The 114,598-nt window shown below is 35.3% G+C and overlaps 8 protein-coding genes across 24 annotated transcripts; 5 read left to right on the forward strand and 3 right to left on the reverse strand.

The window, feature by feature from the left end:
- Positions 1-3,680: 3,680 nt before the first annotated feature.
- Positions 3,681-4,746, reverse strand: LOC148210637 (uncharacterized). The gene is made up of 2 exons (XM_088126187.1): positions 3,947-4,746; positions 3,681-3,828 (listed from the first exon to the last, which is right to left on the reverse strand). The coding sequence occupies exons 1-2, from the start codon at positions 4,744-4,746 to the stop codon at positions 3,681-3,683; spliced, it is 948 nt and encodes a 315-aa protein (XP_087982313.1).
- A 14,072-nt stretch (positions 4,747-18,818) lies between these two features.
- On the forward strand, positions 18,819-21,513 carry LOC111021434 (pentatricopeptide repeat-containing protein At3g62890). Its single transcript, XM_088124901.1, has 2 exons — positions 18,819-19,522; positions 20,225-21,513. Exons 1-2 carry the CDS (start codon positions 18,869-18,871, stop codon positions 21,419-21,421), a joined length of 1,851 nt encoding a protein of 616 aa, XP_087981027.1. The 5' UTR covers positions 18,819-18,868; the 3' UTR covers positions 21,422-21,513.
- A 16,108-nt stretch (positions 21,514-37,621) lies between these two features.
- Positions 37,622-40,678, forward strand: EIL3 (ETHYLENE-INSENSITIVE3-like 3). The gene is made up of 2 exons (XM_022298412.2): positions 37,622-37,937; positions 38,523-40,678. The coding sequence occupies exon 2, from the start codon at positions 38,547-38,549 to the stop codon at positions 40,353-40,355; it is 1,809 nt and encodes a 602-aa protein (XP_022154104.1). The 5' UTR covers positions 37,622-37,937; positions 38,523-38,546; the 3' UTR covers positions 40,356-40,678.
- A 10,686-nt stretch (positions 40,679-51,364) lies between these two features.
- On the forward strand, positions 51,365-55,437 carry JMJD5 (2-oxoglutarate (2OG) and Fe(II)-dependent oxygenase superfamily protein). Of its 4 annotated transcripts, none has more exons than XM_088124685.1 (6): positions 51,365-51,944; positions 53,118-53,327; positions 53,612-53,747; positions 53,923-54,066; positions 54,675-54,767; positions 55,034-55,437. In XM_088124685.1, exons 1-6 carry the CDS (start codon positions 51,466-51,468, stop codon positions 55,220-55,222), a joined length of 1,251 nt encoding a protein of 416 aa, XP_087980811.1. In that variant the 5' UTR covers positions 51,365-51,465; the 3' UTR covers positions 55,223-55,437. The 4 variants fall into 4 exon arrangements, with proteins under 4 accessions (XP_087980811.1, XP_022154057.1, XP_022154054.1 ...); XM_022298365.2 differs by having other exon boundaries at positions 53,680-53,743; XM_022298362.2 differs by having other exon boundaries at positions 51,366-51,944; positions 53,596-53,743.
- Positions 55,438-57,014: 1,577 nt separating this feature from the next.
- Positions 57,015-57,765, forward strand: LOC111021458 (histone H3.2). The gene has a single exon (XM_022298438.2). The coding sequence runs from the start codon at positions 57,121-57,123 to the stop codon at positions 57,529-57,531; it is 411 nt and encodes a 136-aa protein (XP_022154130.1). The 5' UTR covers positions 57,015-57,120; the 3' UTR covers positions 57,532-57,765.
- Positions 57,766-62,754: 4,989 nt separating this feature from the next.
- Positions 62,755-78,642, reverse strand: LOC111021413 (Transducin/WD40 repeat-like superfamily protein). 12 transcript variants are annotated; one of them, XR_015791416.1, is made up of 20 exons: positions 78,259-78,639; positions 78,081-78,180; positions 77,907-77,960; positions 77,771-77,829; positions 77,288-77,321; positions 77,070-77,154; positions 76,261-76,352; positions 73,856-73,930; positions 73,289-73,377; positions 70,964-71,096; positions 70,742-70,831; positions 69,342-69,407; positions 68,220-68,311; positions 66,220-66,285; positions 66,059-66,125; positions 65,903-65,995; positions 64,521-64,609; positions 64,167-64,290; positions 63,121-63,290; positions 62,755-62,992 (listed from the first exon to the last, which is right to left on the reverse strand). XR_015791416.1 is itself a non-coding variant. In XM_088125023.1 (19 exons), the coding sequence occupies exons 1-19, from the start codon at positions 78,315-78,317 to the stop codon at positions 63,246-63,248; spliced, it is 1,488 nt and encodes a 495-aa protein (XP_087981149.1). In that variant the 5' UTR covers positions 78,318-78,639; the 3' UTR covers positions 62,755-63,245. The 12 variants fall into 12 exon arrangements, 9 of the variants coding, with proteins under 9 accessions (XP_087981149.1, XP_087981145.1, XP_087981147.1 ...); XM_088125023.1 differs by having other exon boundaries at positions 62,755-63,290; positions 65,917-65,985; XM_088125019.1 differs by having other exon boundaries at positions 62,755-63,290.
- A 12,966-nt stretch (positions 78,643-91,608) lies between these two features.
- LOC111021433 (transcription factor bHLH130) lies at positions 91,609-95,172 on the reverse strand. 3 transcript variants are annotated; one of them, XM_088125814.1, is made up of 7 exons: positions 94,949-95,172; positions 93,769-94,605; positions 93,175-93,533; positions 92,915-93,085; positions 92,458-92,523; positions 92,277-92,345; positions 91,609-92,185 (listed from the first exon to the last, which is right to left on the reverse strand). In XM_088125814.1, the coding sequence occupies exons 2-7, from the start codon at positions 94,355-94,357 to the stop codon at positions 92,132-92,134; spliced, it is 1,308 nt and encodes a 435-aa protein (XP_087981940.1). In that variant the 5' UTR covers positions 94,358-94,605; positions 94,949-95,172; the 3' UTR covers positions 91,609-92,131. The 3 variants fall into 3 exon arrangements, with proteins under 3 accessions (XP_087981940.1, XP_087981941.1, XP_087981942.1); XM_088125815.1 differs by having other exon boundaries at positions 93,769-94,854; XM_088125816.1 differs by having other exon boundaries at positions 94,936-95,172.
- Positions 95,173-109,247: 14,075 nt separating this feature from the next.
- On the forward strand, positions 109,248-111,746 carry LOC148210638 (uncharacterized). The gene has a single exon (XM_088124738.1). The coding sequence runs from the start codon at positions 109,479-109,481 to the stop codon at positions 111,732-111,734; it is 2,256 nt and encodes a 751-aa protein (XP_087980864.1). The 5' UTR covers positions 109,248-109,478; the 3' UTR covers positions 111,735-111,746.
- Positions 111,747-114,598: the final 2,852 nt, after the last annotated feature.

Consider the following 114,598-nt stretch of genomic DNA (forward strand, 5'->3'; position numbering starts at 1 on the left):
GGCTGGTCTTCTGATTCATCAAACTAAATATACCAAGGATGTTTTACAACAATTTGGCATGCTTGGTGCTAAATCTTGCACGACTCCTTTAGATTTGGTATTTCCTACTGATCTGGGTGCTGTTCATCAAAGGATACTAAGATCTGGGTGTTGTTTGTTTGATCTGGGTACTGATCAGAGGCATGCTCTCCCAATACATGCACATGTCTCATATTGCTCGTCTTGTTGCTGCAAAACGGGTTCTTCGTTATCTTAATGGGACTCTTGGTCTTGGATTGATTTTTTGTAAAGGCCACCATGATTTTCTTCGTTTGAGTGCATACTCTGATTTCGATTGGGGTGGTGATTCTAGTGATCGTCGCTCTACCTCAGGGTTTATTGTTTTCTTAGGTCCTAATCTTATATCTTGGGGTGCTAAGAAACAGTCAACTGTGTCTCGTAGTTCGAGGCTGAATATCGAGGCCTTGCATCGACTGCAGTAGAACTTGCTTGGTTACGCTAGTTACTTCAAGATCTATGTATTTTCAGCACTAAACCCACCCTTATTGTGGTGTGATAATACTTCGGCAATCAAGTTGGCTCATAATCCGGTGTTTCATGGTCATACCAAACACATAGAAATTGATTTTCACTTTGTTCGTGAACAAGTGGTTCGCAAAGATCTTGAGCTTGCTTATATCTCTACTGATCTTCAAGTGACAGATCTCTTTATCAAGCCCCTTCCTTCCCCTCGTCAGATGTTTTTCGATCCAAACTCATATCTCTCTAAGTATTTGTTTGAGGGGGATGAAAACGGTTATATGTTAATTATATTTATGTATTATTAGTTTGTTAAGTAGAGTAGTTATGATAACTATTATATGCTAATTATACTTATGTATTGTTAGTTTGTTAGGAGTAGTTACCTTTATGTTATTTTGGCTTACTGAAGCCTTTATAAACTCTGTAATCAGTTTTAATTAATACAGCAGAATCCTCATTCATTTTGAAAGGAATTATCACAGCCCATATGTAACAATGTTGACTTTAATTTCGTTAACTGCAACAACACTATCATCATCCAACGGGGATAGAAATCTGGCCACCGTCTGCCACCACAGAAACTAGCGATAAAGAACGATTCTCCTCGAAAATTGCCTCCACAACAGCAAGAGAGATTCTCGTAATATCTTGATCCATGCAACTTATTACTTGAAAAAAACCACAAAAGAAATGAAATAAAGCATAAAAGAACACCCTCTTGATGAAAAGAAAAGAAAAGAAGGAAAAAAAAAACTCAGCTAGAGGACTGAGAGAAAACGCACACCTTTCACATAGAGGAGATGGAGAGGAGGGGAGTCGGCCACACACGACCCTCTCTCCACTTTTTTCGCTCTCCTTTGAACATACTCAGTCTTTGGAAAGGAGAGAAAACCGGAAGAGTTAACACCAATTTTGAAATGGTCCTCACGGATTACATATATATACAACTATATATAGTTTTTTTTTTCATTTGAGATATCCAACCAACATTTGAGTTTTTCCTCCTCTCACAAAAATTCTCACTTTTTTTATCTTGTTGTTCATGTTTATATTGAGAGCAAGTGTTTAAAAGTTCTGCTTGATCCAAGTAGTTCAAAGTTGCTGTTTTACCAGAGTTAATAATTGTATCTTGCTGAGACGATCGATGTAGTATGCAACACTACAAGAAATTTGAGTTTTCCCGATGCACAAAATCATCGCTAAAGCTCAATATTTCGTCGGCAAAACTATTTTTCGATGATTTTTTTTCATTGCCAAGTTCGTCGGCATAGCCCGTCATGATAGACTTTTGGCGACGAATTTCAAATTTCGTCGCCAAAAGTACCTATGGCGACGAATGTTGTCGTCACCATAATTTCATCGCCAAAGAAATCTGAAATTCGTCGGCATAGACTTTGGGCGACGAAATTTGAAATTCGTCACCATAGACCTTTAGCGACGAAAAAATGAATTTCGTCACCATAGATACCCAATCTAACAATTTTCTGCACGCATTTTTTTTTCTTGTAACCTAAATATTTCTTCAAATTAGGGAAAGGAAAAAAAAAAAAACTCTATAAGCACACATTAAAAATTATGGCGACAAAATTCAATTTGTCGCCAAAAGTTTTGACTAAAAATTTCAAATTAAACGAAATTTTTTGCGACGAATTGAAATTTCGTCGATAGAGTAATTTTTCGCAACGAAAAATGAATGTCATCGCCAAAAGTATTTCGTCGCCAAAAGTTTTGACTAAAAATTTCGTCACAAAAAAAAAATTTCTTGTAGTACTAGCAACTTGTGCAAAGCGAATAATTGTCTTCAGATCAGCATTATTAAAGCATGCTTCAACTATGTTTCATTAAGTTTTGGTATTCATCGAGTTGTCAAGATATATAATTGTTTATAGCTAGTTACGTTGTAATCAGATTGCCGATGTTACACACTTGACATATACAACGTATATTTACCCAACAAATATATGTAGGTAACTCATTGAAAAATGTATTAGAAAAAGAAAATCCATTTATATTGTTGTGCAAAATTACATCAATAACCACTGCTTATTTTATCAAACAATATTATTCAACATAAGGATAAATCCACCAAGCAATATTAACATTAAATCAAGTAGATAAGAGAAGAGAATACGACACCAAAATTTATAGTGGTTCGACCAATATGGTCTACATCTACTGTGCAAGATGAGAGCAAAACTTCTATTAGCTTCAATATTCAAGAATAATGCAAATGGAACGAGAGACAATAACAGCAGAACAACCCACAAAGAAGATGAAAACAATTGATAAAATACAAGAACAAAAAAACAAACTCTTCTGTAGATTTTTCCACCATCGGTTGCTGCGGTCAAAAAGAGTATAAAAAAATTCTGCCTCTTTTTCTCAATCTCACGGCAAGAAGAATAGTCCCAAACAAGGATTGCACACCATGTAATAAAGTAGCCACATAATTGGACTTAAACAAGAACTAACGGCCCAACCCAACTTCTTTAATTTAATAACCCATAAGATATGTTTGAGTCACAACACAACATATATTCGTCTAACTTCATGCGTCATAGAAAAATAATAGTGATTTCAAAAAAAATTAATTAAGTTGGGGCGAAAATAAGACTAACCCAAAAGTCTTATTTACATTTACTTCGGGATCATAATAGTTAAATTTATCCCAAATACCTTAGTAATCCCATTAAATGTGGACTTCATGTAAGACAATATTTATGGTCTTACATTGACCATTCATATTAGACATGTATCATAAGTCATATGCCTAGATCTAGATATTGACCGATGAATTTCAGAGAGGTCTACATGTCCTTCGTACGAGTGTATACTCCAAAGGGCAAATGAACCTGTAACAAGAGAACTCGAACACCGGTGCGGTGTCTCGCCTAATACACTCTGAAGCTCAAGTCAGTAATTAGAATATAGAAAATAAAAGTAGACACCTTGGATTTCAGTGACAGATTTTTCACTTACTTAGTGTTGGGGGAGTCCTCCCCTTTTATAGTGCAGGTGGCCGACTATGAAGGACGACGATTGTGGAGGCAGAGGTGCGTCGAGCTGTATAAGTTCTGAAGAAGGGTTGTACGTCCCTAACAAACAGTGGGTAGTGTGTTCACTTGCAGGTTTGAAACCTGTCGTTCATGGGTTTCACACTATAATCCTCGGTGTCCCCTTCGTACAACAGTAGTGGTGACGCACTTATACGTCTGTGCAGAGTACAGTGATAACCGTCTGTGGCCCCGCTCCTCACTGTTGCTCCCGATTCCATACACATGTCTTGCCCGGATTTCTCCCTCAACACTAGACAACATCATAAAAAAATTGTAATCTACATCGAACATGGACCATGTTTATGCAAAGAATTGCACAACGGTGTTTACGAACCTAGCTCGAACCCGGTCTCCGGCTCGACCTGAACCTCAGAGTGAACCTGCACAAGAGAGCGAACTCTCCGACGATCAAGTTAATATAGATCGGACTCAATATTAAGCTCGAGGTGAATGCTCCATCTCGGAGTATGAACCGAGCTGCTCTTCGCGCCATCTTCTTATGTTCTTTTGAGTCTTGCGATGGGTTTCCTTTAATGAATTCCACAATTGGATCCATCCATGTGGGTGCTGATGTGTCAATGTCCATCATGTCCGGCTCTAGAATTGACGGGTTATCCAAAATTTCAACCGGGACCGATCTCGCTAGATCGGTCTCGTATGCTGATGCCAATTTGGCTAAGGCATCTGCGTTTGAATTCTCTGATCTTGGAACTTGATTCACCTCGTAAATTTTGAACTGGACGAGGTGCGATCTGACTTTACTTAAGTACTTCCCCATCCGGGAGTCTTTTGCTTGATACTCCTCCTTGATTTGATTTACCACCAATTGGGAGTCGCTGAAGACCTTGACGTGGGTGGCCCCTAGTCCCTTGGCAACGCTGAGTCCTGCCAGAAGCGTTTCATACTCGGCCTCGTTGTTTGAAGTTCGGAAGTTGAAACACAATTCATACTCGAACCACATGTCATCTGGTGCGAGCAAGAGGATTCCTACTCCACACCCTTTCTCGTTAGAAGATCCATCTACGTAGATCGTCCACGGGAGGTCGGACTCGGCGGGTAGAGGTGGTGGAGTGAGCTCTGCGATGAAGTCTGCAACTGCTTGTCCCTTTAACGCAGTTCTGGGTCCGAACTGGATATCGTACTCGCTCAACTCTATTGCCCACTTCATCAAACGTCCTGATGTTTCAAGCTTGTGGAAGATGTTCTTCAAGGGCAGATTAGTAAGCACCACAATGGGGTGTGCTTGGAAAGACGGCCTAAGTCTTCGGGCCGAGGTGACCAAGGCGAGGGCCAGCTTTTTCCATTTGGGGATATCTGGTCTCGGCCTTGAAGGGATATGAATCCCAGAGCGGAAGCGGATCTTCGTTGCTGATTTTCGAGATACAAAACCGAATTGGAAATAAGGAAAATACAGGGGAAACCATTACCTTTGAAGAACATTTCTTCAACTTTTCCCAACGAACACCACCAAAATATCTTCCTTGCTATCCTCTTGGGTTTCGAGAACCGTACTTGTGGGAGCACCTTGTTTGGAATGAGAGGGAGAGTTTGAGACAGTGAGCTTGAGAGAGAAATTGGCAGTCACTTTTTTTCTGTTCTGTTCTTGTTTTAGTTTTGCAGAACTGTAAAGGAAGAAGAACAAAAAACAGTGACGTGGGGAGTTACCCCACGTCACTTAACTGCCCACTCCCCTGCAATTTTGCGGGGAGTAAATTATTAATTTATATATTAATTAATAATAATAATTAATATATATATAATAATTAATAGTATATATATTAATTTATTAATTAATCATATTAATTAATAAATATAATTAATTATCAATCCAATTAATAATTAATTAATAAATATATATATAAATCAAATAAATAATTAACACTTAATTATTTATTATAAAATTAGAATCATATTCTAAAACATTTCTCTCGCATAATCTATAGTTGTAATGTACATCTTATGCACATTATTTTTAACCTATAGTTTTAATATGAATCATATTCACATTAATTTTATTTGAATCTCATTCAAATAATTTCTCTCATAATATATAGTTTTAATTTAGAATTAACTATATATTATAATGTATCAATATACATATAATCCCTTAAGAAATTTGAACAGTTCAAATTCTTCCAAAAAAATTTGATCCTCGTTTTACCCGTTATGAGCTAGCAAGGAGACCTAATGGACCTACAGATCCGAAGCTCGAACGATGCAAGATTAATCGGTCAAACTCATTAACCGAGTTAATCTAGATTCGTTAACTACGGGTCATTCCACTAAAGACCCGCAGTTGCACTCTTCTCACTGCAGAATGTTTTCGTGTCCATGGATATACGACCATTAATGACGAGTCAATCCTTCACGAGTGTTCGTAACTCAAGTTACCGTTTTACCCCTGAGTTACATCTTACTCCTTAAACACCACTGCTCCTCTAATGAACAACCCGGTTATGGTCCAACCAATAACTGGAAGTCCCTCTCGGCCAATGAGAGGGTGGGGCCCCTTGTTCAAGTCCCGGAGTTAGCATTTAAGGGGAACACTCATCTACTCCCGTAAAGTCGGGGAGGAGTGAATTTCATCTTGTGAAGTTATGTTCCCAGCTCCCCACTCGGTCTCGTCCCCAAAATGGTAGGAATGTTGAGTCGGCGACTCGGGCCACTCTCACCCATACAGATCAAAGAACGAGCCCTCACGGGCAGGAGTCCATAACTCACTCAAGATTGAGAATGAGTTGCCTGGTCATCCTAAGACATGGCAATCTATTAGTTAACGGTGTTACATCTAAAGATTGCCTATTTCGCGGTCCGATCTTATACAAACTCATTGTATAGGATACCCCCACTCGCATGTCTCCACACGAGCGACCTGGATCGAGTCGTCTGTAACCTTTACAGAGCGGGCCGTATCCATAGTGTTGCCAGGATAAGGTACCCAGCCTTATCCATATACTATAGACCCTTTAGGTTATTCACGGAACATTATCCATTCATATATCAGGCGTATATCAAATATATACCCCGTATATCAACTATATACCCAGTATATATACTGTCCCGATTACATCAAAAATAACCTTGGATGTTTAGTTTATTGGATTTTGGACAATGCAAAGCTATGATTCAACAACAAATTTATTGAATAAAACTTTATTAAATAGACATTTGTTTTTACAAAATACAAACTACGAGTTTAGGGCAACACACCCAACAGGCCTCAGTCATGGCCTTACATGTGTAGTAAATTGGACTTTGGCGTACTCCCTCCTGCTTAATTATGGTCGAACTGACGGCACTATCGGATACCGCCAGATACAAGTGGAGCTTGTCTCCCGGCAGAGGCTTGGCGAGCAGTGGTGCCGAGCAGAGATAGGTCTTCAATTGATCCAGAGCTTGCTCGCACTCAATCGTGCATTCAAATGGTCCCTTCTTTCTCAAGACTTTGAAGAAATAAAGGCACTTATCAGTTGATCTCGATATGAATCTATTTAGGGCTACAATCCTTCCATTGAGACATTGAAGCTGCTTAAGAGTTTTAGGTGCTTCCATCTCGAGCACGGCCTTTATCTACTCTGGGTTGGCTTCGATTCCACGGTTGTTTACCATGAAGCCGAGGAATTTACCCGAGGAGACTCCAAAGGCACACTTGGCTGGATTAAGCTTCATTTGATACTTTCGTAGAACTTCGAAGGCTTCGGTCAGATCGGAGAGATGCGACTTTGACTGTTTGCTCTTGACAAACATGTCGTCCACATACACTTCCATATTCCGACTGATCTGCTGGGCGAACATCTTATTCACCGTTCTTTGGTAGGTCGCACCCGCGTTCTTTAGGCCGAAAGGTATAACCTTATAGCAGTGCAGACCTTGGTCTGTTATGAATGCGGTATGATCTTGATCTGGCACATGCATTTTAATTTGGTTGTATCCGGAGTAGGCATCCATGAAGGTGAGCAGCTCGTGCCCGGCAGTTGCGTCTACGAGCTGGTCGATCCTCGGTAGTGGGAAGCAATCTTTTGGGCATGTCTTGTTTAAGTTTGTAAAGTCTACGCACATTCTCCACTTCCCGTTAGATTTTTTAACTAATACAACATTCGAGAGCCACTCGGGATACAGAATTTCTCATATATATTCAGCTTTCAAAAGTTTGTTTACTTCCTTAACAATTACACCACTCCTCTCCTTATTTACAGGTCTTCTTTTTTGCTTTACAGGTCGGAATGATGGGTCTATGTTGAGGCGATGCACCATGATCTTGGGATAAACACCAGACATGTCCTCGTGAGACCATGCAAAAACATCCGAGTTGGACCTGAGGAAGTTGATCAGTTCTTCCCCATCAGTGGCCCCCAGCTTGGTTCCTATGCTTACTTATTTTTCAGGACTAAGTAAAGGAACAAGCTCAAGCTCGTCTGTTGGTGCAGTGAACTCCTTTTTGCCTTCTCTGGGTAGGTCGGCCTCTGACTCTTGCTTTTCAGCACATTTGGCTTGTTTTTCAAGGGCGCATACCGATGACCCCTTGAGTGTAGAGGCATAACACTCCCTTGACACGTGGAGGACCCCTATTGGTGCTCCAAGATGACTCATGAGTCATGCCCAGCTCGGACGGCCGAGATCACCACCGCTAGCGTTGACAGATGCTAATTATGAGGGCCGAGGTGAACCTGGCCGAGGTTCGACCTATCGGGAAGCTCGGTGGGGGCCGATGTGAACTACTGTCAGCGGCGTGATTATCGGGTGTAACCGACGGTCCCGAGATTACCGGGTGTAACCGTCGCCAGATTAGCGGGACTACCACCCATAAGTAGAGGACCTCACTCCGCGATCAGGTACGATGATTTTCTGACCTTGAACTAAAAACTGGGAATCCGACCTATACTGACTTGATCGTCGGAGTGCTCACCTTTTTGTGCAGGTCCGCCCAAGTATCCAGATCGGTCCGGAGACCGAGTTCGAGCTGCGACCGGAAATACGCTGTTGTGCATATCCTTGCATAAACATTTGGCGTCGTCTGTGGGGACGACAATCTAAGTCATCCCAATTCTTTTAAACCAACACGCGAGCGAACATGGTTCAACCAGCGAACTCGACCAATACGGCAGATCGAAGGACTCTAGCTGCCAGCGATGCCCACCAGAGGGAGGTCGGAGCAGCAGTGGTAGAGGGGCAAGGTCACGACGGCCTAGCAAAAGAACCCCTCCGCAGGTCGGCACGAATCACCGCGCCTGTCCTACCACCTGCGCACCCAAGGACATCCAAGGCCACCTGTGGCCGAGGTGGGACCTCTAAGAAGGGCGCCCGGGGTCCAGCCCCGGCTCCAACAAGTGAAAACTTTGACGCACTCCAGAGAGAAATGGAGGCAATGCGCACACAAATGCGATCCATGGAGGAAATGTATAACGAGATGATACTAGCTGCAGGCGCAGGGTCCCGATCTGAAAATCGAATGACGCGCATTGACATACGCGAGCAAAGGGGTTCCCACCTCGGCCCAGTCGAGGAGGAACATCCCAAAGACAACGAAAGTGAGGGACACACTCGCCGGCGGGGAGACCTCCGTGAGCATCTCAACAGAAACAGAGGCTCATCTCTCCGAAAAGGACAGTCACCATCCCGCTCACACCGAAGCTCCAACTAGCAGGCTGAATCCTCTCACAACCCAGCAACTCCCGCAGGGGTGATCACAAGGGCGGAGTTCGACCAGCTGAGGGGCAAGCTCGACGCTCAGGTGGAGGCCTTAAAGGCCAAATGTGAGCAGAAAGAAGGTCCACTGAACGATGGCGACTTGGGGGAATCGCCCTTCACCTCGGACGTTTTGGAAGCACCGATCCCTCCGAAGTTCAAAGGTCCTACCGTGAAACCTTATGATGGGTCGAAGGGCCCCAAGGATTATGTTGAGGTCTTTGAAGGCCTCATGGATTTCCAAGCGGCATCAGACGCAATCAAATGTCGCGCCTTTCAGATTGCGCTTACCGGCAGCGCGCGTTTGTGGTATCGGAGACTACCAGCCAGGTCGATCTCAACCTACGCTCAGCTGAGAAGGGAATTCCTCGCCCAGTTCTCTTCTCGGCACTATGACAAAAAGACAGCGACCCATCTCGCCACCATCAGGCAAAAGGAAGGTGAAACGCTGCGGGAATATGTCACCAGATTCCAGGAGGAACAATTGAAGGTCGCACACTGCCCTGATGACTCGGCCATGTGCTACTTTCTCACCGGCCTAGCCGACGAAGCCCTCACGGTGAAGCTTGGAGAGGAGGCCCCAGCCACCTTCGCCGAAGTGCTGCAGAAGGCGAAGAAAGTTATCGATGGGCAAGAGCTCCTCCGAACCAAAACCAGCCGCCCAGAGCGAAGGATCGGCCGGGATAGAAGCGGAAAAGATGAAAAGGCGGATCCCAAGTCCAAGGACAAGGGATCTTTCTCCAGTGGCCGAGCTGAGTTTCGAAAGGCGGTGAACGGACCCACCAGGAGCCGACCTTACGAACGCTTCACCCCGACCACGATTCCAATTTCCGAGATCCTAACGAACATCGAGGAGTCTGGTATGGAAAAACTACTCAAGCGTCCTGAGAAGCTTTGGGGAGCCCCCGGAGAGGCGCAGCAAGGACAAGTATTGCCGCTTCCATCGGGAGCACGGCCATAACACGTCGAACTGCTGGGAGTTGAAGCGCCAAATTGAGGATCTAATTCAAGATGGCTACTTCAAGAAATTTGTGGGAAAGCCCAGGACCAGCTCGGCTGAGAAAAAGGAAGAGCGAAAGCGTTCGAGGACGCCGCCCCGGCGCACTGACCGACCTGCGGTCATCAATACCATTTTCGGAGGGCCAAGCGGGGGTCAGTCCGGAGATAAAAGAAAGGAGTTAGCTCGTGCAGCCAGGCACGAGGTGTGCATCATGAGGGAGCAGAGGCCAACCTGCCCAATCACCTTCGACAGTACAGACTTAGAGGAGGTGCACCTGCCCCACAATGATGCACTTGTGATCGCTCCCTTGATTGATCATGTGGTGGTCAGGAGGGTGCTGGTAGACGGAGGCGCATCTGCTAACATCCTGTCCTTACCGACCTACCTCGCCCTGGGATGGACGAGGTCGCAATTGAAGAAAAGCCCGACACCGCTGGTTGGGTTCTCTGGAGAATCGATCATCCCGGAGGGTTGCATCGACTTGCCGGTCACGCTTGGGCAGGACCAAACTCAGGTCACCCAAATGGCCGAGTTCGTGGTAATTGACGGTAAATCGGCCTATAACGCCATCTTTGGGAGACCCATCATCCACTCATTCCGGGCCCTTCCCTCGACACTTCATCAAGTTTTGAAGTATTCCACCCCCAATGACGTGGGCACGGTCCGAGGAGAACAGACCGCTTCGAGGGAGTGTTATGCCTCCGCACTCAAAGGCTCATCGGTCTGCGCTCTTGAAACTCTCGCCAGTAGGGATGGGACGCTCGAGTTCGAGGCCGACCTGCCGAGGAAGGAGTTTGCCGCACCCACTGAGGAGCTCGAGCTTGTTCCTCTGCTTAGTCCCGAGAAGCAAGTAAGCATAGGAACCAAGCTGGGGGCCACCGACAGAGAAGAGCTAATCCACTTCCTCAGATCCAACTCGGATGTCTTTGCGTGGTCTCATGAGGACATGCCAGGCATTGACCCGAAAATTATGACGCATCGCCTCAGCATAGATCCGTCATTCCGACCTGTAAAGCAAAAAAGAAGACCTATAAACAAAGAGCGGAGTGATGTAATTGTTGAGGAAGTTAGCAAACTTTTGAAAGCTAAATACATAAGAGAAATTTCGTATCCCGAGTGGCTCTCCAATGTTGTATTAGTTAAAAAATCTAACGGAAAGTGGAGAATGTGCGTAGATTTTACGAACTTAAATAAGGCATGCCCGAAGGATTGCTTCCCACTGCCGAGCACGAACTGCTCACCTTCATGGACGCCTACTCTGGGTACAACCAAATCAAGATGCATGTCCCAGATCAAGATCATACCGCATTCATAACAGACCAAGGTCTGTACTGTTACAAGGTCATGCCCTTCGGTTTAAAGAACGCAGGAGCGACCTACCAGAGAATGGTGAACAAAATGTTCGTCAAGCAGATCGACCGGAATATGGAAGTGTATGTGGACGACATGCTCGTCAAGAGCAAGCAGTCGAAGTCGCATCTCTCCGATCTGACCGAAGCCTTCGAGGTTCTGAAGACATATCAAATGAAGCTCAACCCAGCTAAATGTGCCTTTGGAGTCTCTTCGGGAAAATTCCTTGGCTTCATGGTGAACAACCGGGGAATCGAGGCCAACCCCGAAAAGATTAAAGCCGTGCTCGAGATGGAGGCACCTAAGACGCTGAAGCAGCTTCAGTGCCTCAATGGCAGGATTGCGGCTCTGAACCGGTTTGTTTCAAGATCGACAGATAAGTGCCTTCCTTTCTTCAAAGTCCTACGAAAGAAAGGGCCGTTTGAATGGACAGCGGAGTGCGAACAAGCATTTCAGCAATTGAAGAGCTACCTCTGTTCGGCACCTTTGCTCGCCAAGCCCATGCCGGGGGACAAGCTCCAATTGTACTTAGCAGTGTCTGACAGTGCCATCAGCTCGGCCCTAATCAGGCAAGAGGAAGCGCGGCAAAACCCGGTCTACTACACAAGCAAGGCTATGACCGAAGCCGAGACTAGATACCCTCAGATAGAAAAGTTGGCTCTCACTTTAGTCACCTCGGCCCGACGGCTTAGACCATACTTCCAAGCCCATACTGTGGTGGTGCTCACTAACTTGCCCCTAAAAAACATCTTCCATAAGCCAGAAGCTTCTGGACGCCTGATGAAGTGGGCAATGGAGCTAAGTGAATACGACATTCAGTTCGAACCTAGAGCTGCGTTGAAAGGGCAAGCAGTGGCAGATTTCATAGCCGAGCTCACACCACCTTCCGAGCTGAGCGAGTCCGACCTACCGTGGACAATCTATGTCGACGGATCCTCCAATGAGAAGGGGTGCGGGGCCGGGGTCCTCTTGCTCGGACCAGGAGGCGAGCGATTTGAGTATGCCTTGCGGTTCGGCTTACGGACTTCCAATAACGAGGTTGAGTATGAAGCATTTATTGCCGGTCTACGAATCGCCAGAGCATTTCGGGCCTCTTGTGTTAAGGTCTTCAGCGACTCCCAGCTGGTTGTGAGCCAGATCAAGGAAGAGTACCAAGCCAAAGACTCCCGAATGGAGAAGTATTTAGGCAAGGTCAGATCGTACCTCGCCCAGTTTCGAACTTACGAAGTAAGCCGGGTTCCCCGAGCAGAAAATTCTAATGCCGACGCCTTGGCCAAGTTAGCATCAGCGTACGAGACCGACCTGGCCAGGTTGGTCCCCGTCGAGATCTTAGATAATCCCTCGATCTCAGAGCCAGATCTGATGGAGATCGACACTCCAGAGTCCTCATGGATGGACCCAATTGCGGACTTCATTAGGGGCAATTCACCACAAGACCCCAAGGAGTGCAGAAAGTTGGCAAGGCGAGCAGCTCGGTTCGTGATCCGAGGTGGACCATTGTACCGACGCGGCTTTTCCCTGCCTCTATTGAGATGCCTAACCCCTGAAGAGGGCCTGTACGTCCTCAGACAAATCCACGAAGGAGTGTGCGGCAATCACTCCGGCGCCCGGTCGCTGTTAGCCAAAGTGATCCGACAAGGATACTATTGGCCGACCCTCAGCCAGGACGCCAAGAAGTTCGTTAGAACTTGCGACAATTGCCAACGCTACGGAAACATAATCCACCAACCTCCCGAGCTGCTCACCCCCATCTCGGCCCCGTGGCCATTCACGCAGTGGGGGTAGATATCATTGGTCTTTTCCCTTTGAGCAAAGGCCAGACCAAATTCGCTGTGGTTGCTGTGGATTACTTCACAAAGTGGGCCGAGGCCGAGGCGCTCACCCACATAACGAAATCCAGAGTCACGTCCTTCGTATGGACAAATATCATATGTCGCTTTGGTATACCGCAGGCCATTGTGATAGACAATGGGAAGCAGTTTGACAACGCCAAGTTCAAAGACTTTTGCAGCAAGCTTGGCATAAGTCACCTTAGCTCGTCCCCCGCACATCCGTAAGCAAATGGACAGGTGGAGCCAGTGAACAAGATCATCAAGCGGGGCATCAAACTTAGACTGGACTCCAAGAAAGGCAGGTGGGCCGAGGAGCTACCAGAGGTTCTATGGTCGTACCGGACAACCCAAAGAGAATCGACGGGTGAGACCCCGTTCTCCCTGGCCTTCGGCTCCGAAGCTGTAGTCCCGGTTGAGATCGGCATGCCATCTGACAGAGTAGAGCATTACGAGCCTACAGCAAATGAGGAAGAGTTGCTCCTCAACCTCGACTTGTTGGAAGAAAGAAGAGCAATGGCGCAGCTATGCCTGGCGGAATATCAAAGCAGAATGGCCAGACACTACAACGCCCGCGTTCGACCTCGAACCTTCCAAGTCGGACATCTGGTCTTAAGGAAGGTCCAAACCCATGTGGGTGCCCTTGACCCGACCTGGGAGGGGCTGTTTGAAGTCAAGGGAATAGTCCGACCTGGGACGTACGTGTTGGCCGATCTGAAAGGAGACGTCCTCGCGCACTTATGGAACGCGGAGCACCTGAAGCGTTATTATCCTTGAAATGCCGAAATGGTTTTCAATGGATCTGTAAAAACTATTTCAAAAGAATTATGATCGGAATAAACGTGATGATTTAATTTCATGATTCCGAGTTCGACCAGAAATTAAATGGGGGTCATGGACTCCCACACGATCACATTCCAGCAGCCGGTTAAAATCCAATCCTCCAAAACCTAAGGGTACGAGGTGCGATGCCAAAACCACTGACGAACCTAAAATTCAAACCTTCAAGGTAAAGGGGCGATGTGAAAAGTTCAAACTGATCAAGCCTCCGAACTTGAGGGTACGAGGTGCGATATGAAGAATAGGTACGGACTTAGGATTTTAGCCTTTTAACGTTTTTAAGTTAAGGGTGCGATGTTAACAAATCCAGAGTTGGTGCAATGCATTGAACACTAGACAGAGATTCGAATTCAAAATTTCAAGTATTTTTTAAGGCGCGACCTCAAAAGTACGAGGTGCGTGGTGACATTGGCTTTAGCTTAAAGAAAAAGCAAAGAAAGGAAGGCAACAAAGTAAGAACAAATGGGAGCCTCTTTATTGAATGGAGAGCAGAGCCAAGGCTTATAGACCTTGCAGCTCTGCGCTGACACTTACAAACAAAGAAGAAGAGAAGAAAGACAGAGAAAGGCCTCATGAAAGATGATCGCCTAAGAGCCTGCCTGAGGAGCGCCCTCCTGAGTGGTGCCAACCTGGTCCTCTTCGAGATCGGAGTAGTCAGAGTCCAGATCTCTGACATACTTATCCACCAACGCTTGGGGGCCAGGGGTGTCGCCAGGCCCAGACGCCCACTGCTCGGCATACCTCTTTTTCAGACCACTGAGATCGATCTGAAGGTCAAGCATGTCGGAAGCAATGCCCTTCATGAGGAACTTGAAGCCCGCGTCAGAGAAGTCTTTGGCAAATCCATCGAAGTCAGGATGTTGCCTAAACGATTCCTCCAATAGGACTCCATTGCTGAGACGCTCCTTCGCCGTCTCCAGCTCGGCAGTCGCATGCTTCAGCTCCTTATCCTTCGCTTCAAGTGCCTGGAGCATGTCGTCATTCTCCTTCAGGAGTTGGAACTTCTCCTTCTCCAAGCCCCTGGTGATAGCATGGGCAGCTCGGAGCTGGGCCTTGCGTCTGTCCTCTTCCTACTTCAGCAGCTCGGCCTTGGTCTCCACCTCGGCCTTCAAAATTTCCACCTTAGAGTGAGCCTTCAGCAGCTCATCCTTCATGGTGGAGGAAGCAGCTTCCAAGGCAGCAGAGAACTTCTCTTTCTCCCTCGCTGCCAGAACTTCCCTCCCATCCAGCTCGGCCTTTACAGCCAGAGCCGATTGAATGGAAGCAACAAACGCCTGAGAAAAGGTACAAAGAAGAAAATTAGACCGAGCTACCTGTTAGGTAAATTAAGCAAAAATGGAGACACTAGTCTTACCTCAGCGGCGTAGTCGATGGTCCTCTGCAGAACGGACCCTGGGTCGCTCACAAATTTGGACGCCCTCCTTAGGCAGCGGTCCAAACTTGCGGCTGAGATGCGGGACACCTGGTCCCTCACCCCAGAACTTGACGGCTCAACTCTGAACCGTGTCGTCACATCGGACGTCCCGCCCATCCTGGCCTCAGGATCGTCCACCCGATCTGCGAAGCTCGCAGGCAAGACCCCACGAGCTCCGACCTCCAAGGGGGAGGTCGTCTTCTTCTTCTTCCTCCTTCGCTTCAGAGGGACTTCCTCCCTCACCTCCTCGCCCAAGGGCAAGGCGTCCACCGCCTCGGTCTGATCCCTGGGGCGCTTCTCCCTCGAGGGACCCCCAGAAGACTCCAGCTCGATCACTGGGGCTGGATCTTCCGAGGCTGGCCCTACCACAGTAGGAGTGGCAGGTTTCGAATTCTGGGCGGCCTCAAGAGCATGGGCTCGGCCCTTGGACTTGCGTTTCACGTTACTCGCAAACCCGCAAACCATGGCTGAAAAACAAAGGAAAGAAATCAGCACAAAGTTAGAGGAAAAGGAAGGGGTAGCAAGCTCGGCATACCTAATTCGGAGTTCGGCCTTAAGGATTCAATGGGACGAACTGCAGGGTTGTAATCTAGCAGCCCAGACTCAAGCAGCAGCTTGTCGGTCACCAAGGTTCCGACCTTCCTACCCCTCGGAAAACGCTCCTTGTAATATTTCAACGTGTCGAAGGAGGCTTGCGTAAGCTCGGGGACTGGTCGGATTGAAACTGCACGAAGACAAAATTCGAGTTAGACTTGAATGACAGGAAAGAAAATCACAAAAAGTAAGAACTACTCCGTACCTAGGTTCCCAAACCTAGTGGGGACGTCAAAGAAGGAACGACCTGACTCGTCTTTTGCAAGCCATTCTCCAGAAGCGTAGAACCACTTCCTCACCCATCCCTTGATGGAGGTCGGCCCCTTAACTATACCGCCTGCGCCTTTCCTTGCTCACATATAGAACCGATCAGGCTTCTTAGCTATCCTTTTCGCTTCGACGCACGCGAGGAGCTGGTCTACGTCCAACAGCTCGGCCTCTTCACTATCCCGAGCTCGTAGCCAAAAAAGGATGGCCAAAGCGAAAATGACACCCCACCCATTGGGGGCCACTTGAGCCGGAGCCAACCCAGTCCGGAAGAGAAATTCTTGGACAAAAGGGTGAAGGGGAAGTTTGAGGCCGTACTCAAACATTTTGAAGTAGAGAGTGACCCATCCCTCTGGAGGATTGTCAGCTCTCTCCCCCCTCCTCCGGAATCCTGAGGAGGATGTTCTCAGGGATAGCGAACCCCCTACGAAGGGATTCGAGGTAGTGCTCAGGTATCCTAGAAGGGTATTCCAAACCCTGACCCGAGGTGGAGGCATCACTATCCTCCCCGTCATCGGAGAACCTAAAGTTTTTTATCTCCTCGAGCTCGGACTCTAACCTACGAGCTAAATCCTCATCGGATCCTAAGTTGCTGCTAAAAGAGGACGACATGGCAACTACGTTCGAAAGAGAAAGTGAGGGAAGAGACCGACCTACCAAGGTTCGAGCTGCCTTCAGATCGAACTCCAAGAATTCAGGGAACGTAAGGTATGACCTGAAGGATTGGGGACATTTATAGCCCGTCGGAAAAATTTTCCCACCGTACACGTGTAATCAACGAGCGGCTAGGATCCTCCCTAAGATCCGAAGCGTCGGAATATTTGAATATTCAGACGATAAATTCACCGCAACGGTTATATTTTCCCACGAATAGGAAGTCGCCACGCTTCCAAAGCAAGTCGAATGAACTTCTCTGCCAGGTCAAGATCGGACCAGACAAAAAGGGGGCCAATGTTTGGGGAGAGAATACCCTGGACACGTGGAGGACCCCTATTGGTGCTCCAAGATGACTCATGAGTCATGCCCAGCTCGGACGGCCGAGATCACCGCCGCTAGCGTTGACAGATGCTAAGTATGAGGGCCGAGGTGAACCTGGCCGAGGTCCGACCTACCGGGATGCTCGGTGGGGGCCGATGTGAACTACTGTCAGCGGCGTGATTATCGGGTGTAACCGTCGGTCCCGAGATTACAGGGTGTAACCGACGGTCCCGAGATTACCGGGTGTAACCGTCGCGAGATTAGCGAGACTACCACCCATAAGTAGAGGACCTCACTCCGCGATCAGGTACGATGATTTTCTGACCTCGAACTAAAAACTGGGAATCCGACCTATACTGACTTGATCGTCGGAGTGCTCACCTTTTTGTGCAGGTCCGCCCAAGTATCCAGATCGGTCCGGAGGCCGAGTTCGAGCTGCGACCTGAAATACACTGTTGTGCATATCCTTGCATAAACATCAGGCATGTCCTCGTGAGACCATGCAAAAACATCCGAGTTGGACCTGAGGAAGTTGATCAGTTCTTCCCCATCAGTGGCCCCCAGCTTGGTTCCTATGCTTACTTATTTTTCAGGACTAAGTAAAGGAACAAGCTCAAGCTCGTCTGTTGGTGCAGAGAACTCCTTTTTGCCTTCTCGGGGTAGGTCGGCCTCTGACTCTTGCTTCTCAGCACATTTGGCTTGTTTTTCAAGGGCGCATATCGATGACCCCTTGAGTGTAGAGGCATAACACTCCCTTGACATCTTCTGCTCTCCTCGGACTGTGTCCACTCCATTGGGAGTCGAGTACTTCAAAATTTGGTGAAGTGTTGAGGGAACAACCCGGAATGAGTGGATGATAGGTCTCCCAAAGATAGCATTGTAGGCCAACCTGCCGTCGATCACAACGAACTCGCCCATCTGCGTGACTTGTGTACATTCAAATACATTACTTACCTAGGTTTCAATCCTCACCCTTTATTGAACCAAGAAATAGCCAAATTACACGAGTAATATCTGTATTTTAAAAAATGGATAATAGATCAAGGACCTATTAAATAAAAATTAAAAGTTTAAGAACTCATTACTTACTTGAAAAGCTCGGGGACCTATTAGCCATAAGTCTCGATCGATAGTTTAAAGACTAAACTTGTTATTGAAAAAAAAATCATTCACCGAAATAGACATTTTTTAAATTTCGGACCAAAATGAAAATTTTTAAAAGTCTTATTTTTATGAAAAAAAAAGTCTTAAAAAAATGGAGTTTGAACTTAAAAATATTCAAAACCAATGACGAAATGCAGGCACCGCGCCATTGCTGCCCGCGGTTAAGAAAATGAGACGATGCTATTTCAGCTCTAGGCTCTTCTTTCTACTCGATTCCTGCAAATCAATCGACCAAATCAAACAAACCCACGCCCAATTGATCACCTCCGGCCTCATCCTCCGCCCCATCCCCGCCAATAAACTCCTAAAACTTCTAACTTGCTCAAGATTCACCTTTTTTTCTTATGCCCACATGGTGTTCGACCATTTTCCTCAACCAGATCTCTTCCTCTACAACACCATCATCAAGGCCCACGCCCTTTCCCCCACTTCCGCAGCAGATTCATTCACAACGTTTCGTTCTCTGGTCCGCGACCTTAGGCTATTGCCTAACCAGTACACCTTTGCCTTCGCCTTCAAGGCGTGTGGCAATGGCCTCGGGGTTTTGGAAGGGGAGCAACTTCGTGTTCATGCCATCAAATTTGGGCTGGAGAGCAATTTGTTTGTGGGGAATGCGTTGATTGGGATGTATGTGAATTTGGGTTATGTTGCGGATGCTAGAAGGGTGTTTGATTGGAGTACGAACAGAGATATGTACTCGTGGAATACCATGCTTAGTGGGTATACGAGGTTGGGGGAAATGGATCGTGCTCGGGAACTGTTTGATGAAATGCCCGAGAGGGATGTGGTGTCGTGGACAACACTTATTGCTGGTTGTGTGCAGGTAATTACATAAAAATTGAAGTTTATTAAATTACAAGTCGAGTCTTTGAACAATTGAACTTTCAGGTTGTATCTGTTTGGTTCATGTAGGTTTCTATTGGATATATGAGCTTTTATAGCTCAGTCTATCTTGTCTCTATACTTTAAAAAAATAATAATAATAATAATATTATTAGGGTTGTGAATTTTTAATTTTGTATTTATTAGCTCTTACTTTGGATGATTACATGACCTCCTAATTGGATTATTTAAAGATTACATGGGCATAGAATTGATGACAGGACTTATTAGACATAATATTGAAAGTCAGAGACCTACTAGAACCTTTTTAATGTTTAGTACAAGATAGACAAAACTTTCAAAGTCTAAGGGCCGATAAAAAATTTTAAACTATAGTGACTGAATTAACACAACTTTGAAAGTTTAGTATCAAACTTATAGTTTAACCTCACTTTATTTTAGTTTAATATTTCAGGATTGTAATTATTTCTTGATTACTTACAGTATAACGCTATGCCATTTTGAGAAGCCATTTTACTCTCTTTGTGAGACAGTATTTTCTCTGTCTCGTTACCTCAAATATGCCCCTGCATCCATGAGGAAAACAAATGGTAAGAAATTACTCAGTATAATGTGAGTTGGGATTAGTTCTAGCAGGGATTATTATGCTTCAAAAAGCCTGAAACATGATCTTCTTCCATAGGTTGGTTATTTCATGGAGGCTTTAGATGTCTTCCACAAGATGCTCCAAGGAGGCGCAAGCCCGAACGAGTACACATTAGCATGCACTCTTGCAGCCTGTGCTAATATAGTGGCATTGGATCAAGGAAGATGGATGCACGTTTATATTCGAAAGAATGATATTCAGATGAACGAGCGGTTGCTGGCCGGACTCATTGATATGTATGCAAAATGTGGAGAGTTAGAGTTTGCATCAAAACTTTTCAACAGTGATCATCAAGTGAAGCGAAAGGTTTGGCCATGGAATGCCATGATTGGTGGGTTTGCAATGCATGGGAAATCTAAGGAAGCAATTGATGTTTTTGAACAAATGAAGGTAGAAAATATTTCTCCTAACAAAGTTACATTTGTTGCATTGTTAAATGCCTGTAGTCATGGAAATAGAGTTGAGGAAGGAAGAGACTATTTTGAATCAATGGCAGGTCGTTATGGAGTCGAACCCGAATTAGAGCATTATGGATGTATGGTGGATCTACTGGGACGAGCTGGGCACTTGAAGGAAGCGGAAGAGATCATATCGAGAATGCCTTCGACGCCAGATGTTGCTATTTGGGGTGCCCTGCTTAGTGCTTGTAAAATTCATAAGGATATTGAAATGGGAGAGAGAATTGGGAAAATTGTTAGGGAGTTGGATTCTGACCATCTTGGTTGCTCTGTTCTATTAGCTAATATATATTCCTTGACTAGAAATTGGAATGAAGCCAGGACATTGAGGGAGAAGATTGCAGCAAGTGGCAAAAAGAAAACTCCGGGTTGCAGCTCCATCGAGTTGAACGGGACTTTCCATCAATTTCTCGTTGGTGATCGGTCTCATCCTCAAACAAAACAGCTCTATTTGTTCTTGGATGAGATGATCACCAAGTTAAAGATTTTGGGGTATTTCCCTGAAACGAGAGAAGTTTTGCTCGATATCGATGACAACGAGGACAGAGAAACAGCTCTGTTAAAGCACAGTGAGAAGTTAGCCATTGCCTTTGGGTTGATGAATACAGCACCTAAAACTCCAATTCGCATTGTGAAGAACTTGAGAGTATGTGGGGATTGTCATCAAGCAATAAAGCTCATTTCGAAGGTCTACGATAGGGAGATCGTTGTTCGGGATCGGATTAGGTATCACCATTTTAAAGATGGAACTTGTTCGTGTCACGATTTCTGGTAGTGTTGATTCTGTACATTCAGGTACATTTACTAGCAACTTCATTGACAATATTTAGAAAGAAGATCCTTTTTGCTACTTCTGTTCATGGTAAATTGTTTAGCATCTAAATGATCTAGCCTTGTGTAGAAAATTTCATGTACATTATTAGTCTAAATGATCTACGCTTCAAAGGAACTTATAACTGCCACTAAAAGCATTCTAAGACAAATAAACCCACTCTCACTCCTCTTGTTGGAACTCGGCAAAATAGTCTCGTAACTTTAGAAGAAGGGGTGCCTCCTCACAATCGGGGTCCCTTCGGACATCTTGTAGTCCAAATTGCCACAATATTTTGTGAAGTATTTCAAGTCTTTCCTGGCCATGTGCACTGACAACACTGATTGCTAGGTAAATTTATGATCGATTATAGGATAGACTAATCTGAACATAACTCGAATGGTTAAGGTATATATATTTTGGTCTAAAAAGTTGAAGGTTCGAATTTTCAACTCTTATATAGACATGCAATTTGACCTAATGTGGTTTAAACTAAGCTCCAAAGATATGGAGATAGCCATATATCCCAACCATAATTAGACGTGCATGAACAAATTCATCCGTACGTACCGTCCTAAGAAGTACGAGACACAAATACGACAATAGATGGACACGGTCATACGTTACTTTCTAAAAATCTAAGAGGGGTGTGGCAAGAACATGTATATCTAACATATATTTTCACAAAACAAATAAATATATATCATTTTTATATGAGAACGAAATTTAAAGTCAATAAGCTTATACCTATGCTAAAAAAAATGAGTTTGATGTTTTTTCTTTCAACATATTTCTAAAAAATTATAAACAAAGAAAAATCATAACAAATATTTAAAATAACAAATAAGCATCTCACTTAATTAAATTTATAAATATTAATATCATGTTTATATGAGTTAAACTAGTGATACTTTATTGATATTTTTTATATTTTGTCGTCGTCTTTTTTTTTTTTTTTGGTTGCAACACTATGGAAATTTCTACATGTATCGAAAATTTAATACCTTAATTCTAACTATAAATTTTGATGTTAAATATTTGTTCTTTATTAAATTAATATTAAATACAATGTTTATATTCATTTTTCTATGATTTGATATGTTTTGTAAGAGCGTATGTAGGGAATGCATTATAATGAAAAAAGAAAGAGGTCTAAATCCAATGTATGAGAGAATTCAACCCTTTTCTTTTCAGAAATAAAAAAAATTAATAATTTAGAATTACAAATGCAGTTAATTTAGATCTTATTATTTTACTTTTCTAAACTTTTATACTTATTTGTAAATTTAATATTTTAATATTTTATGTTTTAGTCTCTAAATTTTCAAAATTTGTTGTTTTCTAGTTTTTACATAAAAATATTATATTTTTTTTTAGGTTTGACCATCAATTTTTCATTCATTATTTATTTTTTTTAATTAAAGACGATTATCATTTTTGTACTAACGATTCATTTTAAGGAAAAATAGTAAAAAACATTTATGAACTGTAGAAGTTGTACAATCACTTTTAAAATTTACAAAATTTTTGCAAACATACCTAAATATACCTAACATACCATATTACCTCATATTTCAATTAAATTATTTATGAACAATACACCGTAAGAATTTATATGTAATTTATAAGTTCAACCAAAAAATACTAAAGTTTTGGGAGTAAACCAAATAAACATTAAAATTCAAAGGTAGATTTTGACAGTTAAAAAAATAAAATAAAAGTATCCAATAAGAGAGAGAGGAAATCCAAGTTGGTGTTGTTTAATAAGATAGAGTTGATGTTTTTAATTGGTCCCCCTATTAGAATACTTCCTAAATATAGCTGTTACTTTGGACAAAAGTTAGAATATAATCAAGCCACGGTTGTAAATATGGTAAAAATATTTAATAAAATAGCAATCACATTTAATTTTTTCAAATATAGTACTTTGAAAAAAAATGGAGGTCCAATTTTATCCAAATGATATACATCTGTAATATATTCGACCACTGATATATATATAATATATCTCTGATATACTACTGATATGAGTGTCAGATATACTTACTACAATATGTATATGGTATACATCTGATATACTACTGATATAAGTGTCTGTACAATATGTATATGATTTACATCGGTTATACTACTGATATGAGCGTGATATATTATTGATATATTTTTTATAAGAGCATCTGATATATTGCTGATATATGTGAAAATTTTTATTATATTTGAAAATTTAAAAAACGGGTGACATATTTTGAAAAATATAGAAGAGTTTTGCTACCCATTGTAATTTTTCTAGAGTTAAAGGTTAAAAAAATGCATAGGGATTATAAATTAATTATGTATTTTTCCATTAAATACGAAACTATGAAGATTCCGAAGACCTCAACCCCCATTACTTTATTGCACTTCACCCCATCATATATTAATTCATAACCAAATTTCATCCTTGAGTAGCTCACCAAATTTCATCATATTTTCACAATTTTTTTTTCAAAAATTATCTTTTCACAATTAATTTCATTAAAAAAATTAAAGCAACAAAAGTTATGGCACACCAACTTTTTGACGATGATGAAAGAGAAATTTTTTTAGTATAATAGTGGAGATGGAGAATCGAACTTACAACTTTTTGGTTGAAGATATATATTAATTACTGTTAAGTTACACTCGTTTTAACCGCGACGATGGAGAACTTCGTTCGAAAAAAAAAAAGAACTATGGTCTTTTTTTCTCTTTATGGTCGATTCTTAATTTTTGAGACGAAATTATTCGTCATAAATGAAAATTTTGGGGTGACATCCTTAAATGGTGTATTATTTGATTTCATTTATGTTATATATCATTATTATTTTTAAATGTTATTATTTATCAAATTAATGAATTGGAGTACATAATATTTTCCATACTGCCATAATACTATAAATTTTCTATTGTACAGAGGTATCAAAATGAACACTCCGCTTAATCTCGGTGCACATTCATAAGAAAAATTAAATATATCATAATTTTATCCTTTTAAATTTTTTGGTTAATAATGATTTGAGATTAAATCAAAGCAAGAAATTTTATGTTCAACATTCTACGGCATGAATTTGAAAAGTAAAATATTAAGGGAGTCGGTATTCTCATAGTACCATAAATTTTTTCGTAAAAATAATCTTTTTTTTTCCACAACAAATTTGAGGATGAGAGACTAAAACCTCTAATCTATAGAAAAGAAAACAAAATGTTTAACTACTCAATTATATTGAGGTTAGTCGTATATATATATTATATATATCATATATATATATATAGTTTTTATTTTTTAATTATTGGATTCAAATGCAATGCATATCATCAAGACATTGGGAAAATAATAATAATATAATCTATGGTTCCAATTTCCAAACATGCATATCTTCCACTAAAATAAGTAGTCAATGCTTAGAAATTCTCAAAAAGAATTTTGAATTAATAAATTACTATAAATTAGTTGTTTATTTTTTTTTATGCTTTGCTTTTTTAACAGGTACAATTACTGTTGGTTTTAGTGGAGATTTTGTGGCTGATTTTCTTTGATTTTAAAAAAGTGCTTTAATCGATTAATTATTAAAAAGAAAATGTTCGTTTTGTGTGTTGTTTAAACCACCCCAAAGAAAGAGAATCATATGATAAATGATAATTTTCTAACATGAGTCATGATTATTTATATCTCTAAGTTTGAATCCCTTCCATTTCTATTTCTTTTTTCAACTTCAATAGAGTTTAATTAATTTTGTTAGTACATCGATAGAGATATATTCAACTTGTTAAAAGATTGTACATTTGTACTACATGTTAAATATTTGAATCTCCACCCTGTGGTTGAACTCGGAAAAAAAATTCTTTTCAATCAGACAAGGTATAGGATCAACTGTAACAACTTTATAACATATATATATATATATATATATTATTACACTCCGTACTAAATTACAAGTGTGTTTTGATAATTTTGCTAGATTTTTTAATTATATATTTAACTATTCAAACTTTTTAAGTCTTTATACTTTTATTGGAATAATGATCTCGTGGCACTTAATTTGTACCTAAGTAATGGATTGATATATTTACTAAACCCCTATTTAAAGTTCTTAAAACTTGTTAGAAGTGCAAACAAAATCTCACGTTAAGCTAGAAAAAAGAAAGATTCATTGTATATAAGTGGAGAATATTACCTTCATTTGTATAAGGCTTTTTGGTAAAACCAAAAGTAAAGTCACGAAAACTAATGCCCAAAATGGATAATATCATATCATAAATCTCTTTTGGTTAAATTGTTATATACCAAAGTTCAAAAAAAAATAATGGACTAAATTGTTAGAAACTAGAGTTCATGGACTAAATCATTACTTTCACGAAAGAATAGGGACCAAATGTACTTTTTAACCATCGTTTTTCTATTATCAATTTGAGCATGGTTTAAATAATTAATTAAGTTATTAGTAACCTCCATATATAGAATTTTTTTTCATCTCTAACCATGTTTAATTGTAATACTAAATAATATAGCCTTCCTATTGAAATTGGTTAAATTATTCTTTTAATATTTATGCTTCAACTTTAATTTAAATTTTCTTTTATTCAATTTCTATTACCATCCCTGTAATTTAACAAAATTTACTAGACATCTATATAAATATAAATATTTTCTAGTACAACATGTGGATTGAGAGTTTGAATATACGACCTTTTGATTCGAAATATATGTCTCAACCAGTTGATAGACACATATATAATTAATGTGAAATAATAGAAAACCAACCCAACATAACCAACATTATTTTGTTCCACTCCAAAAGGAGGATTCGTCCTAATCCCTATTGAAATTTTAATCGAAACAATATTTTAAAATCTAATTCAAATTTATAATTTCTATCTATGAGATTTACCGATTCTCACGTGTGGTTAAAACGAAACTTAATTATTTGTCACATCAAAAAATATCTCTTCAACATTGAGTTGTTTCATTATTCCTCGTTGGGAATGTTTCATTATTCCTCGTTGGGATGTATAGTACGCTTTAATATTCAAAATATGATGATGATAATGAAACTTTTCAAATCATATATATTATATTGAAACTAAGGATATAAAGCATATGTAAATTTTAACTTTAAAATTATTAACTACAACGCATTTTTTAATCTATGCTCATTTATTTGTCTGTTGGGATATTTGAGTAGGTAGATATCTTTCTAAAGTATTCATTTTTACAAAAAGTAGTCATAAATATGACGTTTCTTTTTCCAAGTAATTGAAAATATAGCATTTTTATTAAAAATATATATATTGTTAGCTTAGTGACTTTTATTTTATGTGTCAAATAGTTGATTTACATAATCAAAATGACTTAACCTAAATGTAATAATCAACTATAATCACATTAATAATAGATTAACATATATATTAATAAAATATAATCATATTATTAATTGATTGAACATGTATATTATTTTTTGTTAAATTTGTAACTATTTTACTATGCTTTTTTTTTTATAAAGAATTATTTTATAATGCTTATTTGTTGTCACTGTCATCTATTTTTCTTTGTTATGGAACTTTAATAATTATTAGAAGAAATTCAATAATATTTTTTTGAGTAAGATTCAATAAGTATTGAATGACGTATTTTGGTAAATTGTTAAAATACCTTGTTATTTGTTTCTCAAATTTCATAAAGTAAATATATACAAAAAAACATAAAATTAAAATGTTTGTTTTTTTTCTCTGAGTTGGTAATCTTGGTATTTGAGTGATCTATAGTATAAAACAACTAGTTAAGATATTATATATCTCAATCAAAAGATCGTGGAATTGAATCTTCGCTCCGTACTAAAAAAATATACTAAAATAAATATTTACACATTATATTTTTCAATTGAAACTTGATCGTTAGCCAAACCACGTGAACGTATTAAATAACTTTTAATGAAAAATAATAATAAGAATGATTAAAATATTTTTTAAAATAGAGGGGTTTGAATTTTATTAGTACAGCAAATATGGAGATTGGAAATTTGAACCTACAACGACTTCTAGGGAAGGAATAGTCTTTATCGTTGAGATACGCTCATGTTTACAAATTATTTGAAATTTTAGATACTAAAACTTTAGGTTATAATGTTTAGAATTTAAACTATGTTAACAAAGATTTTAAACGTCGATGTCAAGTGAAACATTGAAATCTCAATTTTATAGAAATGACCATAGAAATATCAGTAATGTTGATGGATGTTTCTAAAAAATTTTATAAAAACAAAAATAAAATTCATAATAAATATTGAACTTAACAGACAAAATTTTAACACTTTTTAAACAAATTAAAAATAATTAACATTAATATTATCCTCCTATAACTAGGATATTATATTGCTATTTTTTTTAATTTTTTCGATTTTTTTGCAATACTGTGTAATGTCGATTCACCCTACATATCGATGTTGAACCTACAAACATTTTTTTAATACAACAAATGGGGGTGGGGGATTCGAACTCATAATTTTTTTGGTCAAAGACATATGTCAATTACTTTTGAGCTAAGCTCGTATTGACACCTACTAACATATTAAAATGCCGATACATCCACGAAAATTTAATTACTTGATTATAAAAAAAAGTGTTATTTATTATAATTTGTCATTTAGAAAGTTCTTTAAATTGGTGGAGGGAGAGAGAGTCAAAACATACCATTTTGGCAATCAAGCCAAAAGGGAGATGCCAAAAAATGAATGGTCGGAGATCACACCCTAGATTTGACAAAAAGAAAAACCAAATAAAAAATTGTTTCTTTGCTGAAAGGCACCCACTTTTCACATTAATAAAAAGGCTTTGTGTGGCGATGTTGACTCTTTTGATGTAAATTGTTGGGGGTGGTTTATCATCTAACACATGTCGATATCAAAGGTTATTAATTACCATGATCAGAAGAATCAGATGAAAAGATTCATGTAGACAAATCAAGTAGTTCGGCGGTAGAAGTTGGGCCAAACCATATTTCATCTATTGGTCGATTCCTTGTCAAGTACGAGCTGACTTTGAAGAGTATTTGCAGGTGCAAAAACAATAAACATGTTCTCCGACAAGACACCATAATCGTAAGTGGTTGGAGAGACGTTGAACTGCTGTCAAAAAGCCTATCTGAAGCTCTACTTATAAATAGAGACCTACATCCTCATTTTCACGTACACGAAACTATATTTTCTTTCGAATGTAGATCGGTCAATCACTGACTTGAGCGTCAGAGTGCTTATTTCATTTTACAAGTCCTCTACTTACTCTCGCTTCAATTCATTTGTGGAGTCAGTTCAACCAGTGCCAAGCTTCGTAGACCTGGTCAAATTCCTGATTAAACACCAATGTTTAATGTACATGTTGAGTTTCATAATAACTATCAGTGTCGGTGAAAATAATTAAGTATATGTTTGACATTGAACATAATAAACAAGTTGATAATTATATAGACATTATAGTATTCACAAAACATTAAATAGTGCTAAAAAAAATTAAGTTAAACTATATGGTAATATTACATACATACATATATATAAATATATAAATGATTGTCATGTATAGAGTTCTCAAAATAATTAATCACTTATTAGTGTTTAAGACTCGATCAACATTTGTTTTCTAAAATACAATAGGGAAAGCTAGTGGCAAAACGGTTGGAATTTAATTATTTTTATAAAAAATAAATAATCACAACTTTTCATCTAATGATGTTGTTATATCTTTTTATATTAAAAAAAAAAAGAAAAAAAAAACATAACTTTACCCGAAAAATATGACTATTTGAGTCGCCACAAAGACTTTATATATATGCGATTGGTTGTTTATTTTGAAAACAGAAAAATCTTCCCTTAAAATTCTCATTCTTTTCTTTGTAGGATTATTTAAGTACTAGTGTTCGTTGAGTCCTGTAATTGGAATGTTGCACGCACAAATTACTAATCTGTCCTATCTTAAGAGACAATAGTTTGTGAAACCTTGAACATCAGGAAACAAAATTGTCTTAAGGAAACAACGGTATTGTTGAGTTCCGATTGTTTATTTTCGTATCTATGCTATAAAAAATATTTTTTTGACCATTATATCTATTTATCAATTTTTAAATTACTAAACATGTCATTTTTTATTTTTAATAATTTGACGAATGAAAAGTGAAAGTTATGAATATGAAGAGCTTGAGTATGAAAAGGTGTGTTATTTATTTCTAATAATTTATGGTTTTATTTTAATTGAAATTTTTTAATGCAATACAAAAAGGATTGAAATTTCAAAAGTTTTTCAATTTTTATACATCATCTACATGTTAACTCTCTCCCTCGATTTGCTTCTTTTCATTTCTTGATTTTTTTTTTTTTTATAGATTTAGTATTGTCATATTGCACAATGGCCTAGTAGACTTAATGTCTCGATTTATAATAGTTCCAATGATATTTATAAGTAGAGGTCATTGAATCATACAATGTGATTTGATCTCAAACATCAATCAAAAGTAGACAACTTTTTTTAGAAATTCAGATTGAATCTTTCCTATAAATGTTATAAATTATTTAAAAAAAATTAGTATTGTTATTATTTTTCATTCAAAAATTTTGAAATGTAATTTACTAAATTTTCAAATTTATCTATGTAATATGGATTATACATCAATTTTCTCTCTAATCATGCTATAATTTTTATTTTTTGAGTTTTAATTAAAGAATATAGCATATTTTTAGTAACTATTAAATTAAAAGTAGCTAAAAAATAATATTTTAATATGCATAAGAATATTTTGTTTAGAAATATTATGTACATTGATTTATAAATATGTTAAATTAAAATTCTAAAGAATATAATTTCTTTCGTTAATTATAAGTTTATTATAATTCATTAAAATTAATATAACACATTAAATGTGGACTAAAAATAAATATTATAGAAATATTATAATATAATAATTTTTTATTATAGTAATTACTATATTTATTAATCAAATATAAAAATCAAATAAGTATAATTAACTTTTACCATGTAAGAATATGCGTAAGTTCATTACGTTGAAAATCAGAAAAAATCAAAACGTTGAATGTGAAATGATTGGAATATTTTATCTTCAATTATAATTAACTATTCAATTATAATTAACTATAGAGCTTTAATTGAGTTTAAATCTCAAAAGTTTTATAATTTTTTCTAAAATATAAGTAGATATTTCTTCCAACATTAATAATTCTATCTATTTTTAAATATTTTTTTAGTTTTTTACTTTTGATATATTTTTGAATAAATAGTGAAATTTTTTATATTTATGTCAATAAAAAATTAAATAAAAAAATATTACGTGTATTGGTAATACACTGGTTTCCTTAAATGCATATTACTTTAACAAAAACTTCATCAATATACTATTTTGATGAACTACACTGAAACCAAGCATTATCACACCCAGAAAACGGTGGAACAATGTCTTTATATAGGTGAGGGAGGGACAGTCAATTTAACATATAAATAATTACAAATATTGTAATTATAATTAAATTTCATAATTAATTAGGGAAATGGACAAAATAAGCATTCTGTAAGGTCTCTTAAGTTTTTTAATCGTCCTCCCCAAAATACAAGTTTTTTAGTCATTGTTGACATCACCCACTTTGACAAATGACCTCTCATGCCCCTCTTTGCTTTTTTTTCTCTTCCAGACTCCATCTCTCCTCTCTCCTCCACTAATATTTTAGACTTCCCTCCTTATTTCCTCCCTCTACCTCCATCTCCCTCTTTTTCCAGATTTTTTTCCTCCTCTCTGTTTTCTTATCGTAATTTTTTTTCTCATTTTCCCTAAAATTTTCTTGGAGTTTCTCTTTTCCATCTTCCCTCTTTCTCTATTTTTGTAGTATTTTTTTTCCTCCATGATTCCCGTGACTGACGATGGATGCATCGAAGCCGACGAAGGAGGTCGTTCGCCGAAGAAAGAAGACGAGTGGAAGAGGAATGGGGGAGCGAGGTTGAGCGAGAATTGAGGAAATCTAAAAATACTATCTCAATATTAATTCAAATTTGTTTCCCGAAATCTATTCTCAATCTCATTAAATCTCTCAACGTAATTTTAATTAGGATTGAATTAAAAACCCCTCATTTTGCTTTCATCCTTTTCATTCCTAATTTAAAATTTAATCAAATGAAAATATCAATTTAAAATCTAATTACAAAAAGAAAGTATTCGAATTTGAAATTTAATTCAAATTTGTTTCCCAAAATCTCTTTTTTAATTAGATTTTAAATTGATACATTTGATTAAAATTTAAATTAGGAATGAAAGATGAGAAACCAAAATTGGGGGATTTGAAAACCAAAATTGGGGATTTGAAATTCAATTATAATTAAAACTACATTGAGAGATTTAAGGAGATTGATGAGAGATTTCGGGAAACAATTTGAATTAATATTGAGATTCCGTTTTTCTCAAAATTAATTTGATTTGATAAACATTAATTCAAAATTAATTTTTAGATACTATAAAAAAACAATCTCATTAAAAATATTATTTTTAGATTCCCTCGATCTCTCTCGCTCACCCTCAATCTCGCTCACCCTCGTTCTCTCTCTCGCTCGCCCTCGCTCTCTCTTTCGCTCACCCTCGCTCTCTCTCTCGCTCGCCCTCGCTCTCTCTTTCGCTCACCCTCGCTCTCTCTCTCTATCTCCTCCCTCATTCCTCTTCCACTGAGCTCCTTTGTTCGGCGAATGACTTCCTTCGTCAGCTTTGATGCAGCCATCGTCAGCGAAGTCACGGGAACCATAGAGGCTGCTGGGTTTTTTAAAAAAAAAAGTTGAAAGATTTAGGGTTTTTTTTAAAGTAAATTGCTTTTTGTGGTCAGTAAAGAAGAAAGGGAATGATAGTAATTACAAAAAATACAGAAAGATGGAAGAAGGAAAAGAGAAACTCCAAGAAAATTTTAGAGAGAATGAGAAAAAAAACTTTGCTGAAGAGGAAAACAGAATAATGAAAAACGATAAGAAAAAAAAACCTGGGGATGGAGGTAGAGAGAGGAAATCAGGAGGGAAATCTAAAATATTAGTGGAGGGGTAGTGAGGTTCATTTGGTGTGAAGGTGATGTCAGCAAATGCCTATAAAACCTGTATTTTAAAAAAGATGATTAAAAAACTTAAAAAGGCTTATTTTGTCCATCTTCCCTAATTAATTAAGTACAATGGTTACTATATAGTTTTTTTTTCTTTTTCCTTTGAGAGTACATGACGTTACAGATGTGGGTGGAATTTGAATATTCAACTTTTTAAGAAGGTTACAAATATCTTAATTACCACTTAAGGAATCAAGTTGGGATGGTCAACGAAGAGATAAAACATTATAAATTTCAAAATTAATAAAAATAGTACCATGGGTACGTATTGTTTTGTGTCCATAATTAATTCCTAGAGTTAAATAATTTTTGTAATTCATTTTGGTAGACCGTCGTGCACTCACAAGTTTAAGCAGTCTACATCGAAGATTACCATTTTTAGCACAATAAATATAGGGTATGGAAATTTGAATCTCTGATCTCAAAAGAAAAAATAAATATCATTTATCGGCAAGTTACGTAATAAAGTGCATTTTTATTTCCGGAGCAAGTAAAAGAACTCCAAAACTAAACTTACTTAATTTGTAAATTGGATGACGTGGAAGGATGTAAAGTATGTGAGTGAGGATATAAACCAAGGATGAGACTTATCTACGTGATTGTGTTTGAATTGGTAAGAAAATAAACAAAATTGATATTACTTTTTCCAACCAAATAAAATTAAATCAAAATTAATTTGTACGTTACAAGTTTGTATTTTCTCTCTGCATTTGTAATGTTAATTTTTCTTATATATAAAATTAACAAATAATTACTTTATTATTTATATAAACAGTCGGGCAGAAAATAGCCTTACCATATGTAGAGAATAGAGGAAGATCGAAAGATAAAGTCTAACCTAAAGACTATCTCGAAAAGGATTGACCTTCTATACTTAGTCGCAAACACCAAACATAGACACCTTCTGTAGCGAAGATATGACCCAAGGTCCGACCACAGGTACTCGACAACCCGATCTTCGAGACGACGTCAATAACCACCCGTTGAATCCCCATCCTATAAATAGAGGGCTTCACTTCCACATCAGATATCGTATTCTAGTTTGGTCTTTACACTAAAGTGGAACTTAAACTCATTTAAGCGTAAGAATGTTTGTCTCTTTTTGTGCATGTCTTTTTCCTTGCCATGAACACTTAAACTCTCTCAAAGTGGCATACCAGGTTTGACCTTGACTAATTTTGTGATAAAAACATGAACAATAAAAAGTCTTATCTAGTATTATTATTTTAATTCTATGTTATATAATATTGTCTTAAATCAAACCTTTGGAATGATAAAGCTTTTATCTTGAAGCTAATCTAAAATTAAAATTTCAAAAAGAAGGTAAACTATTTCATTATTTTAACAGTTAAAAAAATTAATTGAAAACAATTTATCCAAAAAAAAAATTGTATCCTCTAAAAGATAAATACCATGAAATATGTTGGAGGGTAAAAGTATACTAGCCACGTGGAGAGTTAGGAAAGATTGATATGAAAATCTTTTCTCATAAGCTCGAAGATAACGTGACCGACCTTTAAAGCTCGACCTAAGTGACCTAAAAGTATGGTCAAACCCTACTTGGTAAAAAAATATGCTTCGACCTGAAGGACCTGATAGTCTAAAGTTGTACAGCTGATTTTTCAACAGCATAACAAAATGATTGGAGGTCGCTATCACCTGACTCCCTATAAAGAAGCAATATTGTGGCATTAGGTACACTATCTGAACTCCGACTTGAGACCTTAAATCGGTCCCTTACTAACTTGAACGACAGAGTATTTGCTTCATTTTTGCAGGCCTGTTTGATCCAAAAATGGTTAAGCTAGGAATCCCTTGAGATCGGCACTCGCGAGACGATCTACCTTGTTCCTCCGAAGAACCTGCAAAACAAGGTTAGCACTCCGATGAGCAAGTCAATCACAGTCCGATCTAATACTCAAGATGCGAATGGATTCACGTACCTTGTATAAGGGACAGACCTCCCTATTTATAGGGATAATCTCTAACAGGGCTTTCGACAATAGCATAACGGGCACCCGACTGTCCGTGAAACGCGGCGTGTTGTCGGAGAATGGTGTCGCCAATATCCCTGTGGATATCTGCTTTTAGGTCGACTCGGACATCCAGGGGATCGACTGAATAAAGTATCCAAGAGGTTGGCTCAACAAATATGCGCTGACTCGAAAGGACTTGTTAATATTAATAATCAACATTTATGTGAGGACCTTTTCTCGTCGACACGTGGCAGGTGGTAAATGACCTCCTAGATATCCGATCTTCTCTAGTTCTTGAGCTAGATCATAATCCACCCTAAACAAAATTAAACATTTTTTAATGGAAAAATGGTTTCTTTGTTTGTTGTTTTATATTTTTAAATTTATTATTGGCTACTTATAAAATGCATAGTAAATATCTTAAAATTTAAAAATGGGGTCATAACTTTGAAAATTTTATTTTTCAACTTAAACTTTCATCTTCCAGTTTAAAATTTTAAAGAATAGAAACAATAATGCGAGCCATCAAATTCATATTTATTCTGTAATAAAAGAATTTAAAAATATTACCAAATATATTTTCATTTTTTCTTAATTAAAACAAGAAGTTGAGAACAATACCCAACGAGGCTCCAATAACTTCTATTTCTAATTTTAATTTTGGGAAGTTTTTGAAAGAGGTGTGAGAAATAGATAGCATTGTTAATATATTTGTTTCTCAAATACAAATGAATCCTATAATCTTTAAATTACTAACCAAATTTTGAATCTTATTACAAATTAAGCAGAGGGGCAAATTTTATTATTATTATTTTTTTAATACAATCATTATAAGGTAGGATCGAACCACCAATATTTAAGATGAGACACAAGTCATTGAAATCTACCGTTCATCTATAAGAGAAGATATTAGTGTCTAACCACACTTTTTTTTTTGCAATAAACTAATATGTTAATAAAATTGGAATGTATACTTTCTCAGGTTTCAAATATCGATATGAATGAAAATGTCAGTGTCTCAATTTTATAGAAATATCGATGAATATTTTTGAAAAATTTATAAAAATAAAAATTCATAGCAAATATTTAAATTAACAAATAAGCCTTTTATTCTTTTTTAATAATTTACAAGTTTTAATATTCATATTAGTGATTTTTTAATTATACTTTTTTAGTTTTTTATGGAATACTGTAGAAATGTTGATTCACCATGCGTATCAATATCTAACCATGCAGTAAATAAGACATTTTTTTTAAAAAAATGTAAGGTTTGAAAGCAATGATGTTTATGCAAAGGATTGCACAACCCTGTTTTATGAACCAAGCTCGAACCCGGTCTCTGACTCGACCTGAACTCAAGAGTGAACCTACACAAGAGGCCAAACTCTCCAACGCTCAAGTCAATGTAGGTCGGACTCAATATTAAGTTCAAGATGAGATTCAACATCTGAGCGTGAAATGAGGCCCTCTATTTATAGGTGGTGGATCTGACAGTACTCACGACCCGAGGTTATATGTTTTTTCTCATGTCGGACCTGTCGGGTTCCGAGCAGATCAAACCCGCCCAGGTCGAACTGGAGCTTTTTACACTTAGCATTGTCGATGGGCGAACGTAGTCTCCTCGGCAGGTTCGAGGTGGACCTAGGTTATTTCACTCCTTGAACTCTAATGAGTGTCATCCACATGTCTAAGGTATTTTTACCCCCAAACAAATGACTTCACATTTTTTTAATTCACTATGTAGGGAGGAATTTGAATTCAACCTCGATCAAAAATATATAACTTAATTAATTGAGATATGCTGATGCGAAACTTATCAATCAACGCAATGGAATTTTAATGGGTTTCAAAATCAATTTATTAATTTGACTCACCAGATTTTTTTTTTCCTCACAATTTAGGATGTTGTTATGTTATGTTATTTAAATGTATATTTTCTTTCTATTTCTAGAGACCAGCCCAACAAAATTTTTAAATCGAATCCATTTCCAATCACTGTCATTAAAAAACAACACAACAATTTAAAAAACATTTCTAGTTTTTCCCACCATTTGAAATCGTTTCTTATTCGGTCTTCATTCCAAACAAAGGATAAATAGATTACTAAATTCAATCCTCAAAGATGATTATTCAATATATACTATAATTATTTTATCAAAATACTATTTTCGGATGCTTAATATTTACAACTTTGTGTCTATCAAAAATAACCAAAAAAGAAAAAGAAAAAAAACCATTTTAGTTACTTTATTTTTAATTTCTGTTCATTCCTAGTCTCTTACTTTCAAAAGTAATATTTTGATCTACTTGACTAAACAGCGTGGACACAATCGAATTTGGTGCTTTTGGTTTCATCCAAAAGGCTTCGTACGAATAGAGATAATTGTGCTCGTCTAGATACTATAGATCATTCCCTTAACTAGCTAACGTAGGACTTTGTTTGCATTCCCCTTTATAAACCCAACAAGAATCTCGACCTTCCTTACTATCCAATTTACCTTCGTTTACTTGTAATAAAACTTGGTAATCTATTACCAAGGTATGTTTGAATGCCTTCTAAATATAATACACAAATTCACCGATCAAGATTGGCTTCAGCATCGAAGTACTCACCTTTGTCTTACAGGTCATCAAACTCATGGAAGAGATAAACCTGATTGTTTGGAGGAACATTTCCTTGCACGAACTGTAAACAATTTTATATTAAAAACTTTCTATTATGTATAAAATCTATGTTAAATATTGTAATTAAAGACTGAATTAGTTAACTTTCAAGAATACAGGAACCAAATACAAATTATTTTAGTACAATACATTGTGGTGGGGATCGAATTCACAACTTCTTTGTTGGATATATATGTCAATTAACTCATAATTATGCTCACTTTGATAACAAAATACAATCACTAAATCGAATTAAAGTTGAAAATACATCAATCAAACTAAACTTATATTAAAATGAATTGAAGTTAAAATTAAAAGAAAATTGGAAAGGTCAAAATGGAAATTTAACAGCGTAACTTGGGCTCAGGTCCTTGACCGTTCTTTCCCTCTCCGCCTCTCTGGCTGCGTAGCATCTCTCTCTCTCCTCTCTGTGATTTATTTGTTCAATTGATTTGTTTTTGTTGTAAAACCCCTTTTTGATTCTTCCACTGCCTCTCTCTTCTTCATTTGCATCGGATTTTCTGTGATTCTAAGCCTTTTCCTCCCTCCTTTTTCACCTCATAGTCCATCTTCATTCACTCTTTTCTGAAGGGCTTATGAGCGCCGCCCCATTGTTTTGGATAATCCCATTTTCCCTCTCTCGAGTTTCGATTTCTATGCCTCTTCACCCATAGGTTTCGCGATTGGACTCGATTTCTGGTAAGAATTTTAACTTTCCCATCTGCCCTGTGATTCAATTTGGTCGGTGGGGCGAACTTCTTTTCTTTCTTTCTTTCTTTCTTTTTTCCCGAATACTTGGAGAATTTGTTGAGATTTTTATCTGGGTCGTGTTGATTTGGCTGTAATTTCATAGAGATTTTAATCTGCTGATTGCTGGGATTTGAGAAATTTCTATTTGGGGGGTTTTGTTTCTCTCTACGGTGGGGTTTGAATATTGGATTCAGCTACTATGAAATCATGGCATCTGAAGGGAGTTCTTGAAGGTTTGAATTTTTTAGGTTTTTGGGCTATTTTGGCGTGTTGGAAATGATAAGAGGAAAGGGCTATTCTGATCGATGATGATACTTGATTTTGCCAATTTCTTTTTTCAGTTCTTGTTTGACTGGTGTGAAGAGATGAGAAAATTGAAAAGAGTGTAATCTGAAATTTTGTTGTTTCGAAATGAACGAAAACTCAGTTTAATATCGTAATTTTCACTTCGTCGAGGATGGTGCTTATGGAATCAACATAGCCAATTAGACTCTAAATTCATTTTGCTCTCTCTTTATCATCTTTTACTATTAGGCTTATCAGAGATTGTCATCGTTAATGGAGAACTTCATGATGGCTGATGACGGTTTGGGAGATAGTTCGGATATGGAAGTTGATGATATAAGGTGTGATAATATGGTGGAGAAAGATGTTAGTGATGAAGAAATCGAAGCAGAGGATCTGGAGAAGCGTATGTGGAAGGACCGGATCAAGCTTAAAAGGATTAAGGAAAGGCAGAAGCTTGCTGCACAACAGGCTGCTGAGAAGCAGAAACCGAAGCAGACATCGGATCAGGCTCGGAGGAAGAAGATGTCTAGAGCTCAAGATGGGATTCTCAAGTATATGCTGAAACTGATGGAAGTATGCAAAGCTCGGGGATTTGTATATGGCATTATACCTGAAAAGGGTAAACCAGTTAGCGGGGCTTCTGATAACATTCGAGCTTGGTGGAAAGAAAAGGTTAAATTCGATAAGAATGGACCGGCTGCCATAGCCAAGTATGATGCAGAATGTCTTGCCAAGGGAGAGGCAGATGGAAATGGAAGCGGAAACTCCCAGAGTGTTCTTCAAGACCTGCAGGATGCGACTCTCGGATCTCTTTTGTCATCTTTGATGCAACATTGTGATCCCCCTCAACGGAAGTATCCTTTAGAAAAAGGGGTTCCTCCACCATGGTGGCCCTCTGGAAACGAAGATTGGTGGGTAAAACTTGGGCTATCCCATGGCCATAGTCCTCCTTATAAGAAGCCGCATGATTTGAAGAAGATGTGGAAAGTTGGGGTTTTAACAGCCGTGATTAAACATATGTCGCCTAATATAACAAAGATAAGGAGGCATGTACGCCAGTCGAAGTGCTTACAAGATAAGATGACAGCAAAGGAGAGTGCAATTTGGTTGGGAGTTTTAAGCCGAGAGGAATCTCTAATTCGACAACCGAGCAGTGATAATGGGGCATCTGGAATAACAGAGACGCCAGTAGGTGGCCGTGGTGAAAAGAAAGCTGCAGTAAGCAGTGACAGTGACTATGATGTTGATCTTGCCGATGATGGTGTCGGGTCAGTTTCTTCTAAAGTGGACAGGAGAAATCAATCGGTGGATGCCGAGCCATCCAGTAATCTACGCAGTAATGCTCGTCAACCTGTTCAAGTAAAGGAGCAAGGTGAAAAACATAGGGGAAAAAGACATCGTGGTGGCAGGTTAAAACATGCCGATCAAGCACTTGCTTCATCTCGGAATGAACAACCGTGCGTGGAACCAAGAAATACTCATCTAGATATAAACCATTCTGATGTACCATTAGATAGATTTGAAATTCCAGTAAACCAACAGCAAAATGACACTGTCACAGCTTTGAGCCCACTGGAGAAGGATTTGGATGTCCAATCAGAAGTGCCAGCTCCTCAGTTCGACGTGTTCTCCGCCACGCCCTCCGATAACGTCAACTTAATGTCCACTCAGAGCATGTATGTTGGTGGAAGGCCTTTGTTATACCCTGTTATACAAAATGCTGAGATGCAACATGAAAGTGCCTACAATATTTATAACCCATCCGTGGAATATAGATCCAATTATGATGTTCAGCATCCTCAATTTGTTAGCGAGCCTCAGTTGAGATTGGAGGAAGGAGTACCAGTGTCAATACAGAATAGAAATGATGAGACCACAGGAGCAGATTTCAACTACGTAAAAGAAACGTTCAACACCGAGCAAGATAGGCCCGTCGATGCACAGTTTGGATCACCAATCAACAGTCTATCGCTAGATTATGGAGCATTTAACAGTCCATTCCATCTTGGAATCGATGGTGCAAGCTCATTCGATGACTTTTTGGTTGATGAAGATTTGATCCAATACTTCGGAGCATAGTTTTGCTAATAAATCTGTAAATTCTGAGCCTTAGGAATGCCTCCTTGTAATGTGCCATTTCTTCACGTGGTAACTTGTTTATGTCCAAAGGAATTCTGTTAAAAGTTATGCTTCAATACTAATACAATTCTATGTCCAGGGATTGACTGCAAGAAATGCAGCTCACCGACATCCATGGTCGACAGGGTTCTTTTCCCTGAATAGCTGGGAATCGTCCTCTTCGATCTTGTCTAATTTTATCAAGACTGTAGGTAATAGGAGTTGGAGTCTTTTTGCAACAAAATGATCACTTTCTATGCGATGGATCCCTTTGCTTTCCTCTACTGAGAATAATGCTCATTTTTTCCAGTAAATTAGTTGATTTGCAGACTGCGGTTGTGAAATGACTTTATTCTCATGTCTTTAGTAGATTAGATGTTAATAACAGCATCATTGTCTTATCCTGATTAGAATCTCTGGTTCTTCAATTCTGTAAAGGTTGCCTTGTTGTATGATCCATTGACATGCATCAATCTTTCTCCAATTTCTGCTGTCAAGACTACTCTTATCCTGCTCTCAAAATCTCTACCGAGTTTCACCCCGCCTGCATTTCCTTTCATAAGGGCTAAACAAATGTCTAGTTTTCTCAATTGCAGTCCTAGGTCTCCTTACTCGTCTAACAATTTTTTCTTCTCTATTTCACTTAGAAGAGAGTGCGAGGGAAGAATGGGCAGACAGAATTGTGGGTGCATCCAACAATGTTCTATAGCAGAATTGTGGGTGTGCATCCAACAATGTTCTAACCTGCTATAGACATTTCGATTGAGAAAGAAAATCAAGGTGATTTATTTAAGTTTGTTGTTATAGTTGATGACAATTATGACCGTCGAAGGTTTATGCGGTTCTCTGAGGCATCCGAACCAAGGCAACGAGGGTCAGGGCAGATTTTATATTGTATCCACCTGGTAACTTTTATCATCTCCTATACTGTGTAAACTGTCAGTAGAGTCAGGTTCAAAGTGAGGCCAAGATATGAAGTTTGTATCAGTTGGGCAATTTCGGCCTCGTTTGCGTGTTATCTGTGGATCATATGTTTCAGAGTATAAGCGCGTTTCTCGGCGCTTCTCTCCCACCCTCCTTAGGGAAGAGATCAACAGAAGGTATTATTTTCCCAGTTGATTTACTTTGGGATTTAATGAAACCACTGAGTTCAGCTTCCTCAGATGAATTATAGTTCTAAATCAGACACATTCTACAGCCATTATGTTCTCCATATACCTTTGAAGTTTTCAAATTTGGGATACCCTTCACCACTGCCCCTTGAAGATATGAAATATAAACAAATTGGTTATTTGATTGGTTTGGTCAAATTTTCACTTTCAATTTACATTCCTATTTTAAGTAGAGATGGAAGAAAGGAAAAAGGAAAACATATTTTTGGAAACTAAGATAACAATCTCTATCATGGCAGGTTTTACTCGAGTTAAGACTTCAGATTGGATTTTGAGACACTCGACCGACCTTTCTGATAGGACTGTAGTGTTGTATTCTTTGTCGAGCAGTAGAGGGCTTCGATCATCTTCTTTGGAGCTGCCACTGTGCATCCTTAGTTTGAGATTACTATTTCTAGACTGTGTCATTCGCTTGGCTCATCCTAGAGCGTGTTCGAATGTGATGGAGGAGACTCCTCTTCATCCCCAGTTTTGAGGGATTGTGAGTTTTTGGGAGGAGGTTTGAGATCTTGTTAGATATCATGTCTCTTTTTGAGCTAGGTGTCTAAAGTTTTTTTTTGTAATTACTCCTTAGGTCAGATCTTGCTTGATTGGAGCGTGTCCTTTTTGTAAACCTCTCAGTTTTTATTTCGTTCGTCTAAATGAAAGCTCAATTTTCCATTAAGAAAAATATAGTTGACATTTAACTTTAGTCTTTTCATTATTTCTATTTGGCCTATGTGGGATGAAAGAAACAATGTTTCTTTTTACATCAATGCACAGTTGATGTATTCTGTCTTGGGCTCTTTCTTTTATTGAAAATGTCATTAATTCCCAAACCTCTTTCCCAAGAGAGGAAGAGCTCAACATCTATTTTATAGACATTTTATCTCAAGTTTACCAAGTAAATTATAATAAGTTTAAATTTTCAAAAACAAATAAAATTTTAATTTTTTGTTTTATAAACTAAAGTATGTGATATTATTATATTAGCCGGACTTAGTTTCAATTTGGCTCGTGTGGTTTTAAAAGGTTTTATTTGATTCCTATGGTATTGGTTTCAATTTCAATTGGGTCATTATGATTTGGAGACATTCAATTTATCATTTGATCAAAGCTAAAGAATTGCCTATATTGTAATAAGCTGGTGTTTTTTATTTGATCGATTGATGCTAAGTAAAAAATTGTTGAACTTAGTAGATTTTCAAGTAGGTACAAAAATGGTTTAAGAATGATCTGTGATGTTTAACCAAATTAAGAGATTAAATAACTTCTAAAATTATTGGATCAAATCGATGCTAAGTCTTTAATCATAGGAACCAAACTAGTCATTTATCCAAATATTTAAAAAGATTGTTTGCAACTATAGCAAAAAGTTAATAGTTAATTGAAAAAATAGTAATAGCCTACAAATATCGTAAAAAATATTGGCCCAACCCAAACAAAATAATAGAAAAGTCAATTATAACCCTCAAGTTGATATACCTAATGTTATCGGGTAAAAACCAAGATGTCATCAGTCGTAAGTCCCATTCAGTCATGTGGATTGAGTAAACAAAGGATAGGAAGAAGACGAGCGCACTGGCCTTGAGGCCAAGTGCACCTAGATGATTTGTACGAAGAACTGCAAGCGTGCAGGGTGCTGACACCCCATACCCAAACCATGATATGCCTCAGAGGATCCTCTAGGGTACCGCCACGCCCCTCATCCACGACACATAGAGGGAAGAAGGATGTCAGTGGTTTCCACGACCCCAGGCACGACATACTACCCCTGGTGTCCATCCCACACTAAAGGGGAACTCTCTTTCCATATAAAAGGAAAAGAGCAACCTTAATCAAGGAAAGTCGACTTTCCCTATACAATTCCTCCTGAGAATTCGACACACACTCTCAAGAAAACTCTCACCCTCGAGATTACTACCCTTCTACTTTACTTGCTTCATATCCGTCTACTCCCAACTTGAGTTCTAACTTATAAGCATTGGAGTGAATTCGACGGAGTTCCACACCGTTGCTAGATTTTTGTGTGCAGGTAACCAAGAGCTTGGAGACGAAGGCATACATGGCGCTTGTCCAAGAATTGACATCAACACCTAAAATGAAGTATATCACTTATATATTTTGGGTGAATATACATACAATGAAATATATCAATGATATACTTGATATCTCAATTAAAGAAAAAAAAAACTACAATGTTACTTGAATAAACAATTTCAACTTGAAGAATGATTTATCAATGAGATACCTAATATATGAAGTATATTAGTTATATAATTGATATATCTAAAATCAAGTATATTAGAGATATACTTTATATAAGATATATTAGTTATATAACTTATATATTTAATAGGAAGTATACCAATAATAATAAGGACAAAATCAAAATAATAAAAAATATTATGTTGAACCTTTTACCCTATTTAAAATAAAAAAAGTTATTGGTATATTTATAAATATAGTAAATATATTTTTGCTACCAGTTAAAAATATCCTATTTAAATATGAATATTAATGAGAGATGTGACAAGGGTTGGTTACTTTTTATTGTTAATTTATTTTTCTTTCTTAGTATGAAAGAGATTTTGATTTTATTTGGCGAAAGAATGAAAGGTTACTTACTTTACTTGTGAAACGGACATTAGATCTTTTGCAAAAGAAAAGGAATAGACACTGGATTTTGACTTCTCAAAATGATATTTTCTTTTGTCTTACTCTTACGTGGAGCTCTCTAAGTCACCCAAAATTCCTTACGTGTCGTTTCTCTTTGTCATTGATAAATTGCCACGTGGCAACTTATGTTTCATGGATTGAGATTTTGAGCTTCTTGAAATTATAGGTGTAGCTTTTTTGGTAGTATTTGTGGGAAAGAAAAATGTATATCAATTTTGACTGTGAATTCGGTAAGGTGTATCAATTTTAACTTTAAATTTTTTATTTTATTGAATTACACTTTAAATTTAGATAAATGTTATAATTTTCATCTTAAATTTTAAAATGTCTTATAATTCTTACCCTTCAATAAGTTTTTTTTAAGAAGAATTCATTGGAAAAAGGTATTTTCATAGGTATAAATTATAAAACATACGTTTGATATTAAATGGATAGAATTTAGATAAAGACAACATTTGAGTTGGTTTTTCTTTTGTTTATTGAAATCAGTAAGTTTTCACGAACAATACTAATATATTTCTACATCTAGGGATTGACCACAATAAATGCAATTGACCAACATCGACATCCATGGTCGACTAGGTTCTTTTCCCATCAATTGGGAATCAACCACTTTGGTCATGTCAAATTTTATCAAGAATGTAGGTAATATCACAAGAAAATGATCACTTTCTATGCCATGAATCCTCTTACTCTTCCTCTAGTGAGAATGATAGAAGTCATGACATTATGATTATGGTCATATTCTAGGAGATCAAATGTTAATAACAATATCATTCTCTTATGTTGACATATTTGAATATCTAGTTGTTCAGTTCTAAAAGTTCTCTGGTTATTATGATCCATTTTATCCTTCTCCAATTTTGGCTACCTACTCATGAATAAAATTTTTCTATTCTTCTCTCAAACTCTCTGCAGTCGAATTTTACATGCTCGCATTTCTTCGTGTGGAGACTAAAATAACGTATCATATTCTCAATTATGGTTAAAGGTCCCCTTACCCACCTAACTTTCATACTTGTCCGAAATTTTGATTGAGGAAGAAAATCGATTTACTTCAATTAAGTTTATTGATATACTTGATGAGAGTAATATGACAGTCAGAGATGTGTGCCTGCTCATCAAAGTATCTTCCCTAAGTCACCAAAACCTAAGCAATATGGTCATGTTAAGTTTTATATTATTTGCACCTAATATAACTCTAATTTGCTATCATTTCTCGTGCTTGCAAATTGTCGATATAATCTTTGATCATCTTGAGCAAGTTCTTAGACTTTTCCCTCTGAGGCCAAGCTATGAAAGTTGCATCAATCGGAGAATTTCGAACCAACAATTGGATGTTATTAATGAATCATATATTTCGTACGCATAAGCATGTTTCTTGGCGCTTCTCTCCCCTCTAGACAAAAAAAATTAAAATAAAGGGAAGAAAAATCAAGAAAAACTTTACTTTGCTTAGAATTGGACTTATAATAAGAGAGGCAATACAAGATTATTGAAAACTTTTTATTTTCCTTTGTAGTTAGATAGTACACATGACACCTCTTTGCCACAAGATAAGCTTTGACTAGTTAAAATAACTCTATCTTCATGTATGATAATGTTCTAAAAATAATTAACAACTCTTCAAAAAAAAATTTGAAACTTCTAATTTTTTTTTTCTTTTAATAATTAGGGCAAGTGATTTTGAATCAAGTAGAGTTGGTTAGGTTTTTTTTTCCCTTCTCTTTTTTCTAATTAGATATTTAATGATTAGAAAATAATATTTTTCGGCCGTCAAAAACATCATTCCATTGTTTATTTTCAATGGTGTAATTAGAAGATCTGAACCTCATGTCAAAACAAAAAAAGAAAGCAAAAAGAGGGGAGATATGAACTTAATTGAAAAATCTTTGATGTTAAATTCTTCTTCTTCGATAAAAATATTGGATTGTCCTTGTGGTTTTAAATTATTTGTCAAAAATGGCGACGTAATAGTTTGAATAAGAATTCTTCACTCAAAAAGTTTAATACTCAATGAAATTAGCTACCCTATCTTATATATAATGAATCTTCTCCTTATCTACCCAACGTGAGATATATTTTGGTTGGACTCACAATACTATTAGGGTTAAGAAAAAGAAATGAGAAAATTAGTAGATTTTGAAAATAGGTAAAAAAATAATTTAGGGACCATCTGTAAATGTTTAACCAAAGTATAAGGGTCAAACCGAAAATTTTAACTTAGGCCCCGTTTACTTACTCTCAATCGTAATAGAAATCAATCGTAATAAAATCAATCGGAATGGTAATGTTATTTTATTGATGTTGTTTACTTGAACATATTTGGAATCGCAATCAGAAACCAATTCATGGTGTTTACTTCTTCCATCTGGAATCGTAATCAGGCATTTGCTGATTACCAACCCTTATATATTTATAACTAATATAAAATTATATTAATTAAAAAAGGTTTTATGGGATTTTTTATATTGAAAAAAAAAATTACTTATAATAATTTTTAGATCTACTTATATTATTTTACTTAATAGTAATAAATTATATATTTTGTATTTAAGTCTAAATTTTTTTAAACTTTATTTGATAGTATCATTACATTATTTATTGTAATAAACTTTCTTTTACCCATTCAATCTAAAATTAAATAATTTTATAATACAAATAGGTAAATGAGAAGAGGAAAAGCAGTGGAGCAATTGAAAAAATAACCTTAAGAGAGCAAAAAATCGTGAGTCTAAGAGAGAGAAGGGTATTTGTTGTCAAATTACCAGAAAATATATTGTGGGTCCCACAAATTAAGAAATTGGAATGAGATTACACAGCTATTTTGTCTTAATGGGATTTCGCATTTTTTGGGAGTGATTCCTAAATTGGAGTGGGTGAGTTTTATTTCCATTCATTTATTTTGGTAAACATAATCAAACGTAATGAAAATTTTGATTACAATTCCTTGATTACGATTGCGAGCAAGTAAACAGGATCTTAATACATGAAATTGGTAATTGATTGTGTAAATTAACAAATAAGCATTGTACAATTGCTTCATTGTTTTTTTTTCAAACAAAATTAATGTCAAAATTCTGAAGCAGTGAGTTATTGCAGTGGGTAGCAAAAATATTTGATGTATTTCAAAAAATGTCACCAGTTTTTCAAAATTTCAAATATAGCAAAATATTTGCATTTTTATTTTTGGAATTTTTATTATTCCAATTTTACTTTTATGATATTTGATATATATCTGATGTATATCTATATCTGATATACATTTGATATATATCATACATCAAATCTATATCTCTTATAAATCTGATGTAAATTTGTATATGATATACCTCCAATGTATACCTAATGTACATCCGTTTAACTCTAATATACTTCTGATATACATTCAATGTACCCCTAATATATAGTATCAGATGTACCCATGATATATATTATCAGATATACCACTGATATACATCAAATGTACATATTATACATATAATATATATATATATCTGATGTATTTCTAATTTATGATATACTAAATATATTTCCAACTGATATACTAAATATAAGGTATATCAAATGTTTAACTTTTAGTATTATATCAGCTGTTTAAATTCTAGTTTACCATTTAATTTGTTGATTAATATACTAATATTATCAATAATGTTGATTACTATATCATTACTATTTATTCAATATTAATATTAATTAGATACTAAATATAAGAGATATCAACGGTTTAAATTTATAAAATATATCAAAATTTTGACTTGTCTTTTTGGATGTGCATGGTCCACGTAAACCTTTTATATATTAACTTTATATTTCAAAAATAAAAATAAAAAATTTTGCACCATTATTTTCATCTGAAAGAAATATTGGATATAATAATATTATATCAATACACATGTATCATAGTTATATTAGTAGATATAATGGTTATATCAGAGGTATATACATGGTAAGTTAGAAGCATATTAAGTATATATTAAATATATATCAGTGTTATATTAGTGTTAAGTTATATAATCATATAAGAAATTATATCAGTAGATATCATAGTTATATCAGTGATATATCATTTGTATATCAATGGTATATCAATGGTAAATTATATATATATCACATATATATGTGTTGTATCAACGTGGTCAATGGTTATCATACATATATGAGTGGTAAGACATGTTAGAAGTTGAGTAAATATCATGGTTATACCAGAAGTAAATCAATTGTATATCATTATTATATCAGATATATATATCAGTGTTTAAATATATTACAGATATATTAAAGGATGAATTTGTAATTTTATAATTGGACCTCCGTTTTTTCGGAAGAAAAATGCTATATTTGAAAAAACTAAATGTAGTTGCTATTTTACTTATTTTACTAAAATTTTTTGTCATGTTTGTAAGTGCCTCTTATAATTATTGAAGTTTTCCTTCAAATGTTAGATGTTTTTATTTTTAATTTTCACCGTCATTTTAAGGTATTTGTTAGGTATACAAACCTTTTCATATTTTCATAACAATATGATAATATTACTCACTTTGAGTTTCATCGTTGTGGTTTTACTTTTAATTTCACAAAAAAAAACTTCAATACTAACAATATTAGTTGCATCATAACTTGTAAAGGATGAATATTCCTCTTATTTACTAAATGTGGAACTTTTAGTTACACTTTATAAAGTAAAAAGAAACAAGAAAATGAGTGTATTTTTTGAATAGGTAAAAAATAGCTTAAAGACCATTTGTAAATGTTATGAAATGGTTGATTTTAATTTTATTTGGTTATGGTTGAAGCGAGAATAGTTCAACGATAATCGGTATATGTCTTTAATCTAGAAATTGTGAGTTCGATCCCCATCCTCACATGTTGTATTAAGATTTTTTTTTTTAAATTAGGTAAATAGTTACTTGAGAAATTGGCATTTGGATTTTGACCTCTCAAAAAATGACTTACTTTTTTTTATTTATTCTTTTATTATTATTATTATTTTGTCTTCTCTCTTTCTTCTATACGTGGAGCTCTCCTAGTCACCCAACATTTGCTTACGTGTTTTGTATTTATTCATGATAAATGCCACGTGGTGACTTGGGAAAGTATTTTTTTTTTCCTTGATATTTTGAGCTTCTTAATATTTTTTTCCTTGACAAGGAGAATCCTACCACTCAGACCAAGTCATTCTAGAGGGACAAAATAAAAAAGTTTGGTTCTCTAAACGTGAGAGAACTACTCTTTCGTCACACTATCGAGACTCAAATCTAAATCACGTAGTAGTAATACAAAGAACTATAAAAGAGTCGAATCTGTACTAATACAACATTTAAGAGATTGTCTGTCGTTGTCAGTGCAATGGACATCTCTACTAATTGATTGTTGAAAATTAAACACTGATACAGTATGAAATGAAGAGAGCCGTTGGTGGATTAGACTAGATTCTACCAGAGACATGGCAGGTTGTTGAAAAGAAACGTAGAGAAATCAAATACGTAGAAATTATGAAGCTTTGAATGTCCTTAATTGAAGTAGTCCACCCCAATTTCATTTGATGTGGTCAGACTCTTCAATCGACAACAAACAAATCTGATCGAAATGAATTGGATTGTCGAGGAAGTAATTTCAATAGACGAAGAAACGAGTGTGGTCTCACAGCCCAATGATATAGTGTACATGAAGAATGTGATTGAAGATCTAACTCACCGCTTGAAACTTTAATTTGTACTTTCATTTCTATTAATTCTACTTGAATTTGGAATGATATATCTGGTAATATCAATTACTTTGTTTACCTAATAAATGTGAATTCTAAAAGATGTTCCGCTCAAGTTTTAATAAATTGTATTTTTGTTCTATCAATAATTGAAAAGTTTGAGCTTGTATAACATATATGCGTTTGGACTTTGGATTATATGAAAATTAGACCATAGAAAAAGGTTTGTAATTTGTAGAACTTAAAATTTAATGTAAAAAGAGATTAGTTATCATAAGTTTGTTGAGTACAGAGATTAGGAACTCAACTGATACAACCCATATTAATTTATTAATATGTAATGGTTTTTATTTACAAATAATTAAGAATAAGATTTAAATACCCTTTTAACTTTCAATTTTTGTTTTTGTTTTTTTTTTAAGTTTTAAAATATTAATTTCAAATAATCAAAAAAGAAAATTGTCTGATTTTAATTCTTAATATTTATAAGAATAACTATTATGGTCATTGCTACTATTTTTTTTACCTAATATCTTTCCACACAGTATTCATGCTCAACCCACTTTTGTGACTCAAATATACGTCTATGTCATCATGCTATTATCATAGTATTAAGATAAAACAACGATAAAGAACTGAAAATAGTTATATTTTCTTAATTTATGAACTAAAATAGACTTAAGGAAAGTTTATGAATGAAAAATGGAATGATCTTAAAAGTTCAATGATTAAAACATAACTTAAACTTAAAAAAAATGACACGTAATAATTTAAATCTCGACTATAGCTTCAAAATGGGTGAGAAACGAGATTAAAAGACTATTTTGATTCCATTTCACTCTATTAGCATCTCAATAGATAGAAGAGAATTTTAACAAAATTGAAATCAACCATTATTTTCTATTTAGCCCAAAGAAGAAAAAAAAGGCAAAAAAAAAAGTTTATTAATAATACTAGCACACATTAACATTAACTTGTAATTAATTAGAAAATGGGTAAAGGGTATTCTACAAATGGTTGTATTTCTTCTCCCGGTTCCAATTTTAATAAACAACGTCAACAGTCAACCTGAAGACTTTTAAGTAAAAGGTCTTGAATTCAAATTTCAATTCTTAGAAAATAACATGAATAATTTTTGTTTTTACTCCAAAAAATTTCTACCAAACAACATTTGAAAAAAAGAAAATTAGAGTTGTATTCTTTATTTTCAGATTTATGTTTGGAAGCAGATTCGAATCCAAACTTACAACCTTAAAATTCTCATCCAAGAAAAGGGAAAAAAAAAGGAAAGGAAGAAAAAAAACCTATGCTTATTGGGAGATATTTACTCACCTCATGACAAAAAAAATGAATTTTTTTTTTTAAAAAGTGAACATTTGCGTTGCCCCACCTATCAAAATATCTTCTCTCTCTGTCTCTCTCGCTCTCTCTAACTACTAAATATTAACCACTTCCAAAATCATTCAGCTCAATTTCTTCTTCTTCTTCTTCACTCTCAGATTCTGCAGCTTGTTTCTCTCTTTGATCGGCGGCCATGTCCTCATCCGAACCCAACGGAGCCCCTTCCTCTTTCCACTTCGAAACCCCACTTCTCGACGCCCAGTCGCCGTCCCTCCTCCACTCAATCTCCGAGCACGGCGGCTACGCCTTCGTCGCCATGGCCTCTCTCGCTGCCGCCGGTGATTCATGCGCCGCCGAGGCCGCCGCCGAGATGGCCTGGGAGCAGCTCCACTCCGGGCCCTGGCACTCTGTTCTCCCAATCTGGCGCGATGCTTACTCCATGGCCTGCCTCTACATGGCCAGCTTCCATTTCGCTGCCCGTGAGTTTAAGGAAGCCCTTAGGGTTTTGGATATGGGGCTCATCATGGGCGGCGCGCTTCTCAGGAAGGATTTGGATTCCGCGATTGAGAAGGTCTCTGCCGAGGCGAGGATCGTTAGGGTTTTAGATGTGGCGCAGAGTGATGACCAGTCCGAGCGTCCATTGCTTTATGACGAGCGTAGTAAGGAGGTGAGGTTCGTTTTTTGTGTTCTGAATTCTTGCTGGTTCCAATGTTTTTGGAGAAATTATTTTTGCTGATGCTGAAATGTTTTCGTCGTCTTCACTGTGGCACTCTCTGTTTTAAAATCATTCTTATAATGGGAAAAATGTTAGTTTCATTCATTCATCTGTGATGCATTTGCTGTTTTTTCGTGCTCTGTTTTGAGCTTTTAAGTTCCTTTTCTGTAATTATTTGTGGTAACTTGGGACTTTTAACTTTGTATGAGTGAAGCATGAGGACCAGGGGATGGAGTTCTTTGTCTATTTCTTTCTGACAAAAATGGGAGATTTCATTGAAAACGAATGAGATTCAACTTAATTTTTTATACAAAATTAAAGCTTAAAATATTAACTCACACTAAAGATCAGAAAACAAAGATTGGAGTCTACAAGAAAAATATACTTGTCTTACCCTCCAGAAGTAAAAACAATATGGATTTGTTTTTAAACATCGTTGTATATCTTATTTTGCTTTTGAATTCAATCCTCAATGTTTACTTATGGCGTTTTGGAATGGCTTTATCATTTATTCTACCTCAAGATCCATAGTAATGTTGAGTTACACAAGGAAGTTCAGAGCTACCTCAGATTCAGACAACTAATTAGCATACTTGCTCATTAACGCTGAATATTGTTCTCCAAGTTGTATTTCATTATTCGGGGAAATGTTGACACAACTGAACACCGATTTTCGATTTCATTCATTTCCATAGGCAGCATGGATTCACCATGGATTTGACTGTTGTTGAGGACGATTTTATCCTGAAGCTTCTTTCTCTTGGAATATGTATATGTTTGAAGGTGAATACAATTATGAGGTGACTTGGAGGCCATCTGAGAAAACAATTTTCTTGCAAGGGACTCCTGATTTATAACATATCATGACTTTAAGCCCCTACCTACTTCAAAAAATTTCTCTCTTAACATCATTTTTTTTTATAAGAAACTTAATTTTCATTATCAAAAGAGGAATGTACAAGAGAAGTGGGAGATGAGATATCCTCACAAGCTTTTCTCTTCCATCATTTTATCATATGATTATGCTAACTTCTTGTTTTCGTGGTGTTGATATAATCATATGATGCTCGTTTCGAAGTCTATTCTAAAAGCTATTCTAATTAGTAAAATGTGATGCCTTTGATGTATAGGTTTCTTGGAATTTGCCAGGAAAGGCTCTCACTAATAAGATGGTCACAAAGATGTCTGCTTTGTCTCTGGAGGGATTCTTGCGTGAACATTTCCAACCAGGTTTCCCAGTTATTATTAGTGATGGTATGGCTCATTGGCCAGCTAGGACAAAGTGGAAGAGCATGGATTACTTACAAAAGGTTGCCGGTGACCGTACAATCCCAGTTGAGGTGATTTATTTATCTGTTCGTTTGTGTACTATCAATATGATAAGACAGTCTTGGATTTTGAGATTTTGTTGGTGTCACAAATGCTATTAGAAATTTTCTCTACTATTATTCTGCAAGTTACTGGAATAACAAATATAAAAGTAGCCTTTTTGAGATGCTTATTTCCTGTCTAGTTTTTTTTTAATCCATTTTATAATTTCTCTTCCTATTGTTGTTTAACTCCTGCTGACTGGTATATTTTCCATCCCTGAACTGAAGACTTGTAAAGCTTTTATGCGTTTCAGGTTGGGAAGAACTATTTACGCCCAGAATGGAAACAAGAGCTTATTACGTTTTCCGAATTTCTTGGCAGGATCCAGTCCACTGACTGTTCTGATGATATTACATATCTTGCACAACATCCATTATTTGACCAGGCATGTACTGATACATAACTTTTATCTGCTTAGCATTTTAATTTCTTCAGAGAATTAACCTGATGATATATATATATATATATATATATATTTATTGTGTATGGATATGCATACGATGCTCTGAAGAATTGACTTGTTTCTGCAAATATTATTCAATGACTTTCTTTCTTCAAAGACAGATAAATGAGCTCCGGAATGACATTTGTATTCCCGATTACTGTTTTGTCGGTGGTGGAGAGTTAAGATCTCTTAATGCTTGGTTTGGCCCGGCCGGGACAGTAACACCTTTACACCATGATCCCCATCACAACATATTAGCTCAGGTTTGTACTTACAGATAAATTCTTTAACCGATTAAACTGGAAAGTGTTGTATCCCTTTGAGTTTATTTCTCATTTTGATTTTCCCACATTTCCTCGATGCATTTATTCTATGTTGAGACTTTCAACCCTACATTTTGAATTATGGGATGGAGTCATTTTTGTGCTTCGAGGATTAAATAAGCACTTCTTAAAGCTGAACATAGAAACTGATCATGCCATGTAAGCATCCAGGTTATAAGATCATTGATTCACTGAGTAGTAAAACTGCAAATTTTTTCTTAGATGAATCTTTTACCTTGGAAATTGCTGACAGACTGGATCGATACTGAAAACAGAGATTAAGAGCATCCTCTGTTGTGTGAGCATCCTCTGATTTCAACAAAATTTCTTAGATGCAGAAATCTAAAGGGAAGCGTAAAATCTTACTGGATACATTTACATAATCATGTTAGTTTATCTGAAAGAGGGTTGGATACTGATGTTGTGCATGTGTGGAGAAAAGAAAAGGAATATTCTGCAAGTTCTTATAACCAAGAAATTGCTGTTAGATGAATACTTTTTGTCGTTTTTGATACTTATAAAGCTATACTCTATTTTCTCGTGTACAGGTTTTAGGCAAAAAGTACATTAGGCTTTATGATGCATCATTGTCTGAAGAACTTTACCCATACACTGAAACTATGCTTTGCAATTCCAGCCAGGTAACCATTCTCATAAATCTCAACTACATTACAATGGTCAAAAGAAGGAATTGAATCACCATGGGTTGGATATGGATCGAGTTCAATTCTACAAGTTCCCTGACATGCTTATGGTTTATAAATTTTGGAGCATAACTAGGAGATGCGTATTGTCTTCATTAATTAATTGTTTCTTAGATTTGTTTTGTTGAGAGGTATTCACTCTTTACCACGACTGTATCGTTTCGTGCTTACTTATCTTTTCATGCATAAATCTGCCGTTGAAGGTTGATCTAGATAGCATAGACGGGAAGGAGTTTCCGAAGGCGGTGGACTTGGAATTTGTGGACTGCATTCTAGAGGAGGGTGAGATGCTATATATCCCACCAAAATGGTGGCACTATGTTCGATCCTTAACGACTAGCTTTTCTGTTAGCTTTTGGTGGAACAATTGTGAAAATTCAACCACTTCCTGATATTAATGCCATTTTTTTACGTCTCATTTTTTTGTCTTGATGATATAGAAACATTGAGAAGCCTATATCATTAGCCTGATATGATATACCTTTCATATTTCTGACAGAGTTGAGTAGTTGAGTTGTCATAATCTCAATGTAGATGATTGTACTATTTAATGCACTTTTGAAAGCCATTGTTGATCTTGAGACAATGGTTATTGTTTTGGCCTCAATTATTGTGTACTATGATGTCACTGTTGATGATGGTTTTGTTGGTACCCTTTTTTTTAATTCTACTTTCAAAATTTATTCATTTTAGTCCATGCTCGTTCGAAAAATAACGATTTGGTCTATGTGCTTGTAAGAAGGGACTATTTTAGAATTTTTATTTTCGTTTTAATTTTAATTTTAGCATGATACTTCATTCATTGAATTTCTTGAAATCTAATAATAAATGTGTATTAATTGATTTTCATTTCGTATGAAATTATGTTAAAATTTTTAAATATAGATTAAATTGGTCACTTGTTAGTTTAAGGATCAAAATAAAAGTTGGTACTCAACCCTATTTGAACCTTATTTTTAAGTTTAATGTGACAGTTTTTTTTAAGTATTTGATGTGACATTTGCTTTCTTGTGATTTATAAGTGGGGATTCTGTCTTACACGATATTTTATTTTTATTATGTTTGTTGGTAGGTATGGGTGTATTCAAGGAGAAGAAATCAGCTTAAAAGTGTTTTAGAAATAGTTCTCTGACTTTAGGATAATTGTTTCTTTCTTTCTTTCTTTTTTTTTTTTTTAATTGGGTTACTTGACTTTAGTTGATTGAACTTTAATATGCACAACAATACTAAAAATGTCCATTTTTATTTAGAAAAATGAAGAATGCATAGAAGGAATATAAAAGAGAAGAAAAAACCATAGCAGTCAAAGTACAAAATGTTGGCTAATTACAGAAAGGCTCTAGTTGATCAAAATGAGAGATGAAGGATTGCAAATTCTAAAGGGAGGTGTCGAAACTTATCCAATTTTAAAATTTCCTCTCGAGAATTCTCTCCAGAATTGTTAACACATTCATAAACCCAAATAGTTTATGTTCCATAAGAATGTAAAGAGAGCGAAGAGTTGCCTTTATCTCGAAAATAAGGATGAAACATCCTTGTGACTTGCTAACAATCTATCCCAAACTCCCTTCGGAAAATATAATTTTGTATATTTTTTTAGAAAATATTTTGCATGATGGTATAGTTTGGAACACATTAATTTGAAACCCCAAATACCCTTCAACCTGAGCTTTAAAATCTTGAAACTAAATAGAAAAAAAAAATGGTAGTGTTGGATGCTAGCAAGTCTACTAAAAAAAAATTGATTGAAGAGATAATATATAATATTGATATTTTCAATTGTGTGTAGAACAAATACTAAATATCAAAAAGTTCTAAGTATTTAAGTATAAAATAAGAATCGGCAATCCAAACAAAATTCAGTAGATAATTAACTTCCTTATAATTCAGAGTTCTATTTTCCACTTTTGTGTGTGCCTCTATATTTGTTGAACTAAAAAGGAAATAACTCCAAATTTTGCATTATAAAATTATAATAATTTAAAAAATATATAAATCAGACCGGACGCGGCACGTGGCACAGACTTTAGTGATCCCCTCGAGCTGCCACGGATCACGATCCGCGTGAAACAAACTAACAGCCGTCGATACGCTTCCAAAATAAACGGTCCAGATTGATCCGGAACGAAAACTCTGGCTCAAAACTTTCCCGCCCCTTCGAAATCTCTCCTATAAATACAACCAAAATCGCGCTTCCCATCATCAATCATCGACAAGATCGAAATCTCTCGATTTTTTCTCTGAGAATTCCGATCCGAATCTCTCCGTTAAGTGCTGAAATCTTCATCAGATGGCGAGAACGAAGCAAACGGCGAGGAAATCGACGGGAGGAAAGGCGCCGAGGAAGCAGCTGGCGACGAAGGCGGCGAGGAAGTCCGCTCCGGCGACGGGAGGAGTGAAGAAGCCGCACCGATTCCGGCCGGGGACGGTGGCGCTGAGGGAGATCAGGAAGTACCAGAAGAGCACGGAGCTTCTGATCCGGAAGCTTCCGTTTCAGCGGCTGGTGAGGGAGATCGCTCAGGATTTCAAGACCGATCTCCGGTTCCAGAGCAGCGCCGTGTCGGCGCTTCAGGAGGCCGCCGAGGCGTACCTGGTAGGCCTATTCGAGGACACCAATCTCTGCGCCATTCACGCTAAGAGAGTTACGATTATGCCCAAGGATATCCAGCTCGCTAGAAGAATTAGAGGCGAAAGAGCTTAGAGCTATGATTCTCTGTGTAATTGTTGATGAAGTAGAAAGATAGATTCTGTTTCACGTTTGCGTTTCTGATCTATAAATTAGAATTGCAGAATCTGTAATTCATATAGCTGAGTAGAATTAGGGATCTTGTTCTTTCAGGAATTAGGGCTGAATCTGAGGTTGGGTTGAACGATTTTCATCCCCAGGATTGTAGATGTTAATTATATAGTTGGTTTGAGTAATGTTTTTTGAAAATGGACTCGCCAAAGTTATAATCTACCTTTCAAAAATTATTTTTTCTAATCCAAAATAAGGAGAAGCAAATATATTGTATTGCTCCAGTTTTTACATTTTGCATTATCTCAAACAAGTTTGAAATTGAATGTATAATTTTGATTGTCTTAACTTATAGCAAATTAGTATCTGACTGGATGGACTTAGCCGCAACCCCTTTTTGTTTCTTACCGCGTGTGCAAGGGTTTGAATATTGTGTAATGCAGTTTATTGCTCTTTTTCTTTAATAAAAATGAGGATAAAACGTTTGTGGTAGCATTTGAACCTCAACACAAGGAGATGTAATTTCCGCTCATGACCAACGAGTCAAAACGTATATAATACATATATATTTAAATCTTTGTCTAGGAAACTTGCTGATGTTTTTCCGCGAATTTCATAACTCGGGAGGGTTCTTTGTGAACTTGCTCGAGTTTTGGCTTTCCCGGACGAGATCTTGCTCGAAAAATAAGACAGAGCCTTTGCCTGAGTTTAAGCCTCTACTTTATTTTCTGGGTGAATTTATGCCCGATAAATGAGGCAGAGGTTGATTCTCGGGAAAAATTTATGAGTTTTGACTTCTATTTTTGCCTAATTTATTTTTTGGGTAAAATTTGTTTGAGTTTTCATCCCGTAATAGAGTTTTGGCATCTATTTTTGGCACTCGTTTCTAATATATCTATCTATATATATATATATCCCTAAACAAAATTAGTGATTTGAGATGGCATGAATTCTAGTTGAGATTTATGTCCATTTAATTTCAACAAAACCAAATTAAAAAATAATAATAAAATTGAGGGCCAAGATTATATGAATCCCAATCGAATGCAATTTTATCGAAATTCAAGCCCAATATTTATGCCCATTTAATTTCAGTGAACTTATATTAAAAATAATAATAAAATCGAGAGCCAAGATTGCATAAATTCCATAACTGAGATTATGCAATTTCAGTGAGATTCAACCCCAAGATTTAAGTATTAATAGTGAGATGCTTACGAAGCCATCCAGCAGTGTAGTATTTTTATAAGTATAGTGAGATTTATGAATTTTGAGGGAGATTTATGAGGTGAGATTAAAGGCTGATATTTGCGGCCATTTAATTTCAACAACCCCAAATAAAAAAAAAAAAAAGAAAATCAAGGGATCCAAATTTATGCAATATGGATTGAGATTCGAGATTTATTTATATTTTAATTTCAACTTAACCATACAATTTCTATTTTAAAGAATGATTCATTGTTATAAATAACTCAAGAAATTTGAAAGAAAGTAAAAAGAAAAATGGGAAGAAATAGAAACAAAACAAAGAATGTTTTGTACTTCCACATCTCTTAATTTATCATAAGGGTATAAATGTAATTTCAATTCTTTTTAACTAATTAAAATAATAAAATGGATTAGAAAAAATAATTTTTAAGGGATAGATTATTTGAACAAACTAAAACTTTTTGTGGGTCAAATAATAAAATAGGTTAAAAAAACAATTTAGAAGAACTCTAGATTGAAATCAGTGAGCAGAGTTTCTTAGGGTTTAAAAGGGAAAATCCTTTGGTTACTTAGCATGTCTTTTAGAGTGATTGAAAATTTGATAATTCATTATTTTATAATTTTACATTCTCTTACATTTAAGAGCAGTGAGTATAAAGTTAATATTTACTAGTTAAGTGGTAATTGACACTTGATTTATGATCGTCCTCATTACGAGCAAGGTTAACTTTTTTTATATATTGTGATATAATTTGTAATAATATTCACCCTGGTGCTTTGAATATGTGTCTTCTCCCAAGTTTGATTCGGATTCGGAGTAGATGTTTTTTGGAATTTTTTTCTTTATTTAAAAATGAATATTTAAATGAAAAACTAGCACAAAATTGAGACTCCATTTACTTTCCCGCAAATTCTAGGAATGAAAATTAAATGGTGGATCTATCTCAAATTTTGTAATCTAAGTATAATACAATTACTCTTATAACTCATTAATCCTATTTTCATTCCTTATTTTGTGGGTTCAACGTATTTATTATAATTACTTTACATTTTTTACCATTTTTCTCTCATCTATTTTAATTAGTTTTTTTTATATTTTTATAATTTCTTCTTCATTTATACTCCAATTTTTATTGGTTGATGTGATTTTATTATATAATATTATAAATTTATATTAATTAATATAATATATTTTTAAAATAGAAATTATTTTTTTAATATTAGAATAATAAAATTTAATAATATGTTATATTAAATTAGGGTTGCTCTAATAAAAAAGTATTTTATTAGATCTAATTTTATTTTAATTATTTAATAATAATTAAATAAATTGTTATAATAACAAATTTTTACCATCAATAATATAGTAATAAGTTAAATTTAAATTTATTATTATCGTAACTAAAAACGATTAGCACAATATTTGTAATTAGCTAAAAAATGAAGAAAGTGATATTAGTAAGGGACAGTTATAAATATGGCAAAAAAATTTAAGGAAATAAAGAATTTAACATCTACATTTTAGATTTGCAAATATAGCAAAATTTTTAGAAAAAACGGAGGTCCAATAATAAAATAACAATTTTACCCTTGTAGCATTGATATACCATTGATATAGCACTGATATATACTTGATCTACATCAGATGTAGATTGGAAGTATATCAAAGATATATCGGACGATATCAGATATACATCCATCGAGTGTATATCAGATATACACCCATTAGGCTTATATCAGATATACATCGGGTGTATATTAGATATCATAAGGGTAAAACTGGAATAATAAAAATTCCGAAAATAAAAATTTAAATATTTTGCCATATTTGCAAAATACAAAAGTGGTTGATATTTTTGTAAATATGTATAAAAGTTTAGCTACCCAATACAATTTCCCTACTAGTAATTGTTATATATTCGATTCCAATTACAGTTTTAGTAAACAACATAAATGAATTCTGATTACGATTTCAAAAAATTTCTGGTAAACAACATCAAAAGAATAACATTCTGATTCCGATTTATTTCCATTACGACTGCGGATAAGTAAACGGGCCTGAGATTTATATCTAGAAGAGAATCAGAACCAAGCTCTTAAGGATGGTAGGATGCATTCTAAGCCAACACTTCGAGAAAGATTTCACTTTAAAAATTCCCACGTAACATGTATTACAAATTTTATTTCACTTGGAAGTCATCCCCTAGTTATGGAAACTGTCCTTGAACCAATGGTAACTCAGGCAATGCAATTTTCTTTGAATGAATCCATGCTCAAGATCTATACTCATTTAGCCAAAGCGAGCATAGCTCAATGGTAATTGACATATACCTCCAACCATGAGATTGTGAATTCGATACCCCACCCCTACATGTTGTACTAAAAAAAATAAAAAAAGATTTATAGTCATCTAGATTCAACGAACCCAATTTTAAAAAATAAGGGGTTGAGATTTATGCATTCTCGGCCACATTCATGCCAATTTTAATTCCATCTAACCCAAATAAAGAAGAAAAAAAAATCATTTGAGATTAAAACTAATTGATCTCAATCCTCTATTGGTTGTTTGGCTCGTCAAAATATTGTTGCCTTTCGTTTTTTTTTCCAGCAATGAATCTCTTCAATTTTTGAAATTGAAAAAAAGTGGAAATAAAAAGCGAGGGTAGAAGAAGTAGAAGAGAAACAAAATAAAAAGGAGAATTATTATCTTTTAGTACAACTTGTGGGGTAGGAGTTCGAACTCATGACCTTTTGGTCAAAGATAGATGCCTTGACCACTTGTTCGATTTGGTAAAATAAAAAAGAAAATTAAAAGTAGCATAATAATCTTTTTATCTAACTTGACATTTCTTAAATGCTTTAAGTGGGTTAAAAATGTTTTGTCCAAATTGAAAACTTTTTTAGGTTACATTTGCAAATTTGCCTCATTTTAGTCTAATCAAAATCTTAAGAAATTCTCTACGTTTTTATTTTTGTTTGGAGCCAAACATATATTATTTAAGGCTGAGATGTTTTTAGAAGATCAGGTTAAATAGATCAAACTGATTGTTTATTTAACAACTTTCAATAGAATTGTAACTAAACATATAAAGTTTCGAATAATTCATTTAAAGTAGAATCAAATTATGAATGTATGTTTACTGTTTGATTAGGTTGCGTTGAGTGGGTTTTTTTGAGTTATTAGATTTTTAATGGACAAGATATCTTTCTAGGAATTGCCTACAGATCTGAGTTATTTCTATTATTTTTTAGCACAAATTAAATGTGAGAAATCAATAATAATTTTTACCTTGTCCATAATTGTGCTTCTTAAATATGATTTGTGAATAAACATTGATAAATCATGTGGTAGAAAATTCACACCACCACATTTTTTTTGCCAAAACCATGTGAATCATGCTGCGCTCAAATTGGTCAAGGCATTTAGTAGTATTTTAAGATCAGAGGTTAATCTCTCATCTCTTGTTTGTTGTACTAAAAAATAATTAGTTAAAACATATACTTTCAACCAAAAGATTGTAGGTTCATCATCCTTAAACATGCTAAAAAGAAAAAAGCCATGAATCAATCAAACGATAAATCATGTATAGTGAACCTAATTTATTTAAGTTTAACTTGTCAAGATGGTTAACTTAATAATAGTTCAATTGGTTAAGACATATACCTCAAGTCAAAAGTTTGAACTAAGTTGTGAGTTCAAATTTTCATTGAAAAAGAAAAAACCGCAAGTGCAGGAGTCTTGCAAATATTGATCCTAATCCAAGAGTTAATATTAGATAAATTTGTCTAAAATATGATAAAGTTCTTGTATCCCATTACTCAATTTAGTACTCAATATAATGTTTATATCCCTCTCTCAACTCGATCAAGATACACCTTCCTAATTCACAACTTAACATTTTCGAATTAGTTTCATATTAGCCCTTTTCCAGCATAGTATGTATGTACTAATTAAAGTATAACTCAGTAGATAAGTAGTTGTTATCAACTGATTTGATACTCGCCTTACTATGGTAAATCTTAATTGAAAAAAAAAATAGGTACGGTTAAGGATCCCATATTGATAAAAGAAGAGACCTTACATAAGTTTATAATACACCTGGGCTAATCCTCTCATCGACGAACATTTGGTCCAAAAATAGGATCCGATCAAAATTGTCAATTGGTTTTGAGATGGAACTCCATAAATGTTGATATGCAGTAGGATACTAAATTTCTATAGTATCGCAATCGACAAAATATAAGAGAAAAGAAAAAACAATAAACAATAAGCTAAAACAGAATAATTTGTCATGATAAAGTGTAAATAAAATCTATTTACATGGATTCTGGAAGGGGACTCACCCGAGTTCTGAAGGCATTTTTCAATTGCCCTTGGAGTTCCAAATATTTGTATTCTCCGCCAAACTCAATAGCTCACATTTTGGGTTCAAATAGGAGCTGGGAATTTGTTTAATCAATCTCTGCTTCTAAATTGATTGCTTCTTCTGGGAAATCATGATCAAAGATGAATTCTGAAACCCACCTCCCCCAAAAGTTAGGATTTCATTAAACAAAAGGTGAGCAGGCAGCTAATAAATAGTGAACAATATTTCAAAAAGAAAAACATATAGCAATATCACTAGTTTCGATTGTTTTAAGGCTACATCATATGAGATGGTATTAATTGGGTCACTAAACGAGGAAATATGAATTGCCATTCTAGTGAACCGTAAATGGAAGTAAAAAGAAAAAAGGAGGATTGAGAAGAGAAGGTATTATGCAATAAATAGTAGGCACAACAGAAATTAAGAAAATGAGAATGTTAGGTTCCCGATCACGGGAAAGTAACAAGATAAACTATATTACAATATCAAATTACGCTACAATATTAATAGACTTTCAAGAGGGCTATATATCTCCCAAGAACTGTGCTAAGTTCTTCACCTTAAACTATTTCCCAAAAGATGCCCCCTTCTCTTCCTACTACCTCTATTTATATCCAACTTATTCCTACCTAATTACCATAATACCCCCACTATTTTCCAAAGTACTCTCACAGAGAATGAAGAGTGTCCTAACATAATATGGGTCAGCAAGACTTATTTTCCCAACCAAAGAAATTAAGTGAAACTTGATTTAACTCTATAGGATCAGTTTTAAGATTGGGGCAGGCACAGTTTTCAGAGAATATAATTACGGGAACTGTGCGAATATCATTGAGAAAGACTCCACCATAATCTCCAGGATGTACTTACAAACCACAAAATTTTTCATACATTACACTAAAATAAGTATGTGCTATATGTTATTGTTACTAACAAGTATTATGCTTGGAGAAATGTTCATGCGATCAAATCATGAAAGATTTATAAACACACAACACATTAAAGTTCTTCACAAAATACTACCTTTGTTCCGGCTATAATGGTGCCATTGAGGGGGTGAGCAGCACAAGAAGTAACTCCTTCAGACAATTTAACAAATCTGTTTTGTCGTTTTTTGTTTTCTCCTCCAGCACTAATTAAATCATCACTGGAGCACGAAAAGATACAATAGACAGCAGATAAGAATATCAATCTCTTCTCCATAAAATATTACTCTTTAACAAATTCAAAATCATAGACTATTGGAGGCTCAATTTACTTGTGTTGCCATATCATTGTTTTTTTCTTCCCAACTATTAGTATCTATAACTGCATATCTCATATTGTGTTCTTACAGAACCTACGGCTACCTAAAACTTTGCACATTAAATTTCTTACTTGTAGTCCACATGGCTGGGAGAGCGGGAGTCAGGATGAAAATCCAAAAGATGAATACCTTCATCAGAAGAAGATCCGACTGCAAAAATCTGCGCAATAGTACATCATTGCAAAGCTAAAAAGTTGTAAGAAACTCGAACTGAAATGAAATTAAGACCAGCTGCACATGCTACAGGTACACATAATCAAAGTACGTTACTGTACTATGTAACTTCCAAGCTTAACATTTACTAAACTGAAAAAATCTTTCATCTTCCCCATGAACCAGAAATTAACAGATTATGTGGGACTAATAGCTTTCAGTTGCTTACACAGTCATTTTTGTTTGTATAGGACCTGTGCAAAGATCCTTCATTTTCCTTGGTCTTCCTTTTATATTATATTACTACTATTATTTCTAACACAGCCTCTAATATAATAGCCCACTGCTAAAGCTTGCAGCCCTTCTCTTCCGTTGCTTTTCCCAAATTGTTCTTTCCTTTTGGTGCTTATCCCTATTTAGAAATAGGCTTAGTTAGTCCTTTGGTTCGATTATTAATTTCCTCTCCTCCCTGCCTCATGTGGGTTAACTTGTAAAGAGGAATAGTTTGCAGTAATCTTGGGCTTAAAGAAATTTTTTTTTTCCTTCCTCTTATGCTCTACCCTCTCTTGGAGCAAGAGGAAGGGAATGCTCTTTCGGAGGAGACTATGCCAATACAGAGAAGGGGCTTCAAACATGTTGCTATAAAAGAACACGAGAGACTGATATAAGAGATATCCAAGAAGAGGAAGTTACATCATATAGCAACATTGAAAATAGCAAGTACTTCTATTTTGTTTAACTTTAACCTATGGGCATGACCGCATTGATGTAAGTTGGACACTAAAGCACTTACAGAAGTGCAATGTTAATTTCCTCTTTATTATTTCATATTTTGGCATCCACAATAGTCTCAATCATTCACTATCTTCTTGCTAATTGTGACAAAAGTTATTAATTATACAGAATAGGGCTTATGTGATGTTGATGTGCTTTTAACTTACCTTTAATCAATAATAAAACTTTTTTATGAGAAATAGAACTTTCATTGAGGAAGATGAAAAAATTCATAAGGGTATACAAAAACACAGCCCAACAAAGAGAATTTGTACGAAGTAAAAAATCACGTGTATGAGAATTCCTGCATTGCAATTTGCATGTACGAAATTCCTGCATCAAAACTTGCACACAAGAAATTTCCTACAGTTTGCAGTTGACTTTAACTGCACAGCTTAGAGATTTCTTTACTTGATCTACAACCTAAAATATTAGGACTATTTTCAAATTTCAATAAAACCCAATACACGAGTATATGAAAATTATTCAAGTTGCTAACAAAACAAACAGAAGAAGAAAAGGCTACCCAGAAAAACTGACCACCACATATTGTTGTTGTGCTGTATGATTGAAGATTTTGACAGAACAATTCTGGTCGTGCAAATATTCCTATATAACACTGGGTTGCTACTGTGTCAAAAAGTGATGAAACAAAATAGAAGCACAGGTTAAGGAAACTTACAGAATCTGTAGGCAGCCATGATGGTTTCCTCAAAAACAATTGATCTGAGGACATGTTGGAATCATTTCTGCTCTTACCGAACAAAAAGAATGATTTAGAAAAGTATCTGATTCCTCACATAATGAATATCTTCAATTTTACGTAAGTTTAAGTTTACTTACAACCAAGCTGGTGGTGGGCAATGAATGTGTGTGACCTGAAAATTATATACATCCAAAATACCTGACCTACATTGTAGAATCATAGGAAAATTATAATCCTGGACAGTCTTTTGAGAACATATTAAATGGAAAAGTTTATCCTAAACTAATAGTTTAATCTTATGCGTGTAGACATATTTCACAGAGTATCAAAGCAGTTAAAGATCTAGAGTTCAAATGTTTGTAATGTTATTTCCTTCAAACTCTTATTAATCACGTGGTAGATGTGAGTCGAAATTATTATCTGAGTTCACATGTAAGAGAAAGTGCTGAGAATATATTAAATGATTAAAAATTATAACCTAAAAGTTAAAGTTTGTGGGTACTTTTATAGGTTTTAATAGATTACTAATAAAAATATAATTCCGAAGAAAGGGCGAAGTCCTCAACTAATTTTCACAAAATCCATTTGCCAATCTAGGTAGCACCGAGCCCAACATACAAACATACCATACATATGAGAGGGAGATTTCTGCAATAGTAGTCTGAAATGTTGGGCGGTTGGGGTAGGTGTGCAAGTTTGACAATTAGTGGGAATGTAGATGAGTTGTATACTCCTCAAATAGATACATACTATTCTAAATTTAGCTAGGAAAATAGTTAAATGGTGACTCAAGTAGTTTGAACACTAAAATATAGAAATATCAAGCTCAAGAGAAGGATTCTAAGCCATTAAACTTGAGCCTAGAGTTAAGAGCACCTAAAATGTTATGCTCCAAACAAAAAGAACAGATCCTAATCGTCTTCCTCCCAGTGTTGTTGCCCGTTGGGGGAAGGAAAGTTCAGTGCCAACCGAGACCTAGACCGATTGACCAGACATGAAAAGTTTTTTTTTTCATTAAGCTTGACTAATTAGTCAAGGCACTCCTGCCCCTAACCTAGGGTTTTTGTGCCATTAGAGAGCAAAGATTTTATTCATTATTTTAATGCAGTGCCTACGTGCTATATCACTTAGCGCTTAGGCACCAGACCAAATGCATTGCAAGCCCTCATCACACAACATTTTATATTAAGTTTTGTGAGATTAGAGAGGAGGTGACACCAAACAGACACCAAACATTAGATAACTCCAGAACTTATCAAAGTTATCTCCTCTCTTTTATTTCCCTATCTTTTGGTGTTCAATACTATGGTTAATAGATTTTGATTAAATTATTCTCTAGATTTCTCTTTTAAGCTGAGAAGCATAAGCTATGAAATCCTCCGTATTTCTCTTTAATTAATTGAAGATTATTCCTGTACGGTTCAGTTATTCTTTTTGTTCTCAATGCTTGTGAACAACTGGCCACTATTGAATGATCAGAGATCTACTCTAAGGATGAAAGATGGCTAAAAAATCAATTAAATGAATTTGTTGACAACCGTAAAGGATAGTCTTCGTAAATCCTAGGCTTTTCTTCAGAGATTTTCCTTCCTTTCTAAATTGTTCTCTTTTTTATTGCCATAAAACAGATAAATCAAACAGATCATGATTTGATTTGTATGGTAATTATTAATAAACTGAAATCTCAGTGGGATGACTTTATTCATTATTTTATTACTTGTGATGATTCATGCTCTTGAAAATCAATAATAACAGTGACAGATGCATAACCATTTGATTAAGTAGAGAAAGCATGGCCGAGAAATTCCTACTGCTAATAGAGTTGAAATATTATCCGATCGTGTGAATGGAGAGGGCAGGTCAATAATGCTTCCTAGTAACTGAAGATGGTAGCTGGAAGCCATGATAGTGTTTTTATGGTTAGAAAAGGGATATCTTTTAACCATGCTTCAGCTAAAATAAACTATTGACCGCATCCATGAGCTCGAAATAAGAATGATACTTAAGCACACAACAGTGTAAATGAAATGCCGATCCAATTGACTAATTTTCCTATCAACATCACGTGAAAAATGGTTCACAATGGATAAATTCAATACTTGGGGAGGGAATATGAAAGTTTCTTTTCCCAACATACCAACCGTCATCAAGATGGAAGGCCAACTGATAAGGACAAGCTGGGTTGAGGTCAATAGAGTGTATTTCCTTTGGAATGATATTTGCTTGCTCCTACATTGTGATGCCAGATTGACAAAAGTAAATGTAAGGCATTTCCTTACAAGACTGATATTCAAAAGTGAGAACTATAGTTCCACGAGATTACAGGGTGCCCAACCTATCGAGAGGGTTTGACCTCTCCTTCACTAACACAAACCTTCCACACAATACACAAAAGATACCCTGCCTAACTTGCCCCAAAAGTATAAGTACTGAAACCCATACAAAATATACCCAATAACTAGGAACTAGGAATTTACCTCTTTACCCTTCCTAACATACATATTAACAACAGGGGGCCTCACAGTAAACCACAGATGGAAATTTAGTCTTAAAATGCATGTAGAACAAAATAATTTATCATTTAATTGCAACTTATACTACTTAAAATTAATATTAAAGTCCGTTCAAAACAATATAATCATTCTCACTGCAAATTTCAACCGGTGAAGTAAACCTTATCACAATTTTCATATGTAAAATTTAAATGCTATAAAAATATATATTTTTTGACATTTGAAGAAACGTACAACACGAGCATACAAAACCTTCACACAATGGTAGAGACATTTTAATAACAAGTTATCTGCTACCTAAGAGAGAAGGGGATTGTGCACAAAGTTCTTTTAGTGACACAATTCAACAAAACAGGATTGGTAGACACCTCATTGCCATAGTCGGGCCACTTATGATCTTCACCTACACACCTCAATGATTTTGGAATGAAGCTATGCTTATGGCCACCAACCTAACTAATAGAATGCCACCACGTAACTTAATTATATATTGACTACTATCCCAATAGAAGACTTCTTAAGAAACACCCCCAAACAAGCAGGGAAAGAGGTTTACTTTCTATTTCTTAAATGAAACTTCTATTGGGAAAATGATGTAATATAGTAGAAAACACAGAATTAAATCATGTAATAAGTTGGAGGCTCCTCTGACTATCAAAATGTAAGGAAATTCATTTTCAACAATCTCATTGCTGGAGACCAGCAACAGCCAACAGGAATATATGATAGTAAAATATTCTCAGTACCTTCAGAGTCCCAATTTTCTCTATCATTGAGGCTAACTTCAATGATTTTAGAGGAGGATGGCACACCTGCGTGAAAATGCTTCAATAAATGCATGCAAAATGCAATAATCTGATACTTCAATATAGAATCTACTGAAGACAAACAACTACAGAAATAAAAATAACATTATGCCGAAACTTGTCATTGGCAGGTTATGATGAGTGTTAAATTTCTATGTAACCTTAGCCAGAATTAGCAAAATTGATCAACCATCTGACCAACAGGTCAACGGGCAACTAAATTGTTGACCCAGGTCTTCTACTCAGAATATATTACTATTATTATTGGCATCTAAGAGTGATAGTCATCCGATGCAACAAACTTTTTTTTCAGCACGTAAGAGAGAAAAATAGAAAGGAACATATAGAGAAAAAGGTTTAGCCAAGGAACCATAACTTAATTGCATAGGTATAAGCCGCTTTAGGCAGATTTATTCATCCTGCATGGTCATTTAAAAGCAAAGTAGAAACAAGAATAACGTTTCTGCTTACAAAAATTGCACTCTGATTGCCTTTTGGATGTGCAACATATATATGGACAACTACGGCATCCAGCCCCACATGTAACATGTAGTCAACTAGTTTGCAAGAGAAAAAGCGTGCTAACTCATAAAGTTATATAATTATTTTTTTTATAAGAAACAGAACAATAGTACATGAACCAAAAAGGGTGGAGAAGAACAGCCTAAGGGCCCCGGGAACAAAATGAATATTTATCCTATTTGACAACAATAAGTGATTTCACATCGTTAGATATCCTATAAATGATTTAAATTTACTTAACCCATCAGCTTAAGTTTTTGGGTTGAGTGGTAGTTTATTCATCCTTAACATGATATCAGAGCGAGAGGTCATTTGTTCAAACCCCTGCATTGTTGTTTCTTCCCCATTTATAATGATTTCCACTTGTTGGGCTTTGTGAAATTATTCAAGCCCACAAGTGAGGGGGAGTGTTAGATATCTTATAAATGAATTAAATCTTAAGATTTTGAGTTGAGTGGTAGTTTATTCATCCGTAACACGCATCATCTAAAACTCCTATATGTACAGCAATATTATTGACGAATAGGATGAATTCATTTTCAACAGAAAATGAAATCTAAAATCCACCAACTCATTATCAAAAAAAATTTTTTTTTTTTTTGAAAGATTTGGTTAAATATGACAAAAAAAGTGTGAGAATTGCTCTGACTAAATCAAAATGAGGGGAACAAAATGAAAACAACCTTAGAACAAATGAGATTTTCTTCCTAGCAAAAAAAAAAGGAAAAATGTATCGACTTAACCCTTTCATCAATGGCATCAACATTATTAGTTCTATTACCGTTTCTTCCTTTTGTAAGATCTATTAGTTCTGTTACCTCTTTATGATTTTGAAAGGCACCAGATGTTCTCCCTCCACGAAGATCCCAAATATAGATAATTCCATGCTTACCAGAACCAAAGATAATCTATACCAAGATATCCATGTTTCAAAAGATGGAACCAAAGTTCTCAAAACTGTGAGAAATGTAATGCAGAAAATGAAAGAACATGATTCATGAGGAACAAAGTCATGTACATGTACGTCCAACATCAAGAACCTGATTTTCAACATTCAGCTGGATTCTGTTAAGGGTGCTGCACGAATTACTGGTAAGCTCAAGACATGGAAGTGTTCCAATTCTTCTGTCCCACATATTGATTCCACCACATGTATCAGACGCAAGTAACCTGCCAAATGTTCATGTAATACAAGAACATCATCATCATTTTTTTCTAAAAATAAAAATAGTGATGACTTATCTTAAGTGTAAAAACATAAAAAAGTTTTGGTGTTTAGAGGAAATCAACAGTTAGCATTATCGATAACCAATAATATACCACAATGTCACTGACACATGTATTTGATATTCCATTAGGAAAAACTCTGCCATATTGAAGGCTTTTGTTTGAACACTTCAAATTTTCAACTTGATTGGTCCATCAGAGATGTCCACTGAAAGAAGACCAGAAATCAAGTTTCTGGAGGCCCCAAATTTAAGTAAAGGTCAATCCATATATCTATTCCAACAAATAATTTAGGCCCATTTTTTAGTCTTTAGCACATTCCTTTTCTGTAATATGTAAAGTTGTTTTATTACCTTTTTTTCTCTTGTACCCCTCATGTACTTTTTACATTAGTGGCTATTTGTATGAAACCGATATGGTTGAATCAAATAGAAAAAAATAAAGCCTCTTTAGGTATAAAAATTGACCAATTGCGTTGTTTCTCTTCCTCACTCCATCAACGACCTACTCATAATTTACTTTCTCTACTCCATTTATCATCATTCGAATCAGCTATTGCCAATCTCTGCTTCATTTGGTATGATCCAAATTAGCCATCATCTACTAGGTCTATGATTAAAAATGCTCTGTTTTGTCTCTAAGGAGTTTTCAGAGGAGTTGAGAGTCTTTAGAGGAAGTGTGGTCTATCACTAGGTTTGATGTCCCTTTTGAACGTTTGTTTCTAAAGTTTTGTAACTATCTAGGTCTCTTATTCTCAACAATTGAAGCCCCCCTTATGTAATCTCAAATTTGGTTTCTTTGTATAGGCTACTTTTGTAGTAAACTTATTTCTTTGTATTCATTCATCTGTCTTAATGAAAACTTAGTTTTTTATACTGTTCATAGTTGATCCTAAAATTCGAAAAGGGAAAGAGTAACCCAATATGAATAGAAATAAATATGAATCAATCTTCTTATTAAATTGTTTGTTTCCAAAATTATAGATTATAATAGTTGTATACCTATTTGTAGAGACTAAGGTTGGAGAGAATCCAATGTCAATGTATTCTCATTATTAAAGTCTATATATATAGACAAATATACAAGATTGACCTAATCCTATACGGAGAAGGTAAAGGACAAATTAATATTAATACAAGAATATAAAATACACTAATATATACTCTAACACTCCCCCTCAAGTTGGTGCATATATGTTAATCATGCCCAACTTGTTAGACAAATAATCTATTCGTGCTTCATTCAACTTGTGTTCTGTGATTTTTGATATCATTGGGATCACCTCAGAAGTTACGATTGATTTCTTCTCAACCATAACAAACAAGCGAACTTATTTGAACAAAACGACAGAACCAGACCAAACCACCCGAACCAAACAAAATAGATGAATCAAACGGTTGGAACCAAATCTGATTAGGTGTTTTCTGAAACCAGAAACCCCAAGTGCTTCCCCATGACAACCATAGGGGTAAAGGCGATTGGCGGTCACGAAAGCGCACCGCGACGAAGGTGCGAAGGACGGCGAGACGAAACCCAAGAATAGCAATCGGAAAAATAACTGGCAAATCAGCAAACGGCGGCGGCAGCGGCGGTGGTCGGCGGCGGCGGCGGCGGCGCTGGTGAGTGTTGGATAGCAATGAACAAAAACCCTAAGGGACAAAACCCTAATGGGCACAAAACCCTAATGTGCATCAAAACCCTAATGGGCACAAAACCCTAATGAGCACAAAACCTAGAGCTCTGATACCATGTAGAGACTAAGGTTGGAGAGAATCCAATATCAATGTATTCTCATTATTAAAGTCTATATATATAGACAAATATACAAGGTTGACCTAATCCTATACGGAGAACGTAAAAGACAAATTAATATTAATACAAGAATATAAAATATACTAATATATACTCTAACACTATTGAACCATCATGGGTGGCTCATTGGTCCAAAGGGACTAGGGTAAATTAAGAGGGAATGGATTCAAACCCCATGATAGCCACCTACTTTAGAAATTAGTAATTCATATGTGTTTCTGGACATCAAATGTTGTAGGGTCAGACGGTTGCCAAAAAAAAAAAAGTTGTATACCTATTGTCCATGCAGATCTAACAAATTAAATGTAATGAGTTGTTTGACCAACCTTGAATTATCTGAAATAAATGCTATGTCAGATAAACCTTTATGATTATCAGTCCCTAAATTGTTGATGCTTTGTCTTGCCCTCAACACCTACAAGAATAATGAATAAAATTATCATTCATTTTCAACAGTGAAAAGAAAAAAAAAAGATCGTATGGTGAATACAACCAATATCGATTAATTTATTAAAAGCATAAACATGATTACAACGATATGCCATTTTCCAAAAAACTAGGGCATAAACATAAAGATGGACAATGTTTCCCTATTTCACACCCAGAAACCTTTCTATTCGCACAAGCAAGTTCCTCCATTTTGAAGTGTTATGTCTCTGATAGACAAGATACAGATCATTAAACAAAACATTATTTTACATGAAGTAAATTGCATTATTTGTACTTGGCACTTTTAGTAAAATGGAAAGCTAGACGGTTGTAAAATGAGAAACTTGAGGATTTGGCAATTATACAATGGAATTGAAGGCTATAAGAATCCAAGAATTCATTGAAACCCATGAGTATTTTCTATGTTAAGAAGCATCCATAATAAAGGTGAAATAAGAACTTACTTCGACTGGTTTAGAAGAAATATAACCAATGTCAAAGATTCTTAGTTCCTTACTTTTCATGGATGTACAGACCACCTAAGAAGAGAACACGAGTTAGCAGACAGCAAATATAGGAAGAATCCACTGATAAATAAATAATTCAACATCAGAATTAGAATAAACAACAGATGCATTCATGGGAATAAAATTCGAAAAGACGGTGGAGACATTATGTTGCACTGGAGTAAGAAATACCAAATTAATTTATAGGAACTTTTACATATGCATATGACTTCCACACATCATTAGTTTGGAATAAGGATTTAGACTGCTGGGATTTTTGTTTAGAAGGCCTTTAAATGAGTATGAATATTAGAATGCTCCAATCTTATCCGAGCAATTGGTTCCTTTAAACCATCAAACAGGTTGGATCACCAGGTCTGGAATTTGGAATCTCCTAGCACCTTTAAATGATTACATAAAAGAAATCCAATATAGCCCTTTCCACAAACCGGTGCTCTGTATGCAATGTTAGTGATGAGACAGCTAATAAATTAGTTTTTGGGTTGCCCCTTTTTCTCATGCTCTTTGGATAGAGCTGTCTCAGGTTTTTTAATCAAGTTCTTGTCTTCCCAAACTCAATTCAGCTTACTTAGTGTTTGGCGTCAGTATACAAGGAAACTAAAGTTTAATGGCTTCATGCAATTAATGCAATCCTATGTTTCTTGGTAAGAAGGAGAACAACTTTAAGGATTGTCAATGCGATCTGCCAAGCAAGAGAAAACAGTGTGGTCAGCTTCTGGAAAGACAAATGGCTTGAAACAGAATCATTGGCATCTCTCTATCCCAGCCTAATTGCCATCTCTATGGACAAAGATGCCAAAATAGCTGACCTTTGATCCAAGGACACCAACTCTTGGGATCATTGCTTCCGTAGACCCCTCAAAGACTCTGAATTTGAAGAATGGACGCTCCTGTCATCCAAGCTTAACAAGCTGATACCTTTCCCACCAATGGACAAATGGATTTGGCCCCTTGACTCATCTAAGGCTTTCACCACAAAATCCATTTTCACCTTTCTAACCTCCCCAGAAAACCAACAGACTCTCTACAACAAAATATGGAAAGGGAAATACCCCAAGAAGATCAAAATTTTCTGTTGGGAGCTTAGCCATGGAGCTATCAACACACTTGACAAGATGCAAAGAAGATTGCCACACCTAGCCCTCTCTCCAAATTGTTGTCACCTATGCTACAAAGATGCTGAAACACCAGGTCACCTCTTTATATGTTGTGAATTCGCTCACAACTTTTGGAACAGAATACTTGGGACCTTTGGCTGGCACACTGTACAGCACAACACTCCCTCCATCTTCCTAAATTCTCTCCTGACCGATCACCCCTTTAGGAAGGAAAAGGACCTTCTTTGGGAACAGTTTGTTTCTGCCTTCATCTGGAGCATTTTGTTGGAAAGGAACAATCGGATTTTCAACAACACACTTCTCCCATTTGAGGTTTTTTTTATAGGGTTATTGTTTTAGCCCTTGGATGGTGTAAATTTTATTACTCCTCCTTCAACAATTACTCTATATCAGCCCTAATCTATAATTGGTGGGCTTTATTGTAATTAGCCTTTATGGCTTTTTGGTTATTTCATACATCAATGAAATACTTGTTTCTGACAAAAAAAAAAAAAACATTAAGGATTGTCAAAAGAAATGTGTTAGATTTGCGAGACCATAGGTTTTTCTTGCTTCTTCTTTCTAATTACTTCTTTAACGATGTTCTTTTTACTATTGAGGTCAATTAAAAAGGTTTTATGTAATACTTTGGTCCCGTTTTCGGTCTTCCTTTGTTGTACGCTGAACTCTTCAATAAAATATGGGGTCTTCCCTCTTTTTGTATGCTTCATTCTCTGGATGAAATTTGGTTTCACACACACACATGGAGCCAAAATGTTCCCTCTTAAGTGTTTGAAGGAATTGAAGTTGTCTAGGAAAACTGAAAGAAAGGCATACTGAAATATAAGAATTAAGTATCAAAAGAAAAAAGGGACAAATAAATAGGGAGGAGTAAAGGAAAAAAAAACCAATTAATGGTCAGAAAATGTTAATTTAGTAAGGCCAATTTCCATTGTTAAGTGATATATGTAAACTTACCTCGAGCTTAAGCATAAGACTTCCCATCAAAATTTTCATAAAAACAATCATTTCAAGAAAGTTCTTTCAAGTTCAAGGAACTGATAGCTGTGTAAAAATTGTCTAATTGAGTAAAATTATTTCAAGCAAGGAAAAAGCTTGCATAATGGCATCAGAACAACAACAAACCGTTAAAGCTATTTTGAACATTCATTGGACAACTTTGCAGCAATGTATTGAGGTAACAATGTATTCTCTTTATTACAAGGAAAGAGTTGAACAAAAAACCTCATCTTGGTTGGCAGGATTCCACCTTACAAAGTCTAGCTGTTCCTTTAAGGAAAGGTGCAGTAAGTGTTTGATCTCGTCTTCACTCGACCCTATTAGTAGAAGGAAGGTACATTTAGATCCTAATGTGAGTACCTGATAATGTTCACTGGCCAGATAAATAAAATTTCTTTCCTTTTAATTTTTACTATAAAGGAGAAACTACAAAATTATAATAAATTTTATATTCGTTAAACAATGGACATCATCCTGCAGTATAAGTTGAGTTCATAAATTTGGATTCTACCTACCCTAGTTGCAAATTCAAGATGACAATGTTATAAAGCAAGTTTTGTAGAGAAGGAGGCTACAAATATCAAAAGGACATTGAACACAAAAAAATGAGAGAAACCAAGGAAGAAAGAAAGGAGGAAAAGAATAAGACAAAACACTTTTCGTCTATGAGATTTTATTTTGGTGTCTATCCAGTGCTTGAGGTTTAAAAGGGACACTTTAGACCTTCAGTTTTGGAAAATGAATCTAAATGGTCTCTGAGCTCAATTGATGAACGAAGGAGAGAGAAAGAAGGAGCTGTCACCTCACCTCACATTCCAATTACAAAAGAGCAATATAAAATTTATATATTTTGCCACATAATCATAGTCCAATAAGCAAGTAATGGCCATGTCAAAATTTCATTAGTCAACTATTAGTCAACTGAGCTTGGCGATCATCTAAAACTATTTTCCAAACCTTAGGGATTAATGTTTACCATTTGGTCAAAAAGCTTAGAACAAAAAGTACACAAATAGAAACGGAGAACAAGTTACCTGCTTCATTAGTCTGGAAATAAAGACTTTCAAAGTCGTGCACTGTTAAACAACCTGTTTTCGTTACTGAAACCAAGTATATTCCCTGGCATAGATTTCCATATATGAGTATGTGGATGGGGGTGGGACAGGCGCTTTGGAAAAAGAGCAAAGAATAGAAAGTCAGAGATTATTGAGAATCTAAGATACTATCTGAAGGTAATGATCCAACAATTCACCTTGTTGTCAAAGTCCACAGCAGATATGCCTTGTCTGACAAAAGAATGAAAATTAGCAATTTTTCTTTCCCGAAGGGGGATGGGGAGGAAGAGCTGATAGATAGGGATGAAATTCATGGAGGATATCCAGTGAGAGGGAGAGGTAAACACTAAAATAAAAAGAATATTTCTCCCATTGAAAAAATAAGTATATACATATGTATAAGAAATTATAAAGAGGTATGTGAACAGAAAACACTTCTATTTTGCCTATGGCTTTCATTTTAAAATGATAGCCTTGCGAGAATTGGCATCAGAATCTGGGTAATCAAAGAAGGTATACAAAAATTAATTTTAAAAAATGCACAACTGTCTCGTCTTTTTGAAAAAACTCATAGTTTTACCTAAATTTTCATAGAAGAACAAACGATGAACCAAAAGCAGAAGAAAGTAAGAAAGTCACATCGCATTGCTTGGAACATGATTTGATAGAGAAATACTGACTTCTTAAATGGCAGTAGATGATCCTGAGCTCGATTGGCAATCCGATTCAACTGTAGACTCTACATTTTCAGCTTAAACAGAAAGTAACCACACAATAACAAAAATAAAACTGAAAATTTAGTAGTGAACAACGTACACTAGTTGGACAGAAAATGCCGTCTATGTGATACAAATGAGGAAACGCTCCAACCTTAAGAGAATGAAAAGCAAAGACGCACAACCGTTACATAATCTTCAAGAGTGGAGGGAACATTCAACAAACCGAGCTGCAAAATTAAGGAAATGCCAGAAGAACGTCGAAGTTGTATACCTCGGTATAAGATTGCATTAGAAGCACGGACAAGTCCTGACGGTACTTCGGATCAAACTTCCCATTCAATTCGACGTTGCTTAGTTTCCACCTATTCCTGCTGATGAAAACAAACTATGAAATTCAACTGACAAATCCGGAAGACAGAAAAAGGGGGCGAAGCAATTGAAGATATGACCTCGGCAACGGTTTAGGATTTTGTGATGTAGAATCGGAAGGAACCAAGTACTTGTCCATGGCTGATAAAACGGAGCTTCTATTTGAGTTCCCGAAACTGAGGATTCTGGACTTGTTCCTCCGCACCGGAGCTTTCCTCCACCTCCTTCACAGATTGCTTTTGCTTTGGCCGGCTAACAGTGACGACGGCGACCGGAAATTTCTCTTCCCTGGCCGTCCGTCGGCTTACAGTTCCGTGAAATACTCTCGCTTCCGGCGAACGTAGTCGGTGAATTGTGATCGCCTGTGGTCATTCCGATCCGATGAAGGTTAGGACTTGTGAGCCGTTTTCCCACCACTCGGCATTTTGCTAAACTGCGCGGGTCTCGAGTGTTAATCCCAGGATGCGAAATTATGCTTTTACCCCTTTTCTAGAAACATTTATTTGGACTTCTGACCCCTTTTCTAAAAGCAAATTATTTGTCACTCCTCCATAATTCGAAGACATAAGGATTTTTAACCCCATTCTATAATCCATTTGGATTTTTAATCTCTCCTAAAAAAAACGTAATTGTGATCCCTCCCATTCTAATTTGGGATCCTTTTCTACTTTTTTCTTGTCTTTGTAAAATTATCTTTTAAGAATAAATTCTCCACCAATCTCCAACCTTAAACCTAATTCTTTTTAATTTCAATTTAATATGAAAAAAAAATATCAACATTTTAATTTCACAATCAATTATCAATTGAGAACCCACAACAAACACTTATCAGAAAGGAGAAACAGAACCCTGTTGGACATGGTTCGATCAATGATGAGCTATGCTCAGTTGCCTAACTCGTTTTGGGGTTATGCAGTAGAGACTGCAGTTTATATTTTGAACGTAGTTCCATCAAAGAGTGTTTCTGAAACACCCTTTGAGCTATGAAAGGGTCGTAAACCTAGTTTACGTCACTTTCGCATTTGGGGATGCCCGGCACATGTGCTCATGACTAACCCGAAGAAACTGGAACCTCGTTCAAAAGTATGCCCATTCGTAGGTTACCCTAAAGAGACGAGAGGTGGTCTCTTCTTCGATCATAAAGAAAACAGAGTGTTTGTATCGACAAATGCTACTTTCTTAGAAGAAGGCCATGTTCGAGATCATAAACCACGGAGTAAGGTAGTAATTAACGAGATTTCCGAAGAGGCTACAAACACAAGAGTTATTGATCAAACTGGCACTACAACAAGAGTTGTTGATGAAGTCAGCACATCGCGTCAGTCACATTCACCTCAAGTGTTGAGGGTGCCTCGATGTAGTGGGAGGATTGTGTCACAACCTGACCGCTACGTGGGTTTAACTGAAACTCAAGTTGTCATACCTGATGACGGCGTCGAGGATCCATTGACCTACAAAAAGGCAATGGAAGATACTAACAAGGATAAATGGGTCAAAGCAATGGACCAGGAAATAGAGTCAATATACTTCAATTCCGTTTGGGAACTTGTAGATCAACCTGATGGGGTAAAACTCATAGGGTGCAAATGGATCTACAAGCGAAAACGAGACGCCGAAGGAAAGGTACAGACCTATAAGGCGAGACTTGTGGCAAAAGGCTACACCCAAAGGGAAGGGGTGGACTATGAAGAAATCTTCTCCCCTGTAGCTATGCTTAAGTCTATTAGAATACTTTTGTCCATTGCCACATATTATGACTATGAGATATGGCAAATGGACGTCAAGACTGCTTTTCTGAATGGCAATCTTGAAGAAAGTATTTATATGTCTCAACCCGAAGCGTTCATAGAACAAGGTCAAGAGCAAAAGGTTTGCAAGCTTAAACGGTCCATATATGGACTAAAAACAAGCATCTCGATCTTGGAACATAAGGTTCGATACAACGATCAAATCTTATGGTTTTGACCAAAACGTTATGAGCCTTGTGTATACAAGAAGATCATCAACAACACTGTAGCCTTCTTAGTGTTGTATGTGTATGATATTCTACTCATTGGGAATGATGTAGGATACCTTACTGACATAAAGAAGTGGCTAGAGACTAAGTTCCAAATGAAAGATTTGGGAGAAGCTCAGTATGTTTTTGGCATCCAAATTCTAAGGGATCGCAAGAACAGAACGTTAGCCCTGTCTCAAGCAACTTATATCGACAAGATGCTTGCTCGATATTCGATGCAGAATTCCAAGAAAGGTTTACTACCCTTCAGGCATGGAATTCATCTGTCTAAGGAGCAGTGTCCTAAGACACCTCAAGAAGTTGAGGATATGAGACGTATACCCTATGCTTCAGCAGTGGGAAGCCTGATGTACGCTATGCTATGCACTAGGCCTGACATTTGCTATGCGGTAGGGATAATCAGTAGGTACCAATCCAACCCAAGATATGATCACTGGACTACTGTTAAGGGAATCCTCAAGTATCTTAGGAGAACAAGGGACTATAAGCTCGTGTATGGCGCTAAGGATTTGATCCTCACAGGATACACTGATTCTGACTTCCAAACAGACAAGGATTCAAGGAAATCCACGTCAGGGTCAGTATTCACTCTTAACGGAGGAGCGGTAGTTTGGCGAAGCATCAAACAAGGATGTATCGCAGACTCCACCATGGAGGCTGAATATGTTGCGGCTTGTGAAGCAGCAAAAGAGGCGGTTTGGCTTAGAAAGTTCTTGACAGATTTGGAAGTCGTTCCAAACATGAACTTGCCCATCACACTTTATTGTGATAACAGTGGTGCTGTGGCAAATTCTAAAGAACCTCAAAGCCATAAGAGAGGCAAACACATTGAAAGGAAGTACCACCTTATACGGGGAGATAGTGCAGCGAGGAGATGTGATTGTCACGAAGATCGCTACAGAGCACAATATTGCTGATCCTTTTACAAAGGCACTCACGGCTAAAGTGTTTGAGGGCCATCTAGAAGTCTAGGTTTACGAGCTTTGTATAGTTAGTCTAGGGCAAGTGGGAGAAATGTAATTGGGTATAGTGTATGTCCTAGTTTATTGTATTTTCCCTTTGCTTTATGATAATGTACACCCCACCCGAGTTTAGTTCAAGTGGGAGGTTGTTGGGTGTGTTGCCCTAAACTCGTAGTTTGTATTTTGTAAAAACATATGTCTATTTAATAAAGTTTTATTCAATAAATTTGTTGTTGAATGATAGCTTTGCATTTTCCAAAATCCAATAAACTAAACATCCAAGGTTATTTATGATGCAATCGGGACAGTATATATACTGGGTATATAGTTGATATACGGGGTATATATTTGATATACCTCTGATATATGAATGGATAATGTCCCGTGAATAACCTAAAGGGTCTATAGTATATGGATAAAGCTGGGTACCTTATCCTGGCAACACTATGGATACAGCCCACTCTGTAAAGGTTACAGACGACTCGATCCAGGTCGTTCGTGTGGAGACATGTGAGTGGGGGTATCCTATACAATGAGTTTGTATAAGACCGCACCGCGAAATAGACAATCTTTAGATGTAACACCGTTAACTAATAGATTGCCATTTCTTAGGATGACCAGGCAACTCATTCTCAATCCTGAGTGAGTTATGGACTCCTGCCCGTGAGGGCTCGTCCTTTGATCTGTATGGGTGAGAGTGGCCCTAGTAGCCGACTCAACATTCCTACCATTTTGGGGACGAGACCGAGTGGGGAGCTGGGAACATAACTTCACAAGATGGAATGCACTCCTCCCCGACTTTAGGGGAGTAGATGAGTGTTCCCTTAAATGCTGACTCCGGGACTTGAACAAGGGGCCCCACCCTCTCATTGGCCGAGAGGGATTTCCGGTTATTGGTTGGACCATAACCGGGTTGTTCATTAGAGGAGCAGTGATGTTTAAGGAGTAAGATGTAACTCAGGGGTAAAACGGTAATTTGACCCAACTTGAGTTACGAGCACTCGTGAAGGATTGACTCGTCATTAATGGTCGTATATCCATGGACACGAAAACATTCTGCAGTGAGAAGAGTGCAACTGCGGGTCTTTAGTGGAATGACCAGTAGTTAACGAATCTTGATTAACTCGGTCAATAAGTTTGACTAATTAATCTTGCATCGTTGGAGCTTCTGATCTGTAGGTCCATTAGGTCCCCTTGCTAGTTCATAACGGGTAAAACGAGGATCAAGTTTTTGGAAGAATTTGAATTGTTCAAATTTCTTAAGGGATTATATGTATATTGATACATTATAATATATAGTTAATTCAAAATTAAAACTATATATTAGGAGAGAAATTATTTGAATGTGATTCAAATAAAATTAATATGAATAAGATTCATATTAAAACTATAAGTTAAAAATAATGTGCATAAGATGTACATTAGAACTATAGGTTATACGAGAGAAATGCTTTAGAATATGATTCTATTTTGATAATAAATAATTAAGTGTTAATTATTTATTTAATTAATATATATATATATATTTAATTGATTATTAATTAGATTAATAATTAATTAATTAATATTAATTAATTAAATATATATATTAATTATTATTAATTAATAATATTATTTTATATTATTATTAATAATAAATCACTCCCTGCAAAAATGCAGGGGAGTGGGAAGTTGCATATGACGTGGGGAGTTACCCACGTCATATTTCCCTTTGTTCCTTTTGCAGTGGGTTCTGCATAGTACAGAAGAAAAAAATCTCAAGCATTGTTCAATCTCTCTCAAGGTCTCTCTCAACTCTCCCTGACATTCAAAACAAAACGCTCCCACAAGCGTATTCCCGAAACCCAAGAGGATAGCAAGGAAGACTCGGTGGTGCTGTTTGGGTGGAAATCGTTGAAGAAAAGTTCTTCAAAGGTAATGACATTCCTCTGTATTTTCCCTCTTTCAATTTCGATTTTGTATCCCTAAAATCAGCAACGAAAATCCGCTTCCGCTCCGGGAATCACATCCCTTCAGTATCTTCCAATTGAAGTGATCTTTTGCTATATTGAGTCAAGATCAGTAATCTGTAAGTCTTTATTTTACCAAAATTAAGACTGCTTGGGACGAATTGCATCAGTATCGTCCGATTTGTACTTGTACTTGTACATGTGGTGGAGCGAAATCTGCTTCTGAATTTCTCTAGTTTGAATATCTGATGAATTTCCTCATGAGACTCAATGAGTCATATGCGTCTACTCAAGCTCAAATTCTTCTCTCATGGATCCACCGCCTTTTGTTAATAAAGCGTTTTCCCTTGTTCATCAAGAAGAACAACAACGCACCATTTGGCTCTTATTTGGCGCCATCTACTGCAAATTCGTTTCCTCTTGTCGTTCAAAGTGATACTTCCGCTACAAAATCAACTGCTAAAACTTCATCTATTAAGTCTAAGATTCGACCAGTTTGTACACACTGTGGTCTTCTTGGACACACGATTGATCGATGCTACAAACTCTATGGCTATCCGCATGGATATAAAACTTCAGGCCAACACACTGTTGCTTCTAATTTTGTGCCTACAAGCATTAATTCTGTTTTGGCTTAAGCATCTCCATTAGGCACCAAGTCTTCAAGTTCTTCTGTTGTGTCTCCTAATTCCACAAACACTAGTGATGTTGTTTAACAATGCCAACAATTGCTGAATCTGCTACAATCACAATTTTCTGCTACTAAGCTTACTGGTGATTCTGAGGCATCTACATCCTATATGGCAGGTAATTCTCCATCTACATCTTGGATTATAGACTCGGGTGCATCTGTTCATATTTGTTGTTCGTCGTCCTTGTTCTCTGCTATGCATCAAATACAGCCTGTATAAGTGAACTTGCCGAATAAAGCTCGTTTTTTGGTGGATCATTCTGGTTCTATTCGGTTTTCTGATGATTTTATACTCCATGGCGTTCTTTATATACCTTAGTTTCACTTCAACCTCATCTCTACCAGCATGTTGTTGCGTGATATGCCTAATATTGTAGTGGCTTTTTCTGCTGGTTCTTGTATAATCCAGGACAAGTACACTTCGAGGATGATTGGTAGGGGTGACTAATGCAATGGCCTCTTTCCGTCTGATGGATTATCCTTTCGTTTTATACAATTTGTACCTCTTCTGTTAATGTTTCAATTGATACATGGCATTGTCGTTTTGGCCATCCGTCTATTAGTAGGTTACATGTCTTGAAAGACATTTTGAATCTTGATACTTGTTCTGTGAAGGATTGTCATTTCAAATATTGTACTGTTTGTCCTCTAGAAAAACAAAAGAGGTTATCTTTTAAGTCTTCTCACCATATGATAAAGAATTGTTTTGATCTCATTCACGTTGATATATGGGGACCATTAGCTCATGCCACACATAATGGATATCGATATTTTCTAACAATAGTTGATGATTATAGCCACTACATATGGATTTTTTTGTTACGAAGTAAATATGATGTTTTGAGTATCATTCCTCAATTTTTTACTTATGTGGAAACTCAATTTAATGCTCGGATTAAATGCTTCAGATCTGATACTGCCTAAACTGCTTTTTAAGGATTTTTTTTTCTATTCAAAGGGGTCATTCACCAGTTTTCATGTGTAGAGAGACCGGAAAAGAACTCACTAGTATAAAGGAAGCATCAACATATTCTCAATGTGGCTCGGGCTTTATATTTCCAATCTCGTGTTCCCATTAATTTTTGGGGGAGAGTGTGTGTTTACTGCAGTTTTCCTTATTGACCGTACCCCTTCTCCTGTTCTGGATTGGAAATCTACATGTTTTTATCTATATCAGGATCTTCTAGATTATTCATCCCTTAAAGTGTTTGGCTCTCTTTGTTTTGCTTCCACATTATGTGGGCACAGAACAAAACTTAATCATCGAGCGCGACAAGCTATTTTTGTTGGCTATCCTCTAGGGATGTAGGACTATCACCTTTATAACATAGATAATCATAAATTTTTTGTTTTAAGGGATGTGGTTTTTCATGAAGATGTATTTCCTTTCCTTCATGGTTCTATTCCTAATCATGAAGTTGATCCATTTCCGAATTCTGTATTGCCTAAGGCTGCTGATTTTCATGGTGATTCTCCCATTGCTCCTATTGTCACAACTCAAACAGGATCCACTCATGTTTCTAATCCTCAACCACCCTGAATACTGATGCCCCAAATAATATTGATGCTGATGTCCCTATTTCTCCTAATATTAATGGAGCTTCTCATGGTTTTATTGTTGAGGATCATGGAGTTTCTAATGGCTTAATTGTTGAGGGTGTTTCTAGTGATAATTCTGGTAGTTTTTCTCCCAATGTTGATGCAGAACCTACTATTTCTCTTCGTCGGTCCACTCGGTTTTCCAGACCACCTTCATACTTACAAGATTATCATTGTGCTCTCACTGATCACAATACAATACACCTATTACTTGTTTTACTAAACATCCGTTGCAGAATTATCTGGATTACTCTAAGTTGTCTCCATCTCATTACAACTTTGTTATGAGTGTCTCTTCTTCTTATGAGCCTCAGTTTTATCATCAAACTGTAGTGCATCAGCATTGGCGTGATGCTATGACGGCTGAGCTTCATGCAATTGAAATTAATAACATATGGACATTAGTTCACTTGCCTCCTCACCAACATACTATTGGTTGCCAGTGGATCTATAAGATCAAACACCATTCGGATGGCTCTATTGAGCGTTATAAAGTACGCCTCGTGGCCAAAGGCTATACACAACAAGAATGATTGGATTTTATCGAGACATTCTCCCCGGTTGCCAAGATGGTCACTGTCAAGGTTTTTCTTACCTTGGCCGCATCAAAAGCTTGGCCTATTCTCCAATTGGATGTTAACAACACTTTCTTTCACGACGATTTATTTGAGGAAGTCTACATGGACCTTCCCCTGGTTATCATCCTCCTAAGATCTCTCATCGTCAGGGGTAGTGACTTGTTTATCGATTGAATAAATCAATTTATGGTCTAAAACATGGCTCCCAGCAATGGTTTGCCAAGTTCTCCTCGACTTTATTTGAAATTGGTTTCTGTCAATCCAAATCAGACTACTCTCTATTTGTCAAAGGCATAGGGGATTCTTTCATTGCCCTTTTAGTATACGTCGATGACATTCTTGTGACAGGAGCTAATTCTTCTCATATCCGAAGCTTGCAAAAATTACTTCATGATCAATTTCGCCTAAAAGACCTTGGAAATCTCAAGTTTTTTATTGGTCTCGAAATTGCACGAAATAGTACTGGGATTAGTTTATCTCAACGACATTATACCTTGTCTTTAATAGAGGAAGTTGGCCTCCTTTGGTTGCAAACCAACATTAGTACCAATGGATCCATCTCTTAAACTCCGAGTGTCTAATGGTGACTTGCTAAAGGATCCTACTGTTTATCGACGTCTCATTGGGCGACTTATGTATCTTACAATTTCACGGCCAGATATCACGTTTGCTGTGCACAAACTAAGCTAGTACGTTTCTAAGCCTTGCACTAATCATCTTAAGGTTGCTCATCGTTTGCTTCGATATTTTAAGGCTTCTCCAGGCAAAGGAATTTTTTTGTTTGCCTCTACTTCTTATCAGATCTGAGGTTTCCTAGATGCTGACTGGGGATCTTGCCCAGATACAAGGTGATCTACCACTAGTTTTTGCATTTTCATGGGTCCATCTCTGATTTCTTAGAAATCCAAGAAGCAAAACACTGTCTCTCGATCATTTGCCGAAGCCGAATACAAGGCAATGACTGCTGCTACTTGTGAAATCATATGGTTTTCTCATTTATTTTCTGAGTTACAAGTACTGTTTTCTTCGCCTGCCTTGTTGTTCTGTGATAATCAAGCAACTATGCACATCGCCTCAAATCCAATTTTTCACGAACGTACTAAACATATTGAATTAGACTGTCACTTTGATTGAGATCATGTTCAATCTGGTTTTCTTTGGCTTCTACCCGAATGCTCTGCTTCTCAGCTTGCTGATGCTTTCACCAAACTGCTTTCTGCATCTGTTTTGCCATCCTTGGTTTGCTAGATGGGTCTTCTTGACATTTATGTCCCATCTTGAGGGGGAGTACCGGAGAGTATATGAAATTAGTTGTATTTATGTTAAATGAGTTTGTTATGTTCAGTATTTTCTGTTTTACTGACTTTTATCATTTTCTATTTAAAAGGAGATTGTATTTCATAATTTTAATGAGAAATAACTCACTCATTCTCCCGACTCTATACTTTAATACCTATAAATCCATCCAAACAAACCGACAAATAAATATGCTTCAATAAACTTAGTTTGATTGGTTTTGATTAAATTATACCTTTCATACATAGATTTTGGCGATTGTATCAACTTTTTTCTTCTTTTTTAAGAATATAGCATTATGAATATGGGTCGGGGCCGTCAAGATATATTTTAACTTTCAATCATATCCTTTAGCATTCATGTGAAGACTTGCGATGAGAGTTTGAGTTATGGTGTGTGTTGATGCAAAATTCTGTCGAGCTATCGAGGTTGGTCATGTGGCAACTGACCGAGCTAACGAGGTGTGAGCTCATGCAAGGTAGGACCTACAAAAAGAAAGCAAATTACAGTCTGACGCAATAGGTCAATCTCGGAGCAAAATTGCATACCTGAGTCGTGGAGCGGAGTGTCCCTTTTATGGGTAGGCAGAGAAGACAAAGTCGTTGGAGTTGTTCCGACCTGCAGTTACGGCGGTTGGGCCCCCAGGTCGGTGGTCGGACCTGAGGTCGAATTCCTCAGGTCGGTTGATATGATTTGTTCATCTCAGCTCGACATAGATCAGGTCGACAGGTACGGAGGGCCCGTTTTCTACCTTCTGATGACTCCGAACTGAGTAGGTGCTAAATTACACGTGTCGATTTTGATTTTGACCACCGACAATGTATTTTAGTTAAGATGTCAAACCCATATTTACTTCATAGATTTCTCAAATCTAAAATTGTTTATATAACCCCCGAGATTTAAACAATACCCCAAAGGACCAATTTCCTCAAAAACTACTCCCTCACACAATTTTGTAGATTCTAAGTTAGTTTTTTAAATATAGACTTCTTAAATCTTCAAGTTTAAAAGGTTAAACCCCTGCTCCAAACACCAGGGCTTAGTTGTTGTAAATGAGCACAAGTTCAATTTACCATATTTTATAAGAAATTTTTATTTTATGATATTAATTTGTGCTTTTATATGTTATTTGTTAATGTAAATTTCAAAAATTGTGTCCTTGTGCTCAAATATGTTGTATTATTGTAGTGCACATAAGAGTAGTTACCAAGTTAATTTAAAGCAATTAATGGAGTTTGGATATAATGAGATGTATGAAAACCTCGTACCAAAGAAGCGACTTTAATTAATATGTGTGCCCTAATAAAAGAAATATATATTCGAGAGATTTTAGATTTAATTCTGTTAAAAATCTCACTATTATATAATATGTAAGATTATAACAAAGAGGGGTGGCACAAGCTTGTTTTTAAAGTGATTTACTGTATTTTACTTCAAACAAAAATAAATATAATAAATGTGGCTAGTAATTGATCTGAGAGAAAAATATGAACGATCAACTCCTTATATTAAAGGTGTTGCAACTCTTTGCATATCTTTTGTGATCGAAAGAAGGAATTAATGTATTTGTGATGTAATACACGGGTTTGATATCTTCTTCCTTCCAAAGAAATCAACAAAGAAAAATTTTAGATGTTAAAATTTATTGTCAATGATCTAACAACTAGCTAAAAACTTAAAACGCTCGAAAGATTTAACCAAATAACCAGAATCACGATAGAGCTTAATTTCTTGATAAGTTTGAGATTGTTGGGTCATTGTGAGGTCATAGCCGTGTCATGTGGCATAGCTTGAGAGTATTAGTAGCTAAGTTATGACGTGGCTAGAACATCATGTAATTTGTTTTAAGTTTGCCATTTTTGCAATTTCTTTTTCGGGTACAAGATCTGCAGTCATTGGGCCAAAATATTCTGGCTCTACAACTACCCCTATATTAAAGCCCTTAAAAGTTTGGAATCAAACTTGAATTCAAATCATAAGTTACTATCTATTTGTACATTATAAATAGATGTGTCACATACGTATTATGCGTAGTAGCCCAATTTCAAGGGATAAAAAACTGAAGTAGCTTGAATATTAACTCAAGTCATCTTTCGGTTTAAATTGACTTGAATATGGTTCAATTGGTTACAGCATTATATCCTCTACTAAATGTCAAATTTTCGCATCCCCACTATTGCTCCATAGATGGGACGTTCACAGGTTGGATTGTGTCGGGTTAGGAGAGATTTTGGAACCAACCCAAATTTTCGGGTTGACCACATATAAGAACTGCCGGGTTTCAATTGGATGGTCAACCCAACCCAATATTTTCGGGGGGTTTTTTTTAATTTTTAATTATCTTGGCGACGGGGAGTTAGGATTAAACTAAATGGACAGATGAGATTAAAATACAAAATGGGAGAAGATGATATAAAACTCTTAAATAAAGGAGTATGACTAAAACTAAATGGACAGTTGACATTGAATATAATATATTATAAAAAACATACATATATGCATAAATTTGAGTTGGGTTGGGTTGACCCGATTTTTTAAATGTTGAACTCGAGACCCAACCCAACCCAACCCAACCAAACCCTTACTCATGTTGGCGGGTTTTTTGAACACCCCTATTACCCCACCCTCGTTTGAGCTAAGAAAAAAACATTAGATTTATTATTATTATTTGAACTTTAACTCTTGCACGAGTGACAAATTTTTTTTTTCGCGTACAATATGTGAGGACGGGGGACCAAACTCACGATCTCTTGGTTGGAGATATATGTCAATTATCTATACTCACTTTGACAAAGAGTGACAATTCAAATTAATCTCTGCAATAGTAATAAATACCTTGTCTTTTACCATTAACCTCCAAAGAGTGACAATTATGCTCAAAATTGATTAAAAAAAAAACACATGAAACTCATGCTCTTCAAATATGTTCTCCTTACTTTACATTTAATAAAATGAACCTCGTGGAATGTTCTCTAAGAGAAAAAATGTGGAGATGCCCCTTTATAGAAACTATATACAAGGACAGTTACTTACCTTGTAACTTCCAAAAAGAAAAAAAAAAGTGTGTCTCAGTACATTTCAATACCAAATATAAGGAAACAGAGCTGGCCTCATAAAAAATCTAGTAACATCCAATATGAATACAGAGATAATGAAGAGCAAAACAACACCACATATAGTTAATGAGCAATTTGACTAAAAAGGCTCCATTCAGATGGGAATGGTTGTGTTCCTTTGTGACTCACACCAACCCATTTTCTCTCTCCCCAATTATAGAATGAATGAGCCTCAACACCCTCCAAAAACAGACTATTTCTCAATACTTCTATATCAAAAATAAATACCAACCTGTCGAAGCTCTTTATTGTCAACCACCGGTAAATAGCTAAGTATTTTCCTTCTCCACTCTCTACAAATATTTCTTTTGCGAAATGTTAACATGAATTATTTGTTTGACAATATTATTTTTATAAACAACAGATTCGAACCTACAATTAATAAGAGAAGGTACTAATGGGTGACCACTTCAACTCGATTAAGTTGTCCCTCCCTACGTGTGACTACATGAGCTTGCTTACGTCATTTCTCTATATCTGACATCTGAGCTAAGCCTCTCTATATCAAACTACTCGAGCTATGTTTAGATCTTTTCTCTCCGGACGGAGCAATACCTCAAGTTGAATACTTGAGCTGAGCTTGCTCAAGTTATCCCTCCTTATATCAGACTACTCGGTTTAGGCCTTTTCTCACTTGGGAGAAAAGCTGACCAGCTGCTCTACCTTAGCTCCTCAACATTTATTATTCTTCTTCTGAAACTTGCCCCCTTGGAGCTTCATTAATTAAATTCACAAACTCCAACCAGGAAGCCATCCATTCCACCTAACTTTACAAACAAAGTCTTAAATTGGACAGATTTATCAGTTGTGTCTAATGGGAAAATGTTTGGGACCAAAGAAAAGTTGTGGTTGTAATCACTGATCGGATCTCACCCACTAACTTGGCCACAATATCCCTTTTCCATAAAGCAACAGAAGAAAAAAAAAAGAAAAAGAAATAGCCTATACCAACCTTTATAATGTAGGCAATATTCTATAAAAGAAAACACTGAATTGAAACCCACTAATCTTATAAAGTACTCATTTGAAAGAGAAATAAAAGGATGAAAACTAATAGCATTTTGATACTGATATATTCCACAATATCTGTTTCTGTTTTCTTTTTTGTTGGAGAATCTGCAAAATTCAGATTCGGTTTCCTTCCAACTTTTCTGAAGCCATTGAATAAAGAGAGCATAAAAAGAAAGAACAAAGCAATTAAGATAAACGATGCACATAATGATAATAGTAAGCAATGTAGCAGCAAATGCAATCATTTATCTGTGAACTTTTTCATTACAAATCAGGCAGTTTATTCCCCAATTCTTTCTAAGCCATTTCTTGGGCCAGCCATTGATGGCAACTTCCCTTCTTAATTCTTCTAACCAGATCTACACCCAAGTCAATTTCTTTCTCTCTCTCTCTCTAAAGTGACAGATTATATGCAATGGAAGATCTAATAATCATGCATAGTTATTTTAATTTACACAGTGGTGGAAAGTACCAGCAGGGTCTTTAAACTCACATGTACAACCAGCTTTCAGCAGTCCTTTGTCTTCATTTCTAATCGCTGTACCTCACTATCTGCTTGTCCTGTGCAGCCCTTTATTTTGCAAACTTTCTTCATGCCAAATCATGCTGACTCACTATTTCTTCTTGATTAGTGCAAATAATTAGTTATATTTTCAGAGAGATTCGTGTTCTATCCTAGGAATTCAAATTGTATGGCTCTGTACATAAGAATTTTCACGCCAAGGCCTTTCCCATTATTGATGCTGACTATGCGAGCACTTACATTTTGCACGATTATCTGAAAGCGTCTGGACAAACAGCAAGAGAAGATAAGAAAAAACGAAAATGGGGTAACTTTTATCATACAAATACGAGAATGGGTCATGAATTTATAATTACCTGAACCTGTTTCTGAAGGCCTTTTATGTACTCAACTGCCAGATCTAACATGTCTGATGTGTTGGTTTGCTGTGGAGAGAGAGGGAGAGAGAGGGAGAGAGAGAGAGAGAGAGAGAGAGAGAGAGACGTTTTAACTCAGCTTTACCGACTTTTATAAAAGAAAAAGTGAAAAAGAAGTTACCTTGTCCATGTTGGGTACTAATTCTTGCAGCTTCCTCATTCGTTCACTGATTTTAGTTCGTCTAACCTGAAAGTTATCAATGAAGGGAAAGACTTCGTTCAGAATCCAGAGTTTAATCTCATACACTAAAGAGTCAAGGATATTCCTAAAAGATGGGAAGTTTTAGTGCAACTCTCTCCAATTTCCTTGAATCATGTATGTAAGTTCAGATTCAGCAGATTAAAACTTTGCCACTTCTATACTTCTCAATAATGTAACAACCAAAATACAGAACTTTATACAAAATCAGAGTCATCTGGATCCAGCAGAAGGTTTGACAGATAAGAGAATCCCAATCCAAGTTGCTATTTTTATTCTATTGCAGGCAGTTTCAGAAATAGAATAAATACAGCCAATGGTTAAGACCAAGAGATTATATCTAATTGTTCAATATTCTCAGTTCAATATCTTGACTTACTCTTTCTGCAATGCTTCTGGGGTGAGTAGCACAACCGCGCTTGGCTCGAAGTTTACAAGGGACAGAATCTGAAAACTGCAAGATCTTCTCAATAGCATTCATTTCTGCTGAAGTATTCGGCATACTCAGATGATGAGAAAGCAGGGGAGGGCGATTTCCAGGATCCACTTTCTGAGTTTTCCAACAAAACAATAAAGATGAGACCAACTAGAACCAGTTTCAAGCAGGACCATCACAATGGACTTGAAGTAATTAATTACCTGAGTGTCGACTGAAAGATTGAAATTTGAGTATGACTTCTCATCGTCATCGTTATCTTCGAGCACTTTACGACCAACAATGTTATCAGACATGGCAGATTCATCCCAAGAACCAACTGGGTAGCTAGTGCTACCGTAATCGCTGGCGTGGCTATCGGCAAAGCCTTTACTATCTGGATTGTTTTCTCTGATACTTCTTTTCTCAATTCCAGCCATGGGACTACTCATCAACCCTGATGAGTGTGGTGGTATGGTCCTTGGTGAGAAGTTTTTCAACCTGCTTGGAGAAGACAAAGATGCTTCTTCATTAAAGCTACTACCAGTTCCAAAATTTCCCTTGCCTCTCAATGCAGCATAGCCTGCCAGTTGCTAAGAATTTTCAGCACCATGTGGGAATATTGGAAGCTAAATTCTAGTATGACAAACAGACCAGAGATCATAGCAAATCAATATGGTTATAATTATACCTACAAAGTCTGAATTGTATAAATCAAGTTTCTCTCAACCCAAATAATCAGAAACTATGAGAACAGAAAGCCAACTTCAATTTCACCAGAATTTACATTCATTCATCCAGGTGAAAAGATTACATACCACTTTCACTAATATTTATGTGGTCGAATAGTCCAGCAGGCGAACTACTTTGCCGAATAAGATTCGAAGCTCTTCCACCATCTGTTCTTATCCGTGGTTTTAGATCAACTCCCATTGAACCAGATCCATCCGTTCCCGGAATCATACCCTGATTTGGAAGTGGGGGTTTCATTGAATTCTGATAGAAACTCGGGGTTGATGAAGCAGAGGGGTAATTGTTGTTGACATTGCTCGGCTGCTGGTGGATACCTCTGGTTTCATGACTCACATAAGTTGTTTGTTGATTTGCTTCAGTGGTTACGAACACTTCTCCGGCCGGAGCATTCTTCTGAGCCTCCCTCAGGTTTGGAGATGATTCTTCTAGGACGCCGCCGCCGCCTCCGCCTCCTCCACCACCAGTGCCGCCGTCGCCTGTCATAAACCGTGCGAAAATCCGTTCTGTTTCGGGGCTGGATGGCTGATTGAAGAACTGATCGCAGAATTCTCTATCCGCCAGTCTTCTGAAATACGAACTCGGCGCAGAACGGTACCGTGTTAAGCCAGAATTCATCTGCGGCTGGAGATGTTGCTGCTGAAAATCTGCCTCCATCGGTCCTCCTTTCTCCAGCTCTGCTCCAAGCAGACTAACAATAACAGACCTTAATCAAACAATACGAACCTCTCGAAGATAAACTTCTTCTTCACTCCTTCCTTAATCACGCCAAATTAAACGTCGAACAGCACAAATGCAATCAATCCGCAGAGAGCTCTGCTTCTTTCAACACAAAATCAGCTCCACAAACCACCGAATTCCCTCAGTAACAGAGCGCACAGAGACCAGAACTTCAAGCGGACCACCTGATCCAAAAACAACGAACAACAGACCTAAATTAAACACAAATCCAATCAAGAACACATGACCGTGAAAAACAAAAGCAGGAAGCAGAACACAGCATAAATTCAGCCTCATTCACGTGGAAATCATCCCCATGCTCTCTCCACAAACTACAACAAAAACTCCCTCCCTTCGTCAACGGTAAGCAAAACACCAACTATCAAATCAAACTCACAGCAGCACCAAAAATTTCTGTGGTCGAGCATAAATCACTTTAAAATAGAAAGAAAAAAGAAGAAGATAAACCTCCAAAAGAAACAAAAAGAATCGCAATTCAAGTAAAAAAAAGCAACCATGACAAGATACCAAAATCTCTTTATTTCTCTGTCTGTACTATCCAGGAACCAAAAATCGTCTCCCTCAACAACTGCTGCCGGAAAAGTATTCCGCAGCTCCGGTACGGCGGAGGCGCGTAGAGAGAGAAAATCGTAAAGGTAAAAGGAAAAATGAAATGGCGTTTGTTCAGTGAAATTAGGAAGAAAAGCCAATGGGAAGTGAACAGAGCGTCCCAGAATCTAGGCCCTCAGATTGTGTATGTTTGTGCAGTGGTGGAATGACGGAACTGCCCTCAAGTATTGGTGTTATTTATGGAAATGCACTGTTAGGAAAAGGAATGACTGGATTGGTTCCACGTCAGCTGGTTCGTGAGAGTGGGCCACGTGGGGCTCCATCAGTGGACCACAACATCGATTCTGTTTTCAGAAGCAAAAGCTTTGGCTTTGGATAAAAAGGTCAAATTTAATTACTCAACTCCCCCTTTTTTGGAACTAAATTAAGAATTTAATTCTTACAAAATTCCACATATATATTTATATAGATTTTTGCCTTTATCTGATAAATAATATTAAAAAATAATATATATATATATATATATATTTTAAAATTAGTATTATCTGAGTTTTTTTTTTTATATTCCTAATCTGTCTGGACATTCGCGGATATAAAAAAGGAAGGGGAAATTTTGTAAAAGACTTATGGATCGAATCTTTTTACGTAAAAGAGTATTTGGTTTCTTTCATCTTAATCTTTAAACTTACCTAGAAAAAAAGAATATTTTACTCTATAAATTTTTAAAAGATAAATTTTTTAATGATGAACTTTTAAATTTCAAATTTTAGTTTTTAAATTTTTAAAAAGTAATCATCTTGATTATTGGTATGATTCTACGTATCTTTGATTATTGGTATGATTCTACGTACCATCTAATATTTGTCCTCATATTCGCTTCAGCAAATTTATATATCCCAATACATGTCCACACCATAAATATACACATATTTCAAAGTCTAAAAAAATGTAGGGACTTGAATACAAATTTTAAAAATCTAGAAGCTAAAATGAAATAATTTGTTAGACTTTTATATAAAATTTATTAATAAGTTTTGAATTATATTCAATAGTTTATTCTCGATATAAGTTTTTGAATATATATATATAGGCTATATAAAATTTAAATATTGTTTTTACCTTCAAACTGTTATTTTTTAATATATGTAATTTATATTTTCACATCTAAATTTTTAAAAATTTTAATTTGTTCTCTAAACTTTTATCTACCTTCTATTTTATTATTTTATAGCATTTGAAATCTCAAAATTCAACCTCGCTCTTACCGAAATTCAAATTTATTTTTTATCTTTTAAGTAATGTGTAACACACACATATATAAAATAAGTGGATTACATCACACTTCTATTTAATTAGACATTTTTGTGTTAAGGCCTAAATATGGAATTTAATAAAAGTTAGAAAACTAAAGTTGAGACACCGCAACATTGAAAACTGCTTAAAATATTCAAATCTTGATATGTTTATTCAATAGGACTCAATTATTAATGAATCAAAAAAGAAAAAAAAGGACTCAATTATTATTAATAACACATATCAAATTATTAGTGTGTCAAATTTTTAACATATCTGCAAGATTTAATAAATCATTATATAATAAAGAATAATTCTTGGTGTTATCTCAAATGACGTTGAAAAATACGGTCCACCAATTTATTAATTTTGTGTTGATTAGTGACATAAAATAATGGATTTATATATGATTAAGTTTATATAATCATTTAATAAGGAATATATACACACACATCATATGGTATATTTTAATATCATGGAATTAAAAAATATTATTCGGGATCATAAACTTATAAATCTTTGGAGGAAAAAAATTGAAAAATAAGAGAGATAGTGGAAGAGATGAACTCAGAAAGTAGTGGAAGAGAGATAATCTTCAAAAAGGGGAAAAAATGATGTGTTACAAGAAAAGTGTAGTGAGAGAGAACTCTTTCATGTGGAGAGAGAGAGACTTTTGGACATCTATGTGAAAATGACATGGTTTTTTTTTCAGCTTTTCAATCCCTTTTATATGCTACTTTCCATCTAGTTACGGTTTTGAGTTTCTCCAAAACGATTTATCGTTGTGGTATTTCTACGAAATTTAAGAACTTCTATGGTTGTGTTGCGCGATTTTGGGTCGAAAGGTTGGTCGAGATTGATTGAATGTATGGTACACAATTAATAGTGTATGTTGTGGCAATGTGAAGTTAAAACGATATTATTGAAGAGTGAGAACGTGCAGAACCTAAAATTACTTAACGGGACAATTTGAGTTTGTACTAAAAAAAATCAAATTTTGAATTTATCAGGACAATATTCAATATATTAGAGAGGTACTTTTAGCTTCTAACATTCACCCTCCTACACGATATTAATGAAGAAAATATATGATGATTATCTAGGTATCTCGACTTGTTATAAGTGCATCTTTTAGGGTAGTTACCAAGAACAATACTTCTAAAACTGTTTTCTATTAGATTTAACTTTTAAGAAATATATCTTTTTCGTTTTATTTTTTTTAGATCATATATGTATTATTTTTTAATATTATATATCTAAATCAATGTCATAGTTGAACCGTAATAATATATACTTCATTCCTAAGAAAATAAAATATTAGATGTATTTACTATGTTTTATTCTGGTTAGAATTACTTCTAAAAGTTATTTTGTACATAAAAAAACTATATTTTAAAAAGGTTTTGAGAAATAGAAAACTACTTTTAAATTACACGACTTCCAATAATACACCGTTTGAGATCTCAAGTTTTATAAAAGAAAATTTCACATCCAAAGTATTTGGAAGAGAAAAAAAAAGGAAAAATATTGTTAGGCATGTTAACCTTGATAGTGCTATACAAATATTAATTAATATTCAGTGACATCAAATTAATTGATTGTGGTGTCTCAAAAAAAAAAAGATTGTGAGACTATTATATATATATCAATATTTCTGACCTAGCAATAAATATAAAGGGTCAATTATTTGGGTGTCAGACACTTGTCTTGAAAAAAAGAAAAGGTAAATGTTCGAGTCAACTTACGTACACCTTATCTAATTTCACGGGAGACACCCGCCTGATTCTATTACATTTAGTTACTACGAAAGAAAACTAGCTCATAAAGATATTAAATCTTAGGTAGGTGGCCATCCTGGCCCTTTGTACTGATAGACAAACTCGTAATCGTTACCAAATGAACGTTTCGAAAAGTACAAATATTAAAATTAACAAAAATTGAAAATATTGGACCAATATATTTCTTGATCATGACTTTTTTAGTCATGACCTTTCAATTAAAACACAAAAGCCCCATGCACATAGCAACTTCATCCATCACTATTTGACAAGCTACTAAACAATTATAATAAACGACAGTAATAATGGATCTCCCTTTTATAAAAGTCAGAAGTTTGATTCCCAGCTACTGAATCTTCCTCCTAATAATATAAGTTGCTTTATATTATTATTATTTAGTACGTCAAATAGACCCATCGAAGAATCAACTGTTTAACCTCAAGAAATGTAATATATATTTTATCCACTAAGTTATAATTAAATTGAAAGAACTGTGTGAGTTCATAGCAATAATATAAGTTTTTCTTTTTTAGTTCAAAAACATGTGTGGGGTGTGGATGCAAACCTCATACCTATTTGGTGAAAAGTTGGTCAAGGTTATATATCTTAACTAGTTGAACTATATTCAAATTGACTAATATATAAGTTGTTTCTAAAGCACGATAGAGATATGAAGTTTGTATCTTATAGTTCTAATTAAAGATAGAGGTAGAACTTTGACAAAATAATAGAGTTCTAGTCATTGAAGTCGTGTGTTGAATGATGCATATGTGGTCCCGTAGAGCCTTATCTCTCTAATCCCAAGTTGATAAAGTCAAATGTAGGGGTGAGCGATAACCATGTTAACACCATTCTAGATTAAGCAAATTTATTCCGAGAAGTAGGAGATGTACTATACCCACATATCGTAATCGAAGTATCTCGAGCTAGATTTATTTCGACTATTCGAGTAAATGTTAATATAGAACACTTCTATTCTATATAGATACATACATATACGTATATAGAATGTTTTCTATAGATTGATGATATTTCAATTTGGAAATAGATGTTGAACTTGAGAGAGTGGGAGAAATTTGTTTTTAAAAAATGGCAGTCATGCCTATAAAGGTTGAGCCAAATTTCAATGGGTTTTGGAACTATGTGGGAAGACATTACTTCCACACTTCCACAACCATGTGACTCCAAACCTTCAACCTTTTGTTTTTCCCCTTTGTTTAAGAGGTTAATTTAGTCTAAATTAATATAGTAAGATTGGCATCACTTTGCAGTTTGCACTTTAGTGGGCAAAAAATGTTGAATGAATTAAAACCTACTTTTTTTTTTTTTTTTCCAAATGAAAACCTACTTAACTTAACTACTTTTTGAAGCACTTTCCAATCCAGTATTAGGGTCTAGAGTGATTTTAGAATGAGTGACTTTAGCAAAAGTGATTTTTATATAGTTATCTTAATATTTTCTTACACACGTTTTTTCAAGTGATTTTTATATAATTAAATGTGATCTGAAGGAATAATGTTTTAAATTTAAAGAGAAAATTTGACAAAAATTTGAAAGGGAGGGAAAAAAAGTTAGAGATCATGAACAAAAATCTCAAGGAAAAAGTTTAGAGAGTGAGAGGAAAAAACTTTAGAGAGAGAAATAAACTACAAAATAGATGGCGCTAAAAAATGAGAGGGAGAGTATAAAAATTCCAGAGAGAAGAAACAAAAATACTAAGAAAATATAAATTTTCTGAAAATTTAAAGTGAGAGTAAGGTAAAATAGAAACACACCCTTGAAATTTAAACCCTTTCAAAAATAGTTTGCTATTAATTTTCTTTTCTTTTTAATCAAAATTCACTGGAGAAATCATGGTCACTTAAAGTGATCTTAGATTTTTCCAAAATCAAACATGTGTATTTAATTGGAGTGATTTTGGCAGGGTGAAAGTGATTCCGAATATGTCAAAATGACTCTTAAACATGCCCTTTAGCCAAAAGAATCTACGAGTACTTTCTCACCATAAATAATTTACCTAAGTTTTTAATATATTTTTTTTCAGAGCATATTTATATTACTTGCAAACACGGATACCAAACAAAAATAGTCTTGTTTGATTTAGTATTTCACAAGATTTTCCCCTAAAAATTATCAAACATCCTCGTTCATTAAAAACTTTTTAATTGATAAATAAAAGTCAAAATGCTTATTAACAAAGATAGTAAGAAATACTTCAGAAATATTTTAAAATAATAAAATATTATTCTTTCAATCAATAAGTTGAATTTCCTTTAAACAACATCCTCGGTGACACTTTCTTTTCTTTTTCTTTGACAAATGTTATATTTAGCAAAAAATGCGATTTTGATTAATATATTCAATTCTCTATGATGTAAAAGTGTATAAGGATGGAATTTTTTGTCCAAATGAATGTAATGAAACTAAATATGGATCTTATTAATTTCTCTTAAAAAATGATTAGTCTTTTAAAAGTTTAAAACAACACATTATATCAAATTGAGCATTTTCTTGTGATTACATAATCTATATTTAATATTATAAATTACTTATATGCTTTTGTCTTTCTTCTTTAACTAAAAGATAAAATATTCTTCCAAATTCCAAAAACAAGGTCATTAGAATGATGAATAATATAGGTTAACAAATGTTGTTTGAAAATTGTTTTTCCCTCCTATTTTTTTTTTCATTTTTTCAAGGTAATTAATTTTTTTTTTAAAGATAATTGACTTCGTTCCTTGTTTTCATAATTAGGGGAACTCGTGAACTAATTACTTACACAACAATTCTATTATTTTATAAATCACTCCCATTATCATTCTTAATATTATTTAAAAATGATCTTATGTAATAAATTACAAAAAAAAAACATAGTAACATAGATGAGTGCTCATGCGAATCTGTAAAGATCGAGTAACATAAAATACAATTTATTTGATATGATCTTGAAAAATGTGACAATGCCAGTTGTGCCTATTCATTAGAGTACTAAACCCTAATTTAATTTAATGGGGGCATAATTTGAATACTTAATTAACATAAAATTAAGGATTAAAAAATTGATTAAATGAAGCACTACCACATTAAAATATTAGATAATGTTGTATATTCAAAGCAAAGCCAATCTTTTTAGGTAAAAAGAAATATAAAAATAATTGAAGCAACCAATCATTGCGTGACTCGTCTAAGTCTACATTTTTATACCTTGTTGTGAAAACCAAAAGCCAATCCTCCGATGTCTAAGCACTAAGAAGTGTCGTTTCCTCCTACTCTTCCCCTTTTTTCTTTCTATTTTTTTTAAATTAAAAAATTATTCAAAACTCGATGAGAAAAGATCGGAGTGTTTATGGGTTGAATTGGATTTGTGAAGGAATTTTTTAGACCCAACATAATTATTTGAGTCGTAGTAATTATTTGTAATAGATAGGACGTTTGTGGGTTGGATCTAGATGACAGATCCAAACTCAACCCAAAATAAGATATTTGAGTTGTTTAAAATTAGTTAAATAAATAGTCAAAATTTGTCATTATTAGATGCATAAATATTCAAATGGTTGACCCGTGAAAAGTAAACCAGCACTTTAATCAGAAAATGCTCATTAATATATATATATATATATATGCAAAGGAATCATTTTAAACAAGGTGTAGATTAAAAGGGTACTTTTGTAATTTTATATTGGTTATAACTTCAAAAGTTTCAAACTTGTTTTTTGTTTTTAAAAATTAAATTCAGAAAAACAATTTTTTCAGTTATGTGTTGGTTTAGTCATTTATAAATATAAATATTTTCAAAATCAAGGTTAAATTTTGAAAAGAAAAAAAAAAGGTAGTTTTCAATTTTTTTTTTATTTTGAAATTTGGCAAGAATTCAAATATGTTATTGAGAGGATGAAAGACTTATAAACTGAATTATACAAAAAGAACATAATTTTTGACCGACACTTAAATTAATTATCATATAAAATTTTTACTTTTCTTTTTAATTTAAAATTTTAGAGAACAAGAAACAAGAATTAGTTAACAAACATGTTTATATTTCTTTAAATAAAAAAAAATAACAAAAAAACAAGAAACAATTATTCAACACAATTATATTTTTTTAATCGAGAAATAAGAAACATACAATTAATAATAAACAAGAAAGAGAGAGCAACCACGCAATTTATGAAATATGATTGAGAGTGTGGAAACCTGTTGGTGCGGTTACCTGCAATTTTGGAAATTTGATTTAACATATCAAAGTCAAGTGTGTGGGCGCCAACACACACACACACACGCCAGCCCTTTCACTTTATAAATATAATGTCCTAAATCAAGTTGACTTCTTCGAGCCGAAACGATTGGAAAGTCGTGTGAAATCTGATCAATGATGCTTTTGATAATGAAGTACAGTTGATAATTGATGATACGAGAGAGGGATGTAGGAATAGGGGCATCGAAGAAATCTTACTTCATAGGGCACGAGTAGAATGAAGTTGCAAACATTTAAGCAATTCATGCCGGAAGACAACAATATTTGAGAGTCTTAATCGAATAACAAAACTCAATATGGTTGGGAGAGTTGATTTGTTTTCTTTTTCCCTATTTATCTACTTTTGCTATGCAGTCAAGAAAAAAAAGGTTGGTGACTGTCGTGACCGTAGTTAGTAGTAGGTAATTTTAGCCTCAACTATGTATTTCGGTCAAATTCCATTGTTAGATTTTTAACTACGCTTATCGTTAGTGTTTTTAATATGAACGTTACTTTAAGGATTGCATATGTGATGCCACCCTATTTCTTGAAAAATTGGATGAGGCAGTGTAATCCAACCGATCATGAATTTGAGATAATTTGTCCAATCTAATAACTATGTTAAGTTCCTATTTGTTGATTTCTAATTTGTTCGGCTGAAAGTTCAATAATGTCATCTCATCTAAATTTCAAGAAATAGAGTGTTTAATAATTTATTTTTGTTAATTGAAATTATTGAGACGAAAGATAAAATAAGCATGTATGTAATTTAAAATTTCAGAATGTAAATGAAATTTTTTTAAGTTTCAGAAACTAAGAAGTGATAACCGAATGAATGTTTAATTTTACTAACCTAAATATTATTAAAATTATATTCAACCTCTCATATAATTGAAAATGAAATATAGTTTGAAAATTGTGACATGTTGAGCTTAAAAAAACGACAAAGTTGTTCAACCTCTTTCTACATTTATTTCCTTGTTTTCTTGAAAGTTTGTTTCATTGTTTGTATAAATGAATCATATATTAGACTTATGAAAAAAGAATAAAGATTTTGAATTTTTCTATTTTAAAATCAATTTAAATCATTTTACAAAATACTAAATACATGAATTTGTCAATTTCATCTCCTTGATATTATAAAACTTTATAAAAATTTCAATTTCATGAACATTGGACCATAAGTTAAATTCTTTAAATGAATTCTTTAAAATTGTGAGAAATCAAACATAAATTTTAATTTTAAAACTCGGCTAAGATTTTGAAACCTTTTAATACTAAAGATAAAAGTTATATATTTAGCCTTTATAAATAAAAAGTATAAATACTATTTTGGTCTTATATTTTCGACTTTAGTTCATTTCAATGGTAGTTTCGTCAAAATATTCATTGAGTTCTCGTACATTCAACTTTTGTTTGTTTTAGTTTATGTACTTTCAAAGTATCTATTTCGATCCATTTTGCAAAAATTTAACATAAATTTTATATCCAACAAAAAATCTTTAATACAAAGTCATGACTACGTTTGATGAGTATAGTGTAATGTTGAAAGAATGATCGAAAAATGACATAAAAGGGAAAATGATAGGACTCAAGTGATAACTTTTGAAAAATAGAAGGACCAATATAAACGACTAAAATTAAACCAAAGTTAAAAATGCACGTTTTGGGATAAAAATAATATTTAAAAATAAAATGATATTCCCATTTCAAAACAGTTAATTATAAGCCTATCCTTTTTGCAGCCGACATACCAAAAAGGTCATGAAAGTTTAGAAGAAATAAATGTCATCATTTTCAATCGCTATTTAATTTTTTTTTTCTTTTAGTAAATTTCTCTCCCATTTATTTTAGTAGATATATCTATTCATGCCATTTTTAACAGAGCAGTATTGACACCTATCTCCAACTATGAGATTGTGAGTTCGGATTACTGACATAGTTGGAGTTCGGATCCCTGACATCACTTATTCTATTGAAAAAGAAAAATGATGCAAAATACACACAAAAAAAAGAAAGAAAAGAACAAGAAATTTAATTTTGTTACTTCCTAAATTCCTACACAATTTTAGAAATGTTTATTAAAAATGAGAAATGAGAAACTAGAACAATTACAAAACACTTATGTTACTAAAAAAATTGAGAACGAGAAACAAGAAACAAGAATCATGAACGTTACTAAGGGCCCGTATATTAACGTTCCGTTTCCAATTTTATTAAAAAACTTAAACATATGACAACTATTTATATTTCTTGTTTCCATTTTTTTAGAAACATTCTCAAAATTATATAAAAATTTTGAAAAAAAAAGTTTCTTGTTTATTGCTTGATCCAAAACGTAAATAAAAATATTGTTTTATCTTTCTTGAATCTATGGGTGTTTGAACCATGTAATTCTATTTTTCTTAATTAAAAATGAGAAAAAGAAAGAATATTACCAAACGGATCTTAAAGAATCCTCTTTCTCATCTAGAAATCTATCTAAAATTGTATGTAAATTTTAGGGAAAAAATTTTGGTTTTTTTATTATTTTTAATTTTTTTAAACATAACTAAAAGCATTATTTTATATTTTCATAATAAATATTAAAAAAACACAAACTTAATATAGCCTAATAAATTTTAAATATTTTGTTTTAAAAAGTTTATTTTTAAGTAAAATTAATTTTTTTTTGATATAAAAAGAGAAAGAAGCAAGAAATGACGGGATTTTTTTTAATAATGTTTCTTCTAAAACTTTTTCCAAAAATATATTCTTCACCAAACTATTTACAAGAATAATGCTTGAAAATAGTTTGTCGCCTCTTGAAGAAAGAGAAACAACAGACACAATTGACTTTTTTTTTTTTAAAAAAAATTAAATCTCAAGTTGTGTTGAAGAGACGACCATCCCTGTATTTTAGACACTTATGGTAGGTTAACTGTTATTATTTTTTTTCAAAATCTACTCAACTCATGTGTGACACTCAAGATTTTAATTTTTTTTTTTTGCCAAAGCGAGCATAGCTCAGCGGTAATTGACATATAAGGTTGTGAGTTCGAATCCTCTTTCCAACATGTTGTACTAACAAAAAGAAATCTATTTTTTAAAACAAATGTTAAATTAAACTTAACTAAAAAATCGATCGATTATGCGATTAAAAAAAGACCTTAAATTAACCAATAAAAAAATCAATTTATCTAATTATTATTAAATATTTTAAATTTTAAATCTAATTATTTTTAAATATATCATATGGTATATTGGGTTTAGTCAAATGTATGACTACTCCATTGCCTCCAATAATCCAATAAAGTGTTGAGTCATAATTTCCAACTGGCTAATCACTTACTGCTCGTTTTCCTTTCACCACTTCAGTGAAAATTCATATTCTGGATATGACATCCAGATTTGAGTTCTAAGCCTTCACATCACAATTTTTCATCATGGTTATCTGCTTCTTCATTAGTATTTATGGGAAGATATCATTTGATTTAATTTGTTTTATTTAATTTATGTTTTGAATACTTGATTAGTTAAATTGATTCATTTTAAGATTTTGCTAAAAAATTTTTAGTTTAATTTAATTTAAAGTTTGGTTTAAAAAATAGATTTCTTAACAACCAGTTTGTTTTAAAATTTTGTTAGATTTGTTTTAGTTCAATTTAAATAACAAAATCTTTGGTGGCACATGAGTTCAGGAGATTTTGAAAAACAAAAAAAGTTACAAATCCTGCAATACGTGGTTAATATACAGGGATGGTTGTCTCTTCAATAGACGACGTATTGAGCTTTAGTGATGTGCATGTTGTTTCTTCAAGAGACGACCTGCACTGACAAACTATTTTTAAGTATTATTCTTTGAAATAGTTTAGTGAACAATATATTTTTGGAAAAAGTTATAAAATAAACCTTATTAAAAAAGTACGAAAAAACAAAAAATAAAAGATGAAAAACAAAAAAACAATAACGTTATTATTATTATTAAGGATGAATAAACAACCACTCAACTTAAAAGCTTAAGTTAATGTGTGAGGTAAATTTCAAATCCCGCTTTTGAGTTGAGTGGTAGTTTATTCGTGTTATTAAACCATCTTAAAGTTTCCATCCACTAGTTCAAATCTTCCCGTTTTTACTCAGTATATTTTTTTTTCTAAAAAATCAAATAATACACAAAAAAAAAAAAAATTATATTTGTGGAAGTAGAGAATTTACAATGAGAAAATCTCACACCTCTCATTTTCCAATTAACACTCCACCGCTCATCTTCTTACCACTTATAAATTTCTAATTGACCAAAAAATGTACCAAAAAATTGTACGGAATATGTGGGTCATAACATTGGAATAATATGAAGGAAAAGAAACTCCTAAAATTATTTTTGAGTAATCAAAATGATGTTGAAATGCAAAATAATTGACATCTCCCATCATTTGTCATTTTTAACCTTATTCTTTTTCTTTCTTCCTCCCTTCAGTACATAATGGTGTAGAACAAATGGAATAGATTCTTTCTTAAATAGGCAAACCCAAAATTTCTATTTTGTCTTCTTCCTTTATTTTTGCTAGTTTTATATTTATAAAATGTTTTGAGACCAAATTTACTTCTCTATGGAAGTTTTAGAATAATATATAAAGACAAATGGAAAAATATTAAAATAATAATAATAAAAAAATAAATAGCCAGCAACATCAATATATCGCAGTAAAGTTGAAATTTTCAATGTAATCTCAAATATTAGATATAATAACGTAAATTATGTTCATCAATGCTAATCGTCCACAACATGTTCAAATTTCTGAACATAAAAACAACTAAATTAAAGCACATAAATTTACAAAAAAGTAATTATTTAAAGGATTGAATTTGGATTATAATACTGTTTAAATTAGAATAGCTTTTGAATTAGATTTTATAATTATATAATTAGTATAAATAGGTTATTATGTTTTATATTCGAAGCAAATTGTCTCATTTTCACTAGATGCATGTTTTAATATTAGATAATTTAAATATTTAGAATTTCAAACGACAATTAAAACAAATTCAATAACTATTTTTTTAAAACAATTTTCTTCTCTTCGTTTTAACTTTCTAACTATATTAATCCATATCAAAAGCATTACAAATACAGAAATTTAAATATATATATTACAAATATTATTAGCATTAGTATTAGCAAGCATAGTAGCCCAATAATGACATCCAACTAACAAAGTTTGTCCAAAGTTTTCATCTATTTTCGAAGTTGAAATTGTTTCTCATTTACTTGCCACTTTGTGAAAGAAAACAAATAAGTATGAAATGTACATAAAAAAAGTTAGGAGAAAATTCTATATATATATATGATCCCATCTTCGAACATTCCACCCATAAACTTATTACCATTTATAATTGAGCAAAAATGTCCCAAAAATTGTGTAAAGGAATATGGGGTCAATGGGTGATGACACTTGGAACATATATTGATGAAAAAGAAATTACTAAAATTGGAAGGAACCAAATTAAAGGATGTGGAAATTCAAAATAATAGACAACACCCATCATTTTTCCATTCATTTGGAACCCTCAATGCAATGTTTCATTTGGTGTAGAACAAATGGAATAGATTCTCTTTCTATATGGGAAAACTAATTAAAAAAAAAAACTCCAAAGAAGTTTCTATTATTGGTATATATTCTCATTTATTTTCACAATATTTTTTTTTTTGTAAGACTCCCACTCTCCCACTCTTTGGTTGCAAGATTTGGGAATTGGTTCAATTTCCCTTTCACCACTATCCCATATGATGAAATGATTAATGCCATATTGCTTCCTTTGCCCAAAAGCTAAAAAAAAAAAAAAGGAAAAAATGTTTGGCCAATCCTTGAAGCAATTGGCAGAGCATACATGTATGTGGAATGAGAATTTTAAGGGACATAAAAATAAAATGATACTGCTAATTTATGGTATTTTTGGATTTTTGGATTTTTCTATTTTCCTTTTTGTGTTTTATTTTCATATATTGTGTTTTGGATAATTTTTAATCTAGAAAGTTCTAAATAAAAAAAATATATATGAATACCTATTTCTCTTTCTTTACTTTCGCATATTGTTATTAAAAGGTAAGCTCAACTAGTATTTTGGTCCTTGTGCTCTTAGTCTTGTTCATTTTCGTCGTTGTATTTTGATTGAAAATGTTCATTTTGACTCCTATATTTTTAACTTTGGTTCATTTTAGTCATTGTATTATGAAAATGTTCATTTTGGTCTATGTACTTTTAAAATGCGATCATTTTAGTTCCTCTTTGCAAAATTTTAACACAAAGTTTATACATAATAGAAACTATTTAGTATAAAGTAAGGTTTACATTTTAAGAAACATATCGGTAATGTCGTGTTGAATTGTGATAGAAAAAATGAGATTAAAAATAAAATGAAGGGACCAAAAGAGCCACCTTTTAAAAGTACAAGGTCCCAAATGAACATTTTAAAAGTAGAGAGACTAAAATGAACCAAAGTTGAAAGGAGAGGGAAAAAACTAATATTTTAACCTAAAATTTAATAAGTGTATCTAAACTAGATTAAAAGTATTTGATTTTCCTACCATGACTGTTTAGTCTAATTACATTATGTGGTATAATTATTGGGCTAAATTAGATAAATTCAAGCCCACCTATGGTCTATAGAAAACTATGAAAATAAAGATGAGTTTCAAAAAAAATCCAATTAGTCTTTCTATTGTTTTGTTTATTAAATTTGCAAAATGCAAATATATATTATCTAGGCAGCCATTTGAAAGTCTAATTTGGAATTATTTCCATTCTTGAGAGGATATATGCATTTTGTGAAGCTATCAAAACTATTCTCACGTATGTGAACCATTTCCATAACTACTTACAATTAGGTTATTTTTCTCGACACTTTAATTTGTTAATTAGTCGCGAAGTAAATACCAAGAAATTTAGATATAGAAAAAAATAAAGGATAAGACACAATCTAAATCTTAATACATATAATCAAATTGGTAAAGAAATACAATGAGATATTTGATAACACTCTCAAACATAAAAACTTACAACATAATAAATTCATCTGACGGATTAAAGTCTCGACAATTCCGTAGAAGATACTTGTTACTTGCATTATTATGAATACTTAAAATATAATCTTTAATAAATAGGTGGAGGAGGAGGTGAGGCGTAATAATAGGAGGGAGGTGGTGATGGAGATGGAGGAGGTGGAGATTTATAAATGTAAGGAGGCTGTCGGGATGGTGAAGGTGGCGGTGGAGATTTGTAAACATATGGTGGAGGTGGTGATGGAGACGGTAGTGGTGGTGACTTATAGTAGTATGGTGGAGGGGGTGAAGGGGATGGGGGCGGGGGAGATTTGTATACATATGGAGGAGGTGGTGATGGAGATGGTGGTGGTGGTGACTTATAGTAGTATGGTGGGGGGGGTGAAGGAGATGGGGGCGGGGGAGATTTGTATACATATGGAGGAGGTGGTGACGGAGATGGTAGTGGTGGTGACTTATAGTAGTACGGTGGAGGAGGTGAGGGAGATGGGGGTGGAGGAGATTTGTAAACATATGGAGGAGGTGGTGACGGAGATGGCGGTGGGGGAGATTTGTATACATATGGAGGAGGTGGTGACGGAGATGGTGGTGGTGGTGACTTATAGTAGTACGGTGGAGGAGGTGAAGGTGATGGGGGCGGGGGAGATTTGTATACATATGGAGGAGGTGGTGACGGAGATGGTGGTGGTGGTGACTTATAGTAGTATGGTGGAGGAGGTGAAGGTGATGGGGGCGGGGGAGATTTGTAAACATATGGAGGAGGTGGTGACGGAGATGGTGGTGGCGGTGACTTATAGTAGTATGGTGGATGAGGTGAAGGAGATGGGGGCGGGGGAGATTTGTAAACATATGGAGGAGGTGGTGACGGAGATGGTGGTGGGGGTGACTTATAGTAGTACGGTGGAGGAGGTGAAGGTGATGGGGGTGGAGGAGATTTGTATACATATGGAGGAGGTGGTGACGGAGATGGTGGTGGTGGTGACTTATAGTAGTACGGTGGAGGGGGTGAAGGTGATGGGGGCGGGGGAGATTTGTATACATATGGAGGAGGTGGTGACGGAGATGGTGGTGGTGGTGACTTATAGTAGTACGGTGGAGGAGGTGAGGGAGATGGGGGTGGAGGAGATTTGTAAACATATGGAGGAGGTGGTGACGGAGATGGCGGTGGGGGAGATTTGTATACATATGGAGGAGGTGGTGACGGAGATGGTGGTGGTGGTGACTTATAGTAGTACGGTGGAGGAGGTGAAGGTGATGGGGGCGGGGGAGATTTGTATACATATGGAGGAGGTGGTGACGGAGATGGTGGTGGTGGTGACTTATAATAGTATGGTGGAGGAGGTGAAGGTGATGGGGGCGGGGGAGATTTGTAAACATATGGAGGAGGTGGTGACGGAGATGGTGGTGGCGGTGACTTATAGTAGTATGGTGGATGAGGTGAAGGAGATGGGGGCGGGGGAGATTTGTATACATATGGAGGAGGTGGTGATGGAGATGGTGGAGGTGGTGATTTATAGTAGTACGGTGGAGGAGGTGAAGGTGACGGGGGCGGTGGAGATTTATAGACATATGGAGAAGGTGGTGATGGAGATGATGGTGGTGGTGACTTATAGTAGTATGGTGGAGGGGGTGAAGGAGATGGGGGCGGGGGAGATTTGTATACATATGGAGGAGGTGGTGACGGAGATGGTGGTGGTGGTGACTTATAGTAGTACGGTGGAGGAGGTGAAGGTGATGGGGGTGGAGGAGATTTGTATACATATGGAGGAGGTGGTGACGGAGATGGTGGTGGTGGTGACTTATAGTAGTACGGTGGAGGAGGTGAAGGTGATGGGGGTGGAGGAGATTTGTATACATATGGAGGAGGTGGTGACGGAGATGGTGGTGGTGGTGACTTATAGTAGTACGGTGGAGGAGGTGAGGGAGATGGGGGTGGAGGAGATTTGTAAACATATGGAGGAGGTGGTGACGGAGATGGCGGTGGAGGAGATTTGTATACATATGGAGGAGGTGGTGACAGAGATGGTGGTGGTGGTGACTTATAGTAGTACGGTGGAGGAAGTGAGGGAGATGGCGGTGGGGGAGATTTGTATACATATGGAAGAGGTGGTGATGGAGATGGTGGTGGTGGTGACTTATAGTAGTACCGTGGAGGAGGTGAAGGTGATGGGGGCGGGGGAGATTTGTAAACATATGGAGGAGGTGGTGACGGAGATGGTGGTGGTGGTGACTTATAGTAGTATGGTGGAGGAGGTGAAGGAGATGGGGGCGGGGGAGATTTGTATACATATGGAGGAGGTGGTGATGGAGATGGTGAATGTGGTGATTTATAGTAGTACGGTGGAGGAGGTGAAGGTGACGGGGCGGTGGAGATTTATAGACATATGGAGAAGGTGGTGATGGAGATGGTGGTGGTGGTGACTTATAGTAGTATGGTGGAGAAGGCGAAGGAGATGGGGGCGGAGGAGATTTGTATACATATGGAGGAGGTGGTGATGGAGATGGTGGAGGTGGTGATTTATAGTAGTATGGTGGAGGAGGTGAAGGTGACGGGGGCGGTGGAGATTTGTAGACATATGGAGGAGGCGGTGAAGGAGATGGGGGAGGTGGTGACTTGTAGTAGTATGGTGGAGGAGGTGACGGTGATGGGGGCGGTGGAGATTTGTATACATATGGAGGAGGCGGTGAAGGAGATGGGGGAGGTGGTGACTTGTAGTAGTATAGTGGAGGAGGTGAAGGTGATGGGGGCGGTGGAGATTTGTAGTAGTATGGTGGAGGAGGTGAAGGAGATGGGGGAGGTGGTGACTTGTAGTAGTATGGTGGAGGAGGTGAAGGTGATGGGGGCGGTGGAGATTTGTAAACATAGGGTGGAGGTGGTGATGGAGAAGGTGGAGGTGGAGATTTGTAGTAATAGGGTGGAGGTGGTGATGGAGAAGGTGGAGGTGGAGATTTGTAGTAATAGGGTGGTGGAGGAGAAGGCGATGGTAGAGGCGGTGATTTATAATAATATGGTGGTGGTGGAGATGGTGATGGTGGCGGTGGTGATTTATAAATATATGGAGGAGGCGGTGATGGAGAAGGTGGAGGAGGCGACTTGTATACATATGGTGGAGGTGGCGATGGTGAGGGAGGTGGTGGAGATTTGTAATAGTATGATGGTGGAGGCGGTGGAGATTTAAGTGGCAGAGGTGGTGAGCTATAATAATAAGGAGATGGTGGTGGTGGCGGTGAGGCATAAACATAAGGCTTCTTATGAGCAACTACAGTTGTGCTGAGAAGACATAATGCAATAGCCCAAAGCATCGGGAGCCGATGTCCCGGGGGTTTCGAAATCTCCATCATTCTCCCACAATTCTCTCAAATGGGTAGAGAGAACAATTGTGTTGAAAATTTATGTTTAGTGATCAAGCTCTAAGCCCATTATATAGGCTTCCTTCCCCACCTAAACCTTCTTTGTTTAATAGGAAATAAACAACTAAACAAGCTCCAACTAATTATAAACATTTTTTAAAAGATATTCTCTATCAAAATGGATGGCTTTGAAAATATTAAAATTGGCCTAAAACTCCTCATTGGCAACAAATATTTAAATTTTTAAGGAACAAAACACATTCAAATTTCAACTCAAAAGATTGGTGAGAGGAGGAAGTATTCATTCATTGATCTAACGAAGACATGTTTGAAGATGTCTTTGTCTGCCAAAAAGAAATCAAAGGAAGATTCAAATGTCCCACTAATGTAAGGACAAACATACCTCTACCCAACAAATGGCAATAAACAAAATGTTTCTATATCAATTTTTTTAAAGAAAAAAAATGTTGGCTAATGTTTCAAAGTCAAAAAAATATACTACATTGAACTCAGTTATGAAAAATAAATTATTTATATATATATGAAATAGCATATTTCCTTCTTTTTTTTGAGAACATGCATGGCACTATGATAGGGTTGAATCACAATCACATTATTATCAAGATTCAATGTTATTTGCCAATCGTTATTGTTCTTTGTTTTTTTTTTTTAATTACAAACAAGTTTTTCTAAACATTGTTGACATATTTCTCATATGTCTCAAAATTAGCAAGACTAACAGTACTAATTTACATAGTTTTTTGAAATACAAAATTTTGTATATTTTTTTCCTTCGTAGACATAACCCTCGTACGTTTGTTCTTGGTTTCACCCAAAAGGTCTCATAACAATGATGATGTATGTTTCACACATATATTCATGCTCTTTCCTTTATCTAGTCACTGTAGAACTTTTGTCACATTTTCAACCAAATTTATTATCAAAAATCTTATCTGTCATTATTATTTTACCGACATATAAGAACATGTGGATATGCAAAAGAATTTGGTCCGCTCAAAAAAGAGAGAGAGAGAAATTTGGTTGATGGGCGTGTTGACTTTTGCTAGTGGATAGGTTAAGTTTCATGGTCTCAAATAGTATTCAAGTGGCATATTCACGTGCTTAAATATGTTAATAAAACATAATCTAACACAACACGGTTAATAATTTCTTTTACAGGAAGACCTAATGGAAAATTTTTAATACACTCAAGGTAAAATTGAGAATTATCAAAAGTCAAATTAGTAATTACCTAAATTATTAGGGATGATTTCTTATATTTGGCCTTTTCCTAAATTGGTGCAAAATTAAAATCCTTAGATGATCAAGTGTTCTTATTTAATAAAGTTGACATTCCATGTCTCATATTTCTAATCATTTTACTTCATGAAGGTAGAACTAGGAATATTTTAGAAAAAGAATGATATATTTGAGGACATTACGGAGACTTCAAATATTTTAAAGCATGTTTGATATGTCATTCCAATTTTACTTTTCAAATTCGTTTAATCGATTGAAAATTCTGAAAATAACAATTTTATGTTGGTAGAGTATTCAAAATAATTTTGAATGTGAAACTTTAAAATACAAATTACATTAAAAAAATATAAAATTTTTGATAAATATACTATTTCATATTATAAACTCATTTCATCGTTGTTAAAATTAAAATAGGTAAAATATAATATATTATAAATTATATAATTTTGTAAAATAATAAATCTGCAAAATTTATAACACAAATGTTGATAAATTAATTAATATTATTTAATATTAAACTAAATATTTAGTTGATAACTACTATTAGTTTACAAATATATTATTAACTACGTATCTAAAAACATTCAAAATCAAACAATACAACTATGTTTCATTAAATCTATTATTTTTATATTTTTGTTTGTAAATCACCC

This window comes from Momordica charantia (assembly GCF_013281855.1).
Source record: "Momordica charantia cultivar OHB3-1 chromosome 6 unlocalized genomic scaffold, Mcharantia_2.0 BLBB01000006.1, whole genome shotgun sequence".
Taxonomy (NCBI): domain Eukaryota; kingdom Viridiplantae; phylum Streptophyta; class Magnoliopsida; order Cucurbitales; family Cucurbitaceae; genus Momordica; species Momordica charantia.

Bases quoted from the DNA above. Each gene is read 5' to 3' on its own strand.
- LOC148210637 (XM_088126187.1), bottom strand. From the start codon at position 4,746: ATGAAGTGGGCAATAGAGTTGAGCGAGTACGATATCCAGTTCGGACCC. The intron at 3,829-3,946 runs GTTCAGGTCGAG...GATGTTGTCTAG, and splicing joins TTGTGCAGGTTCACTCTGAG to TGTTGAGGGAGAAATCCGGG.
- LOC111021434 (XM_088124901.1), top strand. From the start codon at position 18,869: ATGAGACGATGCTATTTCAGCTCTAGGCTCTTCTTTCTACTCGATTCC. The intron at 19,523-20,224 runs GTAATTACATAA...CTTCTTCCATAG, and splicing joins TTATTGCTGGTTGTGTGCAG to GTTGGTTATTTCATGGAGGC.
- EIL3 (XM_022298412.2), top strand. From the start codon at position 38,547: ATGGAGAACTTCATGATGGCTGATGACGGTTTGGGAGATAGTTCGGAT.
- JMJD5 (XM_022298362.2), top strand. From the start codon at position 51,466: ATGTCCTCATCCGAACCCAACGGAGCCCCTTCCTCTTTCCACTTCGAA. The intron at 51,945-53,117 runs GTTCGTTTTTTG...TTTGATGTATAG, and splicing joins GAGCGTAGTAAGGAGGTGAG to GTTTCTTGGAATTTGCCAGG. The intron at 54,067-54,674 runs GTTTGTACTTAC...TCTCGTGTACAG, and splicing joins ATCACAACATATTAGCTCAG to GTTTTAGGCAAAAAGTACAT.
- LOC111021458 (XM_022298438.2), top strand. From the start codon at position 57,121: ATGGCGAGAACGAAGCAAACGGCGAGGAAATCGACGGGAGGAAAGGCG.
- LOC111021413 (XM_088125019.1), bottom strand. From the start codon at position 78,317: ATGGACAAGTACTTGGTTCCTTCCGATTCTACATCACAAAATCCTAAA. The intron at 66,126-66,219 runs GTAAGTAAACTT...CGGTAAGAGCAG, and splicing joins TGCCCACCACCAGCTTGGTT to AAATGATTCCAACATGTCCT. The intron at 63,291-64,166 runs GTAGTATTTTGT...GGTGGGTTTCAG, and splicing joins CCATTATAGCCGGAACAAAG to AATTCATCTTTGATCATGAT.
- LOC111021433 (XM_088125814.1), bottom strand. From the start codon at position 94,357: ATGGAGGCAGATTTTCAGCAGCAACATCTCCAGCCGCAGATGAATTCT. The intron at 93,534-93,768 runs GTATGTAATCTT...AGCAACTGGCAG, and splicing joins CATAAATATTAGTGAAAGTG to GCTATGCTGCATTGAGAGGC. The intron at 92,524-92,914 runs GTAAGTCAAGAT...GATAACTTTCAG, and splicing joins CCAGAAGCATTGCAGAAAGA to GTTAGACGAACTAAAATCAG.
- LOC148210638 (XM_088124738.1), top strand. From the start codon at position 109,479: ATGGAGATGGAGGAGGTGGAGATTTATAAATGTAAGGAGGCTGTCGGG.